The sequence below is a fragment of the Carcharodon carcharias genome, chromosome X, assembly GCF_017639515.1.
Source record: "Carcharodon carcharias isolate sCarCar2 chromosome X, sCarCar2.pri, whole genome shotgun sequence".
In the NCBI taxonomy this organism is placed as follows: domain Eukaryota; kingdom Metazoa; phylum Chordata; class Chondrichthyes; order Lamniformes; family Lamnidae; genus Carcharodon; species Carcharodon carcharias.
Window position 1 is genome coordinate 11,128,736 of NC_054507.1, and position 121,896 is coordinate 11,250,631.

The window sequence follows — 121,896 nt, forward strand, 5'->3', positions numbered from 1 at the left end:
ATTCATAACATGTCCTGCTCATGTGACAAATTCACATGAATTGGGGCATGTTTTTAGCATTTTTAAATTCATTATTTCTGATTTTAAAAATCTTCGGCTCCCTCAGGCAGCTCTGTGCCTTCAGGGAGCTTTCAGAGTGCGCTCCCCCCATGCATGCACAAACTCCCACACTCGCCTTTCTTCTCACAGCATTTTGCTGGCTCCCTAGGGCCCTCTAACTCTGCGCCTACCTCTTGTGAATAACAGGTATGTGACGTTCATCGGTGCATACGCTCCAACAATGACGAGTCCTGAGGGTATCAAAGACAAATTCTATGAGGATCTGGACTGAGCTGTTGCAAATGCCCCGCAGGAGGATAAGCTCATTGTGATGGGGGACTTCAATGTAAGGGTACGAGCTGACCATCGGGCTGGTGTACTGAGCAATCAAGGAGAGGGGAATGTAACAGCAATGGCACACTTCTCTTAAATCTTTGCAGAATATGTCAATCACTAACACTATCGTTAGACAGAAGGCAAAGTACATAAACACTTGGATGCACTAAAGGTCTAAATAGTGGTATTAAATAGACTTTATCAGCGCCAGGTACAGCAATGTAAAAAAAAATGTTATGATGACCCGGGTTATGAGACAAGTGAGTGCTCCATGGACCACAGCATGCTACATTCCAAGATGAAACTCACTATCTCACTGACCAGAAAACCCATCGTGGACTGGACCCCCAAGAAAGCTAGATGTGCAGACTGGCATCGGCAGAGCGCTGCGAACAATTCAGGCTCAGACTTGAGGAACATCTGCCCTCCAAAGAAGAGCCAAGTGATGATGCTGAAGTGACATGGTCAACCTCCGAAGCAACACTTCTGGAAGCTGCCAAAGATGCCCTGGGAACACAGAAAAGAAACCACCGTAATTGATTCGATAAAAACGATGATCAAATTAAGGAACTGTTGCAGGAGAAAAATAGGCAACATAAGCAGCATGGCTGGGAAACAAAGATACAGCCACTGCCCAGGCATCACTCCATGAAAGGAAAAGGAACCTACAACAGGAGATGTGCAGTTGCAAGGCACATGGTGGGCTAAACAAGCCAGAGAGCTACAAGGCCTTGCTGCCACCATGTTATGTTCTTCCATTCACCACAAATGCACCAATCACATATGAGGATTGGTGAAACAATAATGTGGGTTCTTTATTTGAAGATAAGACTGTATACACATGATGTTAACTCGGAGACGAAGTATTCATGTCTGACTCCTACCACCTGCTGCTATAGACTGAAGACAATTCAGGGGATTACTTCATCACATTCTGTTGAGCTGTTGGTGAGTGAAGGCTGTGTAAGATACTTACCCTTAAAGGTACGTGTACCTCACATCACAACAGTCAGCACGACATGAGGAATTTTTATAAAGCACTGAGGACAGTGTCTGGTCTTCCCTTAAACAGCTACTCACCTGTTCTCAGCTCTGATGGGTAACTCTCCTGGTGGACAGGACAGTTATCAAAGAATGCTGGGCTGAGCACTTTAGGGGTATACTTAACAGGACATCCACTATAAACGGGGTCGAGATAGATAAGCTTCAGGGCTGGTCCAAATATGAAAACCTGGATATCAAACCGTCTGTGGCAGAGGTGACCGAGCTGGTCGAGCTCTGGACATAACTGCTAAACAGGGTCTGTGGTAGGTGGTGAGGGAACCAACAAGAGGGAAAGACCTACCTGATGGTGTCCTCACCAGTCTACCTGCTGCAGATGTATCTATCCATGACAGTATCGGTATGTGACCACCGCACAGTCATTGTGGAGACAAAGTCCCACCTTCACATTGGGGATACCCTCCATAGTGTTGTGTGGCACCACCACTGTGCTAAATGAGATAGATTTCGAACAGATCTAGCAACTCAAGACTGGGCATCCATGAGGCGCTGTGGGCCATCAGCAGCAGCAGAATTGTACTCAAACACAATCTGTAACCTCATAGCCTGGCATATCCCCCACTCTACCATTACTATCAAACCAGGGGATCAACCCTGGTTCCGTGCAGAGTGCGAGAGGGCATGTCAGGAGCAGCACCAGACATACCTAAAAATGAGGTATCAACCTGGTGAAGCTACAACACAGGACTACTTGTGTGTCAAACAGCAGAAGCAGCAAGTGATAGACAGAGCTAAGTGATCCCACAACCAACGGATCAGATCTAAGCTCTGCAGTCCTGCCACATCCAGTCATGAACGGTGGTGGACAATTAAACAACTCACTGGAGGAGGAGGCTCCACAAATATTCTCATCCTCAGTGATGGAAGAGCCCAGCACATCAGTGCAAAAGATAAGGCTGAAACGTTTGCAATAGCCTTCAGCCAGAAGTGCCGAGTGGATGATCCATCTCAGCCTCCTCCGGAGGTCCCCAGCATCCCAGATGCCAGTCTTCAGCCAATTCAATTCACTCCACATGATATCAAAAAACGGCTGAAGGCACTGGACACTGCAAAGACTATGGGCCCTGACAATATTCCAGCAATAGTACTGAAGACTTGTGCTCCAGAACTTGCCGCGCCCCTAGCCAAGCTGTTCCAGTACAGCTACAACACTGGCATCTACCCGGCTATGTGGAAAACTGCCCAGGCATGTCCTGTATGACTAAAAATAAAATCCCTAAGGCAGCCATGTACTCACAATTTAAACTTGGGCAGTGCCCACGAGGTAAGCTGAGATGATTCGTTGCCACAGAAGGCTGTGGAGGCCGGGTCATTGAGTGTATTTAAGACCGAGATAGATAGGTTCTTGATTGGTAAGGGGATCAAAAGTTACGGGGAGAAGGCGGGAGAATGGGGCTGAGAAACTTATCAGCCATGATTGAATGGCGGAGCAGACTCGATGGGCCGAATGGCCTAATTTCTGCTCCTATGTCTTACGGTCTTATGAGATTCCTTGAAGGTGAACCTCAGGAAATGAGGCTTGTCCACCACAGACTGGGAGAAAAACGCACAAGAAAGAGCCTGGGGAGCGATCTCAAGCTATGGCCTTGTTTTCCTTTGAACAGTAAAGAACACAGGCAGCTAAGGGCAAAAGGCAAGCTAGAAAAACTGGGCAGTCCCAACAAATTCAGACAATTCATCCTTGCCCGCGCTTTGGGAAGACATGCAGGTCTGCCGGGTTCCAGAGCCATGTTAGAATGCATGACAGGTGACAGCACATACCTGAAATGGCCATTGCCGATAAGGAAGGGAAACTGATGCCAACAAGGTCCTTAACAGCAAGGTAGAGTAGTGTCTGCTGCTCACTGCATTTCTCTTGAAGCTGATGCAGTGAGAAGCTCATGTCTCCTGTGGATCTGCCTGTTCTGAATCTACATTGTGCCTCTGGGTATGTTCTATGGGCTAGTCAATGAAGTCTCATTAGAATGACTGAGAAAGGCCTTCCCAGTGACACTGAGGAGTGAGGTACCCTGGTAGTTGTTGCAATCCCCTCAATTGCCTTTGTTGACGTATAATGTGATGATATTTGCATCATGCATATCCTTGGGACAGAGTCTTTTCTCTAGCAGAGGAGGAGGAGGAGGTCATGGAGGTACGGCAACAGGTGGGGCTTTCCATACTTGATGTGGGAAAATGTGAACTCGCCTACTTTGGCAGGAAGAATAAAAAAGCAGCATATTACTTAAATGGAGAGACATTACAGAACTGTGAGGTACAGAGGGATCTGGGTGTCCTGTTACATGAATCAGGAAAAGTTAGTATGCAGGTACAGCAAGTGATTAGGAAGCAAATGGAGTGTTGTTGTTTATTGCAAGGGGAATAGAATATAAAAGTAGGGATGTTTTACTACAGTTGTACAGGGCTTTGGTGAGACCACATCTGGAGTGCTGTGTATAGCTTTGGTCTCCTTACTTAAGAAAGGATATAAACGTGTCAGAAGCAGTTCCTAGAAGGTTCACCTGACTGATACTTGGGATGGGGGTGTTATCTTATCAGGGAAGGCTGGACAGGCTGGGCCTGTATCCATTGGAGTTTAGAAGAATGAGAGGTGATCTTATTGAAACATATAAGATCCTGAGGGGACTTGACAGGGTGGATACCCGGAGGATGTTTCATCTTGTGGGAGAGACTAGAGCTCGGGGACACTGTTTAAAAATAAGGGCTCTCCTGTTTAAGACGGAGATGAGGAGAAATCTTTTTCTCTCAGAGGGATGTGAATCTTTGGAATTCTCTTCCCCAGAGAGGGGCGGAGACAGGGTCATTGAATATTTTTAAAGGGGTAGGCGGAATATGGAATTAAGGTCACAATCAGATCAGCCATGACCTTATTGAGTGGCAGAGCAAGCTGGAAGGGCTGAATGGCATCCTCCTGTACCTAATTTGTATGTTCCTATGTACTTTTCTCCTTCACAGGCTTAATTTTTAAGGTATTGCCATTCTTGTTAGAAAGATAGTCTCAGTTATTTTGATGAGCTGGGAGGCGGGATGATTGCAATATTAAATTGAAAGGCTTCGGGACAGGAGCACAAAGTTTTTACATCGACACCAGATTTTCCGAAGTATGGATTCTGTTTTATGTTAGCTGCTAGGCTCTTCTCACGCTCTCTCTTTTCTTCTCTTATTTACCTTTTCACTTCCCCTCTGAACTTTCTATATTCAGCTTGGTTCTCACTTGAATTATCAACCTGCCATCTCTCATACATTTCTGTGTCATCTTACTCTCTAGCTCTGGATTTATTTGCCCTACCTCTTCCCCCCATGGGAATGTATCTAAACTGTCCCAACCAATCTCCTCTTTAAAGGCAGCCCATTGTTCCATTACAGTTTTGTCTGCCAACCTTTGATTCCAATTTATCCGGGCCAGATGCATTCTCACCTCATTGAAGTTGGCCCTCCTGCAGTTAATGATTCTTACTCTGGGTTGCTCCTTGTCCTTTTCCATAGCCAACTTAACCCTTATGATAAAATGATCACTGCTCCCTAAATGTTCTCCCACTGACATTTGATCAACTTGAACCATCTCACTCCCTAAAACAAGGTCCAGCAATGCTTCCTTCCTCATTGGATTGGAAACTTGCTGATGTAGAGAATTCTCTTGAACACACTTTAGAAACTCTCCCCCCACCTCTCCCCCCAGCCCTGTATACTATTATTATCCCAGTGCCAAGGCTTAGTGCTAGGGCCACTGCTTTTCTTGAAGGACATAAATGACTTGCATATCGGAATACAGAATTTGTCAATGATCCCAAACCTAGAGGAGCGAGGATGATATCAGGCAACTGCAACAGGACATAGGTAGCCTAGCAGAATGGGCAGACAAGTGGGAGATGGAATGTAATACAGGGAGGTGTGAGGTGATGCATTTTGGAAGAAGGGATAGTGAGAGGCAAAATAGACTTAATGGCACAATTCTACAGAGTGCGCAGGGACAGAGGGACATGGGGGTGTAAGTGCAGAGATCTTTGAAGGTGGCAGGACATATTGAGAGAGTGGTTAGCAAAGCATATGGAACCTTAGACTTCAGAAATAGAGGCAGTGGGTACAAAATCAGGGAAATTATGCTGAACTCTGGTAAACTCCGGTTAAACCACAACTAGAGTATTGTGTCCAGTTCTGGTCCCCACGCTTTAGGAAGGGTGCGAGGGTCCTTGAGAGGGTGCAGAGGAGATTTACCAGAATGGTTCCAGGGATGAGGGATTTTAGCTACAAGGTTAGGCTGGAGAAGCTGGGGTTGTTCTCCTTGGAACAAAGGAGATTGAGGGGAGATTTGTTAGAGGTGTACACAATTGTGACAGGTTTGGATGAGGTAGATAAAGAAAAAGCTGTCCCTATATGCTGATGGAACAAGGACTTGGGGGGGACACAGATTTAACGTCTTGGGTAAGAGGTGCAGGGGGAATGTGAGAAATAACTTTTTTTTACAGCAAGCTTTTGGTCAGCTGCCCTGATATCTCCTTCTGTGGCTCATGGTTGTTTCTTGTTTTGTAACGTCTCTGTGAAACACCTTGGGATATTTTGTTATGTTAAAAGTGCCATATAAAGACAAGTTGTTGCTGTTGCCTGTTTGTTGGAGTGGGTATGAGTGTGTGTATTACAGGTACATCATTGCAGGTCAGTGTACAGAGATAGATAAGGTGCTCATTTATCTTTGACAAGCTTCTTAAGTGTGTTGGATTTCCTCATCACAACAGTGGCTACACTTCAAAAGCATCACATTGGCTGTAGAGTGCTTTGGATTGTCCTGTGCCTACCAAGGGTGCTATATAAATTCAAATCTTTCAATTCCCATCTGGGTGGCCGTGTTCTTTGCTGAATTGATCAACTCAGCCACTTCTTTCCAGCTCAACTGGTGTCCCTCAGAAGCAGAAATGGACGCCTGTTTGTCAGGCTTCCTATCACCTCTGAGTTGTGTGGAAAGCTCTAGAGTTTGGGTTCATTTCCTGAAGGTTTGCAGTCACCCCAGAGCAACTGAAGCTCTCCCGTGAGCAACATGGAAAATGACCAAACAGGCTCTTGGCACATTTAAAGCAGCTATTTAAGGTGAATGGGTTAACTGTGCTAAAATAGCCAGCAGAGAGATTTGCACCGGGTGTACGAAGCTTTCATTTAATATTGGACAAACCCAGTGCCCATCTTGTATCGTGCCTTCCACCAACTTAACCTAGCAGTAAACAGGTAAACAGACCATTCAGATGTGAGTCAGGGGCCTTTCCTTGAATGACGCTGGGACATAGAGTTCCACAAGCAGATGAAGGGGTGAGCGGGCATTTTGGAGGAGGATAGAGGCTGAAAGCCTCTTTATACAGAATTCATTCATCACAGCTTTCTCAACTCATGCAGCTTAGCCTTAGCAGCAGTTGGTTATGACAGTGTCCTGTTCTTTATCAACAGTGGAGGAATTTTATTGGTACTGGCTACTCTAGTGCTCAAACCAAGACACATCCCTCTCTTCATCGGCTAGATCCTCATGCCCCTTTAAGGAAACATCCAACTTAGACAGGAATGGTTATGCATTCGATGCGTGGGATATTTTACCTTTTATAGTTCATTGAGTTGGCAGTTGATACACATTTCTCTAACCTCCCATGATGCAGTGCACTTTTGGCATATTTGAACTGCATAATATCCTTTGAAATTCCCGTTCTTGTACAAAACACTTACTAAACAAGTCAACCTGTAATTACTTCTGCATCTACAAGGAATGAGAAGGCAGGTATTCAACATTTTCCACCTCTTTGGCAGGCTCCACACATTGGGATGATACAACTTGTGACTTGGTGCAAATTTTGTTCATCACAAGACTGGTTAACATGTGACAATTTCAGAGTCACTTTGAAACTAGACACTACTTACCGCCACTACCCAGGGCACAATGCGGCTGCCTGAGCGGATTTAATAATTTCATTGTCAACTCACTGCTTAAAGAGGTTTTCACTGATGGAATGAGAAGCTTACTGTAAGGGGTGTCAGTAATCTGAGGGCCAGCAGGGTCAAAGACATTCTCAATGAGCATCACCCAATAGCATTAAAACTCCCCCCGAATTATGGGCTAAATTATCAAACTATTTTAAAGATGTCTCAGGTCTTCATGGAGACAGTGTAGAGGCAGCTTTACTCTATATATCACCCCGTGCTATACCTGTCCTCGGAGTGTATGATGGGGATGGTGTAGAGGGAGCTTTACTCTGTATCTAACCCTGTGCTGTACCTGTCCTGGGAGTGTTTGATGGGGACGGTGTAGAGGGAGCTTTACTCTGTATCTAACCCTGTGCTGTACCTGTCCTGGGAGTGTTTGATGGGGACAGTGTAGAGGGAGCTTTACTCTGTATCTAATCCCATGCTGTACCTGTCCTGGGAGTGTTTGATGGGGACAGTGTAGAGGGAGCTTTACTCTGTATCTCACCCCGTGCTGTACCTGTCCTGGGGGTGTTTGATGGGGACAGTGTAGAGGGAGCTTTACTCTGTATCTAACCCTGTGCTGTACCTGTCCTGGGGGTGTGTGCTGGGGACGGTGTAGAGGGAACTTTACACTGTATCTAACCCCGTGCTGTACCAGTCCTGGGAGTATTTGATGGGGACGCTGTAGAGGGAGCTTTACTCTGTATCTAACACCGTGCTGTACCTGTCCTGGGAGTGTTTGATGGGGACGGTGTGGAGGGAATTTACTCTGTATCTAACGCAATGCTGTAACTGTCCTGGGAGTGTTTGATGGGGACGGTGTAGATGGAACTTTACTCTGTATCTAACCCCGTGCTGTACCTGTTGTGGGAGTGTTTGATGGGGACAGTGTAGAGGGAGCTTTACTCGGTATCTAACCCCGTGCTCTACCCGTCCTGGGAGTGTTTGATGGGGACAGTGTAGAATTAGATTTTGTCTGTATCTATCTCCGTGCTGCACCTGTCCTGGGAGTGTTTGATGTGGACAGTGTACAGGGAGCAATACTCTGTATCTAATTCTGTGCTGTAGCTGTCCTGGGAGTGTTGAAGGGGACGGTGTAGAGGGAGCTTTACTCTGTATCTAACCCCGTGCTGTACCTGTCCTGAGAGTGTTTGATTGGGACAGTGTAGAGGTAGCTTTACTCTGTATCTAACCCCATGCTGTACCTGTCCTGGGAGTGTTTGATGAGGACAGTGTAGAGGGAGATTTACTCCGTATCTGACCACGTGCTGTACCTGTCATGGGAGTGTTTGATGGGGACAGTGTAGAGGGAGGTTTACTCTGTATCTAACCCCGTGCTGTACCTGTCCTGAGGGTGTTTGATTGGGACAGTGTAGAGGTAGCTTAACTCTGTATCTAACCCTGTGCTGTACCTGTCCAGGTAGTGTTTGATGGGGACAGTGTAGAGGGAGATTTACTCTGTATCTGACCACGTGCTGCACCCGTCCTGGGAGTGTTTGATGGGGTCAGTGTAGAGGGAGCTTTAGTCTGCATCGACCTCCGTGCTGTCTATTTCCTGGGAGTGTTTGATGGGGACAAAGTAGAGGGTGCTTTAATCTGTATCTAATCCCGTGATGTACCTGTCCTGGGAGTGTTTGATGGGGACAGTGTAGAGGGAGCTTTACTCTGTATCTAACCCTGTGCTGTACCTGTCCTGGGAGTGTTTGATGGGGACGGTGTAGAGGGAGCTTTACTCTGTACCTAACCCCATGCTGTACCTATCCTGGTAGTGTTTGATGGGGACAGTGCAGAAGTAGCTTTCGTCTGTATCTATCTCCGTGCTGTCCCTGTCCTGGGAGTGTTTGATGGGGACAGTGTAGAGGGAGCTTTACTCTGTATCTAACCCCGTGCTGTATCTGTCCTGGGAGTGTTTGATGGGGACAGTGTAGAGGGAGCTTTACTCGGTATCTAACCCCGTGCTGTTCCTGTCCTGGAGTGTTTGATGGGGACAGTGTAGAGGGAGATTTACTCTGTATCTAACCCCGTGCTGTACCTGTCCTGGGAGTGTTTGATGGGGATGGTGTAGAGGGAGCTTTACTCTGTATCTAACCCCGTGCTGTACCTGTCCTGGGAGTGTTTGATGGGGACAGTGTAGAGGGAGCTTTACTCTGTATCTAACCCCGTGCTGTACCTGCCCTGGGAGTGTTTGATGGGGACAGTGTAGAGGGAGCTTTACTCTGTGTCTAACCCCGTGCTGTACCTGTCCTGGGAGTGTTTGATGAGGACAGTGTAGAGGGAGCGTTACTCTGTATCTAACCCCATGCTGTACCTGTCCTAAGAGTGTTTGATGGGGACAGTGTAGAGGGAGCTTTACTCTGTATCTCACCCTGTGCTGTATCTGTCCTGGGAGTGTTTGATGGGGACAGTGTAGAGGGAGGTTTACTCTGTATCTAACCCTGTGCTGTACCTGTCCTGGGAGTGTTTGATGGGGACAGTGTAGAGGTAGCTTTACTCTGTATCTAATCCCGTGCTGTACCTGCCGTGGGAGTGTTTGTTGGGGACAGTGTAGAGGGTGCTTTACTCGGTATCTCGCCCCATGCTGTACTTGCCCTGGGAGTGTTTGATGGGGACAGTATAAAGAGAGCTTCACTCTGTACCTAACCCCATGCTGTAACTATCCTGGTAGTGTTTGATGGGGACAGTGCAGAAGTATCTTTCGTCTGTATCTATCTCCGTGCTGTATCTGTCCTGGGAGTGTTTGATGGGGACGGGGTAGAGGGAGGTTTACTCTGCATCTAACCCCATGCTGTACCCGTCCTGAGAGCGTTTGATTGGGACAGTGTAGAGGGAGCTTTACTCTGTATCTCACCCCGTGCTGTACCTCTCCTGGGAGAGTTTGTTGGGGACAGTGTAGAGGGAGCTTTACTCTGTATCTAACCCCATGCTGTACCTGCCCTGGGAGTGTTTGACGGGGACAGTGTAGAGGGAGCTTTACTCTGTATCTAACTCTGTGCCGTTGCTGTCCTGGGAATGTTTGATGGGCACAGTGTAGAGGGAGTTTTACTCTGTATCTAACCCCGTGCTGTCCCTGCCCTGGGAGTGTTTGATGGGGACGGGGTAGAGGGAGGTTTACTCTGCATCTAACCCCATACTGTACCTGTTTTGAGAGCGTTTGATTGGGACAGTGCAGAGGGAGCATTACTCTGTATCTAACCCTGTGCTGTAGCTGTCCTGGGAGTGTTTGATAGGGACAGTGTACCGGGAGCTTTACTCTGTAGCTAACCCCATGCTGTACCTGTCCTGGGAGTGTTTGATGAGGACAGTGTAGAGGAGGCTTTACTCTGTATCTAACCCCGTGCTGTACCTGTCCTGGGAGTGTTTGATGAGGACAGTGTAGAGGGGGTTTTACTCTGTATCTAACCCCGTGCTTTACCTGTCCTGGGAGTGTTTGATGAGGACAGTGTAGAGGAGGCTTTACTCTGTATCTAACCCCGTGCTGTACCTGTCCTGGGAGTATTTGATGGGGACGGTTTAGAGGGAGCTTTACACTGTATCTAACCTCGTGCTATACCTGTCCTGGGAGTGTTTGATGGGGACAGTGTAGAGGTAGCTTTACTCTGTATCTAACTCCATGCTGTACCTGTCCTGGGAGTGTTTGATGGGGACAGTGTAGAATTAGATTTTGTCTGTATCTTTCTCAGTGCTGTACCTGTCCTGGGAGTGTTTGATTGGGACAGTGTAGAGGGAGATTTAGTCTGTATCTAACTCTGTGCTGTATCTGTCCTGGGAGTGTTGATGGGGACGGTGTAGAGGGAGCTTTACTCTGCATCTAACCCCGTGCTGTACCTGTCCTGGGAGTGTTTGATGGGGACAGTGTAGAGGGAGCTTTACTCTGTATCTAACCCCATGCTGTACCTGCCCTGGGAGTGTTTGATGGGGACAGTGTAGAGGGAGCTTTACTCAGTATCTAACCCCGTGCTGTACCTGTCCTGGGAGTGTTTGATGGGGACGGGGTAGAGGGAGGTTTACTCTGCATCTAACCCCATGCTGTACCCGTCCTGAGAGCGTTTGATTGGGACAGTGTAGAGGGAGCTATACTCTGTATCTAACCCTGTGCTGTAGCTGTCCTGGGAGTGTTTGATAGGGACAGTGTAGAGGGAGCTTTACTCTGTATCTAATCCCGTGCTGTACCTGTCCTGGGAGTGTTTGATGGGGACAGTGTAGAGGGAGCTTTACTCTGTATTTAACCCCATGCTGTACCTGCCCTGTGAGTGTTTGATGAGGACAGAGTAGAGGGAGATTTACTCTGTATCTTACCCCGTGCTGTACCTGTCCTGGGGGTGTTTGATGGGGTCAGTTTAGAAGGAGCTTTAGTCTGCATCGACCTCCGTGCTGTCCATGTCCTGGGAGTGTTTGATGGGGACAATGTAGAAGGACCTTTACTCTGTATCTAATCCCGTGCTGTACCTGCCCTGGGAGTGTTTGATGGGGACAGTGTAGAGGGAGTTTTACTCTTTATCTAACCCCTTGCTGTACCTGTCCTGGGATTGTTTGATGGGGACGGGGTAGAGGGAGGTTTACTCTGCATCTAACCCCATACTGTACCTGTTTTGAGAGCGTTTGATTGGGACAGTGCAGAGGGAGCATTACTCTGTATCTAACCCTGTGCTGTAGCTGTCCTGGGAGTGTTTGATAGGGACAGTGTACCGGGAGCATTACTCTGTATCTAACCCTGTGCTGTACCTGTCCTGGGAGTGTTAGATGAGGACAGTGTAGAGGAGGCTTTACTCTGTATCTAACCCCGTGCTGTACCTGTCCTGGGAGTGTTTGATGAGGACAGTGTAGAGGGAGCTTTACTCTTTATCTAACCCTGTGCCGTAGCTGTCCTGGGAAAGTTTGATGGGCACAGTGTAGAGGGCGAGTTACTCTTTATCTAACCCCGTGCTGCACCTGTCCTGGGAGTGTTTGATGGGGACAGTGTAGAGGGAGCTTTACTCTGTATCTAACCTCGTGCTGTACCTGTCCTGGGAGTGTTTGATGGGGACAGTATAGAGAGAGCTTCATTCTGTATCTAACCCCGTGCTGTACCTGTCCTGGGAGTGTTTGATGGGGACAGTGTAGAGGGAGATTTACTCTGTATCTAACCCCATGCTGTACCCGCCCTCGGAGTGTTTGATGGGGACCGTGTAGAGGTAGCTTTACTCTGTATCTAACCCCGTGCTGTACATGTCCTGAGAGCGTTTGATTGGGACAGTGTAGAGGGAGCTATACTCTGTATCTAACCCTGTGCTGTACCTGTCCTGGGAGTGTTTGATGGGGACAGTGTAGAGGGAGCTTTACTCTGTATCTAACCCCATGCTGTACCCGCCCTCGGAGTGTTTGATGGGGACCGTGTAGAGGTAGCTTTACTCTGTATCTAACCCCGTGCTGTAGCTGTCCTGGGAGTGTTTGATAGGGACAGTGTACAGGGATCTTTACTCTGTATCTCACCCTGTGCTGTACCTGTCCTGGGAGTGTTTGATGAGGACAGAGTAGAGGGAGATTTACTCTGAATCTTACCCGGTGCTGTACCTGTCCTGGGAGTGTTTGATGGGGTCAGTGTAGAAGGAGCTTTAGTCTGCATCGACCTCCGTGCTGTACCTGCCCTGGGAGTGTTTGATGGGGACAGTGTAGAGGGAGCATTACTCTGTATCTAACCCCGTGCTGTACCTGCCCTGGGAGTGTTTGATGGGGACAGTGGAGAGGGAGCTTTACTCGTATCTAACCCCGTGTTGTACCTGTCCTGGGAGTGTTTATTGGGGACAGTGTAGAGGGTGCTTTACTCGGTATCTAGCCCCATGCTGTACTTGCCCTTGGAGTGTTTGATGGGGACAGCATAAAGATAGCTTCACTCTGTACCTAAACCCATGCTTTACCTATCCTGGTAGTGTTTGATGGGGACAGTGCAGAAGTATCTTTCGTCTGTATCTATCTCCGTGCTGTATCTGTCCTGGGAGTGTTTGATGGGGACGGGGTAGAGGGAGGTTTACTCTACATCTAACCCCATACTGTACCTGTCCTGAGAGCGTTTGATTGGGACAGTGTAGAGGGAGTGTTACTCTTCATCTAACCCCGTGCTGTACCTGTCCTGGGAGTGTTTGATGAGAACAGTGTAGAGGGAGCTTTACTCTGTATCTAACCCCATGCTGTACCCGCCCTGGGAGTGTTTGATGAGGACAGTGTAGAGGGAGCTTTACTCTGTATCTAACCCCGTGCTGTACCTGTCCTGGGAGTATTTGATGGGGTCGGTTTAGAGGGATCTTTACACTGTATCTAACCCCTTGCTGTACCTATCCTGGGAGTGTTTGATGGGGACAGTGTAGAATTAGATTTTGTCTTTATCTATCTCATTGCTGTACCTGTCCTGGGAGTGTTTGATGGGGACAGTGCAGAAGTATCTTTCGTCTGTATCTATCTCCGTGCTGTATCTGTCCTGGGAGTGTTTGATGGGGACGGGGTAGAGGGAGGTTTACTCTACATCTAACCCCATACTGTACCTGTCCTGAGAGCGTTTGATTGGGACAGTGTAGAGGGAGTGTTACTCTTCATCTAACCCCGTGCTGTACCTGTCCTGGGAGTGTTTGATGAGAACAGTGTAGAGGGAGCTTTACTCTGTATCTAACCCCATGCTGTACCCGCCCTGGGAGTGTTTGATGAGGACAGTGTAGAGGGAGCTTTACTCTGTATCTAACCCCGTGCTGTACCTGTCCTGGGAGTATTTGATGGGGTCGGTTTAGAGGGATCTTTACACTGTATCTAACCCCTTGCTGTACCTATCCTGGGAGTGTTTGATGGGGACAGTGTAGAATTAGATTTTGTCTTTATCTATCTCATTGCTGTACCTGTCCTGGGAGTGTTTGATGGGGACAGTGTCGAGGGAGCTTTACTCTGTATCTCACCCTGTGCTGTACCTGTCCTGGGAGTGGTTGATGAGGACAGTGTAGAGGGAGCATTACTCTGTATCTAACCCTGTGCTGTACCTGTCCTGGGAGTGTTTGATGGGGACAGTATAAAGAGAGCTTCACTCTGTACCTAACCCCATGGTGTACCTATCCTAGTAGTGTTTGATGGGGACAGTGCAGAAGTAACTTTCGTCTGTATCTCTCTCCATGCTTTCCCTGTCCTGGGAATGTTTGATGGGGACAGTGTAGATGTCGCTTTACTCTGTATCTAACCCTGTGCTGTACCTGTCCTGGGAGTGTTTGATGGGGACAGTGTAGATGTAGCTTTCGTCTGTATCTATCTCCATGCTGTCCCTGTCCTGGGAGTGTTTGATGGGGACAGTGTAGAGGGGGCTTTACTCTGTATCTAACCCTGTGCTGTACCTGTCCTGGGAGTGTTTGATGGGGACAGTGTAGAGGGAGTTTTACTCTTTATCTAACCCAAGCTGTACCTGTCCTGGCAGTGTTTGAAGGGGACGGTATAGAGGGAGGTTTACTCTGTATCTAATCCCATGCTGTACCTGTCCTGGGAGTGTTTGATGGGGACAGTGTAGAGGGAGCTTTACTCTGTATCTAACTCCGTGCTGTACCTGTCCTGGGAGTGTATGATGGGGACACTGTAGAGGTAGCTTTTCTCTTTATCTAAACCCGTGCTGTACCTGTCCTGGGAGTGTTTAATGGGGATACTGTAGAGGGAGCTTTACTCTGTATCTAACCCCGTGCTGTTCCTGTCCTGGGAGTGTTTGATGGGGACAGTGTAGAGGTAGCTTTTCTCTTTATCTAAACCCGTGCTGTACCTGTCCTGGGAGTGTTTGATGGGGACAGTGTAGAGGGAGCTTTACTCTGTATCTAACGCCGTGCTGTACCTGTCCTGGGAGTGTTTGTTGGGGACCGTGTAGAGGGAGATTTACTCTGTATCTAACCCCGTGCTGTACCTGCCCTGGGAGTGTTTGATGGGGACAGTGTAGTGGGAGCTTTACTCTATATCTAACCCCGTGCTGTACCTGTCCTGGGAGTGTTTGTTGGGGACAGTGTAGAGGGAGCTTTACTCTATATCTAACCCCGTGCTGTACCTGCCCTGGGAGTGTTTGTTGGGGACAGTGTAGAGGGTGCTTTACTCTGTATCTTACCCCGTGCTGTACCTGCCCTGGGAGTGTTTGTTGGGGACAGTGTAGAGGGTGCTTTACTCGGTATCTAGCTCCAAGCTGTAGTTGCCCTTGGAGTGTTTGATGGGGACAGTGTAGAAGTATCTTTCGTCTGTATCTATCTCCGTGCTGTATCTGTCCTGGGAGTGTTTGAAGGGGACAGTGTAGAAGGAGCTTTACTCTGTATCTAAAACCGTGCTGTACCTGCCCTGGGAGTGTTTGATGGGGACGGTATAGAGGGAGGTTTACTCTGCATCTAACCCCATGCTGTACCTGCCCTGGGAGTGTTTGATGGGGACAAAGTAGAAGGTGCTTTACTCTGTATCTAATCCCGAGCTGTACCTGCCCTGGGAGTGTTTGTTGGGGACAGTGTAGAGGGTGCTTTACTCGGTTTCTAGCTCCATGCTGTACTTGACCTGGGAGTGTTTGATGGGGACAGTATAAAGAGAGCTTCACTCTGTACCTAACCCCATGGTGTACCTATCCTAGTAGTGTTTGATGGGGGCAGTGCAGAAGTAGCTTTCGTCTGTATCTATCTCCATGCTGTCCCTGTCCTGGGAGTGTTTGAAGGGGACAATGTAGAGGGAGCTTTACTCTGTATCTAACCCTGTGCTGTACCTGCCCTGGGAGTGTTTGATGGGGACAGTGTAGAGGGGGCTTTACTCTGTATCTAACCCTGTGCTGTACCTGTCCTGGGAGTGTTTGATGGGGACAGTGTAGAGGGAGTTTTACTCTTTATCTAACCCAAGCTGTACCTGTCCTGGCAGTGTTTGAAGGGGACGGTATAGAGGGAGGTTTACTCTGTATCTAATCCCATGCTGTACCTGTCCTGGGAGTGTTTGATGGGGACAGTGTAGAGGTAGCTTTACTCTGTATCTAACACCGTGCTCTTCCTGTCCTGGGAGTGTTTGATGGGGACAGTGTAGAGGGAGCTTTACTCTGTATCTAATCCCATGCTGTACCTGCCCTGGGAGTGTTTGATGGGGACAGTATAAAGAGAGCTTCACTCTGTACCTAACCCCATGCTGTACCTATCCTGGTAGTGTTTGATGGGGACAGTGCAGAAGTATCTTTCGTCTGTATCTTTCTCCGTGCTGTATCTGTCCTGGGAGTGTTTGAAGGGGACAATGTAGAGGGAGCTTTACTCTGTATCTAACTCTGTGCCGTTGCTGTCCTGGGAATGTGTGATGGGGACAGTGTAGAGGGACTTTTACTCTTTATCTAACCCCGTGCTGTACCTGTCCTGGGAGTGTTTGATGGGGACAGTGTAGAGGGAGTTTTACTCTTTATCTAACCCCGTGCTGTACCTGTCCTGGGAATGTTTGATGGGGACGGGGTAGAGGGAGGTTTACTTTGCATCTAACCCCATACTGTACCTGTCCTGAGAGCGTTTGATTGGGACAGTGTAGATGGAGCATTACTCTGTATCTAACCCTGTGATGTAGCTGTGCTGGGAGTGTTTTATAGGGACAGTGTACCGGGAGCTTTACTCTGTATCTAACCCCGTGCTGTACCTGTCCTGGGAGTGTTTGATGAGGACAGTGTAGAGGGAGCTTTACTCTGTATCTAACCCTGTGCTGTACCTGTCCTGGGAGTGTTTGATGAGAACAGTGTAGAGGGAACATTACTCTGTATCTAACCCCATGCTGTACCTGTCCTGGGACTGTTTAATGAGGACAGTGTAGAGGCAGCTTTACTCTGTATCTAACCCCGTGCTGTACCTTTCCTGAGAGTGTTTGATGGGGACAGTGTAGAGGGAGCATTACTCTGTATCTAACCCCGTGCTGTACCTGCCCTGGGAGTGTTTGATGGGGACAGTGTAGAGGGAGCATTACTCTGTATCTAACCCCGTGCTGTACCTGTCCTGGGAGTGTTTGATGGGGACAATGAAGAGGGAGCTTTACTCTGTATCTAACCCCGTGCTGTACCTGTCCTGGGAGTGTTTATTGGGGACAGTGTAGAGGGTGCTTTACTCGGTATTTGGCCCCATGCTGTACTTGCCCTTGGAGTGTTTGATGGGGACAGTATAAAGAGAGCTTCACTCTGTACCTAACCCCATGGTGTACCTATCCTAGTAGTGTTTGATGGGGACAGTGCAGAAGTAACTTTCGTCTGTATCTCTCTCCATGCTTTCCCTGTCCTGGGAATGTTTGATGGCGACAATGTAGAGGGATCTTTTCTCTGTACCTAACCCCGTGCTGTACCAGCCCTGGGAGTGTTTGATGGGGACAGTGTAGAGGGAGCTTTACTCTGTATCTAACCCCGTGCTGTACCTGCCCTGGGAGTGTTTGATGGGGACAGTGTAGAGGGAGCTTTACTCTGTATCTTACCCCGTGCTGTACCTGCCCTGGGAGTGTTTGATGGGGACAGTGTAGAGGGAGCTTTACTCTGTATCTAACCCCGTGCTGCACCTGTCCTGGGATTGTTTGATGGGGAGAGTGTAGAAGGAGCTTTACTCTGTATTTAACCCCGTGCTGTACCTGCCGTGGGAGTGTTTATTGGGGACAGTGTAGAGGGAGCTTTACTCTGTGTCTAGCCCCGTGCTGTCCCTGTCCTGGGAGTGTTTGATGGGGACAGTGTAGAGGGTGCTTTACTCGGTATCTAGCCCCATGCTGTACTTGCCCTTGGAGTGTTTGATGGGGACAGTATAAAGAGAGCTTCACTCTGTACCTAACCCCATGGTGTAACTATCCTGGTAGTGTTTGATGGGGACAGTGCAGAAGTAACTTTCATCTGTATCTCTCTCCATGCTTTCCCTGTCCTGGGAATGTTTGATGGGGACAGTGTAGAGGTAGCTTTACTCTGTATCTAACCCCGTGCTGTACCTGTCCTGGGAGTATTTGATGGGGTCGGTTTAGAGGGATCTTTACACTGTATCTAACCTCTTGCTATACCTGTCCTGGGAGTGTTTGATGGGGACAGTGTAGAATTAGATTTTGTCTTTATCTATCTCATTGCTGTACCTGTCCTGGGAGTGTTTGATGGGGACAGTGTAGAGGGAGCTTTAGTCTGTATCTAAATCTGTGCTGTATCTGACCTGGGGGTGTTGATGGGGACAGTGTAGAGGAAGCTTTACTCTGCATCTAACCCCATACTGTACCTGTCCTGAGAGCGTTTGATTGGGACAGTGTAGAGGGAGCATTACTCTGTATCTAACCCTGTGCTGTACCTGCCCTGGGAGTGTTTGTTGGGGACAGTGTAGAGGGTGCTTTACTCGGTATCTAGCCCCATGCTGTACTTGCCCTGGGAGTGTTTGATGGGGACAGTATAAAGAGAGCATCACTCTGTACCTAACCCCATGCTGTACTTATCCAGGTAGTGTTTGATGGGGACAGTGCAGAAGTATCTTTCGTCTGTATCTATCTCCGTGCTGTATCTGTCCTAGTAGTGTTTGATGGGGACAGTGCAGAAGTAACTTTCGTCTGTATCTCTCTCCATGCTTTCCCTGTCCTGGGAATGTTTGATGGGGACAGTGTAGATGTCGCTTTACTCTGTATCTAACCCTGTGCTGTACCTGTCCTGGGACTGTTTAATGAGGACAGTGTAGAGGCAGCTTTACTCTGTATCTAACCCCGTGCTGTACCTGTCCTGAGAGTGTTTGATGGGGACAGTGTAGAGGGAGCATTACTCTGTATCTAACCCCGTGCTGTACCTGTCCTGGGAGTGTTTGATGGGGACAATGAAGAGGGAGCTTTACTCTGTATCTAACCCCGTGCTGTACCTGTCCTGAGAGTGTTTGATGGGGACAGTGTAGAGGGAGCATTACTCTGTATCTAACGCCGTGCTGTACCTGCCGTGGGAGTGTTTATTGGGGACAGTGTAGAGGGTGCTTTACTCGGTATCTAGCCCCATGCTGTACTTGCCCTTGGAGTGTTTGATGGGGACAGTATAAAGAGAGCTTCACTCTGTACCTAACCCCATGGTGTACCTATCCTAGTAGTGTTTGATGGGGACAGTGCAGAAGTAACTTTCGTATGTATCTCTCTCCATGCTTTCCCTGTCCTGGGAATGTTTGATGGGGACAGTGTAGATGTCGCTTTACTCTGTATCTAACCCTGTGCTGTACCTGTCCTGGGAGTGTTTGATGAGGGCAGTGTAGAGGGAGCTTTACTCTGTATCTAACCCCATGCTGTACCTGTCCTGGGAGTGTTTGATGGGGTCGGTTTAGAGGGATCTTTACACTGTATCTAACCTCTTGCTATACCTGTCCTGGGAGTGTTTGATGGGGACAGTGTAGAGGGAGCTTTAGTCTGTATCTAAATCTGTGCTTCGCATGCCCTGACAGTGTTTGATGAGGACAGTGTAGAGGTAGCTTTACTCTTTATCTAACTCCGTGCTGTAGCTGTCCTGGGAGTGTTTGATGGGGACAGTGTAGAGGTAGCTTTACTCTGTATCTAACTCCGTGCTGTAGCTCTCCTGGGATTGTTTGATGGGGACAGTGTAGATGTCGCTTTACTCTGTATCTAACTCCGTGTTTTACCTGCCCTGGAAGTGTTTGACGGGTCAGTGTAGAGATAGCTTTACTCTTTATCTAACTCCGTGCTGTAGCTGTCCTGGGAGTGTTTGATTGGGACAGTGTAGAGGGAGCTTTACTCTGTATCTAACCCCGTGCTGTACCTGTCCTGGGAGTGTTTGATGGGGACAGTGTAGAGGGAGATTTACTCTGTATCTAACCCCGTGCTGTACCTGTCCTGGGACTGTTTGATGAGAACAGTGTAGAGGCAGCTTTACTCTGTATCTAACCCCGTGCGGTACCTGTCCTGGGAGTGCTTGATAGGGACAATGAAGAGGGAGCTTTACTCTGTATCTAACTCCGTGCTGTACCTGTCCTGGGAGTGCTTGATAGGGACAATGAAGAGGGAGCTTTACTCTGTATCTAATCCCGTGCTGTACCTGTCCTGAGAGTGTTTGATGGGGACAGTGTAGAGGGAGCATTACTCTGTATCTAACGCCGTGCTGTACCTGCCGTGGGAGTGTTTATTGGGGACAGTGTAGAGGGTGCTTTACTCGGTATCTAGCCCCATGCTGTACTTGCCCTTGGAGTGTTTGATGGGGACAGTATAAAGAGAGCTTCACTCTGTACCTAACCCCATGGTGTAACTATCCTAGTAGTGTTTGATGGGGACAGTGCAGAAGTAACTTTCGTCTGTATCTCTCTCCATGCTTTCCCTGTCCTGGGAATGTTTGATGGGGACAGTGTAGATGTCGCTTTACTCTGTATCTAACCCTGTGCTGTACCTGTCCTGGGAGTGTTTGATGGGGACAGTGTAGAGGGAGCTTTACTCTGTATCTAACGCCGTGATGTACCTGCCCTGGGAGTGTTTGATGGGGACAGTGTAGAGGGAGCTTTACTCTGTATCTAACACCGTGCTGTACCTGCCCTGGGAGTGTTTGATGGGGTCGGTTTAGAGGGATCTTTACACTGTATCTAACCTCTTGCTATACCTGTCCTGGGAATGTTTGATGGGGACAGTGTAGAGGGAGCTTTAGTCTGTATCTAAATCTGTGCTGTATCTGACCTGGGAGTGTTGATGGGGACAGTGTAGAGGTAGCTTTACTCTGCATCTAACCCCGTGCTGTACCTGTCCTGAGAGCGTTTGATTGGGACACTGTAGAGGGAGCATTACTCTGTATCTAACCCTGTGCTGTACCTGCCCTGGGAGTGTTTGTTGGGGACAGTGTAGAGGGTGCTTTACTCGGTATCTAGCCCCATGCTGTACTTGCCCTGGGAGTGTTTGATGGGTACAGTATAAAGAGAGCATCACTCTGTACCTAACCCCATGCTGTACTTATCCAGGTAGTGTTTGATGGGGACAGTGCAGAAGTATCTTTAGTCTGCATCTAACCCCATACTGTACCTGTCCTGAGAGCGTTTGATTGGGACACTGTAGAGGGAGCATTACTCTGTATCTAACCCTGTGCTGTAGCTGTCCTGGGACTGTTTGATGAGGACAGTGTAGAGGGAGCTTTACTCTGTATCTAACCCTGTGCTGTACCTGTCCTGGGAGTGTTTGATGGGGACAGTGTAGAGGAAGCTTTACTCTGTATCTAACCCCGTGCTGTACCTGTCCTGGGAATGTTTGATGGGGACAGTGTAGAGGAAGCTTTACTCTGTATCTAACCCCGTGCTGTACCTGCCCTGGGAGTGTTTGATAGGGACAGTGTACCGGGAGCTTTACTCTGTATCTGACCCCGTGCAGTTCCTGTCCTGGGAGTGTTTGATGAGGACAGTGTAGAGGGAGATTTACTCTGTATCTTACCCCGTGCTGCACCTGTCCTGCGAGTGTTTGATGGGGTCAGTGTTGAAGGAGCTTTACTCTGTATCTAATCCCGTGCTGTACCTGCCCTGGGAGTGTTTGTTGCGGACAGTGTAGAGGGTGCTTTACTCGGTATCTAGCTCCAAGCTGTACTTGCCCTGGGAGTGTTTGATGGGGACAGTATAAAGAGAGCTTCACTTTGTACCTAACCCCATGGTGTACCTATCCTGGTAGTGTTTGATGGGGACAGTGCAGAAGTAGCTTTCGTCTGTATCTATCTCCGTGCTTTCCCTGTCCTGGGAGTGTTTGAAGGGGACAATGTAGAGGGAGCTTTACTCTGTATCTAACTCTGTGCTGTTGCTGTCCTGGGAATGTTTGATGGGCACAGTGTAGAGGGTGTTTTACTCTTTATCTAACCCCGTGCTGTACCTGTCCTGGGAGTGTTTGATGGGGACAGTGTAGAGGGAGTTTTACTCTTTATCTAAACCCCGTGCTGTACCTGTCCTGGCAGTGTTTGAAGGGGACGGTATAGAGGGAGGTTTACTCTGTATCTAATCCCATGCTGTACCTGTCCTGGGAGCGTTTGATGGGGACAGTGTAGAGGTAGCTTTACTCTTTATCTAACTCCGTGCTGTAGCTGTCCTGGGAGAGTTTGATGGGGACAGTGCAGAGGTAGCTTTACTCTGTATCTAACTCCGTGCTCTTCCTGCCCTGGGAGTGTTTGACGGGGACAGTGTAGAGGGAGATTTACTCTGTATCTAATCCTGTGCTGTACCTGCCCTGGGAGTGTTTGATGGGGACAGTGTTGAGGTAGCTTTACTCTTTATCTAACTCCGTGCTGTAGCTGTCCTGGGAGTGTTTGATGAGGACAGTGTAGAGGTAGCTTTACTCTGTATCTAACCCCGTGCTCTTCCTGTCCTGGGAGTGTTCGATGGGGACAGTGTAGAGGGAGCTTTACTCTGTATCTAATCCCGTGCTGTACCTGCCCTGGGAGTGTTTGATGGGGACAATGTAGAGAGAGCTTTACTCTGTATCTAATCCCTTGCTGTACCTGCCCTGGGAGTGTTTGTTGGGGACAATGTAGAGGGAGCTTTACTCTGTATCTAACTCTGTGCCGTTGCTGTCCTGGGAATGTTTGATGGGCACAGTGTAGAGGGAGTTTTACTCTTTATCTAACCCCGTGCTGTACCTGTCCTGGGAGTGTTTGATGGGGACAGTGTAGAGGGAGTTTTACTCTTTATCTAACCCCGTGCTGTACCTGTCCTGGCAGTGTTTGAAGGTGACGGTATAGAGGGAGGTTTACTCTGTATCTAATCCCATGCTGTACCTGTCCTGGGAGTGTTTGATGGGGACAGTGTAGAGGTAGATTTACGCTGTATCTAACTCCGTGCTCTTCCTGTCCTGGGAGTGTTTGATGGGGACAGTGTTGAGGTAGCTTTACTCTTTATCTAACTCCGTGCTGTAGCTGTCCTGGGAGAGTTTGATGTGGACAGTGTAGAGGTAGATTTACGCTGTATCTAACTCCGTGCTCTTCCTGTCCTGGGAGTGTTTGATGGGGACAGTGTTGAGGTAGCTTTACTCTTTATCTAACTCCATGCTGTAGCTGTCCTGGGAGTGTTTGATGAGGACAGTGTAGAGGTAGCTTTACTCTGTATCTAACCCCGTGCTCTTCCTGTCCTGGGAGTGTTCGATGGGGACAGTGTAGAGGGAGCTTTACTCTGTATCTAATCCCTTGCTGTACCTGCCCTGGGAGTGTTTGATGGGGACAGTGTAGAGGGAGCTTTACTCGGTATCTAGCCCCGTGCTGTACCTGTCCTGGGAGTGTTTGATGGGGACAGTGTAGAGGGAGCTTTACTCTGTATCTAATCCCTTGCTGTACTTGCCCTGGGAGAGTTTGATGGGGACAATGTAGAGGGAGCTTTACTCTGTATCTAACTCTGTGCCGTAGCTGTCCTGGGAATGTTTGATGGGCACAGTGTAGAGGGAATTTTACTCTTTATCTAACCCCGTGCTGTACCTGTCCTGGGAGTGTTTGATGGGGACAGTGTAGAGGGAGTTTTACTCTTTATCTAACCCCGTGCTGTACCTGTCCTGGCAGTGTTTGAAGGTGACGGTATAGAGGGAGGTTTACTCTGTATCTAACCCCATGCTGTTCCTGTCCTGGGAGTGTTTGATGAGTCAGTGTAGAGATAGCTTTACTCTTTATCTAACTCCGTGCTGTAGCTGTCCTGGGAGTGTTTGATTGGGACAGTGTAGAGGGAGCTTTACTCTGTATCTAACCCCGTGCTGTAGCTGCCCTGGGAGTGTTTGATGGGGACATTGTAGATGTCGCTTTACTCTGTATCTAACTCCGTGCTTCACCTGCCCTGACAGTGTTTGATGAGGACAGTGTAGAGGTAGCTTTACTCTTTATCTAACTCCGTGCTGTAGCTGTCCTGGGAGTGTTTGATGGGGACAGTGTAGAGGTAGCTTTACTCTGTATCTAACTCCGTGCTGTAGCTCTCCTGGGATTGTTTGATGGGGACAGTGTAGATGTCGCTTTACTCTGTATCTAACTCCGTGTTTTACCTGCCCTGGAAGTGTTTGACGGGTCAGTGTAGAGATAGCTTTACTCTTTATCTAACTCCGTGCTGTAGCTGTCCTGGGAGTGTTTGATTGGGACAGTGTAGAGGGAGCTTTACTCTGTATCTAACCCCGTGCTGTAGCTGTCCTGGGAGTGTTTGATGGGGACAGTGTAGATGTCGCTTTACTCTGTATCTAACTCCGTGCTCTTCCTGCCCTGGGAGTGTTTGATGGGGACAGTGTAGAGGGAGCTTTACTCTGTATCTAATCCTGTGCTGTACCTGCCCTGGGAGTGTTTGATGGGGACAGTGTAGAGGTAGCTTTACTCTGTATCTAACTCCGTGCTGTACCTGCCCTGGGAGTGTTTGATGGGGACAGTGTAGAGGGAGCTAAACTCTGTATCTAATCTCGTGTTGTGCCTGCCCTGGGAGTGTTTGATGGGGACAGTGTCGAGGTAGCTTTACTCTTTATCTAACCCCGTGCTGTACCTGTCCTGGGAGTGTTTGATGGGGACAGTGTAGAGGGAGCTTTACTCTGTATCTCACCCCATGCTGTACCTTTCCTGGGAGTGTTTGATTGGGATAGTGTAGAGTGAGCTTTACTCTGTATCTAACCCCGTGCTGTAGCTGTCCTGGGAGTGTTTGATGGGGACAGTGTAGAGGTAGCTTTACTCTTTATCTAACTCCGTGCTGTACCTGCCCTGGGAGTGTTTGATGGGGACAGTGTAGAGGGAGCTTTACTCTGTATCTAATCCCCTGCTGTACCTGTCCTGGGAGTGTTTGATGGGTGAGTGCAGAGGTAGCTTTACTCTGTATCTAACTCCGTGCTGTACCTGCCCTGGGAGTGTTTGATGTGGACAGTGTAGAGGGAGCTTTACTCTTTATCTAACCCCGTGCTCTACCTGTCCTGGGAGTGTTTAATGGGGACAGTGTAGAGGGAGCTTTATTCTGTATCTAACCCCGTGCTGTACCAGCCCTGGGAGTGTTTGAAGGGGACAGTGTAGAGGGAGCTTTACTCTGTATCTAATCCCGTGCTGCACCTGCCCTGGGAGTGTTTGATGGGGACAGTGTAGAGGGAGCTTTACTCTGTATCTAATCCCGTGCTGTACCTGTCCTGGGAGTACATCATTATCAGGTGCCACATCAAAGGTTATTGTAGAAAATAAAAGCTCATGGTGTAGTGGGTAACATATTAGCTTGGATAGAGGATTGGCTCTCTGGCAGAGTATGTATAACCGTGTCCATTTCTTATTGGCAGGATGTGACTAGTTGAGACTTGGATGAGTGGAGTATTTAGCATTGTTGCTAAATTTACAGATGACAGAAAGATAGGTCGGAAAGTATGTTGTGAAGTGTACATAAGGCGGTTGCAGACGGATATAGATATTTTGGGTGAGGGGGCAAAAATCTGACAGATGCAGTATAATGTGGGAAAAAGTGAAGTTGCTCATTTGGCAGGCGGAACAAAAAAGCAGAGTATGACTTAAATGGAGAATGACTGCAGAATTCTGAGGTGCAGAGGGATCTATGTTTTCTAGTACATGAGTCACAAAAAGTTAGTATGCAGTTACAGTAAGCAATTAAGAAGGCTAATGGAATGCTATCCTTTATTAAGAGAGGAATTGAACATGAAAGTAAGGATGTTATACTTCAGTTATACAGGGCATTGGTGAGACCACACCTCAAATATTTAGGTGTAGTTTGGGTCTCCTTATTTAAGGAAGGATGTAAATGTATTGGAGGCAGTTCAGAGGAGGTTTACTAGATTAATACCTGGAATGAGCTGGTTGTCTTATGAGGAAAGGTTGGACAGACTGGGCTTGTTTCCACTGGAGTTTTGAAGAGTGAGGGTTGATTTGATTGAAGTATACAAGATTCTGAACGGTCTTGACAAGGTGGACTTGGAAAGGATGTTTCCTCTTGTGGGTGAGTCCAGAACTAGGGGGCACTGTTTTAAAATTAGGGGTCGCCCTTTTAGGACAGAGATGAGGAGAATTTTTTTCCCTGAGGGTTGTGTGACTTTGGAACTCTCTGCCTCAGAAGGTGGTGGGGGCGGGGACACTGAATATCTCAATTCAGAAATAGATAGTTTATTGTTAGGCAAGGGAATCAAAGGTTATCAGGGGTAGATGGGAATGTGGAATTCAAAACACAAACAGATCAGCCACGATCTTATTGAATGGGGGAGCAGGCTCGAGGGGCTGAATGGCCTCCTGCTCCTATTTCATATGTTTGTGTGCTCATATGAGGTTATAGATTGTGGTTGATTACAATTCTGCTGCTGCTTGCTGAGGGCCCACAGTGCCTCATGGATGCCCAGTTTTGAGCTGCTAGATCTCATATTCATCTGGCCCATCTAGAGTGGTGCTGTAAGGGCCACACAACATGATAGAGGGTATCCTCAGTGTGAAGGTGGGACTCCGTCTCCACAACAACTGTGTGGTGGTCACTCCTACCGATACTGTCATTGGCAGATGCATCTACAGCAGGCAGGTTGGTGAGGATGAGGTCAAGTGTGTTTTTCCCTCTTGTTGGTTCCCTCACCACCTGCCGCAGACCCAGTCTAGCAGCTATGTCATTTAGGACTCGGCCAGCTCGGTCAGTGGTGGTGCTACCGAGCTACTCTTGGTGATGGACATTGAAGTCCCCACCCAGAGTACAGTCTGCACCCTTGCCACCCCAAAGCTCCCTCCACAAGATATTCAACATGGAGGAACACTGATTCATCAGCTGAGGGAGGGTGGTAGGTAATAACCAGCTCCGATTTGACCTGATACCATGAGACACTGCCGGGACAGGAGTCAAGGAGCCCCAGGGCATCTCCCTCCCGACTGTATACCACTGTGCTGCCACCTTGCTGGGCCTGTCCTGCCAGTGGGACAGGACATACCCAGGGATGGTGATGGTGGTATCTGGGACATTGTCTGTAAGGGATGATTCCGTGAGGATGACTGTGTCAGGCTGTTGCTTGACTAGTCTGTGGGACAGCTCTCCCGATTTTGGCACAAGCCCCCAGATGTTAGTAAGGAGGACTTTTGGGCAGGGGGTGCTCTTATCATGTCCTAATCTGATGTTTAAATTGCAGTTAAGAATCATTTTTTCCATTCTGGTGTTATAGTGCAATTGAAAAGTCTGCAAGGACATTACAGGCAGCAGCTGAGAGTCAAATCTGTGTACACGGGAATGGAGATGGGTGCAGTGCAGACGAGGTAAGGGTGGTGGGTCCGATCTTTGAAGAACGACTGTCAGTGCTCACTTCATCACCTTCTGATAACTTTGCTGATAACAGTTTTTAATCTCAAAATTATTTGAGTTCGCTTAGGATTAAATCAGCGAGACAGCTTGTGAAATAGCGACAATGAAGTGGAATCGCAACAGTGTATGTGTGTGAGGGTGGGGAGTTGGATGGGGTACAGTGTGTCTGAAAGGGTGCGAAGGTGGATGGGGTACAGTGTGTGTGTGAGGGTGGGGAGTTGGATGGGGTACAGTGTGTGAGAGAGGGTGGGGAGTTGGATGGGGTACAGTGTGTCTGAAAGGGTGGGAAGGTGGATGGGGTACAGTGTGTGTGTGGGAGGGTGGGGAGTAGGAAGGGGTAAAGTGTGTGAGAGGGTGGGAAGTTGCATGCGGTACAGTGTGTGAGAGAGGGTGGGGTGTTGGATGGGGTACAGTGTGAGTGTGAGAGGGTGGGGAGTTGGATGGGGTACATTGTGAGTGTGATAGGGTGGGGAGTTGGATGGGGAACAGTGTGTGAGAGAGGGTAGGGAGTTGGATGGGGTACAGTGTGAGTGTGAGAAGGTGGGGAGTTGGATGGGTTACAGTGTGTGTGTGTGAGGGTGGGGAGTTGCATGGGGTAGAGTGTGTGTGTGTGACGGTGGGAAATTAGATCGGGTACAGTGTGTGTGTGAGAGGGTGGGGAGTTGGATGGGGCACCGTGTGTGTGTGAGAGGGTGGGGAGTTGGATGGGGTACAGTGTGTGTGAGAGAGGGTGGGGAGATGGATGGGGTACAGTGTGTGTGAGAGGGTGGGGAGTTGGATGGGGTACAGTGTGTGTGAGAGGGTGGTGTGTTGGATGGGATAAAGTGTGTGTGTGAGAGGGGAGTTGAATGGGGTAAAGTGTGTGTGTGTGAGAGGGTGGGGAGTTGGATGGGGTCCAGTGTGTGTGAGAGGGTGGGGAGTTGGTTGGGGTACAGTCTGTGTGTGAGAGGGTGGGGAGTTGGATGGGGTACAGTGTGTGAGTGTGAGAGGGTGGAGAGTTGGATGGGGTACAGTGTGTGAGTGTGAGAGGGTGGAGAGTTGGATGGGGTACACTTTATTTGTGTTAGGGTGGGGAGTTAGATAGGGTATAGTGTGTGTGTGTGAGAGGGTGGGGATTTGAATGGGGTACAGTGTGTGTGTGAGCAGGTGGGGTGTTGGATGGGGTACAGTGTGTGGGTGAGAGGGTGGGGAGTTGGATGGGGTACAGTGTGTGTGTGAGAGGGTGGGGAGTTGGATGGGGTACAGTGTGTGTGAGAGGCTGGGGAGTTAGATGGGATACAGTGTGTGTGAGAGGGTGGGGAGTTGGATGGGGTACAGTGTGTGTGTGAGGGTGGGGAGTTGGATGGGGTACAGTGTGTGAGAGAGGGTGGGGAGTTGGATGGGGTACAGTGTGTGTGTGAGAGGGTGGGGAGTTGGATGGGGTACAGTGTGTGTGTGAGAGGGTGGGGAGTTGGATGGGGTACAGTGTGTGTGTGAGAGGGTGGGGAGTTGGATGGGGTACAGTGTGTGTGTGAGAGGGTGGGGAGTTGGATGGGCTACAGTGTGTGTGTGAGAGGGTGGGGAGTTGGATTGGGTACAATGTGTGTGTGAGGGTGGTGAGTTGGATGGGTTAAAGTGTGTGTGAATGGGTGAGGATTTCGCTGGGGTACAGTTTGCGTGTGTGTTAGAGAGTGGGATTTTGGATGGGGTACAGTTTGTGTGAGAGTTTGGGGAGTTGGATGGGGTACAGTTTGTGTGTGTGAGGTTGGTGAGTTGGATGGGGTACAGTGTGTGTGTGTGAGGGTGGGGAGTTGGATGGGGTACAGTGTCAGTGTGAGAGGGTGGGGAGTTGGATGGGGTACAGTGTGTGTGTGAGAGGGTGGGGAGTTGGATGGGGTACAGTGTGTGTGTGAGAGGGTGGGGAGTTGGATGGGGTACAGCGTGTGTGAGAGGGTGGGGAGTTGGATGGGGTACAGTGTGTGTGTGAGAGGGTGGGGAGTTGGATGGGGTACAGTGTGTGTGTGAGAGGGTGGGGAGTTGGATGGGGTACAGTGAGTGAGTGTGAGAGGGTGGGGGGTTGGATGGGGTACAGTTTATTTGAGTGAGGGTGGGGAGTTAGATCGGGTATAGTGTGTGTGTGTGAGAGGGTGGGGAGTTGGATGGGGTACAGTGTGTGTGTGAGAGGCTGGGGAGTTAGATGGGGTACAGTGTGTGTGTGAGATATTGGGGAATTGGATGGGGTACAGTGTGTGTGTGTGAGATGGTGGGGAGTTGGATGGGGTACAGTGTGTGTGTGAGAGGGTGGGGAGTTGGAGGAGGTACAGTGTGTGTGTGTGAGAGGGTGGGGAGTTGGATGGGGTACAGTGTGTGTGTGAGAGGCTGGGTAGTTAGATGGGGTACAGTGTGTGTGTGAGATATTGGGGAATTGGATGGGGTACAGTGTGTGTGTGTGAGATGGTGGGGAGTTGGATGGGGTACAGTGTGTGTGTGAGAGGGTGGGGAGTTGAATGGGGTACAGTGTGTGTGTGAGAGAGTGGGGAGTTGGATGGGGTACAGTGTGTGTGTGAGAGGGTGGGGAGTTGGATTGGGTACAACGTGTGTGTGAGGGTGGGGAGTTGGACGGGTTAAAGTGTGTGTGTGAATGGGTGAGGAGTTCGCTGGGGTACAGTTTGTGTGTGTTAGAGAGTGGGATTTTGGATGGGGTAGAGTGTGTGTGAGAAGGTGGGGAGTTGGATGGGGTACAGAGTGTGTGTGTGAGAGGGTGGGGAGTTGGATGGGGTACAGTGTGTGTGAGAGGGTGGGGTGTTGGAAGGGGTACAGTTTGTGTATGAGGTGTTGGGGAGTTGAACGGTGTACAGTGTGGTTGTGTGTGAGGGTGGGGAATTGGATGGGGTGCATTGTGTGTGTGAGAGGGTGGGGAGTTGGATGGGGTACAGTGTGTGTGTGAGAGGGTGGGGAGTTGGATGGGGTACAGTGTGTGTGTGAGATGGTGGGGAGTTGGATGGGGTACAGTGTTTGTGTATGAGAGGGTGGGTAGTTGGATGGGGTACAGTATGTGTGTGTGAGAGGGTGGGGAGTTGGATCGGGTACAGTGCGTGTGTGAGAGGGTGGGGAGTTGGATCGGGTACAGTGTGTGTGTGAGAGGGTGGGGAGTTGGATGGGGTACAGTGTGTGTGTGAGAGGGTGGGGAGTTGGATGGGGTACAGTGAGTGTGTGAGAGGGTGGGGAGTTGGATGGGGTACAGTGTGTGTGTGAGAGGGTGGGGAGTTGGATGGGGTACAGTGTGTTTGTGTGAGAGGGTGGGGAGTTGGATGGTGTACAGTGTTTTTGTGAGAGTGGGGAGTTGGATGGTGTACAGTGTGTGTGTGAGAGGGTGGGGAGTTGGATGGGGTACAGTGTGTGTGTGAGATGGTTGGGGATTTGGATGAGGTACAGTGTGTGTGTGTGAGAGGGTGGGGAGTTGGATGGGGTACAGTGTGTGTGAGAGGGTGGGGAGTTGGATGGGGTACAGTGTGTGTGAGAGGGTGGGGTGTTGGAAGGGGTACAGTTGGTGTGTGAGATGGTGGGGAGTTGGATGGTGTACAGTGTGTGTGTGTGAGGGTGGGTAGTTGGATGGGGTACAGTGTGTGTGTGAGAGGGTGGGGAGTTGGATGGGGTACAGTGTGTGTGTGAGAGTGTGGGGAGTTGGATGGGGTACAGTGTGTGTGTGAGAGTGTGGGGAGTTGGATGGGGTACAGTGTGTGTGTGAGGGTGGGGAGTTGGATGGGGTACAGTGTTTGTGTGAGATGGTGGTGAGTTGGATGGGGTACAGTGTGTGTGAGAGGGTGGGGAGTTGGATGGGGTACAGTGTGTGTGTGAGGGGGTGGGGAGTTAGATAGGGTACAGTGTGTGGGTGTTAGGGTGGGGAGTTAAATCGGGTGCAGTGTTTGTGTGTGAGAGGGTGTGGAGTTGGATGTGGTACAGCGTGTGTGTGAGATGTCAGGGAGTTGGATGGGGTACAGTGTTTCTGTGAGATTGAGGATGTTGAATGAATTGAGGAATCATTGAGACCCAAACCTGAACTGTTGTTTCTTCTATTGTGGCCTTTTATGGATATAAAATAATGAATTTCCCAACGATCTTTCAGGCTTATTTGTGACCTCTTCTCTTGACGTGAGAGGGGCTGGCTGGATGAAGTCAGAGGAGGTTGCTCGCCGATCTGCCTGCTTCCTCCTGGAATTTAAGGCCTGTTCAAATGGAATAGATTCCTGACTGATTCATACTCTGTACCCCCATGAGGTTGAAATTGTAACCCCTTTACTGAAATATGGGTCAATTGTTTTCTATGATGTATAGTTAATAATATCTGTGCTTCAGGAGAAATGCTTTTCTTTCAGTCATTAAAACCTGGGAACAAGCTGGAGTCAAACATCGAACTGAAGTTAATTCAGCCCTCCTAATTCTGCCATAAATAATTAAGGGAGTGAAACCACAGATTTATTTCTATTGCCTATGAAGTATTGTTTGATATCTATCCCTGACTCCAGCACGCAATATTTATTGACTCTTATTTGATCTTCCCAGTGTTGTTCAGCTCGATTGACAAGGGGACCTTTAATTGAACATTAATGGAAGTGTTAATCAGGCAAGGCATTCATCCAGATGTGCAACAGCCATATCTGGCTTTGGATGGTTCTAGGCTGGATACCAATCCTGACAGCTCTCTCTCTATTAGACAATAACCCTTTTACATAGCTGAAGGAGCATCTGGTTCGGTGCAAGAGCCTGCATTTAATTAACCCGACCAGATTACAGTCTTTTGCAGGACAGCATTGAATGGTAGAAGAATGCTCTTTGTGAATATGAATCACCATTGTGACACCCAAGTGCCAGTTCAATTTAATGTTGTAAGGGTTTGTTTAATGTACACAGAGTGTGATGCATCATTAAGGAAAAATTATACTTCATCAAATGGAAGTATGATGTAGATTCAACCCATTTGAAATACAGTCTCAAAGGTGGAATGAATGAGAAATGCCACATGTGAAACAGGTAGCCCAGTTCAAATGTCCAATCTCTGGTCCAAATTTCAGTATTTGGCTTTGCCATCATAAGAATGTGTTCAGGGCTCAAAAGCAAAGGAAAGGGAGTTTCCTCTCAACATTGAAGCATTCTTCAGAGTGAGAGAATAGCAAGTAAAAGCCTGACACACCCACAGTTAACGGCATACATTCCTCATCAATCATTTTACCATATCTTTCAAGAATATCAGGAGCAACACCACATGGAAAAAAGAGCATAATGAGGCTCCAAACTGCAAGCCTGCACAGAGGAGGCAGAGGACTTGTTGTTACAGGGAGTCAGGGGGCAGCCACTGATGCCTGACCCCCACACACTCAAGATACTGGCTTTGAGTCAAATATCCTCAGCCCGGGGTTTAAGAATGTCCATCCTCTCGCCCTAGCAATGGAGGGAAATGTACAAACTGTGATCGAGTGTGAGGTGGAGTGAAATGTACAAACTGTGATCGAGTGTGAGATGGAGTGAAATGCAGAAATTATGTTCGAGTGTGAGATGGAGTGAAATGTACAAATTATGATCAAGTGTGAGATGGAGTGAAATGCGGAAATTATGTTCGAGTGTGAGATGGAGTGAAATGTACAAATTATGATCAAGTGTGAGATGGAGTGAAATGCGGAAATTATGTTTGAGTGTGAGATGGAGTGAAATGTACAAATTATGATCAAGTGTGAGATGGAGTGAAATGCGGAAATTATGTTTGAGTGTGAGATGGAGTGAAATGTACAAATTATGATCAAGTGTGAGATGGAGTGAAATGCGGAAATTATGTTTGAGTGTGAGATGGAGTGAAATGTACAAATTATGATCAAGTGTGAGATGGAGTGAAACGTACAAATTATGTTTGAGTGTGAGATGGAGTGAAATGTACAAATTATGTTTGAGTATGAGATGGAGTGAAATGTACAAATTATGATTGAGTGTGAGATGGAGTGAAATGTACAAATTATGTTTGAGTGTGAGCTGGAGTGAAATGTACAAATTATGATTGAGTGTGAGATGGAGTGAAATGTACAAATTATGTTTGAGTGTGAGATGGAGTGAAATGTACAAATTATGTTTGAGTGTGAGATGGAGTGAAATGTACAAATTATGTTTGAGTATGAGATGGAGTGAAATGTACAAATTATGATCAAGTGTGAAATGGAGTAAAATGTACAAATTATGATCAAGTGTGAGATTGAGTGAAATGTACAAATTATGTTTGAGTGTGGGATGGAGTGAATTGTACAAATTGTGATTGAGTGTGACATGGAGTGAATTGTAATAATTATGTTTGAGTGTGAGATGGAGTGAAATGTACAAATTGTGATCAAGTGTGAGATGAAATGCTATGTATAAACTGTGATCGAGTGTGAGATGGAGTGAAATGTACAAATTATGTTTGAGTGTGAGATGGAGTGAAATGTACAAATTATGATTGAGTGTGAGATGGAGTGAAATGTACAAATTATGATTGAGTGTGAGATGGAGTGAATTGTACAAATTGTGATTGAGTGTGAGATGGAGTGAATTGTACAAATTGTGATCGAGTGTGAGATGGAGTGAAATGTCCAAATTATGATTGAGTGTGAGATGGAGTGAAATGTACAAGTTATGATCAAGTGTGAGATGGAGTGAAATGCACAAATTATGTTTGAGTGTGAGGTGGAGTGAAATGTACAAATTATGATCAAGTGTGAGATGGAATGAAATGTACAAATTATGATCAAGTGTGAGATGGAGTGAAATGTACAAATTGTGATCAAGTGTGAGATGTAATGCTATGTACAAACTGTGATCGAGTGTGAGATGGAGTGAAATGTACAAATTATGATCCAGTGTGAGATGGAGTGAAATGTACAAGTTATGTTTGAGTGTGAGATGGAGTAAAATGTATAAATTATGATCAAGTGTGAGATAGAGTGAAATGTACAAATTATGTTTGAGTGTGAGATGGAGTGAAATGTATAAACTGTGATCGTGTGTTAGATGGAGTGAATTGTATAAATTGTGACCTGATGTGAGATGGAATGAAATGTACAAATTATGAGTGAGTGTGAGATGGAGTGAAATGTACAAATTATGTTTGAGCGTGAGATTGAGTGAAATGTACAAATTATGTTTGAGTGTGAGATGGAGTGAAATGTATAAATTGTGATTGAGTGTGAGATGGAGTGAAATGTACAAATTATGATTGAGTGTGAGATGGAGTGAAATGTACGAATTATGATCAAGTGTGAGATGGAGTGAAATGTACAAATTATGTTTGAGTGTGAAATGGAGTGAAATGTTTAAACGTTGATCTAATATAAGGAATGAAATGTATAAACTGCCATCTACTGGAAATGGAGTGAAATGTGGAAATTTTGATGGAGTGTATGATAGAGTGAAATGTACAAATTGTGACCTGATGTGAGATGGAGTGAAATGTATCAACTGTGATCGTTTGTGAGCCGGAATGAAATGTACAACTTGTGACCTGATGTGAGATGGAGTGAAATGTATAAACTGTGATCGTTTGTGAGAAGGAGTGAAATGCACAAATTATGATCTACTACGTGACGGAGTTAAATGTACATATTGTGACTGATTGTGATGTGGAGTGAAATCTACAAATTGTGATCCAGTGTGCGATGGAATTATATGTAGAAATTGTGATCGGATGTGGGATGGAGTGAAATATACAAATTGTGATCTACTGGGGGATGTAGTGAAATATAGCAATTATGATTAAATGTGTCATGGAGTGAAATGCACTAGCTGTGATCGAATGTGACCTAATGAATGAAATCTTCAAAATGTAATCGAGTGTGAGATGGAGTACAATGAACAATCTGTGATTGAGTGTGAAGTCCTGCCAAACATACAAGTGGTAATCGAGTCTGAGATGGACTGAAATGTATAATCTCTGATCAACAGTGCTTTGGAGTGAAATTTTAAAACTATGATTGAGTGTGAAGGGGATTAAAATGTACAAATTATGTTTGAGTGTGAGATGGAGTGAAATGTACAAATTGTGATCAAGTGGGAGATGAAATGCTATGTACAAATTATGATCAAGTGTGAAATGGAGTGAATTGTACAAATTATGTTTGAGTATGAGATGGAGTGAAATGTACAAATTATGATTGAGTGTGAGCTGGAGTGAAATGTATAAATTGTGATTGAGTGTGAGATGGAGTGAAATGTACAAATTATGATCAAGTGTGAGCTGGAGTGAAATGTACAAATTATGTTTGATTGTGAGATGGAGTGAAATGTACAAATTATGATTGAGTGTGAGATTGAGTGAAATGTACAAATTATGTTCGAGTGTGAGATGGAGTGAAATGTACAAATTATGATCAAGTGTGAGATGGAGTGAAATGTACAAATTATGTTTAAGTGTGAGATGGAGTGAAATGTTTAAACATTGATCTAATATAAGGAATGAAATGTATAAACTGCCATCTACTGGAAATGGAGTGAAATGTAGAAATTTTGATGGGGTGTATGATAGAGTGAAATGTACAAATTGTGACCTGATGTGAGACAGAGTGAAATGTATAAACTGTGATCGTGTGTGAGATGGAGTGAAATATATAAATTGTGATTGAGTGTGAGATGGAGTGAAATGTACAAATTATGTTCAAGTGTGAGATAGAGTGAAATGTACAAATTATGTTTGAGTGTGAGATGGAGTGAAATGTATAAATTGTGATGGAGTGTGAGATGGAGTGAAATGTACAAATTGTGATCCAGTGTGAGATGGAATGAAATGTACACATTGTGATCGAGTGTGAGATGTAGTGAAATGTACAAATTGTGATCAAGTGTGAGATGAAATGCTATGTACAAACTGTGATCCAGCGTGAGATGGAGTGAAATGTACAAATTGTGATCGAGTGTGAGATGGAGTGAAATGTACAAACTGTGATCCAGTGTGAGGTGGAGTGAAATGTACAAATTGTGATCGAGCGTGAGATGGAGTGAAATGCACAAATTGTGATCCAGTGTGAGGTGGAGTGAAATGTACAAATTGTGATCGAGTGTGAGGTGGAGTGAAATGTACAAATTATGATCGAGTGTGAGATGGAGTGAAATGTACAAGTTATGTTTGAGTGTGAGATGGAGTGAAATGTACAAATTATGTTTGAGTGTGAGATGGAGTGAAATGTACCAATTATGATTGAATGTGAGATGGAGTGAAATATACAAATTATGATCGAGTGTGAGATGGAGTGAAATGTACAAGATATGTTTGAGTGTGAAATGGAGTGAAATGTTCAAATTATGTTTGAGTGTGAGATGGAGTGAAATACACAAATTGTGATTGAGTGTGAGATGGAGTGAAATGTGCAAATTATGATTGAGTGTGAGATGTAGTGAAATGTACAAATTATGATTGAGTGTGAGATGGAGTGAAATGTACAAATTATGATCGAGTTTGAGATGGAGTGAAATGTACAAGTTATGTTTGAGTGTGAGATGGAGTGAAATGTACAAATTATGTTTGAGCGTGAGATTGAGTGAAATGTACAAATTATGTTTGAGTGTGAGATGGAGTGAAATGTATAAATTGTGATTGAGTGTGAGATGGAGTGAAATGTACAAATTATGATTGAGTGTGAGATGGAGTGAAATGTACGAATTATGATCAAGTGTGAGATGGAGTGAAATGTACAAATTATGTTTGAGTGTGAAATGGAGTGAAATGTTTAAACGTTGATCTAATATAAGGAATGAAATGTATAAACTGCCATCTACTGGAAATGGAGTGAAATGTAGAAATTTTGATGGAGTGTATGATAGAGTGAAATGTACAAATTGTGACCTGATGTGAGATGGAGTGAAATGTATCAACTGTGATCGTTTGTGAGCCGGAATGAAATGTACAACTTGTGACCTGATGTGAGATGGAGTGAAATGTATAAACTGTGATCGTTTGTGAGAAGGAGTGAAATGCACAAATTATGATCTACTACGTGACGGAGTTAAATGTACATATTGTGACTGATTGTGATGTGGAGTGAAATCTACAAATTGTGATCCAGTGTGCGATGGAATTATATGTAGAAATTGTGATCGGATGTGGGATGGAGTGAAATATACAAATTGTGATCTACTGGGGGATGTAGTGAAATATAGCAATTATGATTAAATGTGTCATGGAGTGAAATGCACTAGCTGTGATCGAATGTGACCTAATGAATGAAATCTTCAAAATGTAATCGAGTGTGAGATGGAGTACAATGAACAATCTGTGATTGAGTGTGAAGTCCTGCCAAACATACAAGTGGTAATCGAGTCTGAGATGGACTGAAATGTATAATCTCTGATCAACAGTGCTTTGGAGTGAAATTTTAAAACTATGATTGAGTGTGAAGGGGATTAAAATGTACAAATTATGTTTGAGTGTGAGATGGAGTGAAATGTACAAATTGTGATCAAGTGGGAGATGAAATGCTATGTACAAACTGTGATCAAGTGTGAAATGGAGTGAATTGTACAAATTATGTTTGAGTATGAGATGGAGTGAAATGTACAAATTATGATTGAGTGTGAGCTGGAGTGAAATGTATAAATTGTGATTGAGTGTGAGATGGAGTGAAATGTACAAATTATGATCAAGTGTGAGCTGGAGTGAAATGTACAAATTATGTTTGATTGTGAGATGGAGTGAAATGTACAAATTATGATCAAGTGTGAGCTGGAGTGAAATGTACAAATTATGATTGAGTGTGAGATTGAGTGAAATGTACAAATTATGTTCGAGTGTGAGATGGAGTGAAATGTACAAATTATGATCAAGTGTGAGATGGAGTGAAATGTACAAATTATGTTTAAGTGTGAGATGGAGTGAAATGTTTAAACATTGATCTAATATAAGGAATGAAATGTATAAACTGCCATCTACTGGAAATGGAGTGAAATGTAGAAATTTTGATGGGGTGTATGATAGAGTGAAATGTACAAATTGTGACCTGATGTGAGACAGAGTGAAATGTATAAACTGTGATCGTGTGTGAGATGGAGTGAAATATATAAAATGTGATTGAGTGTGAGATGGAGTGAAATGTACAAATTATGTTCAAGTGTGAGATAGAGTGAAATGTACAAATTATGTTTGAGTGTGAGATGGAGTGAAATGTATAAATTGTGATGGAGTGTGAGATGGAGTGAAATGTACAAATTGTGATCCAGTGTGAGATGGAATGAAATGTACACATTGTGATCGAGTGTGAGATGTAGTGAAATGTACAAATTGTGATCAAGTGTGAGATGAAATGCTATGTACAAACTGTGATCCAGCGTGAGATGGAGTGAAATGTACAAATTGTGATCGAGTGTGAGATGGAGTGAAATGTACAAACTGTGATCCAGTGTGAGGTGGAGTGAAATGTACAAATTGTGATCGAGCGTGAGATGGAGTGAAATGCACAAATTGTGATCCAGTGTGAGGTGGAGTGAAATGTACAAATTGTGATCGAGTGTGAGATGGAGTGAAATGTACAAATTACGATCGAGTGTGAGTTGGAGTGAAATGTACAAATTATGATCGAGTGTGAGATGGAGTGAAATGTACAAGTTATGTTTGAGTGTGAGATGGAGTGAAATGTACAAATTATGTTTGAGTGTGAGATGGAGTGAAATATACAAATTATGATCGAGTGTGAGATGGAGTGAAATGTACAAGATATGTTTGAGTGTGAAATGGAGTGAAATGTTCAAATTATGTTTGAGTGTGAGATGGAGTGAAATATACAAATTGTGATTGAGTGTGAGATGGAGTGAAATGTGCAAATTATGATTGAGTGTGAGATGTAGTGAAATGTACAAATTATGATTGAGTGTGAGATGGAGTGAAATGTACAAATTATGATCGAGTGTGAGATGGAGTGAAATGTACAAGTTATGTTTGAGTGTGAGATGGAGTGAAATGTACAAATTGTGATCAAGTGTGAGATGAAATGATAAGTACAAACTGTGATCGAGTGTGAGATGGAGTGAAATGTACAAATTATGTTTGAGTGTGAGATGGAGTGAGGTGTACAAATTATTATTGAGTGTGAGATGGAGTGAAATGTGGGAATTATGTTTGAGTGTGAGATGGAGTGAAATGTACAAATTGTGATCAAGTGTGAGATGAAGTGCTATGTACAAACTGTGATCGAGTGTGAGATGGAGTAAAATGTACAAATTATGATCAAGTGTGAGATGGAGTGAAATGTACAAATTATACTTGAATGTGAGATGGAGTGAAATGTTTAAACATTGATCTAATATAAGGAATGAAATGTATAGACTGCCATCTACTGGAAATGGAGTGAAATGTAGACATTTTGATGGAGGGAATGATAAGAGTGAAATGTACAAATTGTGACCTGTGAAATGTACAAATTGTGACCTGATGTGAGATGGAGTGAAATGTATAAACTGTGATCGTGTGTAAGATGGAGTGAAATGTATAAATTGTGACCTGATGTGAGTTGGAGTGAAATGTATAAACTGTGATCGTTTGTGAGAAGGAGTGAAATGTACAAATTATGATCTACTACGTGATGGAGTTAAATGTACATATTGTGTCTGATTGTGATCTGGAGTGAAATCTACAAATTGTGATCCAGTGTGCGATGGAATTATATGTAGAAATTGTGATCGGATGTGGGATGGAGTGAAATATACAAATTGTGATCTACCAGGTGATGTCGTGAAATATAGCAATTATGATTAAATGTGTCATGGAGTGAAATGCACTAGCTGTGATCGAATGTGACCTAATGAATGAAATCTTCATAATGTGTTCAAGTGTGAGATGGAGGGAAATGTACAATCTGTGACTGAGTGGGAAGTCCAGCCAAACGTACAAATGGTGATCGAGTCTGAGATGGACTGAAATGTATAATCTCTGATCAACAGTGATATTGAGTGAAATTTTAAAACTATGATTGAGTGTGAAGGGGATTAAAATGTACAAATTATGTTTGAGTGTGAGATGGAGTGAAATGTACAAATTGAAATCAAGTGTGAGATGAAATGCTATGTACAAACTGTGATCCAGTGTCAGATGGAGTGAAATGTACAAATTGTGATCGAGTGTGAGATGGAGTGAAATGTACAAATTGTGATCAAGTGTGAGATGGAATGCTATGTACAAACTGTGATCGAGTGTGAGATGGAGTGAAATGTACAAACTGTGATCCAGTGTGAGATGGAGTGATATGTATAAACTGCGATCGAATGTGAGAAGGAGTGAAATTTACAAACTGTGATCCAGTGTGAGATGGAGTGATATGTATAAACTGTGATCCAGTGTGAGAAGGAGTGAAATGTACAAATTATGATCTACTATGAGATGGAGTTAAATGTACAAATAGAGGTTGAGTGTGACATGTACAAATTGTGATCCAGTGTGAGGTGGAGTGAAATGTACAAATTGTGATCGAGTGTGAGATGGAGTGAAATGTACAAATTGTGATCAAGTGTGAGATGGAATGCTATGTACAAACTGTGATCGAGTGTGAGATGGAGTGAAATGTACAAACTGTGATCCAGTGTGAGATGGAGTGATATGTATAAACTGCGATCGAGTGTGAGAAGGAGTGAAATTTACAAACTGTGATCCAGTGTGAGATGGAGTGATATGTATAAACTGTGATCCAGTGTGAGAAGGAGTGAAATGTACAAATTATGATCTACTATGAGATGGAGTTAAATGTACAAATAGAGGTTGAGTGTGACATGTACAAATTGTGATCCAGTGTGAGGTGGAGTGAAATGTACAAATTGTGATCGAGTGTGAGATGGAGTGAAATGTACAAATCGTGATCAAGTGTGAGGTGAAATGCTATGTACAAACTGTGATCCAGCGTGAGATGGAGTGAAATGTACAAATTGTGATCGAGTGTGAGATGGAGTGAAATGTACAAATTGTGATCCCGTGTGAGGTGGAGTGAAATGTACAAATTGTGATCCAGCGTGAGATGGAGTGAAATGTATAAATTATGATTGAGCGTGAGATGGAGTGAAATGTACAAATTATGATTGTGTGTGAGATGGACTGAAATGTACAAATTCTGTTTGAATGTGAGATGGAGTGAAATGTTCAAATTATGAGTGAGTACGAGATGGAGTGAAATGTACAAATTATGATCGAGTGTGAGATGGAGTGAAATGTACAATTTGTGATCGAGTGTGAGATGGGAGTGAAATATCCAAACTGTGATCGAGTGTGAGCTCGAGTGAAATATACAAATTGTGATTGAATGTGAGATGGATTGAAATGTACAAATTGTGATCGAGTGTGAGATGAAGTGAAATCTTCAAATTGTCATCGAGTGTGAAATGCAGGCAACTCTCTAAATTGTGATCTACTATGAAATTCATCGAGTTGTCTCAGATGCTACTGTCCATGATAATATTGGTAGGAGTGGCACCACTCAGCCATTGAGGAGACACGTTTCCCTTTTCAACAGTGAGTTTTCTCTCCATCCTGCATCACTGCCTCCAAGTTACCCTTCAATTCCGACACCATACCAATTTGGAAAACTCTCAACATTCCTTTATTGTCACTGGTTCAAGATCCTGGAACTCCCTCTCTAACAGCACTGTGGGTGTACCTACACCACATGGACTGCAGTGGTTCAAGAAGGCAGCTCAGCCCCACCTTCTCAAGGGGCAATTAGGGATGGGCAATAAATGCTGATCTAGCCAGAGATGCCCACATCCCGTGAATGAATTTTTTAAATCCCACCAAGCCTGTTGCAATGGTCCTGCTCACTTGAATCACCCACTCTAACCCCACTTTCGCTGTATCACACCATCACTTTTAATGCCACAACCTGACTGATCGAAATATTTTGCTCATGAGCACACCCTCTAATATCCCACCCAGTCTAATCCCACTCTCCTCACTCCCCACACCCTTTAATAACCCACCCAGTCTAATCCCACTCTCCCCCTCACTCCCCACACCCTTTAATATCCCACCCAGTCTAATCCCACTCTCCTCACTCTCCACACCCATTAATATCCCACTCAGTCTAATCCCACCGACACCCTCACTCCCCACACCCTTTAATATCCCAACCAGTCTAATCCCACTCTCCCCCTCACTGCCCACACCCTTTAATATCCCACCCAGTCTAATCCCACTCTCCCCCTCACTCCCCACACCCTTTAATATCCCACCCACTCTAATCCCACTCTCCCCTCACTCCCCACACCCTTTAATATCCCACCCAGTCTAATCCCACTCTCCCCCTCACTCCTCGCACCCTTTAATATCCCACCCAGTCTAATCCCACTCTCCCCCTCATTCCCCATACCCTTTAATACCCCACCCAGTCTAATCCCACTCTTCCCCTCACTCCCCAGACCCTTTAAAATCCAACCCAGTCTAATCCCACTCTCCCCCTCTCTCCCCACACCCTTTAATATCCCACCCAGTCTAATCCCACTCTCCCCCTCACTCCCTACATGACTTAATATCCCACCCACTCTAATCCCACTGTCCCGCTTACTCCTCACACCCTTTAATATCCCACCCAGTCTATTCCCATTCTCCCCCTCACTCCCCACACACTTTAATATCCCACCCAGTCTAATTCCACTCTCCCCCTTCACTCCCTACATAATTTAATATCCCACCCAGTCTAATCCCACTCTCCCGCTCATTCCCCGCACCCTTTAATAACCCACCGAGTCTAATCCCACTCTCCTCACTCCCCACACCCTTTAATATCCCACCCAGTCTAATCCCTCTCTCCCCCTCACTCCCCACACCCTTTAATATCCCACCCAGTCTAATCCCACTCTCCCCCTCTCTCCCCACACCCTTTAATATCCCACCCAGTCTAATCCCACTCTCCCGCTCACTCCCCACACCCTTTAATATCCCACCCAGTCTAATCCCACTCTCCCCCTCACTCGCCACACCCTTTAATATCCCACCCAGTCTAATCCCACTCTCCCCCTCACTCGCCACACCCTTTAATATCCCACCCAGTCTAATCCCACTTTCCTCACTCCCCACACCCTTTAATATCCCACCCAGTCTAATCCAACTCTCCGCCTCACTGTTTAATATCCCACCCAGTCTAATCTCACTCTAGCCCTCACTCCCCACACCCTTTAATATCCCACCCAGTCTAATCCCTCTATCTCCTGACTCCCCACACCCTTTAATATCCCACCCAGTCTAATCCCACTCTCCCCCCCTCACTCCCACACCCTTTAATATCCCGTCTAATCCCACTCTCCCCCTCACTCCCCGCGCCCTTTAATATCCCACCCAGTCTAATCCCTCTCTCTCCTGACTCCCCACACCCTTTAATATCCCACCCAGTCTAATCCCAATCTCCCCCACACCGTTTAATATCCCACCCAGTCTAATCCCTATCTCTCCTGACTCCCCAAACCCTTTAATATCCCACCCAGTTTAATCCCTCTCTCCTAACCCCCCACACCGTTGTCGGTTTGGAAGGTGCTGCTGAAGGAGTTGTGGTGAATTGCTGCAGCGCATTTTGTTGATGTGTGTTGGCTGTTTCGGGAGTGAATTTTGAAGGGATATCAATGAAGCCGACTGCTTTGTCCTGAATGGTGTCAATCTTCTTACGTGTTGATGGGGCTGCAATTATCCAGGCAAGTGGCGAGCATTCTATCACATAAAACAAAAACAAAAATCCCTGGAAAAACTCAGCAGGTCTGGCAGCATCTGTGGAGAGGAACACTGCTAACGTTTCGAGTCCGAATGATCCTTCAACAGAACTGCTGCCAGACCTGCTGAGTTTTTCCAGGTATTTTTGTTTTTGTTTTGGATTTCCACCAGCCACAGGTTTTTGCTTTTATCCTAGTGTATTCCATCACGCTCCTGACTTGTGCCTTGTAGATGGTGGACAAGCTTTGTGGAGTCAGGAGATGAGTTACTTGCTGCGGGTTTCCTAACCTCTGACCTGCTCTTGTTGCCACAGTATTTATATGGCTGGTCCAGTTCACAGTATTTATATGGCTGGTCCAGTTCACAGTATTTATATGGCTGGTCCAGTTCACAGTATTTATACGGCTGGTCCAGTTCAGTTTCTGGTCCATGGTAACCCCCAGGATGTTGATAGTGGGGGATTCAGTGATGGTAATGCTATTGAATATCAAGGAGCGATAGTTGGATTCTCTCTTCTTGGAGATGTTCATTGCCTGGCACTTGTGTGGCGCAAATGTTACTTGCTACTTGTCAGCCCAAGACTGAATGTTGGCCAGACCTTGCTGCATTTGGACATGGGCTGCTTCAGTAACTGAGGAGTCGCGAATGGTGCTGAACATTGTGCAATCATCAGTGAACATCCCCACTTCTGACCTTATGATGGAAGGAAGGTCGTTGACGAAGCAGCTGAAGCTGGTTGGGCCGAGGACACTACCCTGAGGAACTCCTGCAGTGATGTCCTGGAGCTGAGGTGATTGACCTCCAACGACCACAACCATCTTCCGTCATGCTCGGTATAACTCCAACCAGCGGAGAGATTTCCCCAATTACCATTGACTCCAGTTTTGCTAGGGCTCCTTGATGCCACACTCAGTCAAATGCTACCTTGATGTCAAGGGTAGTCACTCTCACCTCACCTCGGGAGCTCAGCTCTTCTGTCCATATTGAACCAAGGCTGTGATGAGGTCAGGAGCTGAGTGGCCCTGGAAGAATCAAAACTAAGCGTCAGTGAGCAGGTTATTGCTAAGCAAGTGCCACTTAGTAGCACTGTTGATGACCCCTTCCATCACATTGCTGATGATCGAGAGTAGACTGATGGGGCGGTAATTAACTTGGTTGGATTTGTCCTGCTTTTTATGTACAGGACATACCTGGGTGTTGTAGCTGTACTGGAACAGCTTGGCTAGGGGCGTGGCAAGTTCTGGAGCACAAGTCTTCAGTACTATTGCTGGAATATTGTCAGGGCCCATAGCCTTTGCAGTATCCAGTGCCTTCAGCTGTTTCTTGATATCACGTGGAGTGAATTGAATTGGCTGAAGACTGGCATCTGTGATGCTGGGGACCTCCGGAGGAGGCCGAGATGGATCATCCACTTGGCACTTCTGGCTGAACATTGTTGCAAATGCCTCAGCCTTACCTTTTACACTGATGTGCTGGGCTCCTCCATCATTGAGGATGTGGATATTTGTGGAACCTCCTCCTCCAGTGAGTTGTTTAATTGTCCACCACCATTCACGACTGGATGTGGCAGGACTGCAGAGCTTAGATCTGATCCTTTGGTTGTGGAATCACTTAGCTCCGTCTATCACTTGCTGCTTACGCTGTTTGGCATCCAAGTAGTCCTGTGTTATAGCTTCACCAGGTTGACACCTCATTTTTAGGTGTGCCTGGCGCTGCTCCTGACATGCCCTCCTGCACTCTTCACTGAATCAGGGTTGACCCCCTAGCTCGATGGTAATGGTAGAGTGGGGGATATGCCGGGTCATGAGGTTACAGATTGTGTTCAAGTACAATTCTTCTGTTGATGGCCCACAGCGCCTCATGTTTGCCCAGTTTCGAGTTGCTAGATCTGTTTGAAATCTATCCCATTTAGTATGGTGGTAGTGCCACACAACACGATGCAGGGTATCCTCAATGTGAAGGTGGGACTTGATCTCCACGATGACTGGGAGGTGGTCACTTTACGATACTGTCATGGACAGATGCACCTATGGCAGGCAGGTTGTCTTTCCCTCTTGTTGGTTCCCTCAACACCTGCCTCAGAGGGAGAGGGAGCGAGGGACGCATGCGAGGGACAGAGAGCAAGGGATGCATGCAAGAGAGGGAGAGGGAGGGAAGCATGCAAGAGAGGAAGGGAGGGAGAGGGGCGAGGGATGCATGCAAGAGAGGAGAGAGGGTGCAGGGGATGCCCGCGAGGGAGGGAGATAGAGTAAAGGGTGTGTGCGAGGGAGAGAGAGAGTGACAGGAAGAGAGGGATGCGCGAGAGAGGGAGGCAGGGGAAGAAGGTGAGGGGTGTGCGCAAGAGAGAGGGGGAGGGAGGGAGGGGGAGGTCAAGAGCGAGGGGTGCGCGAGAGAGAGAGGGAGCAAGAGAGTGAGGGGTGCACCTGAGAGAGGGAGGGAGAGAGCTGCACGAGAGACCAAGAGTGCGAGCATGAGGGGGGAGAGAGAGAGAGAGAGAGAGAGTGGGGGGAGGGGAGGGAGAGGAGGAAAGAGAGAGAGGGACAGGAGAAAACCCACAGAGAGGCTTTGCAGGGGTAAGAGGGAGGAAGGGAGAGGTCAAGACACAAAGTTACATACAGAGCGAGTTTATGAGGCATGTCAGAAAGTAAGCACAATTGGGTTTTGCTGTCATCATAAACCTGGAGCACTAAGAGTTTAGTTTGGAAGTCAATGGTAGATGGGCTATATGTTTTCAAACCTCAGGCCTGGTGAACAGAGACAGCTCCATCAGCACTAACTACCTGAAAAATTGGAAATCTAGGTCAAGCAATACAATTTAGTGGCACCTGGGACTCTCCTGATCACTCAGTGATCGAATCCCCTCCCTGGTGGAGTTTGGAGTGGCACAAGGGTCAAGTCCTCTGATTGCTGACTTCAACGCTTTCTGTATGTGCAGTAATAAAAAGGAGGCCTTGCATTTATATATAACACATTTTATGTCCACAGGATGTCCCAAAGCGCTCTACAGCCAATGAAGTACTGTGGAAGTGTAGTTACATCATGGAATGTAATATTTACACAAGATGAGAACAGATGATTTTGCAAAAGTCACTTGAAATAGCATCAGACAGGTTCCAGTAAGACAACTGAACGTTTCTATTATAAAATGATTCACTTAGCTGACAACATGCAAGTCCGTTGACTGACAATTTAGTCTTTCCACCATTTCAATCAGTGCTTCCTGCAGCAACAGAAACTTAAAACCAGTAGCACAAATTCAACTGCAGATCCAAGCCTTGTCTAAAACAGTAGTGTCTTCTCCTTTAGGTTCCCTTCTCAGTTGTCTCCACGACAGAGGAAATGGGCTGAAAAACGAGGAGGTGAATGCGTGGTTAGAGAATGCCGAATGGCCTTCAACTTGCATAACACGGAGACGTCCCCTCGATATTTCAGTACTTCAATCCCCAAGTGGCAGGAGTGTATACAAGCAGCAACTTGCCAACACTCCATGCTGCTGCTGTGTCTGTCTGCATCAGGACAGTGCCCAGCATAATGGGCCTCATATCAATCTATACCAGTGCTACTCTGACACAGTAAGAAACATTCTGCTGAGGGCTGCTGTTAGAACACCTTGTGCAGGCAGGGCCAATGGAGCCTTACCCTGGTAGTGCTCGGCAGAGTGATGCAGAGACAGGTTCTCTCTGCTGGACCTGACCCTACAGCACTGGGTGCTCCTCACACAGATTCAGTTACCATTATGGGGGGATGGTAGCACAACGGTTATGCTACTGCATTAGTAATCCAGAGGCCTAACGCTCCAGAGAGGTGAGCTCAAATCCCACCACAGCAGCTGGAAGAATTTAAATTCAATGAACAAATCTGGAATTAAAATAACTCAAAAGTAATGATCATGAAACTGCCCGATTGTTGTAAAAACAACACTTTCCTTCATTAGAATGTAAGAGTAGGGAGGTTATGCTGGAGCTATATAAGACATTAGTTAGGCAGCAACTTGAGTACTGTGTGCAGTTCTGGTCACCTCATTACAGGAAGGATGTAATTGCATTAGAGAGGGTAGAGAGGAAATTTACAAGGATGTTGCCACCCAGGTTGGGAAAATTGCAGCTATGAGGAGAGATTGGATAGGCTGGGGTTGTTCTCCTTGGAACAGAGGAGGCTGGGGAGAGATTTAATTGAGATGTACAAAATTGTGAGGGGCCTGGACAGAGTGGATGGGAAGGGCCTGTTTACTTTAGCAGAAAGGTCAGTGACTAGGGGGCATAGATTTAAAGTGATTGGTAGAAAGATTAGAGGAGAGATGAGGAAAGATTTTCCACCCAGAGGGTTGTAGGGGTCTGGAACTCACTGACTGAAAGGGCAGTAGAGGCAGAAACCCTCAACCCATTTAAAAGGTGCCTGGATGTGCACCTGAAGTGCTGTAACCTGCACGGCTATGGACCGAATGCTGGAAAGTGGGGTGAGGCTGGGGGTGCTCGTTTTTCGGCTGGCACAGACCCGATGGGCCGAGTGGCCTCTTTCTGTGCCGTAAACGTTCTATGATTCCAAGTCCTCCCAGGGAGGAAATCTGCTGTCGTTACCTCAACTGGCCTACTTGTGACTCCAAACCGACAGCAATGTGGTTGGCTCTTAACTCACCACTATTTACTCAAGGGCAATTAGAGTTGGGCAACAAATGTTAACCTTGCTGGTGGCACACTCATCCTAGGAATGAATTTTTAAAAAAAGCTCCTATTTTTCGTTTGCCCTCTACAAGGAGATGGCAAAAATCACTCCGGGATTTGCAAGAGGGGAGAGGAGATTGCCAGACTTTCCAGGTGTCACAAACTTATCAACCCTGACACTCACAGACTGTAGTGGGAGGCCAGACAGCTCTTTCACTTTAGGTGTCATACCTGAAACAGAAGCACAGAGGTTAGTGCTATGGTCATACTCTGAATGATACAGCGCAGCACACAATAGGCTCTACGTCTCGATTAAGGATCCCGCATGCCTTTTAACCATCTTCCCAACTGATTCCACCACCTTCTCTCCGGCCTCTCTGCTCCTGCACTCGCTTGAGTTCATATTGCCTTATCTCCTATTAAAATGTAGCACTTCACACTCCTCCGTGTTCAATTTTACCAACCAGGTGCCTGCCCATTTCATCAATCGGTCAACACCCTTCTGAAGTCTGTTCCTATCCCTCGCATTGTTTACTGAAAAGAGCAGGGGAGTGGGATTTATTGGATAGCTCTGTGGATAGAGCTGCACAAGCACCATAGGCCTCCGTCGGTGCTATAATCATTCTAAGCTTGGAAACACAGGGGTTGGAAATCTGCAGCAAAAAGACATTCAGTAAGCCAGCGGAAGAGGGGACAGCAGCTGAATCAACATTTCAGGTCCTGAGAATTTACCTCGTTTCGCCTATGTAGGTACTGACTGACCTGCTGCGCTCAGCCCTTCCTGCTCTGCATCCAGACAGCAACCTGCTCAGTAAGCTAGGAGTCTGCAAGCTTTCAGGCTGCAGTAGCTCAAGGGCTGACTGGAGGATCGGTGCATCAGAAGCAGGGCCCCACACAAGTTCTGGGAGCGAGGCACCTACAACTGCAACCAGGCTTTAACTCACATTAACGGCTAACAGCACAGAGCTGCCAGCAGTTAGCTCTCAGTGCTTGGATAGGAGTGGGAGAAGCAGGGTGCAGGCAACCTACATCCCCTCATCCGCGATGCTGCAAACTCCGACAAGAGTCCACTGCGATGTTCCTTGTGCTGATCTTGAGCTAGTGGCTTTCAGACGATATAACTGAAAATAAAACTCAGCAATCCAAACGTCAGAAAGCCACCACATTCACAGAGTGAGCATTGAGACATGCAGTGTTTTTGCATAGTAAAATGTTTCAAAGTGCTTCAAAGGAGAGGGGTCAAAGTTTGACCCTGAGCAACAGAGGGAGATATTCGGTCAGGTGACCAAACGCTTGGTCAAAGAGGTCGGTTTTAAGGAGGGTCTTAAAGGAGGAGAGTGAGGTAGAGAGGTGGAGTGGGATAGGGAGGGAATTCCAGAGCTTGGGGCCCAGGCAGCTGAAGGCACGGCCGCCAATGGTGGAGCGATTAGAATCGGGGATGCTCAAGAGGGCGGATTTGGAGGAGTGCAGAGATCTCAGAGGGGTGAGGGGCTGGAGGAGATTACAGAGATAGGGAGGGGTGAGGCCATGGAGGGATTTGAAATCAAGGATGAGAATTTTAAAATTGAGATGTTGCCAAACTGGGAGCCAGTGTAGGTCAGCGAGCACAGGGGTGACGGGTGAACAGGACTTAACATGAGTTAGGATATGGACAGCAGAAGTTTGGATGGGCTGAGGTTTAGAGGATGGGAGGCTGGGCAGGGGAGCATCGTCAAGTCTAGACATAGCAAAGGCGTGGATGAGGGGATCAGCAGCAGATGAGCTGAGACAGGTGAAGTTACAGAGATGGAAATAGGCAGCCTTGGTGGTTGAGTGTATATGGAGTTAGAAGCTCACCTTGGGGTCAAACTGGATACCAAAGTTGTGAAATGAACAGTTTGGTTCAGACCCACAAGAGTGCCAGACAATACAGCAGCCCCCAATGTCCCCCTCACCTGTGAAAACCCGTCCCCCCAATCTCGAGACAACCCCCACCACCCACCATCACTATCTACTCCCTCACCCTCACTGCCTGGCAGCAACTACCTCTCAATCTGGCTGAAGGAGGGGGGAATTCAAACGCATGGTCCTGCCATTCAAATCAGCAGCACCTCCGCGTTCCCCAGCCGCTGGGTCTGTCGTCTCCCTTCCACTTGCTCCCGGCAAATGCCGGGGCCAGTGCATTTGCTGAATGATTAACGGCGGTAATTTCCCCGGTTTGTGAACAGACTGATCGATAACAAGCCAATTCACACACAGGCTGCAGAAAATAAAGCCAGGGTGAAACAATTGACACAACAATGTCCCCGCTAGTAACACATCATTTCCAGTGACTGCTTGCAGTCGCCAACTCTCCTCTCACCCTTACCAATTCTCCAAGGCCGAACAAACGGAATGGATCCCACACGCGTACTTGAGGAGAGCTGCTCTGGAAAAGACTTGGGAGCTCTTACCCCAGCTGTAATATTGTGGTTGTTTTCATATGCTGAAACAGAACTAGAGATGAGACAACAATGAAATTCCTGCTGCTCCAGCTGCAAAGCCTTTTAACTGCTACACAACATCAGCTAAATTCAAATTCCAATTAAAACAGACATGGTGAATTTTTGCATATCCCACAAGGAGTGAATTAGTTACTATTGGCAATTAGAACACATGCATTCAGCATCCCCCATCCAGGAGAAGTACAGCATGGGGTTGATATAGAATATCGATGGACTGGTCAGGTGGGTAGAAGAGTGACAAATGGAGTTCAATCCAGAGAAGTGTGAGGTAATACATTTGGGGAAGGCTAACAAGGAAAAGGAATCCACACTAAATGGTAGGATACTGAGAAGTGTAGAGGAACAGAGGGATCTTGGAATGCGTGTCCATCTAATGGGTAATGGTCGATGAGTCTGCTTTGACACACAGGTTACTCTTATGATTCTGGACAGATGCATAAGGTGTTTAAGAAGGGACACAGGATACTTGCCTTTATTAGCAGAGGTCTAGACTATAAGAGCTGGGAGGTAATGCTGGAACTGTCTAAAACACCAGTTAGGCCACAGCTAGAGCACTGTGTACAGTTCTGGTCACCGCACTATAGAAAGATGTGATTGCACTGGAGAGGGTACAGAGGAGATTTTCCAGGATGTTGCCTGGACTGGAGAATTTTAATTATGAGGCAAGATTGGATCGGCTGGGGTTGTTTTCTTTGGAACAGAGGAGGCTGAGGTGAAGTGTATAAAATATGAGGGGTCCAGGTAGAGTGGATAGAAAGGAGTTATTAACCTTGATTTAAGGATCCATAATCAGGGGGCATAGATTTAGGGTTTAGAGGGGATTCAAGGGGAATATCTTTCACCCAGAGGGTGGTGGGGATCTGGAACTCACAGCCTGGAAGGGTGGAAAAGGCAGAAGCCCTCTGTTCCAAAGAAAACACCCCCATCCTGCCTAATCTTTCCTCATAATTAAAATTCTCCAGTCCAGGCAACATCCTGGAAAATCTCCTCTGAAACCTCTCCAGTGCAATCACATCTTTCCTATAGTGCGGTGACCAGAACTGTACACAGTGCTCTAGCTGTGGCCTAACTGGTATTTTAGACAGTTCCAGCATTACCTCCCAGCTCTTATATTCAATGTCTCAGCTAATAAAGGCAAGTGTCCCGTGTGCCTTCTTAAACACCTTATGCACCTGTCCAGAATCATAAGAGTAACCTGTGTGTGGAGGCAGACTCATCGACCATTACCCATTACATGGACACGCACTCCAAGGTCCCTCTGTTCCTCTACACTTCTCAGTATCCTACCATTTAGTGTGAATTCCCTTTCCTTGTTAGCCTTCCCCAAATGTATTACCTCACACTTCTCTGAATTGAACTCCATTTGCCACTCTTCTACCCACCTGACCAGTCCATCGATATCTTCCTGCTGTCTCCAGCTTCCTTCTTCATTATCAACCACACGGCCAATTTTTGTATCATCTGTAAACCTCTTAATCATATCCCCTACATTCCAGTCCAAATCATTGATATACACCACAAAAAGCAAGGGACCTCATACTGAGCTGTGTGGAACCCCATTGGAAACAGTCTTCCAGTCACACAAACACCATCGACCATTACCCTTTGCTTCCTGCCTTGGAGCCAATTTTGGATCCAACTTGCCACTTTGCCTTGGATCCCACAGGCTTTTACTTTTGTGACCAGCCTGCCAGGTGGGAACTTATCAAAAGCCTTGTTAAAATCCATATCGACTACATCAATGCATGACCCTCATTGACCCTCCTTATTACCTCCACAAAAAAATCCAATCATGTTAATCAGACATGACTTTCCCTTAACAAATCCATGCTGACTGTCTTTGATTAATCTGTGTGTTTCCAATTGAAGGTTTATCCTCAGAATTTTTTTCCTAATAATTTTTCCATCACTGAGGTTAGGCTGACTGGTCTGTGATCACTCGGTCTGTCCCTTTCTCACTTTTTAAACAACACTAGCAGTCTCCAGTCCTCTGGCACCACTCCTGTAGCCAGAGAATTTTGGAAAGTGATGGTCAGAGCCTTTGCTAATTCTTCCCTGGCAAATTTTAGCAGCTGAGCATACATTTCACCCAGGGCTGGGGATTTCTCTACTTTCAAAGATGTTAAAGCCCTTCCTCTCTCACTATCTGAATTTAATCTCAGGTTTCACACTCCTCCTCTGATTGCACTTTACCGTGGGGCTGTTTGGTCAATGTGAATTTAGTTTGAAAATGATCAGGCGTGAAACCTCTGCTTATTTCATGGGTCTGTCTGCCAGGCTATTGTGAAAGTTCTCTGTAAGCATTGGTACTTTGTGCAGCTGCTTACACCAAGTTCAAAATACACAGCTTGCAGGAGGAGCAGAGTGTCAGAAGAAGACAAACACCGCAGGTCAGACACACGCTCCCAGCAACAGATAATCCTCTGCAGAGTCAGTCCATACAAGGCTAGTTACCTGGCTTTGATGCAGTTTTTGTTTAGATTGGTGTAGCCATAGATGAAAGTTCCAGGTGATTCATCCTCATCTGCAGGGCATCAGCAAAATAAAAAAGTTAGCAACAAATTCCAAATGCAGTTAATAGCTCCAAGATCAAAGCTTTATGCTCCTGTACCTTATAGTGCCAGCAGTGCACAGGCCAAAATGGCGTGACTCATTTATCCCTGCTTATTAGCCAAGGTGAAAGCACCTTGCATCGATACACAGTTAAGGTAGTGCCCACTACTGGTAAAGATTGAAAGAAGAATAGATACAATTCACTGTGACCTGGTTTAAAGGCTGAATGCTACTGGAAGACAACTTCAGCAAATGGAGCTCAGAATAAGAGATAACTCTCTATTTCTGGGCAGCAAAATTCAAAGGTTTAACCTACTGCAGATTTTCAGTGAATAGTTCCTGTCCCATGATGTGTGAAATTGTTTTCTCTCTCTTTGCCCCCGCCTCTCAATTTGACTGCACCCAATCAAGTTTGGATGTCTCAATTACACTATCATCAGATGTGACCCTCTTCCCCGCTGCCCTTCTCCTCCCCTTCCCTAACCTCCTCTCTCCTATCTGTGCTCCCCTCCTCCTTACCCCACTCCTCCACCACCGTCCTCCTCCTACCTCCCAACCCTCCTGCTGCTCCCCACCTTCCTACCCCAACTCCTCTACCACCCTCCTCTTCTACCCCGCCTCTTCCCCAGCTCTTCCATACTGGCTCCCCCCGTCCTACTCTTCCTTACCCCTCTCCACTCGCCCTTCTCCCTCCTCCTACCCCACCCCCTCTGTCGTCCTTTTCCCCTTCCCCTCCTCTCGTCCCTGAATCCTCGCTCCCACCCTCCCCCCTCACTCCCTTGTCTTTACGCCCATCCCCCTTTTCCCCTCACTCTTCCCTTTGCCCCTCACTAACCCCCCATCCCCTTGCTGGAGGGGTAGCTGGTTTTTGAGAGGGCGCAGTGCTGAATGGACTGGCCCAGCGACACAGACATGAGTATTACAGGAGGGTGTTGCTGGGCTCGAAACCAGTTAAGAGTTTGGGGCAGGGGTGGAAAGGTGCAAGAGAGGGGGGCTTACACGAGGTATTCCATGTGGGCAGGGGGAACTCAACATGGTAGCAAAAAAGTCCGGCACCGACCTTTCTCCCAGTCTTCCTCAAGTGGGGGGCATTGCCAAGTACTTTGAGGAACGTCACAGGGTTTTCGCTGAGCGCTGCTCACTGTGAAATAAGCAGATGATTACTGGCAAGTATATTGTGAAAACTGTGAAGATTACCATTCCACAATCTCTAAGAGCTGTTCTAGCTTCACATCACACATGAACAGGAGGCTGTCATATCCCTGGGGGATAAGTATTAGGCGGTTCGAAGTTAGCTGATCTCATATTAGGCCAGTGATAAATAGCCTCGATCTCCCCCAATCAGCCAGGGTTCCTCTTCTCAATTGCTAACCAGCGACATCTGCTGGAAGTAGTGAGCATTGCCTGAAATATCTTTCATGGTTAAATAGTCTCCCATAACTTAGGTGAAGTGCTGGCAGGTTGGCTTTGGCCATTGGGCTGGATACCAGGAAGAGCCAACCATGTAGAAGCTATCATTTGGGCTAATGTCCCAGTCCACATACCCAGCAGGCTGCTTCACTTGCACCAATCCTCTTAATTCAAATAAGCTCATCAATCAATCATTTTTTGAAATGCTCAAGTGACTGGTACTGTTAATATTATTTAATTTACATTACAGACTCGCGCACACAACCTAAGTTGACACTCCAGCGTAGTACTGTGGGAGTTCACAGAATCACAGTGCAGAAGAGGCCCTTCGGCCCATCGAGTCCGCACTGACATGTGAGAAACACCTGACCTACCTACCTAATCCCATTTACCAGCACTTGGCCCCATAGCCTTGAATGTTATGACGGGCAAAGTGCTCATCCAGGTACTTTTTAAAGGATGTGAGGCAACCCGCCTCCACCACCCTCCCAGACAGCACATTCCAGACCGTCACCTCCCTCTGAGTAAAAAAGCTTTTCCTCACATTCCCCCTAAACCTCCTGCCCCTCACCTTGAACTTATGTCCCCTCGTGACTGACCCTTCAACTAAGGGGAACAGCTGTTCCCTATCCACCCTGTCCATGCCCCTCATAATCTTGTACACCTCGATCAGGTCGCCTCTCAGTCTTCTCTGCTCCAACGAAAACAAGAGCTGGCTTGGGGCTATTGGATGGGCATTAAACCCACAGCCTCAACTGGTTTCACTGCTGTTTCAAGTGAATGCAAAGGATCCCACAGCAACTCTCAGGAGCGCAGAGAGTCACAGTTCCTCTGTCAACCAACACCAAAACAGATCTCAAATTCCAAAAATGCTAGAAGCATTCAGTAGGTCTGGCAGCACCTGTCGAGGGAGGGTTAAACATTTCAGATCAATGGGCTTCCATCAGGACTCAAATACATGAACTCATCCAGGGTTTCCCAAACTGTGGGTCATGACCACCCCCCCCCCCCCACCCACCCCCCTCAAAGGCAAGGCTTTAGGCTCATGGGCTCCGGGGCAGCAATGGCTACCGTGGAGCTCAGAATGAAGGGCAACAGCTAAGGGCCCCCTTCAAATCCTCGCTTTTCTTTCTATTGGTGGGCGTGATGAATGGAATGCTTTCCTAGACCGGGCCTACTGCAGAAAAGAGAGGCTGCCAAAAGGTGTTTATCTTTCGTAGAAACCCTGCGTTTTCATCAACTCCGTTAACACTCAACTCCTGCACCCTACCCCCACTCAACAGCTCCCCCCCACCCCACCAAACCTTCACTCTGGGGCCTCTCAAACTCTGAGGCATTAAAATGGGGTCAAAGCGGGAAAAATCTTGGGAAGCACTGAACTTTTTAAAATGTATTCATTCATCCATTCACGGGGTGTAGGTGTTGGTGGTAGGGTCTTGCACGCTGTACGCAGAAGAGCTGCCAGGTTTGCCTGCAAAGCAGCGATTGCATTTAAGAAGTAATTAAGCACTCCTGCCCTCCACCCTATTGCAGACCTTTCCCTGCCTCCCTTTTCTTCCCTGACACTGTGTTTCCTTAAATGCTGCTCATTTCGAATCCATTCCTGTTCTGATGACAGGGCCATCGAACCAGAGCGTCAACTCCATTCCTCTCTCCACAGATGCTGCCTGACCTGCTGAGTGTTTCCAGCGCTTTCTATTTTTAAATACCCAGCACCTGCAGCAATTTGTCTTTAACTGAGCGATTGTGAAGTTGTGTGCCAGGACATTAGTTCTTTCAGTGAGAATGAGTGGGCTGGTTTAGTCAAACTGGGCAATCTAAGTAACTTCACCTAAGTATTTCACCTCTTTTCTATTTTTACTTAGTTCTATTGAAGAGTCATATGGACTCGAAACGTTAACTGTATCCCTCTCCGCGGATGCTGTCAGACCGGCTGAGTTTTTCCAGCTATTTTCATTTTAATTTTTATTTTAGGCTAAGTAACTATTACTTGAGAGGCCCCAGGTTTACCGAATATGACCTTCATTTTGCCAGATGTCCAGCCCAAGGACTTTGCGTTTCCAATTAGAAAACATTAGGCACATCTGGGAGCTGATGTCACAGGTACCATTGGTCCTAGACCTATGCTGTGGAGTCTGTCCTGCCTGGCTGAGAGATAACTATCTTAGAGATAAATATTCACTTGGGAAATATCATTGGTGACTAATAATGTAACACTAAGGCACTTTTTCCATTAGTAGGGGGGTCAATAACCAGGGGGCATAGATTTAAGGTAAGAGGTAAAAGGCTAAGAGGGGAGTTGAGGAGAAATTTTTTCACCCAGTGGGTGGTGGGAGTCTGGAACTCACTGCCTGAAAGGGTGGTTGAGTCAGAAACTCTCTTAACATTTAAGAAGTATTTAGATATTCAGATAAAAGTAAAATAGTGCAGATGCTGGAAATCTGAAACAAAAACAAAAATAGCTGGAAAAACTCAGCAGGTCTGACAGCATCTGCGGAGAGAACACAGTTAACGTTTCAAGTCCGTATGATTCTTCGTCAGAACTCTGATATAGATATTCACTTGCGTTGCCATAGCTTCCAGGGCTATGGGCCAAGCGCTGGAAAATGGGATTAGTGTAGTCAGATCTTTGTTGACCGGTGTGGACATGATGAGCCAAAAGGCCTCCTTCTGTGCTGTAAACATCTATGAGCCTATGGCTAAAGGAGTCCTTTAGGAGCAGAATAGCCATTTCAGATGGTGACAGAGGCAACAAGAAGGCCTGAGCTGAGATCAGGCTTGGACGTTGCATTCGCACTGGAGTGTGATTGAGATAAATGCAGGAACAGCAGTCACAGCACAGTCTGTACAGATTCTTGGTTAGCAGGTGGTTCTGCATAATGCAGACACATCCTCTAGGTAGCTGCTGGTGACCCAAAGTGCAAACGTGCTCCTCTGATGAAACAAAACCCATGACACAGAGATAAAAGCAAAGAACTGCGGATGCTGGAAATCCAAAACAAAAACAAATACAGAAACACCTGGAAAAACTCAGCAGGTCTGGCAGCACCTGCGGAGAAGAGCACAGTTAACATTTCGAGTCCTCATGACCCTTCAACAGAACTAAGGAAAAATAGAAAAGGGGTGAAATATAAGCTGGTTTAAGTGGGGGGGTGTGTTGAGACAAGGAGAGCTAGGTAAAGGGCCAGTGATAGGTGGAGATAACCAAAAGATGTCACAGACAAAAGGACAAAGAGGTGTTGAAGGTGGTATATTATCTAAAGGAATGTGCTAATTAAGGGTAGAAAGCAGGACAAGCAAGGTACAGATAGCCCTAGTGGGGTTGGGGTGGGGTGAAGGAATCTAAAAAGGCTAAAAGGTAGAGATAAAACAATGGATAGAAATACATTTAAAAATAATGGAAATAGGTGGGAAAAGAAAAATCTATATAAATTATTGGAAAAAAACAAAAAGGAGGGGGAAAATCAGAAAGGGGGTGGGGATGGAGGAGAGAGTTCATGACCTAAAGTTGTTGAACTCAATATTCAGTCCGGAAGGCTGTAAAGTGCCTAGTCGGAAGATGAGGTGCTGTTCCTCTAGTTTGCGTTGGGCTTCACTGGAACAATGCAGCAGGCCAAGGACGGACATGTGGACATGAGAGCAGGGTGGAGTGTTGAAATGGCCATCGACAGGGAGGTCTGGGTAATGCTTGCGGACAGATCGAAGGTGTTCTGCAAAGCGGTCACCCAGTCTGCATTTGGTCTCTCCAATGTAGAGGAGACCACATTGGGAGCAGTGAATGCAGTAGACTAAGTTGAGGGAAGTGCAAGTGAAATGCTGCTTCACTTGAAAGGAGTGTTTGGGCCCTTGGACGGTGAGGAGAGAGGAAGTGAAGGGGCAGGTGTTGCACCTTCTGCGGTTGCATGGGGAGGTGCCATAGGTGGGGGTTGAGGAGTAGGGGGTGATGGAGGAGTGGACAAGGGTGTCCCGGAGGGAACGATACCTACAGAATGCCGCCGGGGGGGTGAAGGGAAGATGTGTTTGGTGGTGGCATCATACTGGAGTTGGCGGAAATGGCGGAGGATGATCCTTTGAATGCGGAGGCTGGTGGGGTGATAAGTGAGGACAAGGGGGACCCTATCATGTTTCTGGGAGGGAGGAGAACCCACGACACATCTGATTCCTCCAGCTACAACCATCGACATCCATACAGCTGCAATCACCACCATCGAGAGCGTGCAACAACACACACACCCGACAGCACGCCAACACACTGCAGACTGGAGTGCAATGGTCTAGCCAGGCTTTGTATGTCGTGGCCCTGCCAAACATACGACAAAGTACTGAAACCACCCTACAGCTTGGCATGTTTTCTTACCAAAATCCTCCTCAATAACCTTCTTGTCTGCACAAATTGTGATGTGGTGTTTCATCTCAGCTTTCGGGATCCGGTGTCTTGCATTAAAAGGACAGGACTCTAAATTCCGAGCTTTGTCTGGAAAATTCTGATGGTAAAGTCAAAGCAGGAATAACATGTTCAATTCCGGACCACTTATACAAACATATGAATTAGGAGCAGGAGTAGGCCACTCAGCCCTTCGAGCCTGCTCCGCCATTCAATAAGATCATGGCTGATCTGATTGTAATCTCAAATCCACATTCCCACCTACCCCGATAACCTTTCACCCCCTTGTTAATCAAGAATCTATCTGCTTCGGCCTTAAAGATAGTCAAGGACTCTGCCTCAACTGCTTTTTGAGGAAGAGAGTTCCAAAGACTCACAACCCTCTGAGAAAAAATTCCCCTCATCTCCATTTTTAAATGAGTGACCCCTTATTTTTAAACAGTGACCCCTAGTTCTAGATTCTCCCATAAGAGGAAACATTCTCTCCACATCCACCCTGTCAAGGTCCCTCAGGATCTTATATGGTTCAATTAAGTCGTCTCTTACTCTTCTGAACTCCAGTCAGTCAGTCAGGCAGCCGGGGCGGGGGGGGGGGGGGGGGGGGGGGGAGGGTGTGTGTGTGTGTGTGGCAGAAAGAGGGGATAGCCTGTCTAGCCTTTTCTCACAAGCCAACCCGCCCATTCCAGGTATTAGCCTGGTAAACTTTCTCTGAACTTCTTCCAACGCATTTATATCTTTCTTTAAATAAGGAGACCAATACAATGCAGAGTACTCCAGGTGTGGTCTCACCAATGCTCTCTACAACTGAAGCATAGCCTCCCTACTCTTGTATTCAACTCCCCTCACAATAAATTATAACAGTCTATTAGCTTTCCTAATTACCTGCTGTACCTGCACACCAGCCTTTTGTGATTCATGCGCAAGGACACCCAGATCCCTCTGCATCTGAGGTCTGCAATCTCTCACCATTTAGATAATATGCCTCTCTTTTATTCTTCCTGCCAAAATGGACAATTTCATATTTCCCCCACATTATACTCCATTTGCCAGATCTTTGCCCACTCACCTATTCTATCGATATCTATGTACGTTCTTGAAACTCTTGTATCCACACACACTTCCTGCCCACAACCCTTTGTTTGGCGGGTCACCATTTTCTCAAGATAGAAGATACAAATAGTAAAAACATTCAGAACGAAAATCCCAATGTCAAATCTTGGCAACACAGCTCATTTGAATGACTCAAATTACTCAATGCTTTCTCACAAGAATTTCAGCCTCCATTTTTCACTCAGTAAAAATTCTAATGCCCAAATTAAGCTCTAAAATAAAAAAGTGCATCTTTTGCAGTGATATAATTAGGTTTAACCACTATTTTCCAAAGTCCCCAAGGCTTTTACTCCAAAGTTGCAGCTCTCCCAAAAGCCTGGGCTCAGGCTTAATACTTCTGCCAACAGCAGTAATTCTGTTAAAAGCAGATCCTTGCAGGCTGTGTATGCAATTTTCCAGGGCTCATTTGTAGCAATTAGCGAGCTGAATTATAGAATCTGACAGAAGTATTGCCACAAAATCTATTTGGCAGTTCTACAAAATGATTTGTAGAAGTGCCAGGGTGCAGATTTCAAAAGCTTTTGTTGGTGTCGAGTGAAGGTCAAACAGAGAGAGAATGGCCAGGATTTCATGGGGCCTGCAGGGGCAAGCTGCAGGATAAAATCAGAGGGGGAGCGGTAAAACTGAGGGGTGTCCCCATCACCTCCCTGCCGCTATGGCATTTCACCGTTGGGGGAGGGGGAGAAGATGGAGGACGGCCTTATCATCCAGAAGTTAACTGTGACACTTTGGGGAAGCTGTGGTGTCGTGGTAATGTCACTGGGCTAATAATCCAGAGGCCCAGACTAATGCTCTGGGGACATGAGTTCAAATCCCACCACAGCAGTTGGTGGAATTTAAATTCAATTAATAAATCTGGAATTATAAAGCTAGTCTCAGTAATGGTGACCATGACAACTATCGTTAATTGTCATAAAAACCTGTCTGGGTCACTAATGTCCTTTAGGGAAGGAAATCTGCCCTCCTTACCTGGTCTAGCCTACATGTGACTCCAGACCCACAGCAAGGTGGCTGACTTTTAGCTGCCCTCTGAAATGACCAAGCAAACTCTTTTTAGGGGCAATTAGGGATGGGCAACAAATGCTGGCCTTGCCAGTGATGCCCACAACACATGAAAGAATATGAAAGAAAGTGGCATGTTAAGGGCATCTTCCCATCACCAGCATTTTACCAGCAGCAGGTGTGCTTACCGCCAGGCAGTCTTCCTGCGGGCAGTGGGAGCTCTTAATCGGGCACTCTGTGGCCCAAGTAGGAGGCCCCCAGCAATAATGGCTGCCCGTAGCAACAACTCGACCCTCACCAAACACCTGCCCCCTCCCCAACCCCCAGGTCTGCCTGGTTGACGGTAGCCACAGACTCCACCCACTCAGCAGCAAGGGCAGGGTCCTCCGAGACAGGGTTGCCCCTGCCTTTCCTGCCCATCATCAGGGCCACTGCTGCCCGGGCAAAAGCCCGACCAATGTCGGGCATTTGAGAGCGCCATTAAAATGGCGGGCCACACTGATTACACAGCTCATGGGGCTTTTGTTAGATTTGAGTTACTTAAGCTTGATAAATTCAGAAAGTGTTACAGAGCGAGAGAGGGGCATGCTTGCAATTTTTTGTGGATTTTTGAAAGCAAACAGAAAGCCTGATTATCAACCGTTTAGTTAATTGTTAAACACGTGGACATTCTAGTTACTGATGAGGGCCATAGAACCAATTCTAAAGCCTCAATATTGATATTTGCAGAGATACAATGTACCATTGTAACAATGGTAGAATGACCCCCCTACCATGCCCTGACTCCCTTCCTTACCACCCGCCTTCTAGTTACTAAAGAATATAGAGAGCCTATGGCACACTAAATTGAAATCCCTGCTACCCCATTGTTCACCAACAGACATGGTGCTCAGCTCCAGTAGATTCGAGTCGGGTCCAATGAACCATGCGTTATTCTTTTCACCAACGTCCCTATTAACCAACGATCAAGGGTTAAAAGTTTAATCTTGTCCAATCCCACCTCTACCCATACCGACAAGTCAAACCAGCAGCCCTGCTGCTCCAATTATTCTGATTAGTACAGCAGAGTTCTCAAAACAGCTGCCACTCTTTTGCAGCCAAGCTCCTCCCTAATGGAGGAACCAACCAGCTCTGCTAATAATGCAGCTCAATTCAAGTGGGAGAGTTGCCTGTTACCAACGTAACTGCAAAAATTAGTGGTTTCCTCAAGATCAATTGATATGGCAAACTTGTCCCAAATGAACACTATAGAAATCGCTTTCTTCCAGGTTCACTCTCAAACTTACTGGCTAATTTTTTAATAAACCTCACAATGTGGGGAGCATGTTATGTGACAATGTGACTGAAAGGGCAGAGAAGCGGACGGACTGCAAGCTTTTGGTCAGGATGCCATTAAAACCGTTGATTCAGTGATCATAGAGAGTAATGGAAGCAATCAACACAGGAAAAAACATTTTCAAAAACTCCTCAACCGTGAATCCACAATGGCAGCTGACACTCCCCAGGCTATCCCCCAGTATCCTGTGGTAGAATCCATGGGTGAACCACTATCGATGGGAGAGCTGCAACAAGCAATCTATCCAATGAGAAACACCAAAGACTGTGACCCCAATGGTATTCTAGCTGAGGTCTTCAAAGCTGGTGGGGCTTTTGCTCACATTAGGACTTCATGCACTCATCCTATGGATTAGGGAGGGAAAAGAACTCCCCTGACTTGAGGAATGAGATTATTGTAACTATCTTCAAGAAGGGAGATAAATCATGCTGTGGAAACTATCGAGACATTTCCCTATCCATAGCAGGGAAATTCCTGACATTTGTTCTCCTGAATCGTCTACTTCCTGTAGCTGAGGAACTCCTCCCAGAGACACAGTGTGGCTTTCAATCTTCCAGAGGAACCTTTGACCTGGTCTTTGCTGCCAGACAAATCAAAGAAAAATGTCGAGAACACCACCAGGAACTCTTCATTTCATTCATCGACCTGACCAAAGCATTTGACTCAGTAAATCATGAGGCTCTGTGGATTGTGCTTCAGAGATTTGGATATCCAAGAAACTTCACCACAATCCTGCAATTGCTTCATGATGATATGACTGCAGCTGTCTTCAGTGGGTAATCTGAAACAGATGCCTTCAAGACCTGGACCAGCACAAAGCAAGGCTGTGTGATTACCCCTATACTATTTACAATGTACCTGACAGTGGCTATTCACCGCAAAGATCAACCGCCGTCTGGTATCAGCATTAAATACCATCTAGATGGAAACCTCTAACCTCAGTCACCTCCATGTCAAAGCTAAACTGACCAGATGTACAGTTTGCAGGTGACTGCACCAGATTTGCATGCACTCTCAATCTCTGCATACAAGAGACTTGGTCTGTACATGAATATTGTCTAAACAAAACTCATATCAACCCACAGAGTCAGTCAAATACTCCACCTCCCATATATACTGTGAAGGACAGACTCTGGGATATGTTCAGCACTTCCCAAACCTTGGCAGCCACCTCTCTCAAAAAGCCACTATTAATGAGGAGATCCAACACCAGATCAGCTGTGCCAGCTCAACCATCTACAAACTAATACAGTGACTGTTTGACAACAAAGACCTCTGCAAGTCAACACAAGTCCCAATGTACAGAGCAGTTGCCATCACCACACTCCTGTACTGTAGTGAGACCCAGACCATGCATCAGCGACACGAGAAGTTCCATCAGCAATGCACATCCTCCAGGTTCAATGGGAGGACCATCAAACAAACACTAGTGTCCTTCTTGAAGCCAGCTCCACAAGCATTCAGGCAAAACTCCTGCAAAATGAACTCGATGGTCTGGACACTGTGTCCAGATAGCCAATAAGTATCCCCCTGCCAGTTCCTGTTTTCTTAACTCCCAAATGGCCAACGTTCTGGGAAGGACAAAAATAAACACTTCAAAGACACTCTCTCACCTTGAAGCACGGTAGCATTGACATCAATGACTGGGAGGAGCTCGCTATCATTCAAAATGGTGACAACTTGCCCATCATGCTTTGAGTCACAACATCTTAAATGATGAGGGAGAGCAGTGACAGAGGAAAGTAAAGGAAGCAAATCCTGCACTCCGGACCCGACTGCCTCACGGGTCATCCTGCCCCATGTGCCCAAACATCTGTCGGTTGAGAATCGGCCTGTTCAGTCACATGAAGACCCGTTGCGGAAACTCGTGACTCTGAGTAGATGTCATCCTCGAATCGAGGGACAACTAATGACAAATATCGACCCAAGGGCACTGGCAGAGCTCCGCTGCTGCTCTTCAAAACAGTGCCATGAGATCTTCTATGCCCATCTGTGTCTAACAGCTGGGAACTTCAGGGCATTTCATGTATCTTGGGGGAACCACGTGTGTAGGAAGTGCCTCCAACAGCTTCAGTCCAAGCTCAGGATTTCCCAGCTTGAGGGGGCAGCCGCAGTCACTGCGGAGCATCTGGGAGGATGAGTGATTCCTGGATCGTACATTCCAGCAGGTGGTTACTCCACAGGCAGAGAGAGGTCAGGATAGGAGATAGGCTAACGTCTGGAAGAGTAGGAAGAGGCGGGTAGTACAGGAGTCTTAAGGATGTGTGCCAGCCTCAAACTGGTACTGCTGGGAGTGACGACACCTGGAAGGAGTGCAGTCCAAACCATAGCACCAATGGACAACTGCACAGGAGGGAACAGGAAAGTAGATACAGTAGTTAAAGGAAATTCCATAGTTAGGGGGACAGACAGGCATTTCTGTAACCATCATTGAGAGTCCTGCACGGTGTGTTGCTTCCCTGTTCCAAGGTAAAGGACATCATGGAGAGAGTGCAGAATATTCTACAAGGGAAGGGAGTGAGTCAGGAGTTGTGGTATGTGTTGGAACCAACGATATAGAGAGGACAGGTACTGAGGTCCGATAGTCAGATTTTAAGGAGCTAGGGAGGAAGTTAAAAAGTAGGAACTTGAAGGTCGTAATCTCGGGATTATTCCCAGTGCCACATGCTGGTGAGAGCAGAAATGGGAAGATGGGGAGGATCAATGCATGGATGAGTCCTGGTGCAGGGGGGGGGAGGGCTTCAGGTCTTGGGACATTGGGACCTGTTTTGGGACAGGAGGCATCTATGCAAAAGGGGTGAGCTGCACCTCAATAAGACTTGGATCAATGTCCTCGCAAGGAGGCTCACTAGTGTGGTTAGGGAGGGTTTAAACTAAATTGGCAGTGGGGGGGGGGTGGGTTGCGGTGGGCACCAGAATGCAAAGTAGAAGAGGGATAAGGTACATAAAGGAGTGATATTGTTGGGCTGGTAGCAGTGCCATACTAGATGGAAGCAGACTAAGGACTATGAGGAGTAAAAAGACAGCTTTGAAATACATGCGCATGAAGGCACAAAGTATGGTGAAAAAGGCTGGTGAGACACAAACGCAAATAGATATGTGGGAATATGATGTAGTGGCAATTAAGGAAATATGGCTTAAAAATGGCAAGGGCTGGCACTTAAGATTTATGGACACTAAACGTCCAGAAAAGATATAGAAGGACAAAATGGAGGTGGGATAACAGTACTGGTTAGGGAAGATATTGTAGTGTTGGAAAGAAGGGATATCCCTGAGGGGGCAAGGGATGATCACACTGCTGGAGGAATACTAAATGTCCCCAAATTGTGTGTGTGTGTGTGTGTGTGTGTGAGAGAGAGGAACAAATTAGCAGGGAAGTCATAGAACGTGCAAGGTGTACAAGTGGTAATATTGGGGACTTCAGTGACCCAATGTTTTTAAAAAAATCATTCACAGGATGGGGGCTTCGCTGGCTGGGCCAGCATTTATTGCCCATCCCTAATTGCCCCTTGAGAAGGTGGTGGTGAGCTGCCTTCTTGAACCGCTGCAGTCCATGTGGCGTAGGTACACCCACAGTGCCGTTAGGGAGGGAGTTCCAGGGTTTTGACCCAGTGACAGTGAAGGAACGGTGATACATTTCCAAGTCAGGATGGTGAGTGACTTGGAGGGGAACTTCCAGGTGGTGGTGTTCCCATGTGTCTGTTGCCCTTGTCCTGCTAGATGGTAGTGGTCGTGGGTTTGGAAGGTGCTGTCTAAGGAGCCTTGGTGAGTTCCTGCAGTGCATCTTGTAGATGGTACACACTGCTGCTACTGTGTGTTGGTGGTGGAGGGAGTGAATGTTTGTGGATGGGGTGCCAATCAAGTGGGCTGCTTTGTCCTGGATGGTGTCGAGTCCTTAAGTACTGTTGGAGCTACACTCATCCAGGCAAGTAGGGAGTATTCCATCACACTCCTCAGTTGTGCCTTGTAGATGGTGGAGAGACACAGGGGAGTCAGGGGGTGAGTTACTCGCCACAGAATTCCCAGCCTCTGACCTGCTCTTGTTGCCAAGGTATTTATATGGCTGGTCCAGTTCAGTTTCTGGTCGACAGTAACCCCCAGAATGTTGATAGTGGGGGATTCAGTGATGGTAATGCCATTGAATGTCAAGGAGCGATGGTTAGATTCTCTCTTGTTGGTTATGGTCATTGCATGGCACTTGTGTGGCACAAATTTTACTTGCTACTTGTCAGCCCAAGACTGAATGTTGGCCAGATCTTGTTGCATTTGGACATGGACTGCTTCAGTATCTGAGGAGTGGCAAATGGTGCTGAACATTGTGCAATCATCAGTGAACATCCCCACTTCTGACCTTATGATGGAAGGAAGGTCATTAATGAAACAGCTGAAGATGGTTGGGCCAAGGACACTACCCTGAGGAACTCCTGCAGTGATGTCCTGGAGCTGAGATGACTGACCTCCAACAACCACAACCATCTTCCTTTGTGCTAGGTATGACTCCAACCAGTGGATATATCGATTGGAATGATGTTAGAATAAAAGGTAAGGAGGGGCAGAAATTTCTGAACCATGCTTAGGAGAATTTCCTTGATCAGTTCGTTCTCAGCTCAACTAGAAAGGAGACAGTGCTGGATCTGGTGCTGGGGAATGAGGTCTGCAAAAGTTTCTAGCAGTCGGCAAGACTGATTCTGATCCCGCGTTAACCACAAGAGCCATGACTCCCAGTTACCCTGAAAATCAACAGTGCTCAAACAAGCTTGATTGTAGCTAACTCCAGTAGTGCACAGGGCATTTCTTAGAAGAGAAAAGTTCTCTCTCGTCTGTGAGGGAGCACTTGGTAAGAGTGAATCAGCAAGAAACAATCCAAAGAAGAACTTCTAAATTGGAGGAGGGCTAACTTCAACAGGATGATATTTGGGATCTAGCCAGAGTAAAATGGAACCAAAGACTGACAGATAAAACAGTAACAGCCTCAGTACATTCCAACAGAGGGAAAGATAGATGGACCAAGGCCAGGGCTCATTGGATGAAGATGGAGATAGAGAATATGATGAAACAAAAATAAAAGGAGGGTGCATCATCCATATCGGGTGAATTCTTCAAGTGAGAACCAGGCCAAATACAATAAGTTGGGGCCTTAAGGAACAAAGAGGGCGATACATGCTCAGAAGTGTGGTGCATGACTAGAATACTCCATGAGTTCTTTGTATCAGTCTTAACTAACAAAGAGGGTGTTGATGGGATAATGGTAAAAGTGGTGATGGATAGTGTGAAAATTGATAGGTGGGATGTACTTGAAAGGCTGGCTATGCTTCGAGTGGATAAGTTGCTAGCGGTCGGCAAGACTGATTCTGATCCCATATTAGCCACAGGAGCCATGACTCCCAGTCACTCCAAAAATCAACAGTGCTCAAACAAGCTCAGTTGTAGCTAACTCCAGAAGTGTGCACCATGTTTCTTAGACGATAAAAGTTCTCTCTCGTCTTTGCTGGATCTTCAGAAGAGCTATCCAACTAGTTCCAGCCCCTTTCCCATTTTTAACTATATCAATTGAGGTTAAGTATATACAGATAGGGTGCATTGACTGGATGGTTTCTTGAGTACAGGTAAAGAGACACTTACTGACACAGAGCGGGAGTCAGGCTAGGAGGTATATACCTGTAATAATTTGCTCTGTAAATAAATCGATACCAAGTAAAGACTGGCTCTGGTTTTTTCCTTCACTGCCAGAGTTTGACACCCATTCCCTGTGTTACTCCAATTTGTTTTTGCTTATTGCTTATTGAAGGATATTACATTATCATGGATGTGCCTACAAGTAAAATGAACATAAAATTGTTTCAGCCAAAAATGGAACCATACTTCAATTATCACTTCATTTTCTTTCAGCATGGTGTCGTCTTGCTGGTTTGAGAACCACCTAGAAATGGATTGTCTGGGAGATTAACTCCTATATTAAGACCTATCATGAAAGTTTGAAAGTTACTATTGAATCTGCTTCTACCACCCTTTCAGGTAGTGCTTTCCCAATCACTACAACTTCCTGCGTAAACACGCTTCTCATATCACCACTGGCTCTTTTGCCAATTAACTTAAATCTGTGCCCTCTGGTTATCAACCCTTCTTGGAAACGGTTTCTCCTTACTGGTATTCACCCTTTCAAAACCCTGCATGATTTTGAGCACTTCTATTACATCGCCCTTTAATCTCTTCAAAAAAGAGCACAGAATAAATTGGTTCAAAGCACAAATGAGATAGAACAAAAGGCTAATCCTTATGGAAGAAACAGAATTAATAGAATTTTGGACTCAGAAAATTGATCGAAATCTTAAGATAACCCAAAAATCTGACATTTTTAAGATGATGAGAGGACAGTCATTTCAAACCACAGGCTGGTTTCTGTGGACCATGTAATGGGCATTCTGTACCACACCAAGTCTTGTTCACCCCTCTGCTCATTGAGCTATATCAACTACAGTTTTGGCAACACCTCAGTTTTCAAACTCTCATCCTTGTTTTCAAATCCCTCCATGATCTCGCCCCTCCCTATCTCTGTAACCTCCTCCAGCCCCACACAACCCTCTGAGATCTCCGTGCTGCTCTAATTCTGGCCTCTTCCCATTTTAATTGCTCCACCACAGGCAGCCATGGCTTTGACTGCTTAAGGCCTCAGTTCTGGAAGCACCTCTCTGGTCTTCTCCACTTCTCTCACCTCCTTGAAATCTGTTTCATCAAGCTATGGTCATCTGCGCTAATATCTCTTCATGTGACTGTCAAATTTTTGTCCAAGTACGCATCTGTGAAGCACCTTAGGGCAATGTACATTTATAGTGCACTCGTAGGAAAGTAAGATGTCGTTGTATGTTCTAGGCTACTCCAGGGTTATATGCATAGACCTGCAGTCTTACCTTCCTGCACTTCACCAGGTGGTAGGGAAATCGGCAAGCTCGGATATGATGGTTCATGTCATAGGGACACTGTAGCAGGTCATCAGGATCAAGGAAGCTCATCCTGAAAACTGCAAAGCACAATTACTGGGGTGGAAACCAGGAAAAGGAACTGAATCCTCATGCCGAGTTGTGGGCACCCTCTGTACAATCATCAACCCAGTCAGAATTCCTTGTCTACAGGCAATACTTTCTGCTTAATAGCACTCCCCTGTAGTACATTCAAAGAATTGTTAGTTCCTAGTATGGTTACAGAACAGGAGGTGGCCATTCAGCCATTAGGTCTGTGCTAAACCCCAAAGGAATAGTTCACCAAATGCCACTTCCCCACCTTTGCCCTGTGGCCCTGCAATTTTTCCTCTCCAGATGATTCCCTTTTGAAAGCCTCGATTGACCCTGTCTCCACCACACTCTCAGACAGTGCATTTCAGATCCTAACCACCTGATTGACCCTGTCTCCATCACACTCTCAGACAGTGCATTCCAGACCCTAAACACTCGATTGACACTGCCTCCACCACACTCTCAGACAGTGCATTCCAGATCCTAACCACTCGATTGGCCCTGTCTCCCCCACACTCTCAGACAGTGCATTCCAGATCCTAACCACTCGATTGATCCTGTCTCCCCCACACTGTCAGGCAGTGCATTCCAGATCCTAACCACCCGATTGACCCTGTCTCCACCACACTCTCAGACAGTGCATTCCAGATCCTAACCACTCGATTGACCCTGTCTCCATCACATTCTCAGACAGTGCATTCCAGATCCTAACCACCCGATAGACCCTGTCTCCACCACACTCTCAGACAGTGCATTCCAGATCCTAACCACTCGATTGACCCTGTCTCCATCACACTCTCAGACAGTGCATTCCAGATCCTAACCACACGATTGACCCTGTCTCCATCACACTCTCAGACAGTGCATTTCAGATCCTAAACACTCGATTGACCCTGTCTCCCCCACACTCTCAGACAGTGCATTGCAGATCCTAACCACCCAATTGACCCTGTCTCCACCACACTCTCAGAGAGTGTATTCCAGATCCTAACCACTCGATTGACCCTGTCTCCATCACACTCTCAGAGAGTGTATTCCAGATTCTAACCACTCGATTGACCCTGTCTTCATCACGCTCTCAGACAGTGCATTTCAGATCCTAAACACTCGATTGACCCTGTCTCCACCACACTCTCAGACAGTGCATTTCAGATCCTAACCACCCGATTGACCCTGTCTCCATCACACTCTCAGACAGAGCATTCCAGACCCTAAACACTCGATTGACCCTGCCTCCACCACACTCTCAGACATTGCATTCCAGATCCTAACTACTCGATTGACCCTGTCTCCACCACACTCTCAGACAGTGCATTCCAGATCCTAACCATTCGATTGACCCTGTCTCCACCACTCTCAGACAGTGCATTCCAGATCCTAACCACTCGATTGACCCTGTCTCCCCCACACTCTCAGACAGTGCATTCCAGATCCTAACCACTCGATTGACCCTGTCTCCATCACACTCTCAGACATTGCATTCCAGATCCTAACCACTCGATTGACCCTGTCTCCCCCACACTCTCAGACAGTGCATTCCAGATCCTAACCACTCGATTGACCCTGTCTCCATCACACTCTCAGACATTGCATTCCAGATCCTAACCACTCGATTGACCCTGTCTCCCCCACACTCTCAGGCAGTGCATTCCGGATCCTAACCACTCGATTGACCCTGTCTCCACACTCTCAGGCAGTGCATTCCAGATCCTAACCACTCAATTGATCCTGTCTCCCCCACACTCTCAGACAGTGCATTCCAGATCCTAACCACTCGATTGACCCTGTCGCCACTACACTCTCAGGCAGCGCATTCCAGATCCTAATCACTCACCGCATGAAAATAGATTTTCCTCTTGTCGCTACTGCTTCATTTGCCAATTACCTTAAATCTCTGCCTCTGATTTCTGATCCTTCCAACAATGGGAACGCTTTCTCTCTATCTACTCTGCCCAGACCCTTCATGTTTTTCAACACCTCTATCAAATCTCCTCTTAACCTTCTCTTCTCTAAGAAGAACAGTCCCAGCTTCAGTTACAGGTAGACTGGAGAAGTCCCTCATCCCTGGAACCATTCTCATGAATATTTTCTGCACTCTCTGAACTGAATGCAATTCTCTAGTTGAAGCCAAATCCATGTTTTATCCAGGTTTATCATGACTGCCTTGCTTTTGTACTTTATGCCCCTAATTAATAAAATCTGGGATACTGTATGCTTTATTGACCGCACTCTCAACCTGCCCTGCCATTTTCAATAATTTATGCACACATACCCCCTGGTCCCTCTGCTCCTGCACCCCCTTTAGAATTGTACCCTTTATTTTATATTGTCTCTCCATGTTCTTCCTACCAAAATAAATCACTTCACATTTCTCACATTACATTTCGTCCACCCAATTTACCAACCTATGTCCCTTTGAAGTTTTACACTATCCTCAAGGTTCACACTACTTCCGAGTTTGGTATCATTGACAAATTCTGACACCAGGTCATTAATATATATCAGGATGAGCAAGGGTCTCTAAACTGACTGCTGGGGAACTCCACTACTAGCCTTCCTCTAGCCTGAAAAATAACCATTAAATCTATGTTTCCTGTCACTCAGCCAATTTCGTACTGCCACTTTTATTCCATGAGGTCTAACTTTATTCATAGGTCTATTGTGTGGTGCTATATCAAATGCCTTTTGGAAATCCATGTACACTACATCAACAGCATGACCCACATCAACCTTCTCTTACCTCATCAAAAAACTCAAGCAAGGTTAGTTAAACACATTTGCCTTTAACAAATCCATGCTGGCTTGCCTTAATTAAACCACATTAGCCCAAGTGACTGTTAACTTTGTCCCGAATTATCGTTTCTGGAAGCTTCCCCACCGTTGAGGTTAAATGACCGGATTGTAGTTGCTAGGCTTATCTTTACACCCGTTTTTTTGAACAAGGGTGTAACATGTGCAATTCTTCAGTCCTCTGGCGCTGCCCAAGGCTAAGGGAGATGGGTGATAAAGAGGTAAAACTTGGGAATGACTGGTACTGGTCTTGTATATCTTGAAATGGAACTCCAGTTTGGACCAATATCAATCATTTTCAAAGTTTTACTGCCTTTTCCTTTTGGGTGAAAGGGGGAGATGTGGCCAGTTTCATAACAAGGCTCTGCTTTAAAACAAAGTGCCACCATTCCAGCGGTGCAAACAGCCTCAGCAGTGTTAACTAATCTCAAGCCAGGTCAGCAGGAGTAGCCTCAGCAACCTCAAGTTCTGAGGAACCAGGGGATGTTGCTGTTTGTGCTGCAAAGTGTAGGTGCAGGATTGGGCTGGAATAACCTCCCCCCTCCACCCCCACCCCCAATTCAGAGGCACAGGGGACACCCCCTATACAAAAACTGTATTGGGGAGGTGGGGGGAGGCAATACTGGGAATTTACAGCAGAAACCCAGCCTCACAAGCAACACCTACAATTGTGACAGCTTCCACAGTAGAGCAGCTGACTGCCATTAGAACAAAGAGTAGAGGCGGATGGGAGTTTGTTTAAGGTGACGTGAACGGGTCTGTAACTATTTAAATGTACACAAGGGGCAGAGGTGGGAACAGAGGGCGGGTTAAACCCTTTCAAACCGCAAACTGGAGCTTCACAGCCCAGCAGCCCATCCCTGTGACCATCCAGCCCTCCCTTTCCCTTCCATTCCCTCACCCACCTTCCTTTCCTTCTTCTTTTCCTCCTTTTCCCTCTCTCCGCCTCAAAGCCAAAGCCCAGACACCTTGACGCCGCCAACCACCCCGCACATGCGCTCCTCAACACGACACAAAGATTAGCCCCGCCCCCTTTCCGATCAACACTCAGTTCCAGCAGATTCATCATCCCAGCAGATTCACCCTCCCACAGGGTTCACTCTCCCAGCAGGTTCACTCTCCCAGCAGGTTCACTCTCCCAGCAGTTTCACTCTCCCAGCAGATTCACAGTCCCAGCAGGTTCACTCTCCCAGCAGATTCACAGTCCCAGCAGGTTCACTCTCCCAGCAGATTCACAGTCCCAGCAGGTTCACAGTCCCAACAGGTTCACAGTACCAGCAGATTCACAGTCCCAGCAGGTTCACTCTCCCAGCAGGTTCACAGTCCCAGCAGATTCACAGTCCCAGCAGGTTCACTCTCCCAGCAGGTTCACAGTCCCAGCAGATTCACTCTCCCAGCAGGTTCACTCTCCCAGCAGGTTCACAGTCCCAGCAGGTTCACAGTCCCAGCAGATTCACTCTCCCAGCAAGTTCACTCTCCCAGCAGGTTCACAGTCCCAGCAGATTCACAGTCCCAGCAGGTTCACTCTCCCAGCAGGTTCACAGTCCCAGCAGGTTCACAGTCCCAGCAGATTCACTCTCCCAGCAAGTTCACTCTTCCAGCAGGTTCACAGTCCCAGCAGGTTCACAGTCCCAGCAGATTCACCCTCCCACAGGGTTCACTCTCCCAGGAGATTCACTCTCCCAGCAGGTTCACTCTCCCAGCAGATTCACTCTCCCACAGGGTTCACTCTCCCAGGAGATTCATTCTCCCAGCAGGTTCACTCTCCCAGCAGATTCACTCTCCCAGCAGGTTCACCCTCCCAGCAGTTTCACAGTCCCAGCAGATTCACCCTCCCAGCAGATTCACAGTCCCAGCAGGTTCACAGTCGCAGCAGGTTCACAGACCAAGCAGATTCACTCTCCCAGCAGGATCACTCTCCCAGCAGGTTCACAGTCCCAGTAGATTCACTCTCCCAGCAGGTTCACTCTCCCAGCAGGTTCACAGTCCCAGCAGATTCACAGTCCCAGCAGGTTCACTCTCCCAGCAGGTTCACAGTCCGAGCAGATTCACAGTCCCAGCAGGTTCACTCTCCCAGCAGGTTCACAGTCCCAGCAGGTTCACAGTCCCAGCAGATTCACTCTCCCAGCAAGTTCACTCTCCCAGCAGGTTCACAGTCCCAGCAGATTCACAGTCCCAGCAGGTTCACTCTCCCAGCAGGTTCACAGTCCCAGCAGGTTCACAGTCCCAGCAGATTCACTCTCCCAGCAAGTTCACTCTTCCAGCAGGTTCACAGTCCCAGCAGGTTCACAGTCCCAGCAGATTCACCCTCCCACAGGGTTCACTCTCCCAGGAGATTCACTCTCCCAGCAGGTTCACTCTCCCAGCAGATTCACTCTCCCACAGGGTTCACTCTCCCAGGAGATTCATTCTCCCAGCAGGTTCACTCTCCCAGCAGATTCACTCTCCCAGCAGGTTCACCCTCCCAGCAGATTCACTCTCCAAGCAGATTCACATTTCCAGCAGGTTCACTCTCCAAGCAAGTTCACAGTTACAGCAAGTTCACTCTCCAAGCAGGTTCACAGTTCCAGCAGGTTCACTCTCCAAGCATGTTCACAGTCCCAGCAGGTTCACTCACCAAGCAGGTTCACTCTCCCAGCAGATTCACACTCCCAGCAGGTTCACAGTTCCAGCAGGTTCACTCTCCCAGCAGGTTCACAGACCCAGCAGGTTCACAGTCCCAGCAGGTTCACTTTCCAAGCAGGTTCACCCTCCCAGCAGATTCACTCTCCCAGCAGATTCACTGTCCCAGCAGGTTCACAGTCCCAGCAAGTTCACAGTCCCAGCAGATTCATTCTCCCAGCAGGTTCACTCACCCAGCAGGTTCACAGTCCCAGCAGATTCACTCTCCCAGCAAGTTCACTCTCCCAGCAGGTTCACAGTTACAGCAGGTTCAATCTACCAGCAGATTCACAGTCCCAGCAGGTTCACTCTCCCAGCAGACTCACAGTCCCAGAAGGTTCACTCTCCCAGCAGGTTCAAAGTCCCAGCAGATTCACTCTCCCAGCAAGTTCACTCTCCCAGCAGGTTTACAGTCCCAGCAGGTTCACAGTCCCAGCAGTTTCAGTCTCCCAGAGGATTCACTCTCCCAGGAGATTCACTCTCCCAGCAGGTTCACTCGCCCAGCAGATTCACTCTCCCAGCAGGTTCACAGCCCCAGCAGGTTCACAGTCCCAGCAGATTCACTGTCCCAGCAGGTTCACACTCCCAGCAGATTCACTCTCCAAGCAGGTTCACAGTTCCAGCAGGTTCACTCTCCTAGCAGGTTCACAGTCCGAGCAGGTCCACTCTCCAAGCAGGTTCACCCTCCCAGCAGATTCACTCTCCCAGCAGGTTCACAGTTCCAGCAGGTTCACTCTCCCAGCAGGTTCACAGTCCCAGCAGATTCACTCTCCCAGCAGATTCACAGTCCCAGCAGGTTCACAGTCCCAGCAGGTTCACTCTCCCAGCAGATTCACAGTCCCAGCAGGTTCACTCTCCCAGCAGGTTCACAGTCCCAGCAGGTTCACAGTCCCAGCAGATTCACTCTCCCAGCAAGTTCACTCTTCCAGCAGGTTCACAGTCCCAGCAGATTCACAGTCCCAGCAGATTCAGCCTCCCACAGGGTTCACTCTCCCAGGAGATTCACTCTCCCAGCAGGTTCACTCTCCCAGCAGATTCACTCTCCCACAGGGTTCACTCTCCCAGGAGATTCATTCTCCCAGCAGGTTCACTCTCCCAGCAGATTCACTCTCCCAGCAGGTTCACAGCCCCAGCAGGTTCACAGTCCCAGCAGATTCACTGTCCCAGCAGGTTCACCCTCCCAGCAGATTCACTCTCCAAGCAGATTCACATTTCCAGCAGGTTCAATCTCCAAGCAAGTTCACAGTTCCAGCAAGTTCACTCTCCAAGCAGGTTCACAGTTCCAGCAGGTTCACTCTCCAAGCATGTTCACTCTCCCAGCAGATTCACTCTCCCAGCAGGTTCACAGTTCCAGCAGGTTCACTCTCCCAGCAGGTTCACAGACCCAGCAGGTTCACAGTCCCAGCAGGTTCACTTTCCAAGCAGGTTCACCCTCCCAGCAGATTCACTCTCCCAGCAGGTTCACTGTCCCAGCAGGTTCACAGTCCCAGCAGGTTCACAGTCCCAGCCGATTCATTCTCCCAGCAGGTTCACTCACCCAGCAGGTTCACAGTCCCAGCAGATTCACTCTCCCAGCAGGTTCACTCTCCCAGCAGGTTCACAGTTCCAGCAGGTTCAATCTACCAGCAGATTCACAGTCCCAGCAGGTTCACTCTCCCAGCAGACTCACAGTCCCAGAAGGTTCACTCTCCCAGCAGGTTCACAGTCCCAGCAGGTTCACTCTCCCAGCAGGTTCACAGTCCCAGCAGGTTCACAGTCCCAGCAGATTCACTCTCCCAGCAGATTCACAGTCCCAGCAGATTCACTCTCCCAGCAGGTTCACTCTCCCAGCAGGATCACAGTTCCAGCAGGTTCACTCTACCAGCAGATTCACAGTCCCAGCAGGTTCACTCTCCCAGAAGATTCACAGTCCCAGCAGGTTCACTCCCCCAGCAGGTTCACAGTCCCAGCAGGTTCACTCTCCCAGCAAGTTCACAGTTCCAGAAGGTTCACAGTCCAAGCAGATTCATTCACCCAGAGGGTTCACTCTCCCAGGAGATTCATTCTCCCAGCAGGTTCACAGTCCCAGCAGATTCACTCTCCCAGAGGGTTCACTCTCCCAGGAGATTCACTCTCCCAGCAGGTTCACTCTCCCAGCAGATTCACTCTCACAGCAGGTTCACAGCCCCAGAAGGTTCACAGTCCCAGCAGATTCAATCTCCCAGCAGGTTCACTCTCCCAGCATGTTCACAGTTCCAGCAGGTTCACTCTCCCAGCAGGTTCACAGTCCCAGCAGGTTCACTCTCCAAGCAGGTTCACCCTCCCAGCAGATTCACTCTCCCAGCAGGTACACAGTTCCAGCAGGTTCACTCTCCCAGCAGGTTCACAGTCCCAGCAGATTCACCCTCCCAGCAGGCTCACTCTCCCAGCAGGTTCACAGTCCCAGCTGATTCACTCTCCCAGCAGGTTCACTCACCCAGCACGTTCACTCTCCCAGCAGATTCACTCTCCCACAGGGTTCACTCTCCCAGGAGATTCACTCTCCCAGCAGGTTCACTCTCCCAGCAGATTCACTCTCCCACAGGGTTCACTCTCCCAGGAGATTCATTCTCCCAGCAGGTTCACTCTCCCAGCAGATTCACTCTCCCAGCAGGTTCACAGCCCCAGCAGGTTCACAGTCCCAGCAGATTCACTGTCCCAGCAGGTTCACCCTCCCAGCAGATTCACTCTCCAAGCAGATTCACATTTCCAGCAGGTTCACTCTCCAAGCAGGTTCACAGTTCCAGCAGGTTCACTCTCCAAGCATGTTCACAGTTCCAGCAGGTTCACTCTCCAAGCATGTTCACAGTCCCAGCAGGTTCACTCGCCAAGCAGGTTCACTCTCCCAGCAGATTCACTCTCCCAGCAGGTTCACTGTTCCAGCAGGTTCACTCTCCCAGCAGGTTCACAGACCCAGCAGGTTCACAGTGCCAGCAGGTTCACTCTCCCAACAGGTTCAAAGTCCCAGCAGATTCACTCTCCCAGCAGGTTCACTCTCCCAGCAGGTTCACAGTCCCAGCAGGTTCACAGTCCCAGCAGATTCATTCTCCCAGCAGGTTCACTCTCCCAGCAGGTTCACAGTCCCAGCAGATTCACTCTCCCAGCAGGTTCACTCTCCCAGCAGGATCACAGTTCCAGCAGGTTCACTCTACCAGCAGATTCACAGTCCCAGCAGGTTCACTCTCCAAGCAGGTTCACCCTCCCAGCAGATTCACTGTCCCAGCAGATTCACTGTCCCAGCAGGTTCACAGTCCCAGCAGGTTCACAGTCCCAGCAGATTCACTCTCCCAGCAGGTTCACTCACCCAGCAGGTTCACAGTCCCAGCAGATTCACTCTCCCAGCAGGTTCACTCTCCCAGCAGGTTCACAGTTACAGCAGGTTCAATCTACCAGCAGATTCACAGTCCCAGCAGGTCCACAGTCCCAGCAGATTCATTGACCCAGCAGGTTCACTCTCCCAGGAGATTCATTCTCCCAGCAGGTTCACAGTCCCAGCAGATTCACTCTCCCAGCAAGTTCACTCTCCCAGCAGGTTTACAGTCCCAGCAGGTTCACATTCCCAGCAGATTCACTCTCCCAGCAGGTCCACAGTCCCAGCAGATTCATTGACCCAGCAGGTTCACTCTCCCAGGGGATTCATTCTCCCAGCAGGTTCACAGTCCCAGCAGATTCACTCTCCCAGCAAGTTCACTCTCCCAGCAGGTTTACAGTCCCAGCAGGTTCACATTCCCAGCAGATTCAGTCTCCCAGAGGATTCACTCTCCCAAGAGATTCACTCTCCCAGCAGGTTCACAGCCCCAGCAATTCACAGTCCCAGCAGGTTCACTGTCCCAGCAGGTTCACACTCCCAGCAAATTCACTCTCCAAGCAGATTCACAGTTCCAGCAGGTTCACTCTCCCAGCAGGTTCACAGTCCCAGCAAGGTCACTCTCCAAGCATGTTCACAGTTCCAGCAGGTTCACTCTCCTAGCAGGTTCACAGTCCCAGCTGGTTCACTCTCCAAGCAGGTTCACCCTCCCAGCAGATTCACTCTCCCAGCAGGTTCACAGTTCCAGCAGGTTCACTCTCCTAGCAGGTTCACAGTCCCAGCTGGTTCACTCTCCAAGCAGGTTCACCCTCCCAGCAGATTCACTCTCCCAGCAGGTTCACAGTTCCAGCAGGTTCACTCCCCCAGCAGGTTCACAGTCCCAGCAGGTTCGCAGTCGCAGCAGGTTCACAGTCTCAGCAGATTCACTCTCCCAGCAGGTTCACTCTCCCAGCAGGTTCACAGTCCCAGCAGATTCACTCTCCCAGCAGGTTCACTCTCCCAGCAGGATCACGGTTCCAGCAGGTTCACTCTACCAGCAGATTCACAGTCCCAGCAGGTTCACTCTCCCAGCAGATTCACAGTCCCAGCAGGTTCACTCTCCCAGCAGGTTCACAGTCCCAGCAGATTCATTCACCCAGAGGGTTCACTCTCCCAGGAGATTCATTCTCCCAGCAGGTTCACATTCCCAGCAGATTCACTCTCCCAGAGGGTTCACTCTCCCAGGATATTCACTCTCCCAGCAGGTTCACTCTCCCAGCAGATTCACTCTCCCAGCAGGTTCACCGCCCCAGCAGGTTCACAGTCCCAGCAGATTCAATCTCCCAGCAGGTTCACTCTCCCAGCAGGTTCACTCTCCCAGCAGGTTCAAAGTCCCAGCAGGTTCCCTCTCCCAGCAGGTTCACAGTCCCAGCAGGTTCACTCTCCCAGCAAGTTCACAGTCCCAGAAGGTTCACAGTCCCAGCAGATTCACTCTCCCAGCAGGTTCACAGTCCCAGCAGGTTCACAGTCCCAGCAGATTCACTGTCCCAGCAGGTTCACAGTCCCAGCAGGTTCACAGTCCCAGCAGATTCACTCTCCCAGCAGGTTCACTCTCCCAGAAGGTTCACAGTCCCAGCAGATTCACTCTCCCAGCAGGTTCACTCTCCCAGCAGGATCACAGTTTCAGCAGGTTCACTCTACCAGCATATTCACAGTCCCAGCAGGTTCACTCTCCAAGCAGGTTCACCCTCCTAGCAGATTCACTCTCCCAGCATATTCACTGTCCCAGCAGATTCACAATCCCAACAGGTTCACTGTCCCAGCAGATTCACAGTCCCAGCAGGTTCACTCTCCCAGCAGGTTCAAAGTCCCAGCATGTTCACTCTCCCAGCAGGTTCACAGTCCCAGCAGGTTCACAGTCCCAGCAGATTCATTCACCCGGAGGGTTCACTCTCCCAGGAGATTCATTCTCCCAGCAGGTTCACAGTCACAGCAGATTCACTCTCCCAGCAAGTTCACTCTCCCAGCAGGTTTACAGTCCCAGCAGGTTCACAGTCCCAGCAGATTCAGTCTCCCAGAGGATTCACTCTCCCAGGAGATTCACTCTCCCAGCAGGTTCACTCTCCCAGCAGATTCACTCTCCCAGCAGGTTCACAGCCCCAGCAGGTTCACAGTCCCAGCAGATGCACTGTCACAGCAGGTTCACACTCCCAGCAGATTCACTCTCCAAGCAGATTCACAGTTCCAGCAGGTTCACTCTCCCAGCAGGTTCACAGTCCCAGCAGGTTCACTCTCCAAGCAGGTTCACAGTCCCAGCAGATTCACTCTCCCAGCAGATTCACAGTCCCAGCAGGTTCACAGTCCCAGCAGGTTCACAGTCCCAGCAGATTCACTCTCCCAGCAGGTTCACTCTCCCAGCAGGTTCACAGTCCCAGCAGATTCGCTCTCCTAGCAGGTTCACTCTTCCAGCAGGATCACAGTTCCAGCAGGTTCACTCAACCAGCAGATTCACAAACCCAGCAGGATCACTCTCCCAGCAGATTCACAGTTCCAGCAGGTTCACTCCCCCAGCAGGTTCACAGTCCCAGCAGGTTCACTCTCCCAGCAAGTTCACAGTCCCAGAAGGTTCACAGTCCCAGCAGATTCATTCACCCAGAGGGTTCACTTTCCCAGGAGATTCATTCTCCCAGCAGGTTCACAGTCCAGGCAGATTCACTCTCCCAGAGGGTTCACTCTCCCAGCAGATTCACTCTCCCAGCAGGTTCAATCTCCCAGCAGATTCACTCTCACAGCAGGTTCACAGCCCCAGCAGATTCAATCTCCCAGCAGGTTCACTCTCCCAGCATGTTCACAGTTCCAGCACGTTCACTCTCCAAGCAGGTTCACAGTCCCAGCAGGTTCACTCTCCAAGCAGGTTCACCCTCCCAGCAGATTCACTCTCCCAGCAGGTTCACTCTCCCAGCAGATTCACTCTCACAGCAGGTTCACAGCCCCAGCAGGTTCACAGTCCCAGCAGATTCAATCTCCCAGCAGGTTCACTCTCCCAGCATGTTCACAGTTACAGCAGGTTCACTCTCCCAGCAGGTTCACAGTCCAGCAGGTTCACTCTCCAAGCAGGTTCACCCTCCCAGCAGATTCACTCTCCCAGCAGGTTTACAGTTCCAGCAGGTTCACTCCCCCAGCAGGTTCACAGTCCCAGCAGATTCACCCTCCCAGCAGATTCACAGTCCCAGCAGGTTCGCAGTCACAGCAGGTTCACAGTCCCAGCAGATTCACTCTCCCAGCAGGTTCACTCTCCCAGCAGGTTCACAGTCCCAGCAGATTCACTCTCCCAGCAGGTTCACTCTCCCAGCAGGTTCACAGTCCCAGCAGATTCACTCTCCCAGCAGATTCACAGTCCCAGCAGGTTCACAGTCCCAGCAGGTTCACAGTCCCAGCAGATTCACTCTCCCAGCAGGTTCACTCTCCCAGCAGGTTCACAGTCCCAGCAGATTCACTCTCCCAGCAGGTTCACTCTCCCAGCAGGATCACAGTTCCAGCAGGTTCACTCCACCAGCAGATTCCCAAACACAGCAGGTTCACTCTCCCAGCAGATTCACAGTCCCAGCAGGTCCACTCCCCCAGCAGGTTCACAGTCCCAGCAGGTTCACTCTCCCAGCAAGTTCACAGTCATAGAAGGTTCACAGTCCCAGCAGATTCATTCACCCAGAGGGTTCACTCTCCCAGGAGATTCATTCTCCCAGCAAGTTCACAGTCCAGGCAGATTCACTCTCCCAGAGGGTTCACTCTCCCAGCAGATTCACTCTCACAGCAGGTTCACAGCCCCAGCAGATTCAATCTTCCAGCAGGTTCACTCTCCCAGCATGTTCACAGTTCCAGCAGGTTCACTCTCCAAGCAGGTTCACAGTCCCAGCAGGTTCACTCTCCAAGCAGGTTCACTCTCCCAGCAGATTCAATCTCCCATCAGGTTCACAGTTCCAGCAGGTTCACTCTCCCAGCAGGTTCACAGTCCCAGCAGATTCACCCTCCCAGCAGATTCACAGTCCCAGCAGGTTCACAGTCGCAGCAGGTTCACAGTCGCAGCAGATTCACTCTCCCAGCAGGTTCACTCTCCCAGCAGGTTCACAGTCCCAGCAGATTCACTCTCCCATCAGGTTCACTCTCCCAGCAGTTTCACAGTCCCAGCAGATTCACCCTCCCAGCAGATTCACAGTCCCAGCAGGTTCACAGTCGCAGCAGGTTCACAGACCAAGCAGATTCACTCTCCCAGCAGGATCACTCTCCCAGCAGGTTCACAGTCCCAGTAGATTCACTCTCCCAGCAGGTTCACTCTCCCAGCAGGATCACAGTTCCAGCAGGTTCACTCTCCCAGCAGATTCACAGTCCCAGCAGGTTCAATCTCCCAGCAGGTTCACAGTCCCAGCAGGTTCACAGTCCCAGCAGATTCATTCACCCAGAGGGTTCACTCTCCCAGGAGCTTCCTTCTCCCAGCAGGTTCACTGTCCCAGCAGATTCACTCTCCCAGCAGGTTCACCGCCCCAGCAGGTTCACAGTCCCAGCAGATTCAATCTCCCAGCAGATTCACTCTCCCAGCATGTTCACAGTCCCAGCAGGTTCACTCTCCCAGCAGGTTCACTCTCCCAGCAGATTCATTCCCCCAGCAGATTCACTCTCCCAGCAGATTCACTCTCCCAGCAGATTCAGAGTCCCAGCAGGTTCACTCGCCCAGACGATTCATTCTCCCATCAGATTCACAGTCACAGCAGATTCACTCTCCCCGCAGGTTCACTCTCCCAGCAGATTCACTCATCCAGAAGCTTCACTCTCCCTGCAGATTCACAGTCCCAGCAGATTCACTCTCCTAGCAGATTCACTCTCCCAGCAGATTCACAGTCCCAGCAGATTCACTCTCCCAGCAGATTCACAGTCCCAGTAGATTCACTCTCCCAGCAGGTTCACAGTCCCAGCAGGTTCACTCTCCCAGCTGGTTCACCCTCCCATAAGCTTCACAATCCCATCAGCTTCACAGTCCCAGCAGGCTCTCCGTCCAGGCAAATTCACTGTCCCAGCACATTCATTCTCCCACCAAGTTCACAGTCCCATCTTCATTGTCCCAGCAGAGAATCACTATCCGAACAGATTGACAGTCCTGGCTTTGAGTCACTGTCCCAACAGAGAATCACAGTGCCAGCAGCTTCACAGTTCCAGCATCGTCACAGTCCCAGCAGCAAGTCACATTCCCAGCAGATAATTATGTTCCCAGCAGATTTACTGTCCCAGCAGATTCACAGTTCCAGCAGATTCACAGTTCCAACAGATTTACCCTCCCAGCAGCGAGTAACTGTCCCAGCAGAGAATCACTGATCCAGTATATTCACTGTCCCAGCAGATTCACATTCCCTGCAGTGAGACACTTTCCCAGCAGAGAAAGAATGTCCCAGCAGATTCACTCTCCCAGCAGATTCACTCTCCCAGCAGGTTCACTCTCCAAGGGTGTTTCACAGTTCCTGCAGGTTCACAGTCACAGCAGGTTCACTCTTCCAGCTGGGTCACAGTGCCAGCAGGTTCCCAGTCCCAGTAGATTCACTTTCCCAGCAGGTTCACTCTCCCAGCAGGTTCACAGTCCCAGCAGGCCCAGCAGGTCCCCTCTCCAACAGGTTCACTCTCACTGCAGGTTCACAGTTCCAACAAGTTCACTCTCCCAGCAGGTTCACCCTCCCATCAGCTTCACAATCCCAGCAGTTTCACAGTCCTAGCAGGCTCTCCGTCCAGGCAGATTCACTGTCCCAGCACATTCATTCTCCCACCAAGTTCACAGTCCCATCTTCATTGTCCCAGCAGAGAATCACTGTCCGAGCAGATTCACAGTCCTAGCTTTGAGTCACTGTCCCAGCAGAGAATCACAGTCCTAGATGCTTCACAGTTCCAGCATCTTCACAGTCCCAGCAGCGAGTCACTTTCCCAGCAGATAATCATGTTCCCAGCAGATTTACTGTCCCAGCAGATTCACAGTTCCAGCAGATTTACTCTCCCAGCAGCGAGTAACTGTCCCAGCAGAGAATCACTGATCCCAGCAGATTCACAGTCCCTGCAGTGAGACACTTTCCCAGCAGAGAAAGAATGTCCCAGCAGATTCAGTCTCCCAGCAGATTCACTCTCCCAGCAGGTTCACAGTCCCAGCAGGTCCACTCTCCCAGCAGGTTCACAGTTCCAGCAGATTCACTCTCCCAGCAGGTTCACAGTCCCAGCAGGTTCACTCTCCCAGCAGGTTCACCGTCCCAGCAGGTTCACTCTCCCAGCAGGTTCACAGTCCCAGCAGGTTCACTCTCCCTGCAGGTACACAGTCCCAGCAGCTTCACTCTCCCAGCAGATTCACTCTCCCTGAATGAATCACAGTCCCAGCAGTTTCACTCTCCCTGAATGTTCACAGTCCCAGCAGATTCACTCTCTCAGCATATTCACTCTTCCAGCAGATGCACCCTCCCAGCAGATTCGCAGTCCCAGCAGATTCACTCTCCCAGCAGATTCACAGACCCAGCATATTCACTTTCCCAGCAGATTAATTCTTCCAGCAGATTCACTCTCCCAGCAGGTTCACTCTACTAGCAGATTCACAGTCTCAGAAGGTTCACTCTCCCAGCAGATTCACTCTCCCAGCAAGTTCACTCTCCCAGCAGATTTACATTCCCAGCATGTTCACTCTACCAGCAGGTTCACAGTCCCAGCAGATTCACTCTCCCAGCAGATTCCCGCTCCCAGCACGTTCACTCTCAAAGCAGGTTCACATTCCCAGCAGGTTCACTCTCCCAGCAGATTCACAGTCCCAGCAGATTCACTCTCCCAGCACATTCACTCTCCAAGCAGCTTCACAGTCACAGCAGGTCCACTCTCCCAGCAGGTTCACAGTTCCAGCAGATTCACTCTCCCAGCAGATTCACTCTCCCAGCAGGTTCAAAATCCCAGCAGGTTCACTCTCCCAGCAGGTTCACAGTCCCAGCAGGTTCACTCTCCCAGCAGGTTCACAGTCCCAGCAGATTCACTCTCCCAGCAGGTTCACTGTCCCAGCAGGTTCATTCTGCCAGCAGATTCACTCTCCCAGCAGGTTCACAGTCTCAGCAGGTTCACTCACGCAGCAGGTTCACAGTCCAAGCAGGTTCACTCTCCCAGCAGCTTCACAGTCCCATCGGTTTCCCTCTCCCAGCAGGTACACAGTCCCAGCAGATTCACTCTCCCAGCAGGTTGATTCTCCCAGCAGATTCACTCTCCCAGCACATTCACATTCCCAACAGGTTCACTCTCCCAGCAGATTCACTCTCACAGCAGTTTGACAGTCCCAGCAGATTCACTCTCACTGCAGGTTCACAGTCCCAGCAGGTTCATAGAACCAGCAGATTCACTCTCCCAGCAGTTTTACAGTCCCAGCAGGTACACTCTACCAGCAGATTCACAGCCGCAGCCGGTTCACAGTCCCAGCAGATTCATTGTCCCAGCAGGTTGATTCACCCAGCAGATTAACTCTCCCAGCACATGCACAGTCCCAACAGGTTCACTCTCCCAGCAGATTCACTCTCCCAGCAGGTTCACAGTCCCAGCAGATTCACTCTCACTGCACGTTCACCGTCCCAGCAGGTTCATAGAACCAGCAGATTCAGTCTCCCAGCAGTTTCACAGTCCCAGTAGATACATTCTCCCAGCAGATTCACAGTCCCAGCCAGTTCACAGTCCTAGCAGATTCATTCTCCCAGCAGGGGCACCGTTCCAGCAGATTCACTCTCCCAGTAGCTTCACAGTCCCAGCAGGTTCACTCTCCCAGCAGGTTCACACTTATTTGCAGGTTCACTCTCCCAGCAGGTTCACAGTCCCAGCAGGTTCACTCTCCCAGCAGATTCACTCTCCCAGCAGATTCACTCTCCCAGCAGGTTCACTCTCCCAGCAGGTTCACAGTCCCTGCAGATCCCCTCTCCAACAGGATCACTCTCCCAGCACGTTCACAGTCCCAGCAGGTTCACTCTCCCAGCTGGTTCACCCTCCCATCAGCTTCACAATCCCATCAGCTTCACAGTCCCAGCAGACTCTCAGTCCAGGCAGATTCACTGTCCCAGCACATTCATTCTCCTACCAAGTTCACAGTCCCATCTTCATTGTCCCAGCAGAGAATCACTGTCCGAGCAGATTCACAGTCCTAGCTTTGAGTCACTGTTCCAGCAGAGAATCACAGTGCCAGCAGCTTCACATTTCCAGCATCGTCACAGTCCCAGCAGCGAGTCACTTTCCCAGCAGATAATCATGTTCCCAGCAGATTTACTGTCCCAGCAGATTCACAGTTCCAGCAGATTTTCCCTCCCAGCAGCGAGTAACTGTCCCAGCAGAGAATCACTGATCCAGTATATTCACTGTCCCAGCAGATTCACAGTCCCTGCAGTGAGACACTTTCCCAGCAGAGAAAGAATGTCCCAGCAGATTCACTCTCCCAGCAGGTTCACAGTACCAGCAGATTCACTCTCCCAGAAGGTTCACTCTCCCAGCAGGTTCACTCTCCCAGCAGGTTCACTCACCCAGCAGGTTCACCCTCCCATCAGCTTCACAATCCGATCAGCTTCACAGTCCCAGCAGGCTGTCAGTCCAGGCAGATTCAATGTCCCAGCACATTCATTCTCCCAGCAAGTTCACAGTCCCATCTTCATTGTCCCAGCAGAGAATCACTGTCCGAGCAGATTCACAGTCCCTGCAGTGAGACTCTTTCCCAGCAGAGAAAGAATGTCCCAGCAGATTCACTGTCCCATCAGATTTACAGTGAATCACTGACCCAGCGGAGAATCACTATCTCAGCAAATTTACCGTACCAGCAGATTCACTGTCCCAGCAGAGAATCACTATCCCAGCAGTTTCACATTCCCAGTAGCGAGTCACTGTCCCAGATGAAAATCACTGTCCCAGCAGATTCACCTTCCCAACAGATTCACTGTCCCAGCAGATTCACAGTCCTCGCGTTGAGTCACTGTCCAAGCAGAGAATTACTGTCCCAGTAGCTTCACAGTCCCAGCAGATTCACTCTCCAAGCAGGTTGATTCTCCCAGCAGATTCACTCTCCCAGCACGTTCACAGTCCCAACATGTTCACTCTCCCAGCTGGTTCACCCTCCCATCAGCTTCACAATCCCATCAGCTTCACAGTCCCAGCAGGCTGTCAGTCCAGGGAGATTCACTGTCCCAGCACATTCATTCTCCCACCAAGTTCACAGTCCCATCTTCATTGTCCCAGCAGAGAATCACTGTCCGAGCAGATTCAGAGTCCTAGCTTTGAGTCACTGTCCCAGCAGAGAATCACAGTCCCAGCAGCTTCACAGTTCCAGCATCTTCACAGTCCCAGCAGCGAGTCACTTTCCCAGCAGATAATCATGTTCCCAGCAGATTTACTGTCCCAGCAGCGAGTAACTGTCCCAGCAGAGAATCACTGATCCAGTATATTCACTTTCCCAGCAGATTCACAGTCCCTGCAGTGAGACACTTTCCCAGCAGAGAAAGAATGTCCCAGCAGATTCACTCTCCCAGCAGATTCACTCTCCCAGCAGGTTCACAGTCCCAGCTGATTCACTCTCCCTTCAGGTTCACTCTCCCAGCAGGTTCACTCTCCCAGCAGATTCACTCTCCCAGCAGGTTCACAGTCCCAGCAGGTTCACTTTCCCAGCAGGTTCACTCTCCCTGCAAGTTCACTCTCCCAGCAGGTTCATTCTCCAAGGGTGTTTCACAGTTCCTGCAGGTTCACAGTCCCAGCAGGTTCACTCTCCCAGCTGGTTCACAGTGCCAGCAAGTTCCCAGTCCCAGCAGATTCACTTTCCCAGCAGGTTCACTCTCCAAGCAGGTTCATAGTCCCAGCAGGTCCCCTCTCCAACAGGTTCACTCTCACTGCAGGTTCGCAGTCCCAGCAGGTTCACTCTCCCAGCAGGTTCACCCTCACATCAGCTTCACAATCCCATCAGCTTCACAGTCCCAGCAGGCTCTCCGTCCAGGCAGATTCACTGTCCCAGCACATTCATTCTCCCACTAAGTTCACAGTCCCTTATTCATTGTCCCAGCAGAGAATCACTGTCTGAGCAGATTCACAGTCCTAGCTTTGAGTCACTGTCCCAGCAGAGAATCACAGTCCCAGCAGCTTCACAGTTCCAGCATCTTCACAGTCCCAGCAGCGAGTCACTTTCCCAGCAGATAATCATGTTCCCAGCAGATTTACTGTCCCAGCAGATTCACAGTTCCAGCAGATTTACCCTCCCAGCAGCGAGTAACTGTCCCAGCAGAGAATCACTGATCTAGTATATTCACTGTCCCAGCAGATTCACAGTCCCTGCAGTGAGACACTTTCCCAGCAGAGAAAGAATGTCCCAGCAGATTCACTGTGCCATCAAGATTTACAGTGAATCACTGACCCAGCGGAGAATCACTATCTCAGCAAATTTGCTGTACCAGCAGATTCACTCTCCCAGCAGAGAATCACTATCCCAGCATTTTCACATTCCCAGTAGCGAGTCACTGTCCCAGATGAAAATCACTGTCCCAGCAGATTCACCTTCCCAAAAGATTCACTGTCCCAGCAGATTCACTGTCCCAGCAGATTCACAGTCTTCGCGTTGTCACTGTCCAAGAAGAGATTCACTGTCCCAGTAGCTTCACAGTCCCAGCAGATTCACTCTCCCAGCAGGTTCACAGTCCCAACAGGTTCACTCTCCTAGCAGATTCACTCTCCCAGCAGATTCACTCTCCCAGCAGGTTCACAGTACCAGCAGATTCACTCTCACTGCAGGTTCACAGTCCCAGCAGGTTCACTTTCCCAGCAGATTCACTCTCCCAGACGATTCACTCTCCCAGCAGGTTCACAGCCCCTGCAGGTTCACTCTCCCAGCAGATTCACTCTCCCAGCAGATTCACTCTCCCAGAAGGTTCACTGTCCCATCACGTTCACTCTCCCCGCAGGTTCACACTCACAGCAGGTTCACAGTGCCAGCAGGTTCAGTCTCACAGCAGGCTCACAGTCCCATCAGTCTCACTCTCCCAGCAGGTACACAGTCCAAGCAGATTAACTCTCCCAGCACATTCACAGTCCCAACAGATTCACTCTCCCAGCCGATTCACTCTAAGCAGGTTCACAGTCCCAGCAGATTCACTCACTGCAGGTTCACAGTCCCAGCAGGTACATAGAACCAGCAGATTCTCTCTCCCTGCTGGTTCACTCTCCCAGCAGGTTCACAGTTCCTGCAGATTCACTCTCCCAGCAGATTCACTCTCCCAGCAGATTCACTCTCCCAGCATCGTCACAGTCCAAGCAGGTTCACTCTTTCAGCAGGTTCATAGTCACAGCAGGTTCACTCTCCCAGCAGGTTCACAGTCCCAGCAGATTCACTCTCACTGCAGGTTCACAGTCCCAGCAGGTTCAGAGAACCAGCAGATTCACTCTCCCAGCAGATTCACTCTCCCAGCAGTTTCACAGTCCCAGCAGGTACACTCTTCCAGCTGATTCACAGTCCCAGCCGGTTTACAGTCCCAGCAGATTCACTCTCCCTGCAGGTTCACAGTCCCAGCACGTACACTCTACCAGCAGATTCACAGTCACCGTAGATTCACAGACCCAGCAGATTCTCTCTCCCAGCAGTTTCACAGTCCCAGCAGGTACCCTCTCCCAGCAGATGCACAGTCCCAGCTGGTTCACAGTCGCAGCAGATTCAATCTCCCAGCAAGGTCACAGTTCCACCAGATTCACTCTCCCAGCAGATTCACTCTCCCAGCAGCTGCACAGTCCCAGCAGGTTCACTCTCCCAGCAGGTTCAGAGTCCCAGCAGGTTCACAGTTCCAGCATCTTCACAGTCCCAGCAGTGAGTCACTTTCCCAGCAGATAATCATGTTCCCAGCAGATTTACTGTCCCAGCAGATTCACAGTTCCAGCAGATTTTCCCTCCCAGCAGCGAGTAACTGTCCCAGCAGAGAATCACTGATCCAGTATATTCACTGTCCCAGCAGATTCACAGTCCCTGCAGTGAGACACTTTCCCAGCAGAGAAAGAATGTCCCAGCAGATTCACTGTCCCATCAAGATTTACAGTGAATCACTGACCCAGCGAAGAATCACTATCTCAGCAAATTTGCTGTACCAGCAGATTCACTGTCCCAGCAGAGAATCACTATCCCAGCAGTTTCACATTCCCAGTAGCGAGTCACTATCCCAGATGAAAATCACTGTCCCAGCAGATTCACCTTCCCAACAGATTCACTGTCCCAGCAGATACACAGTCCTCGCGTTGAGTCACTGTCCAAGCAGAGAATCACTGTCCCAGTAGCTTCACAGTCTCAGCAGATTCACTCTCCCAGCACATTCACAGTCCCAACAGGTTCACTCTCCCAGCAGATTCACTCTCCCAGCAGGTTCACAGTCCCAGCAGATTCACTCTCACTGCAGGTTCACAGTCCCATCAGGTTCACTCTCCCAGCAGATTCACTCTCCCAGACAATTCACTCCCCCAGCAGGTTCACAGCCCCTGCAGGTTCACTCTCCCAGCAGATTCACTCTCCCAGCAGATTCACTCTCCCAGAAGTTTCACTGACCCATCACGTTCACTCTCCCCGCATGTTCACACTCACAGCAGGTTCACAGTGCCAGCAGGTTCAGTCTCACAGCAGGTTCACAGTCCTATCAGTCTCACTCTCCCAGCAGGTACACAGTCCCAGCAGATTAACTCTCCCAGCACATTCACAGTCCCAACAGGTTCACTCTCCCAGCAGGTTCACTCTGAGCAGGTTCACAGTCCCAGCAGATTCACTGACTGCAGGTTCACAGTCCCAGCAGGTACATAGAACCAGCAGATTCTCTCTCCCAGCTGGTTCACTCTCCCAGCAGGTTCACTCTCCCAGCATCGTCACAGTCCAAGCAGGTTCACTCTCCCAGCAGATTCATAGTCACAGCAGGTTCACTCTCCCAGCAGGTTCACAGTCACAGCAGGTTCACTCTCCCAGCAGGTCCACTCTCCCAGCAGATTCATAGTCACAGCAGGTTCACTCTCCCAGCAGGTTCACAGTCACAGCAGGTACAGTCTCCCAGCAGGTTCACAGTCCCAGCAGGTTCACTCTCCCAGCAGGTTCACAGTGCCAGCAGGTTCAGTCTCACAGCAGGTTCACAATCCCATCAATTTCACTCTCCCAGCAGGTACACAGTCCCAGCAGATTAACTCTCCCAGCACATTCACAGTCCCAACAGGTTCACTCCCCCAGCAGATTCACTCTCCCAACAGGTTCACTCTCCTAGCAGGTTCACAGTTCCAGCAGATTCATTCTCCCAACAGATTCACTCTCCCCGCAGTTTCACAGACCCAGCAGGTTCACTCTCCCAGCAAGTTGACGGTTCCAGCAGCGTCACGCTCCCAGCAGATTCACTCTCCAAGCAGCTTCACAGTCACAGCAGGTCCACTCTCCCAACAGATTCACTCTCCCAGCAGGTTCAAAATCCCAGCAGGTTCACTCTCCCAGCAGGTTCACAGTCCCAGCAGATTCACTCTCCCAGCAGGTTCACTGTACCAGCAGGTTCACTCTGCCAGCAGATTCACTCTCCCAGCAGGTTCACAGTCTCAGCAGGTTCACTCACGCAGCAGGTTCACAGTCCAAGAAGGTTCACTCTCCCTGCAGGTTCACAGTCCCATTGGTTTCCCTCTCCCAGCAGGTACACAGTCCCAGCAGATTCACTCTCCCAGCAGGTTGATTCTCCCAGCAGATTCACTCTACCAGCACGTTCACATTCCCAACAGGTTCACTATCCCAGCAGATTCACTCTCCCAGCAGTTTGACCGTCCCAGCAGATTCACTCTCACTGCAGGTTCACAGTCCCAGCAGGTTCATTGAACCAGCAGATTCACTCTCCCAGCAGTTTCACAGTCCCAGCAGGTACACTTTCCCAGCAGATTCACTCTCCCAGCAGGGTCACAGTTCCAGCAGATTCACTCTCCCAGCAGCTTCACAGTCCCAGCAGATTCACTCTCACTGCAGGTTCACAGTCCAAGCAGGTTCACTCTCCCAGCAGATTCACTCTCCTAGCAGATTCACTCTCCCAGCAGGTTCAGAGTCCCAGCAGGTTCTCTCTCCCAGCAGGTCCACAGTTCCAGCAGATTCACTCTCTCAGCAGATTCAATCTTCCAGCAGATTCACTCTCCCAGCAGGTTCACAGTCCCATCAGTTTCTCTCTCCCAGCAGGTACACTGTCCCAGCAGATTCACTTTCCCAGCAGTTTGATTCTCCCAGCAGATTCACTCTCCCAGCACGTTCACAGTCACAACAGGTTCACTCTCTCAGCAGATTCACTCTCACTGCAGGTTCACAGTCCCAGCAGGTTCATAGAACCAGCAGATTCACTCTCCCAGCAGTTTTACAGTCCCAGCAGGTACACTCTACCAGCAAATTCACAGCCGCAGCCGGTTTACAGTCCCAGCAGATTCATTGTCCCAGCAGGTTGATTCTCCCAGCAGATTAACTCTCCCAGCACGTGCACAGTCCCAACAGGTTCACTCTCCCAGCAGATTCATTCTCCCAGCAGGTTCACAGTCCCAGCAGATTCACTCTCACTGCACGTTCACTGTCCCAGCAGGTTCATAGAACCAGCAGATTCACTCTCCCCGCAGTTTCACAGTCCCAGTAGGTACATTCTCCCAGCAGATTCACAGTCCCAGCCGGTTCAAAGTCCTAGCAGATTCATTCTCCCAGCAGGGGCACAGTTCCAGCAGATTCACTCTCACAGCAGATTCACTCTCCCAGTAGCTTCACAGTCCCAGCAGGTTCACTCTCCCAGCAGGTTCACACTTATTTGCAGGTTCACTGTCCCAGCAGGTTCACAGACCCAGCAGGTTCACTCTCCCAGCAGGTTCACAGTCCCAGCAGGTTCATAGTCCCAGCAGGTTCACTCTCCCAGCAGGTACACTCTCCCAGCAGGTTCACCCTCCAAGGGTGTTTCACAGTTCCTGCAGGTTCACAGTCCCAGCAGGTTCACTCTCCCAGCTGGTTCACAGTGCCAGCAGGTTCCCAGTCCCAGCAGATTCACTTTCCCAGCAGATTCACTCTCCCAGCAGGTTCACAGTCCCAGCAGGTTCACAGTCCCAGCAGGTACACTCTCCCAGCAGGTACACTCTCCCAGCAGGTTCACCCTCCAAGGGTGTTTCACAGTTCCTGCAGGTTCACAGTCCCAGCAGGTTCACTCTCCCAGCTGGTTCACAGTGCCATCAGGTTCCCAGTCCCAGCAGATTCACTTTCCCAGCAGGATCACTCTCCCAGCAAGTTCACAGTCCCTGCAGGTCCCCTCTCCAACAGGATCACTTCCCAGCAGGTTCACAGTCCCAGCAGTTTCACTCTCCCAGCTGGTTCACCCTCACATCAGCTTCACAATCCCATCCGCTTCACAGTCCCAGCAGACTCTCAGTCCAGGCAGATTCACTCTCCCAGCACATTCATTCTCCCACCAAGTTCACAGTCCCATCTTCATTGTCCAAACAGAGAATCACTGTCCGAGCAGATTCACAGTCCTAGCTTTGAGTCACTGTCCCAGCAGAGAATCACAGTCCCAGCAGCTTCACAGTTCCAGCATCTTCACAGTCCCAGCAGCGAGTCACTTTCCCAGCAGATAATCATATTCCCAGCAGCTTTACTGTCCCAGCAGCGAGTAACTGTCCCAGCAGAGAATCACTGATCCAGTATATTCACTTTCCCAGCAGATTCACAGCCCCTGCAGTGAGACACTTTCCCAGCAGAGAAAGAATGTCCCAGCAGATTCACTCTCCCAGCAGATTCACTCTCCCAGCAGGTTCACAGTCCCAGCTGATTCACTCTCCCTGCAGGTTCACTCTCCCAGCAGATTCACTCTCCGAGCAGGTTCACAGTCCCAGCAGGTTCACTCTCCCAGCAGGTTCACTCTCAACAACTTCATAGTCCCAGCGTGTTCAATCTCCCAGCAGGTTCACTCTCCCAGCAGGTTCACTCTCCCAGCAGGTTCACTCTCCAAGGGTGTTTCACAGTTCCTGCAGGTTCACAGTCCCAGCTGGTTCACTCTCCCAGCTGGTTCACAGTGCCAGCAGGTTCCCAGTCCCAGCAGATTCACTTTCCCAGCAGGTACACTCTCCCAGCAGCTTCACAGTCCCAGCAGATTCACTCTCACTGCAGGTTCACAGTCCAAGCAGGTTCACTCTCCCAGCAGATTCACTCTCCTAGCAGCTTCACTCTCCCAGCAGGTTCAGAGTCCCAGCAGGTTCTCTCTCCCAGCAGGTCCACAGTTCCAGCAGATTCACTCTCTCAGCAGATTCAATCTTCCAGCAGATTCACTCTCCCAGCAGGTTCACAGTACCATCAGTTTCACTCTCCCAGCAGGTACACTGTCCCAGCAGATTCACTTTCCCAGCAGTTTGATTCTCCCAGCAGATTCACTCTCCCAGCACGTTCACAGTCCCAACAGGTTCACTCTATCAGCAGATTCAATCTTCCAGCAGATTCACTCTCCCAGCAGGTTCACAGTCCCATCAGTTTCACTCTCCCAGCAGGTACACTGTCCCAGCAGATTCACTTTCCCAGCAGTTTGATTCTCCCAGCAGATTCACTCTCCCAGCACGTTCACAGTCACAACAGGTTCACTCTCTCAGCAGATTCACTCTCACTGCAGGTTCACAGTCCCAGCAGGCTCATAGAACCAGCAGATTCACTCTCCCAGCAGTTTTACAGTCCCAGCAGGTACACTCTACCAGCAGATTCACAGCCGCAGCCGGTTCACAGTCCCAGCAGATTCATTGTCCCAGCAGGTTGATTCTCCCAGCAGATTAACTCTCCCAGCATGTGCACAGTCCCAACAGGTTCACTCTCCCAGCAGATTCATTCTCCCAGCAGGTTCACAGTCCCAGCAGATTCACTCTCACTGCACGTTCACTGTCCCAGCAGGTTCATAGAACCAGCAGATTCACTCTCCCAGCAGTTTCACAGTCCCACTAGGTACATTCTCCCAGCAGATTCACAGTCCCAGCCGGTTCACAGTCCTAGCAGATTCATTCTCCCAGCAGGGGCACAGTTCCAGCAGATTCACTCTCCCAGCAGATTCACTCTCCCAGTAGCTTCACAGTCCCAGCAGGTTCACTCTCCCAGCAGGTTCACACTTATTTGCAGCTTCACTGTCCCAGCAGGTTCACAGTCCCAGCAGGTTGACAGGTCCAGCTGATTCACGCTCCCAGCTGATTCACTCTCCCAGCAGATTCACTCTCTCAGCAGGTTCACAGTCCCAGCAGATTCCCTGTCCCAGCAGGTTCACTCTCCCAGCAGGTTCACTCTCAGCAGCTTCACTGTCCCAGCATGTTCAATCTCCCAGCAGGTTCACAGTCCCAGCAGGTACACTCTCCCAGCAGGTTCACCCTACAAGGGTGTTTCACAGTTCCTGCAGGTTCACAGTCCCAGCAGGTTCACTCTCCCAGCTGGTTCACAGTGCCAGCAGGTTCCCAGTCCCAGCAGATTCACTTTCCCCGCAGGTTCACTCTCCCAGCAAGTTCACAGTCCCTGCAGGTCCCCTCTCCAACAGGATCACTCTCCCAGCAGGTTCACATTCCCAGCAGGTTCACTCTCCCAGCTGGTTCACCCTCCCATCAGCTTCACAATCCCATCAGCTTCACAGTCCCAGCAGACTCTTAGTCCAGGCAGATTCACTCTCCCAGCACATTCATTCTCCCACCAAGTTCACAGTCCCATCTTCATTGTCCCAGCAGAGAATCACTGTCCGAGCAGATTCAGAGTCCTAGCTTTGAGTCACTGTCCCAGCAGGGAATCACAGTCCCAGCAGCTTCACAGTTCCAGCATCTTCACAGTCCCAGCAGTGAGTCACTTTCCCAGCAGATAATCATGTTCCCAGCAGATTTACTGTCCCAGCAGCGAGTAACTGTCCCAGCAGAGAATCGCTGATCCAGTATATTCACTTTCCTAGCAGATTCACAGCCCCTGCAGTGAGACACTTTCCCAGCAGAGAAAGAATGTCCCAGCAGATTCACTCTCCCAGCAGATTCACTCTCCCAGCAGGTTCACAGTTCCAGCAGGTTCACTCTCCCAGCAGGTTCACTCTCCAAGGGTGTTTCACAGTTCCTGCAGGTTCACAGTCCCAGCAGGTTCACTCTTCCAGCTGGGTCACAGTGCCAGCAGGTTCACAGTCCCAGCTGATTCACTCTCTCTGCAGGTTCACTCTCCCAGCAGGTTCACTCTCAACAGCTTCATAGTCCCAGCATGTTCAATCTCCCTGCAGGTTCACAGTCCCAGCAGGTTCACTCTCCCAGCAGGTTCACTCTCCCAGCAGGTTCACTCTCCAAGGGTGTTTCACAGTTCCTGCAGGTTCACAGTCCCAGCAGGTTCACTCTCCCAGCTGGTTCACAGTGCCAGCAGGTTCCCAGTCCCAGCAGATTCACTTCCCCAGCAGGTTCACTCTCCAAGCAGGTTCACAGTCCCAGCATTTCCCCTCTCCAACAGGTTCACTCTCACTGCAGGTTCGCAGTCCCAGCAGGTTCACTCTCCCAGCAGGTTCACCCTCACATCAGCTTCACAATCCCATCAGCTTCACAGTCCCAGCAGGCTGTCAGTCCAGGCAGATTCACTGTCCCAGCACATTCATCTCCCAGCAAGTTCACAGTCCCTTATTCATTGTCCCAGCAGAGAATCACTGTCCGAGCAGATTCACAGTCCTAGCTTTGAGTCACTGTCCCAGCAGAGAATCACAGTCCCAGCAGCTTCACAGTTCCAGCATCTTCACAGTCCCAGCAGTGAGTCACTTTCCCAGCAGATAATCATGTTCCCAGCAGATTTACTGTCCCAGCAGATTCACAGTTCCAGCAGATTTTCCCTCCCAGCAGCGAGTAACTGTCCCAGCAGAGAATCACTGATCCAGTATATTCACTGTCCCAGCAGATTCACAGTCCCTGCAGTGAGACACTTTCCCAGCAGAGAAATAATGTCCCAGCAGATTCACTGTGCCATCAAGATTTACAGTGAATCACTGACCCAGCGGAGAATCACTATCTCAGCAAATTTGCTGTACCAGCGGATTCACTGTCCCAGCAGAGAATCACTATCCCAGCATTTTCACATTCCCAGTAGCGAGTCACTGTCCCAGATGAAAATCACTGTCCCAGCAGATTCACCTTCCCAACAGATTCACTGTCCCAGCAGATTCACAGTCCTAACAAGATTTACAGTGAATCACTGACCCAGCGAAGAATCACTATCTCAGCAAATTTGCTGTACCAGCAGATTCACTGTCCCAGCAGAGAATCACTATCCCAGCAGTTTCACATTCCCAGTAGCGAGTCACTGTCCCGGATGAAAATCACTGTCCCAGCAGATTCACCTTCCCAACAGATTCACTGTCCCAGCAGATACACAGTCCTCGCGTTGAGTCACTGTCCAAGCAGAGAATCACTGTCCCAGTTGCTTCGCAGTCCCAGCAGATTCACTCTCCCAGCACGTTCACAGTCCCAACAGGTTCACTCTCCCAGCAGATTCACTCTCCCAGAAGGTTCACTGTCCCATCACGTTCACTCTCCCCGCAGGTTCACAGTCACAGCAGGTTCACAGTGCCAGCAGGTTCAGTCTCACAGCAGGTTCACAGTCCCATCAGTCTCACTCTCCCAGCAGGTACACAGTCCAAGCAGATTAACTCTCCCAGCACATTCACAGTCCCAACAGGTTCACTCTCCCAGCAGATTCACTCTAAGCAGGTTCACAGTCCCAGCAGATTCACTCACTGCAGGTTCACAGTCCCAGCAGGTACATAGAACCAGCAGATTCTCTCTCCCTGCTGGTTCACTCTCCCAGCAGGTTCACAGTTCCTTCAGATTCACTCTCCCAGCAGATTCACTCTCCCAGCAGGTTCACTCTCCCAGCAGGTTCACAGTTCCTGCAGATTCAGTCTCCCAGCAGATTCACTCTCCCAGCAGATTCACTCTCCCAGCAGGTTCACTCTCAGCAGCTTCACAGTCCCAGCAGGTTCACTCTCCCAGCATGTTCACTCTCAGCAGCTTCACAGTCCCAGCAGGTTCACTCTCCCAGCAGGTTCACTCTCAGCAGCTTCACTGTCCCAGCAGGTTCACTCTCCCAGCTGTTTCACAGTTCCAGCAAATTCACTCTCTCAGCAGGTTCACTCTCCCATCAGGTTCACTCTCCCAGGTTGTTTCACAGTTCCTGCAGGTTCACAGTCCCAGCAGGTTCACTCTCCCCGCTGGTTCACAGTCCCAGCAGATTCACTTTCCCAGCAGGTTAACTCTCCCAGCAGGTTCACTCTCCCAGCACATTCATTCTCCCAGCTAGTTCACAGTCCCAGCTTCATTGTCCCAGCAGAGAATCACTGTCCGAGCAGATTCACAGTCCTAGCTTTGAGTCACTGTCCCAGCAGAGAATCACAGTCCTAGATGCTTCACAGTTCCAGCATCTTCACAGTCCCAGCAGCGAGTCACTTTCACCGCAGATAATCACATTCCCAGCAGATTTACTGTCCCAGCAGAGAATCACTGTTCCAGTATATTCACTGGCCCAGCACATTCACATTCTCAGCAGTGAGACACTTTCCCAGCACAGAAAGAATGTCCCAGCAGATTCACTGTCCCATCAGATTCACAGTGAATCACTGTCCCAGCGGAGAATCACTGTCTCAGCAAATTTGCTGTACCAGCAGATTCACCTTCCCAGCAGAGAATCACTATCCCAGCAGTTTCACATTCCCAACAGCGAGTCACTGTCTCAGCTGAGAATCACTGTCCCAGCAGATTCACTTTCCCAACAGATTCACAGTCCCAGCAGATTCACTGTCCCAGCAGATTCACAGTCCTCGCTTTGAGTCACTGTCCAAGCAGAGAATCACTGTCCCAGTAGCTTCGCAGTCCCAGCAGATTCACGGTCCCAGCAGCGAGTCACTTTCCCAGCACAGAATCACTTTGCCAGCGGATTCACTGTCCCAGCAGATTCACAGTCCCAGCAGCGAGTCACTTTCCCAGCAGAGAAGCACTGTCCCAGCAGATTCACAGTCCCAGCATTGAATCACTGTCCCAGCAGAGATTCACTGTCCCAGCAGATTCACTGTCCCAGTAGATTCACGATCCCAGCAGAGAATCACTGTCTCAACAGATTCACTGTCCCAACAGATTCACTGTCCCAACAGCGAATCACTGTCTCAGCAGATTCACTGTCCCAGCAGATTCACAGTCCCAGCGGTGAGTCACAGTCCCAGTAGATTCACTGTTCCAGCAGATTCATTGTCCCAGCGGTGAGTCACTGATCCAGCAGATTCACTGTCCCAACAGAGAATTACTGTATCAGTAGATTCACTGTCCCAGCAGATTCATTGTCCCAACAGAGAATCACTGTCTCAGTAGATTCACTGTCCCAGCAAATTCACAGTCCCAGCAGCGAATCACTGTCCCAGCAGATTCACTAACCCAGCAGATTCACAGTCCCAGCAGATTCACTGTCCCAACAGAGAATCACTGTCTCAGTAGATTCACTGTCCCAGCAAATTCACAGTGCCAGCAGCGAATCACTGTCCCAGCAGATTCACTGTCCCAGCAGATTCACAGTCCCAGCTGATTCACTATCCCAGCAGATTCACTGTCCCAGCAGATTCACAGTCCCAGCAGCGAATCATTGTCCCAGCAGAGAATCACTGTCTCAGCAAATTTGCTGTCCCAGCAGCGAGTCACTGTCCCAGCTGAGAATCACTGTCCCAGCAGATTCACTTTCCCAACAGATTCACTGTCCCAGCAGATTCACAGTCCTAGAATTGAGACACTGTGCCAGCAGAGAATCACTGTCCCAGCAGATTCACAGTCCCAGCAGGTTCACTGTCCCAGCAGCGAGTAACTGTCCCAGCAGATTCACTGTCCCAGCAGAAAATCAGTCTCAGCAGGTTCACTGTCCCAGCAGAGTATCAGTCTCTGCAGATGCTCAATCCCAGCAGATTCACAGACCCTTCAGAGAATCGCTGCCCCAGCAGAGAGTCACTGTCCCAGCATATGGTCACTATCCTAACAGGGTCACAGACCCAGCAGAGCCACAATCCCACCCAGCAAAGGCACAGGCCTGCCCAGTAGGGTGACACAGTCCCACTTTAGCAACTTCTAGACTAGTGCGTTACCATTCCTAATGTGAATCAATCCCTATGCGTTCCCATTCCAACATGTTCCCATTTCCAGTGCGTCTATTCAGGATCATTATAACTTCCTTCATTTTGTACTCTATCCCGGTATTTATAAAGCCAAGAATCCCATAGCTTTTTAAAACCTGTCCTGCCTCCTTCAATGATTTATGCACATATACCCCCGGTTCCACTGCTCCCTCAACCCCTTTAGAATTGTACCCTTTATTTTTTATTGTCTCTCCTCGTTCTTCATGTCAAAATGAATCACTTCGCACTTCTCTTCATTAAATATCATCTGCCACTTGTCCGTCCATTCTACCAACACGTCTATGTCCTTTTGAAGTCTATCACTGCCCTCCTCACAGTTCACAATACTACCAAGTTTTGTGTCATCCAAAAATTTTGAAATTGTGCCCTGTACACTCAAGCCTAGATGATTAACATAGATCAAGAAAATCAGTAGTCCTAATACCGAAACCTGGGCACCCCAGTACGAACCTTGCTCCAATCCAAAAACTGTTCACCACTACTCTCTGTTTCCTGTCACTTAGCCGATTAGTTTAATTTTTAATTCATTCACAGGGTTTGGGCGTCGCTGGCTAGTTCAGCATTTACTGCCCATCCCTAATTGCCCCTTGAGAAGGTGGTATTGAGCTGCCTTATTGAACTGCTGCAGTCCATGTGGTGTAGGTACACCCACAGTGCTGTTAGGGAGGGAGTTCCAGGATTTTGACCCAGTGACAGTGAAGGAACGGCGATATATTTCCAAGTCAGGATGGTGAGTGACTTGGAGGGGAACTTCCAGGTGGTGGTGTTCCCATCTATCTGCTGCCCTTGTCCTAGATGGTAGTGGTTGTGGGTTTGGAAGGTGCTGCAGTGTATCTTGTAGATGGTACACACTGCTGTCACTGTGCAACAGTGGTGGAGGGGGTGAATGTTTGTGGATGGGTTGCCAATCAAACGGGCTGCTTTGTCCTGGACAGTGGCCAGCTTCTTGAGTGTTGTGGGAGCTGCACTCATCCAGGCAAGTGGAGAGTATTCCATCACATTCCTGACTTGTGCCTTGTAGATGGTGGACAGGCTTTGGGGAGTTAGGAGGTGAGTTACTCGTCGCAGGATTCCTAGCCTCTGACCTACTCATGTCGCCATTTATATATATATATATGTTTATAGTATTTATATGGCTAGTCCTCAGGATGTTGGTAGTGGGGGATTCAGTAATGGTAATGTCATTGAATATCAAGGGGCAATGGTTGGATTCTCTCTTGTTGGAGATGGTTTCATAACCATGTTGCCATTTCCCTTTTATTCCATGGGCTTTGACTTTACTGACAAGCCAGTTATGTAACACTTTTATAAAATGCCTTTTGGAAGACCATATCAACCCTTTGTTACCTCATCAAAAAACTCCAGCAAGTTCATTAAACCTGATTTGCCCTTAACAAATCTATGTTGGCTTTCCTTAATTAATCCACATTTGACCAAGTGACTGACAATTTTGTCCTGAATTATCATTTATAGGTGCTTCCCTACCACCAAGGTTAAATGACTGACCTGTGGGATTTATCTGTACGCCCTTGTCTGAACCGGGATGTAATATTTGTAATTCTCCAGACCACCTCCACCACTCTTGTATTTAAAAAGAATTGGAAGGTTATGGCCTGTGTCTCCCCAATTTTCACCGTTACTTCCCTCAGTATCCTTGGATGCATCAGATTCAGTCCTGGTGACTCATCAGCTTTTAAGTACAGCCCATCTTGAATCAATTTTTACCCCATCTAGCGTCTCGACTACTTCCCTCTAACCATGACTTGGGCAAAATCTTCTTCCTTGGTAAAGATAGATGCAAAGTATTCACTTATTACCTCAACCATATCCCCCACCTACATGGGTAAATCTCCATCGGAGTCCATAATTGGTCTACACCTTTTACTATTTATATACCTATAAGAATACTTTTGAAATCCCTATAATGTTCGCTGCCACTCTCTTCTCATACTGATTCTCGTTTTTATATTTCCTTCTATTTTGAGCCTGGTTCTCAATTGTTAGAAACTGACATCTTGTCACTTGCACCTTTTTCTGCTTCACCCCTATCTCTTTCAGCTCCCAGGAGGATCTGGATTTGTTTGCCTTAACTACCCCACATGGCAACATACCCAAATTATTTGCCTCTTTAAAAGGTAGCCCATTGTTCAATTATAATTTTATCTGCCAATCTTTGATTCCAATTCATCTGGGCCATTCCCACCTCACTGAAGTTGGCTCTCCTCCAATTCATTATTTTGGCTCTCAGTTGGTCTTTGTCACTTTCCATAATTAAGTTTTAGGTTTATGTTAGGATTTACGATTGCTGTCCCCTACAGAAACTTAAGCCCACTTCATACTCCAGGAAACCTAAAGCAGCCATTATGGGAGAAGTAATCATAAGCACATAAGAACTAGGAACAGGAGTGGGCAATTCAGCCCCTCAAGCCTGCCTCACCCTTCAGTACAATCACGGCTGATCTCATTTCCCGCCTTCTCCCCATAACCTTTCAACCCGTTACTAATTTAAAATCTGTCTATCGCCTCAAATTTATTCAGGGTCCTAGCATCCACTGCACCCTCAGGTAGTGAATTCCACAGATTCACAACCCTTTGAGAAAAGTAATTCACCCTATGGGGCCCCTCATTCTAGACTGCCCCACAAGGGGAAACATCTGCTCCACATCTACTTTGTCTATCCCCTTTAGCATCTTATATACCTCAATTAGATCTCCTTTCATCCTTCTAAACTCTAGCGAGTACAGGCCTAAACTGCTCAATCTTTCCTCATAAGACAAGCCCCGCATCTCTGGAATCAATCTAGTGATCCTCCTCTGAACTGCCTCCAGTACAACTCCATCCTTCCCCAAGTTAGGGGACCAAAATTGTGCACAGTACTCCAGGTGTGGTCTCACCAATGCCTTGTACAGTTGCAACAACACTCCTATTTTTATACTCCATTCCTTTAGCAATAAAGGCCAAAATTCCATTTGTCTTCCCTATTACCTGCTGTACCTATATACTAGCTTTTAGCGATTCATGCATGAGGACACCCAGATCCCTCTGCACTGAAGCATTCTGAAGTTTCTCCATTTAAATAATAAATCATCTTTTTATTCTGACCAAAATGGATAACCTCACTTATCCACATTAAACTCCATCTGCCAAATTTTGACCCATTCACCTAACCTGTCCATATCCATTTGTAAACTTATTTATTCACTGCAACTTACTTTCCCACCTATTTTGATGTCATCTGCAATATTTAGCTATAGTACCTTCTATCCCTGAATCCAAGTCATTAATATAGGTTGTAAATAGTTGGGGCCTCAAGGACCAAACAGTAGGTTTATAATCATAAGAATAAGGATGCCACACTACACTGAAGGGCAGAGCTTAGTGGAAGCCTACCACCACCCAGGTCTCAAACAACTTCACCAAAAATGGTGATCACTACTCTGCTTGTGGGGTTTATTCTTGGGTGTTGGGGGCAGGGGTTGGTAGCAGTGGACAAAGAAAAAATGATCATATTTGTCTACAGAATAGTCATTTTAAACTGAGACAGGATAAAGGCTCTATAAAAATGCAAGTATTCTCATTACTTGTGAGCTATGTGTTCCCTCAAAACCTACACTAGTTTTGTTTCTCCAGTTAAAAAAGAAACACAGCGCCAGCATTAGTATTACTTTAATTTTAAAATTCAAGGTAGATCATGAGACTGACTGTACAAAAACAGGACAAGCCAATGGTTTAAAAATCAAATGGGAGATACAAGAGCAACAGATCTCCAATCTACATAGCATGATATACCAGAACAAACTTTATTATAAAAGCTGATGTGGGAAGGAGTGTATGAAAGTTGTAATTGATCCACAAAGATGTGTCTAGGACAGTGAGAAACTGTTTCAGGGAAAGTTTGTACCATTGTTTGTCAGCCTTGATTCTGCAGGAGCACTCTCACTCAGAAGGTTGTGGGTTCAAACCCCACTCGAGAGAGACTAGAGTTCAAATTCCAGGCTGACAGTGCTGGGCAGAAGAAGTTTCCCCCAGCTGCAAGGTCAAATCAGGTTTCAGCCAAGCCACAAAATGTAACAGACAATATTGGAACCACACTTGGATTCACTTCAGGGTAGAGGCCTTACAAATAGACCAGTGGATGGAAGTGCAGGCCCACAATTTTCTAATGTGCAGCCACAGTATCTCACCTCAGGCAAAGTGGAAAACTTACCATGACACATTGAAGTCCTTTCCCAGCACAAGATGCAAATTTTTAAAACCCTCATTTAAAATCAATTATCAAAACATGAAGTTTCCTTTATAAAACATACAATTAAGAAATTGAGGCCATGTAAAATCTTTGATGTGACAAGTCAGTCATTCAGAGGTGGGTGCGAATGTAGAGTTGAGGTCACAAATCGGATCAGCCATGATCTTCTTGAATGATGGAGCAGGCTCAAGGGGCTGAATGGCCTCCTCCTGCTCCTAATTCACATGTTCAATGAAGCAGATCCTCGTGCCCTGAAAACAAAGTTAAATTTAGTTCAGCTCATTAGTCATTGGAAGGTGCCTGCCAGAATTTCAAACACATGGTTATCCCAACATTTAGATGCCATTGATAGTCAACCAGGAGAAAGTTGCTAAGGCACAAACCAAAGACTTGACTTTGTCAAGTAGCAGGCACATGGGAACACCACCACCTGCAAGTTCCCCTCCAAGCCACTCACCATCCTGACTTGGAAATATATCACCGTTCCTTCACTGTCACTGGGTCAAAATCCTGGAACTCCCTCCCTAACAGCACTGTGGGTGTACCTACACCACATGGACAGCAGCGGTTCAAGGCAGCTCACCACCACCTTCTCAAGGGGCAATAAATGCTGTTTTAACCAGTGATGCCCACATCCCATTGATATTTTTTTTTTAAAAAACCCCTAACTGCTGACCTCCCCACCCCCAGGCTCAAGGGCCAAATGGTCTACTCTTGACCCTATTTGCATTCCTATCAGAAATGTGCATTTTCCATCCACTACTCCATCCAAGAGTTCATTCCACATGTTGATCATGAACAGCTTTCTGCTATCTCTTTAAAGTCATCTTTTACTTGAAAGTTGGACAAGGGCCCATCAGTTCAAACTTTAAGAGGTGATATCTGGAATTTACCTTCTCCACTCCTTGTATACACATCACCTCAGAAGTCTTCTGTCAAGACAGAGTCCAAGGGTATGAAATTCATCTTTGGTGATGACATCAAATGATCCATTTGTTTTATACCCGACCCAATTTCCCTTTTCCACCCCCCCAGCAAAAATCAGTGATTCAAGTGATTTGGGACAGAACAGGACTCAGGCTGCAAGTGTGTGGAATTTACAAGTGGAATTAGTGGTGAGGCCGAGATCAGGACAACAGTTAAGAATAGTTTCGATAGGTAGTCAATTTGAAGGGCAAGTAAAAAAGGGAGATGGGGGACAGCCTGAGTATGTGGAATTAGCAAACTGCTCAAGTGGAGGATTAACATGAACACTGGCTGGTTGGATAAATGGCTGCTTCGAACACAACATATACACTTTAATGGGCTGGTTTCCTCTGGAGAGGCAGCCATATTGTTCTGAGCTACAATGTGAAACAAGCAAAAGGCTGGTACAACAGAGCACCACGATGAAGCTTAGGATACATCACATCTAGGACTAAATGTGATTGGAAAGAGCAGTTCGAATTCAGAAGGGACAGCTTTGCATCTGGCTGGTGCACTGGAGTTTGGAAATGGTTATAGATCCAATAGGTAAAGTGGAGGAGAATGGTATAAAATGATCATCTTCACTCTTATTTGAGATTGTACACAGGTGAGGTGGTCACCCTTTCCAGAAAAGATTTTTGCTGCACTTGTCAACTGTCACCCAACACTGCTCTATGTTTGGCCAACTTGTTTCAAAAGTCAAAACTTCAAATGTCACTCAGACTTGACCAACACTGGTACAATACAGAGGTTATTCTGCATTGCTAAAGGTGTCACCCTTCAGAAGATTCATTAAACCAAAGGTCTCATTGGTCTTTTGCTAAAAGGAGACATTTTTGTCAAAGCTTTTTCTGCCAGGGCAATGTCTTGACCAATTAAGAGTCAAGCTGCCTGGTTTAAATTTCAAATAACATTTGGCAGGTAACTGTCAGTCACCATCCACTGGTGCATTCACTTTGGCAACACCACTACCAGAGTCCACTTGCCAACCAACTCTCTTCTCATACTGTATAAATATGCTGCTTCACCTGAAATTAGGTGAATTTGCAAGAAAATACCAATGTGTGCAAGACAAAAAGCTTCAACAAAAAGATGTCTTTCAGCAACACTCATGTTCTTTACTAACAAATGGCTTCTTGTCTATTTTATAAGCCACTTACAATCTAACAGCAATAGTTTGAAGAGCAGAGTACTTACCCTGGGCAACATTTCTCTAACATCAAAGCAGAGGAACTGGTCATCCAGTTCCTTTACTTGGAGTTCTTATCTAAAAAACTCAGGATTGCAATTCTGCTTCAAGTGGCATGTGAAACAATTTGGGATGTTGTTTTCAAAGATACCAAGGGAGAGAACATGCATACCAAGGTATAATATTTACATCACCATGTGTGTATAATTTTTATATATATTTGTTCCCATCAACAGGATGTAAAGTTATTGTTCTGGGGGCCAGAGGGTCTTTCTGATCATTTACAGAAGGATAGTTTCTCAATCCATTACATCAGAGCACACTCACCTCCCCTAATCTTCTTGCCATTAAGAAATTTACTCTCACCAAAGACAAAAGGAGGTGAGGCCTCTTCCTCCTCTGTAGAGGGGAAAGAAAAGAGTTGATGTGAACTCATCCTGAATAGCTATGCTGCTTTATCAGAGTTAGACCCACTGAACATGGAATGAAAATACAAACAGCAGGATAAAAACAAAGATTCAACAGCAGGATGAAGTAAAAAGGAAAATAAGTGGGCTTTAATTGCTGATGGTTTAGTCAGTCATTTACAGCACAAGAGGCCATTCAGCCCATCAGGTCCATTCCAACTGCCTGTAGGGCAATCCCCATTCCCCTGCATTTTCCCAATAGCCCTGCAAGTTTATTTCCCTCAAGTGCCCAATTTCCTTTTGAAATCATTTAATTGCCTCTGCTTCCACCACCCTCACCAGTAGTGAGTTCCAAGTCGTTGCAACTCACTGTATAAAAATGTTTTTTTCCCCCCATCACATCTTTCCTAAAGTTTGGTGACCAAAACTGGGCACAATACTCAAGCTGGGGCCTCACCAGAGCTTTATAAAGGTTCAGTGTAACTTTCCTGCTTTTATATTCAATGCCCCTGTTTATGAAGCCCAAAACCCCATTAGCTTTGTTAACTACACTTTCAATATATCCTGGTACCTTCAAAGATCAATGCACATGTACCTCAGGTTCCTCTGACCTGGATACTCATTAGATCTATGGCACTAAGTCTATATTGCCTTTTGCTGTCCCTACCACCATCTTGCACTTCTCTATCAAATTCCATTGGTCACTTGTCTGCCCATTCCCTCTTGTAAGCAGGATAATATGAAATGATTACCACACCTCCCAATTTGGCACAAATTTTGAAATCTTACTCTGCATTCCAATATCCAAGTCATTTATATAACAAAAAAACATGGGCTGAGCACTTCTGTAGCTCCACCTCCAACACCAAGACTCAGCTACTCATGTCTTGAAGAGCAGCATGTCTTGCTCCCCTATCAGCCTGTGCTCACTGACCAACATTGGCAATATCCTAATTTTGAAATTCTTAACCTGGTTTTCAAATCCCTCCAATGATCTTCTTCCTCCCCATCTCCTCCAGCCCCAATTCAGGTATCTGCAATCCTAATTCTGGTATCCCTAGTTTTAATGGTTTCACCATTGATGGCCATGCCTTCAGGTTTCTTTGCTCCTAGGACATTACAGTAGGCCATTTAACCTCAAGCCAGTTCTATCATTCAATGAGATCATTGCTGATCTACAATTCACTGCATATCCCTCAGCACCTCTTAAAAATCTATCAAGATTTTAAATTGACAATTGATCATTGGCAGAAGGGGATTTCAAACTTCTAAACCCAGTGTGAAAAAGCATTTCTTCATTTCTCTCGAAAGGTCTGGTTCTGATTTTTAGGCCAAAGTCTTCTAGTCCTAGATTCCCCAACCATTGGAAGTCGTTGCTCTCTATCTCCCCTCTGTCCCTCTTAATACATTGTAAACTTCCATCAAATCACCTCTTAACCTAAGAAGGGAACACAACCATAGTTTGTTAAATCTCTCCTCAATTTAACCCTTGAAGTCCAGGTATCATTTTGGTAAGTCTCCACAGCATTCCCTCAAAAAAAAGTCAATATATCCTTCCTAAGCTGTGGTGCCCAGAACAGTTGTGTGTGGTCTAACCAGGGCTTCTGTAGCTGAAACTTGACTTCTATCCCCTTGTATTCTAGTCCTCCAGATATAAAGACCAACATTCCATTAGCCATTCTGATTAAAACATCATGAACAGATACAGGAAATAATGATCTATGTACCTGTCCCTTTGGACCTTCACTGTTTCTAGCTTAGTAACCTGTTCCATCCTTTTCAGGTCCACATTTTGCCTACATCAGAAAAACTGAAAATATGTTTTATTCACTTAATGTGTGTAATTTTACACTTGGATCTACCACTGCTTTAATTACTTTTTGGCAGTATTTACAGTGGGAGAATTACCTGGAAAAACTCAGCAGGTCTGGCAGCATCGGCGGAGAAGAAAAGAGTTGACGTTTCGAGTCCTCATGACCCTTCGACAGAACTGCCAGACCTGCTGAGTTTTTCCAGGTAATTCTGTTTTTGTTTTGGATTTCCAGCATCCGCAGTTTTTTTGTTTTTTTTTTTAAACAGTGGGAGAGGTTAGCATACTGGAAATCCTAAGGGATTAGCATTGAATCAGGAACAGGGACTCAAATAGTAACGAAGAAACTAATGGCATGAAAGAGTGACAAATCCCAAGGGTCAGATGGTTTCTATTCCAGGCTCCAGGGCTATAAAAAGAGATCATTGCAGATGCCATAGAACCACAAAGTTACAGTGCAGAGAGGCCATTCAGCCCATCGCATCTGCATTAACCATAAAAAAAGAAACTAGCCGCTCATTTTAACCCCACTTTCCAGCACCTGTTCTGTAGCCCGGCAGATTACAGCACTTCAGATGCAGATCCAGGTGCCTTTTAAATGAGTTGAGTGTTTCAGCCTTAGTCACGAACTTAGGCAGCAAATTCCAGACACCCACCACCCTCTGGGTGAAAATGTTTTTCCTCATGTCCCCTCTAATCTTTCTACCAATCACCTTAAATCTATGCCCCCTGGTAATTGACCCCTCAGCTAGGGGAATCAAGTCTTTCCTGTCTATCCTATTTAGGCTTCTCAATTTTGTCCACCTCAATAAAGTTACCCCTTAGCCTCCTCTGTTCTAAGGAAAACAATCCCAGCCTATCCAATCTCTCCTCATAGCTGCAATTTTCAAGCCCTGGCAACATTCTTGTAAATCTCCTCTGCACTCTCTCCAGAGCAATTATGTCCTTCCTGTAATGTGGTGACCAGAACTGTACACAACATTCCAGCTGCGGCCTAACCAGTGTTTTATACAGCTCCATCATTACACTCTTGCTTTTGTATTCAATACCTCATCCAATAAAGGAAAGCATTCCATATGCTTTCTTGACCATCTTGTCCACCTGTCCTGCCACCTTCAGGGGCCTGTGGACATATACTCCAAGGTCTCACTTCCTCAACCCCTCAATAACTTCCCATTTATTGAGTATTCCCTTCCCAAATGCATTACTTCACACTTCTGGATTGAATTCCATTTGCCACTTTTCCACCCACAACCAAACCATTGATATCTTTCTGGAGTTGACAGCTATCCTCTTCACTGTCAACTACGTGGCCAATTTTTGCATTATCTGCAAATTTCCTGATCATGCCTCCCACATTTAGTCTAAACCATTAATATATACAACGAACAGCAAAGGCCCCAACACTGAGCCCTGTGGAACACCACTTTCCATTTGCAAAAACATCCATGACCATTACCCTTTGTTTCCTGCCCTAACTTATAACATTTCAAAGTTCTCAATTCAGAAGCTGTTCCCTTAGATTGTAAAACTGCACTTGATTCTGCGATGTAAGAGGGGGAGGAAAAAAAAGCAGAATTATAAGCCAGTTAGCCCAACATCCATCATTGAGAAACTGCTAGAGTCTATAATTAAGGGTAAGGTGACTGAAAACCTTGCAAATGTTCACTCAACCAGAGAGAATCAGCATGGTTTTGTAGAGGGTAGGTCGTGTCTGACGAACCTGATTAAAAAGGGGAGACTAAAGTATTGGACAGAGGAATGTCTATGGGTGTTATTTATATGGACTTCCAAACAGCATTTGACAAAGCTTCTCATAAAAGACTTAGGTAAAGCTCTGGGTTTATTGACCTGGATAGGAAAGTGAGCAAGTGGCAGGGAACTGAGTAGGGACATTGAGCAGGGTATTCCAATTGGCAGATGGGACTAGCAGTGCCCCACCAGGATCAGTGTTGGGGCCTCAGTTATTCACCACATTATTCGTGGTTCAAAGAATGAGATAGAAAGCCACATAGCCAAATTTGCTGAGGACTCAAAGCTAGGCCTCTGTCAAATAACTGGGCTCACCTTAAAATGGTCACCTGTACAAGGTGGAGGACAACTGACATCACAACCCTACTCTAGCAAAATTAAAAACCTGTAAGAGGGTAGATGGAGAAAGTGAACCAAAAAACTCAAGAGGAAGATACAAACACCCCACAGAGGAAAGTGTGCACTACCACACCAAATATCTGTGGCTGCAAAGGGAGCAGTGGTTAGATTCAACATCACAAGGACACCTATCCCAGAGTCAGATGTTCAGCAAAGCATTCATACCTTCATCCCAGTTCTCTCCACTGGGAGGTCTCGCTTCGTTATCAGCCAGCCATGCAGAGTTTGTGGAGCCAAATGAATGCTTGGATTCTGGAAAAATTAAACAAAAAGATGAACTGTGAAATGTCAGATACTGAAAAAAAAAATCCATTCTCTCTACATGAAAGCTAACAGGCTTCCCTGGAAAGGAGGAATGTTCAAATAAACCATCTTAAAAACAGGAAATGGAAATGCTGTTTTTAAGGCATGTATGGGTGAATATATTCACAGTATGAAACCAGGCCTCAAAGAAAATCCCAGACTCAAATCCCAGTCTGTGAAGACCAAGGTTTCCACCAAGGATGCTATAACACTGGGATGGCAGATGGTCAAGATTCCCAGCCCAGTCATTGCTTTACTCTTTCATGGGATGTGGGCATCACTGGCAAGGCCTTATTTGTTGCCCATTTCCTCCTCCTCCTGCCCCCACCACCCACCCCCCCACCACCCCCCCCCCCCCCCAACCACCCCAATCGCTCTTGAACTGAGTGGCTTGCTAGACCATTGGAGTTAAGAGTCAACCACATTGCTGTGGGTCTGGAGTCACGTGTAGGCCAGAACAGATTTTCTCCCCTAAAAGAGATTACTGAGCCAGATGGGTTTTTAAACAATCGACAGTAGGTCACCATTACTGAGATTAGCTTTCAATTCCAGATTTTATTAATTGAATTTAAATTCCACCAGCTGCCGCGGTGGGATTTGAACCCATGTCCCCAGAGCATTAGCCTGGGGCTCTGGATTACTAGTCCAGAGGCATCACCACTAGAGGACCATCTCCCCAAATACAAGAGTAAGAACGCGAGGTAATGTTGAACTAGTTTAGCCTCAGCCGGAGGCTTGCATCCAGTTCTGCGTGTCATACTCTAGAAAGGATGTGAAGGCATTGAAGAGAATGCAGAAAAGATTCACAGGAATGAGTCCAGGGATGGGGAACTTCAGTTATAAAGAGATTCAAGAAGTAAAGGCTCTTTCTCTTGGAGAAAAGAAGGTTGAGAGGGGATTTGGTAGAGATGATCAAAGTCATGAGATGTCTGGATAGAGTCGATAGGGAGAAACAGTTCCTTTTGGTGGAAGGACCAGGAATGTTGAGGGGGGGGGCACGGTGGGAGGGATGACATTTTAAGCAATTGGATAAAGAAGCAATGGCAACATGAGGAAAAACTTTTTCCCCTGCAGTGAGTGGTTAGGATCTGGAATGCACTGCCTGAGAGTGTGGGGGAGACAGGGTCAATCGAGTGGTTAGGATCTGGAATGCACTGCCCGAGTGTGTGGGGGAGACAGGGTCAATCGGGGCTTCCAAAAGAGAATTGGATTATCTGAAAAGGAAGAAGGTGCAGGTTACAGGGAGATGGCACAAGACAAATTGCTCATTCGGAGAGCCAGTGCAGACACAATGGGCTGAATGAACTCCTCCTGCACTGTAATAATTCCGAGAGTCAATCAACAACACAAAAACCGATTAACTAGTCAGCACGTTGTTGGTGGGAACTTACTATGCACAAACAGGCTGTCACTTCCTACAATACAACAGTGACTACACCACAAAAGCACATCATTGGCTGCAAAGTGCTTTGGGGGCACTGTGAGGACTTGAAAGGCACTATACAAATGCAGCTCGCTTCTTTTCCCCCCTTCTCCAAAGTCTGAATGCATTTGTTCCTCTTTAGCTCATGCCAATCTTTGTAACACTATGGGCAGAATTTTCTGGGTGATGGGTGCAAGGGGGCAGGCCCCGCACATCAGCACTTAAAATGGCATGCGGTGATGTCAGGCGAGTGTCCATACATCACCGTGCACCATAGTGATATTTCACTGGGTGGGCATGTGATGAAGTGTGATGTGTGCCCGCCAATAATTAAAGGCCTGTTAAGGCCCTTAACTCAGCAATCGATGCTGATTTTGGGGTGCCCATGTGATCTTCAGCATCACACATGGGCCCAATGGGCAGGCGGGTAAGTGACTTTTTAAACAAACCTCATCCACGGGTGGGATATGTGGGCTCAGTGGGGTTGTTAATGTTTTATGAAGTATTTATTGCAGCAAGTGTTTTAAACTTGCCTCTGATCTGTAGCAGCTCGGAACAAATTCCAGCAGCTTTCTCTGTACTTTGAAGCTTCAGCTCAGCACTCTGTAGTCAGGAATCTTTATTGGGCCTGCAGCTTTCCAGAGGCCTCCATTTAGCCTGGGTATGGGTTCTGACATCACCACTGGAGGCAGCTTCTCTGAAGGGAGGGCTACAATAAGGAGGAGGAGGCCAGGAGTGCATATTCAGCCTCCAGGGAAGCTATCTGTAGGAGGACAGGTGCAGGCCCAAGGGGCGCAGGGCCAAGAGGTAGTCCAAGGTGGAAGGGGCTGCAGAAGACACCACTATCCTGCTGCCAGTGTTTACAGGCAGAGAAGCAGCTACCTCAATTTAACGGAGGTGCAGTGCCAAACGAGGGTCCAACTGTAAAGGGAAATAGTCAACGATATCTGTCAGATGATTGGCCCTGAGTTCTCCCCTGGGTGGGTGGACACCCCATGCCAGCAGCTTTTAAGGTCACAGCTGCCCTCAACTTCTATACCTCTAGCTCCTTCCAGGGCTCGGTGGGTGATCTTTGTGGTGTCTCCCAATCAGCTGTCCATACTTGTGTCAAGCAGGTTACAGATGGTCTGTTCAGATGGGCATTGACCTTCATCCACATCCACTGGGACCAGGCAAGTCAGATACAGGGAGCCAGAGGCTTTGTGGCCATTGCTGGCTTCCCCTGCGTCCAGGGTGCTATAGACTGTACACTTGTGGCCATCAAGGCACCAGCGGGTGAGCTGGGAGCCTTAGTCAACAGGATGGGCTTCCACTCCATGAACATGCAGATAGTGTGTGACCACAGGATGCAGATTCTGCAAGTCTGTGCAAGGTACCCAGGCAGCTCCCACAACACCTACATCCTGAGACACTCCCAGGTGCTGGGGCTCTTCAGTGCTCCAGCCCGGCTGGATGGATGGCTGCTGGGTGACAAGGGCTATCCCCTCAGAAGGTGGCTCATGATGCCTCTGTCACCCAAGAACAGAGGCACAATAGGAGCCACAGCACCACAAAGGCTATGGTGGAGAGAACCATTGGTTTTCTCAAGGCGTGATTCCAATGCCTGGACCGTTCAGGGGGCACACTCCAGTACCCCCTAGATCGCATCTCTGATAGTGGTTGCATGCTGCGCTCTCCACAATCTTACACTGAACAGGGGATGCAGTGGATGATAAAGACCTTGTGTGCAGCCTCATCCAGTGCATCAATGAGTCAAGCAGTGGCTCAGAGGATGAGGAAGCACAGGGCAATGATGAGGGGCTGAACACCAACCCAGCACTATACCAAGGAGGCAGGGACACCCAGGAGACTTTAACCCAATGAACCTTCAGCTAGCTCTACACACATGGATCAGCAGAAACAGCATTGCCTGGCACATCCATACACAGCACTTGAGGTGGAAGATGTAACACCTATCAGCTGCAACTAAGGGCTTAGTACAGAAACAATGTCCATTCAAACACATGACATGTCTGAAACATAAATGCAGCACAAAGGAGCTGTCCTCAGCCATGGTAACACATCTGGATTTAATTTCATCCATGATATGGTCCAACAAAATCAAATCAAATCATTCCAACGTTAATATAAATTCCCTAATCTTGGGCCAACAGAAAAGCACCAGTGACAAACCTGAGGAGTGCCCAAGGTGCCTTATACTTACATTTGCAGGTACTGCATCTAGGTGCCACCCCATCACTCGGAGTGGTATCTGAGACAGCCTGCTCACTCTGCTGTCCTGTTGGCCTCTGACCTTGGCAGATGTCCTCTGGCCTGTGGAGCCTGTGCTGGCCCCCCCAGGAGGGAGTGGCCAGTTCCACAGCTGGCATCTCCCCAGTCATCATAGCCTCAATGGTCACTGGGAGAGGGGCAGAGGAGCTGCTGCTCATCTGGAGCGCCCTGACAGGAGCCCGCAGAGACGACAGGCAGCTGTTGTGTCAAGGTGAGGTCACTTCGGACCTCCCTGCTCACTGTAGATGGATGGGCACCGAGCTGGGGCAGTCAATGCCCAGAACGTCTCCCACATTGCCAATGACCACCTATGGCCAGTAGCACAGGGCTTGCAGATCTGAGCGTAACCCTCTCAGAAGCTGATCAATCGGTTGGAAGCTCCTCTCATGGAGAGTCGCCAATCTCTCAGTGGAGTAAGCCTGAAGCTCTGTCCTGAGGTTCATGCCATCACTGACACTGCCTGGATTCCTCCACCACAGAGGCCAACTGAAGCACCCTCATGCAACCCTGCCAGATGCTCCCGCACACCCTGCCACTTGTCCTGCAGCTGCTGTGTGGTGGACATCTCCAGAGGCACATCATCACTGCCCGACTCAGCATGTGCCCGGTCCCCTGCAGTCCTCTGGCTGCTGGCACTGTTGGCACTCTGTCCATGCCACCTCCTCCAGCGATTGTGAAGTGCCCTCTCCACTGTGCCCCTGGACACTAGCCGATGTTATATTCCCCACTGATGTTGCAGTTGCTGCCTGGCTCGCTGAAATGATTGACACCCCTTGGGTGTGGAGGGGGGCTCTGGACATCCCCCTGCTGGTCATGTGGTGGCAATGCTGAAATTAACAACAAGGACAGTGCATCAGTTAGTGTTCAGTCCTTAACCTAAGGAATGCCACATGGAATATTATGTGGATAAGTGGGAGTGATGCACTTGGGCAGGACAAAAGGTACAGGAATACATGGGTAATGGTAGGACAGTGGAAAGTAAGAACGATTACAGGGACCTAGCTGGGCAGACCCATTAAGGTAGCAGAACAGGAACATAAGGCATTTAACAAGGTCAAAGTCAGACTTGCCTTTATTAGCTGAGGAATAGAATGTAGAAAAAAAGGGAGGTCATGTTGCAAGTGCAGAATACACTGTCGAGGTCACATCTACACTTCTGCGTTCAGTTGTGAAGTGTGCTTCATGGGAGGGATGGTACTGGAGTGGGGAGATTGCAGAGGTTCCTGACCTGGATGCATGCTGGCCTAGAGAGTTGGAGTTATGAGGAAACATTGCAAACACTTGTCAATCTCCTGTGATCCATGGCAAATGTCACAGGTCACATTAACCTTCATACCATTATGAGGGACAGACAGGGTGGACAGAAAGCAACATTTCCTCTTGGCACAGGGATGACTAATGTGGTGGCATTTATTTAAGTTGAGTGCCATGAGGTTGACAGGTGAGGTGCTGAGCACCTTTTGGACAGAGTAATGTGGGACACTGGCTGAAAGGGTGATGGAGGTACAAACCCTCCTAAGATGCAATAAGTCTTTGGCTGTGCAGCAGCAATGCCATGGCATGTTAGACCATGGGGATAGTGGTCACAAATGGAATAAGGTGACTTTGGTAGGTGCTAGGGACACATCAAGGGGCCAGGGGACCTTTGTGTATGACCCACATGACTGACTATCAGTGTGAATGAGCAGTGTTGCTGCATTAACAATTGCAGCAACCATCAGTGCTTTGGATAGTGGGAAGACAGTGGATGGGACCGTGGCCCTCAAATACCTGGCCGCTGGACCCCAGCCTCAGCGACACCTGTCTAGCTGGCTGTGTGGCAGCTTTCCAACTCCACGGCCTGTCCTTCAAACCAGCTGAGGATGACGAGCATGGGCTGGCCACCACCAATGTGCAAACGCTCATAGATGTTGAGTGGGTTTTTCTCCTGCAGAACAGAACACCATTCATTGGGGCTGATCGCTCATGTACTCTGCACACCACACCACAACCAGTGGCCCCATCTGAAGCCTCCAGTGGCTCCTATCCACACTACTGGTGATTGGTCACCAAAAGATAGAATGGCTCCCCCAACAGCCACCTTGGACACACTCAGCATCCACTTTCAATAAGACAGGGTGGGGGGGCGTGCCTCAAAGGTTAAGGCGACCTGCTGGGTTAACTGGCCAAGGCCAACATTGTACTTACACTTCCAGAGCACAACAAACTATTGAAGTGCTTGCGACACTGGATCCATGTTCACTGCACAACATCCCTGGAGCTGACCACCTCCCAGGCCTGCTTCATCACATGGGGGCCCTCCTCCTCCCATCTTGGGGGAAACAGGACCTCTTGCTGTGCTGCCTTTGTGGAGGAGGTGGCAGCAAGGCAGGCATCAGAGAAGCCAGGGGCACATTGGGCCCCCCACCAGCCTGCCCTGCTCCTGGCCCACACACTGCAGCCTGCCCTGCTCCTCTGGCCTTCCCACTACCACAGCCTGCTGTGCAGACCCTCTGCAGTCCAACCTGGAGCTGGCCATGGTGATCAGGCTAAAGGAGGCTGCCTGGCCTTTTTGTACAGACTGTTGGTTCCCCATTGTGACCAGCGCTCTGTACACACCCGCTGCAATTTTAAAAGTCCTGATCTCAACAGGAGTGAAATGCGCTGGGTGGACCTTAATTGGCCTGCCCGCAAAATGGCAGCACAAGCCTGGTTGCTGGTGGCGATCGGGTCCTTGGCCACCTGCAAAAGCTTCAGCTCCGCCCACTTGCCAAACAGAAAATTCAGCCCTATGTTTAAACCTCCCCAAACAGGGTTCTAGCCCTCCCACAGGAAACAGAACAGCCCCTGTCAAAGTCACATGGTATCAGTCATGTTGGATGCCATGGTAAACTACCCCTTCCACTACACAATCCTCCAATGCCTCCTCCATTGGCCAGCTGCATGGGACCACATTTACCTGGTTCTGTTCTCATCTCTTCATTTAGATCCAGCGAGTCACTTAAAATAGCTTCTCCTCCCTCTTCCACATCACTACCTCTGAAGTTCTCCCCCCCACCCCCACCCTAGGATCCTGGGTCCCCAATTTCTCATCAGTGCTGTCCCTCAGTGGTCATCCAAAAACATAGTATCACGTTCCACATATATTCTGACAGCACCCTGCTCTACCTCACCACCACCTCTCTGCACCTCTCCACTGGGTGAGGTATCACACTGCTTATCCAGCATCCAGTACAAATGCAATTTCATCCAATTAAATATCAGATAGGCTGAAGTCATTGTCTGGTCCCTGCCAAAATTTGTTTCCTACCTATTCCATCCCGCTCCCCTGGATGAAAGGTTGACCCAGACTTTTCACAGTCTTGCCATTCTATCTGACCCTCAACTGAACTTCTGACCACATATCTATTCCATCACAAAGGCTGTTGACTCAAATAACAATAGAAAACTATTTAATTTCCACTTTCTAAATGAAGTGCAGGCAAATTGCATTTCCAAAGGAAAGGTGATGTTCAACTAATTTTATGAAATTCTTTGAAGGAACAGGAAGTCCATCTACAAGGGACAAGTCAGGAGTGTGATGGAATACTCCCCACTTGCTTGGACAAGCTCCCACAACACTCAAGAAGCTCGACACTATCTAGGACAAAGCAGCCCGCTTGATTGGCACCACATCCACAAACATTCACACCCTCCATCACTGACACACAGTAGCAGCAGTGTGTACCCTCTACAAGATGCACTGCAGCAACTCACCAAGAGTCCTTAGACAGCACCTTCCAAACCCACAGCCTCTACCATCTAGAAGGACAAGGGTAGCAGACACATGGGAACACCACCACCTGGAAGTTCCCCAAGTCACTCACCATCCTGACTTGGAAACATATCAGCCGTTCCTTCACTGTCGCTGGGTCAAAATCCTGGAACTCCCTCCCTAACAGCACTGTGGGTGTACCTACACCACAGGGACTGTAGCGGTTCAAGAAGGCAGCTCACCACCACCTTCTCAAGGGTGAATTAGGGATGGGCAATTAATGCTGGCCCAGCCAGGAACAAAAACATGCAGACTCACGTCAATTCCCTAGAGGCAGGCAGTGGCACAGGCCATGGTTTACATGGGCCCAAGGCATTGCTACGTCATCAGGGAATCAACATATATCTGCATAACACCACTTGAATGGTGCTAAGCAAACAACTCCTCCCCCATGGAATCTTCCCTCTGTCTCTACTCAGGCCTGGTCTGATTATGGTGAGCTCACCAGCCCCCTGCTCACTGTCCTCTCCAGCCAGTTTGCCATCGTCACAATGGAGAAGATGATGCTTGAATTCAGGCTTGCGAACTCTGTGCCTGGCATTGAAGGGGCAGACTTTAATAATGTTCGCCAATTCTGGGTGATTCTGGAAGGGAAAAAAATCATGGAAAGAAATTAAAACACGTACATACAGTCTCATCTTTACGTTGAAGCAAAGATCACTCCAGGGACTTGAACAATAAGATCAAGGCCAACACTTCAGTGCTTTCTTTACAATTTTACAAAGATGACCAGCCCATTCCCTCTGTCTGCAAAGTTAACTAAATCAAATGGCAATCTGGGGCCTGTAGTTTGGCTGATGTGGTCCAAACCAACACAGTGTACTAAATCCACAGGGGAGGGGGCCCTCTCCACTCTGCTACAATTGGAGGGTATTGAATTTGCCCTCCCCCAGCCCCTCTAGCTATGGGCAGGCTAGAAATACAACAGCACTTCAAAGATCAACACCTTTCTGGATTCAAAAAAGATCTGATAAGGCCTCCTTAAGCCCCCCCCCCTCCCCATCTACTTCAAAACTTAGGTGCCAAGCAGCTCCCTGTCAAAGGACAAAGTATGCAGGTCTCAGGCAAATCATGTGCAGGAAACCAAGTATAAACAAGTTCTGTCGAAGGGTCATGAGGACTCGAAACATCAACTCTTTTCTTCTCCGCTGATGCTGCCAGACCTGCTGAGTTTTTCAAGGTAATTCTGTTTTTGTCAAGTATAAACAATGATAGAAACTCTGACCCAGCAGGATTGGTGAAAGGAACAGAGCACTTGAAACAAAAATTGCTGGAAAATCTCAGCAGGTCTGATCACATCTGCAGAGAGGGGCAGAGTTAACGTTTCAAGTCCATATGACTCTTCATCAGAAGAAAGGAAAAAAATAGAAAAGAGGTGAAATATAAGCTGGTTTAAGGGGGGGGCAGGGGTGGTACAGGTAGAGCTGGATAGAGGGCCAGTGATAGGGGGAGATAGCCAAAAGATGTCACAGACAAAAGGACAAGGGGTGTTAATATTAGCTAAGAAATGTTGGGAATGGTGACATTAAGGGTAGAAAGCAGGACAAGCAAGGTACAGATAGCCCTAGTGGGAGTGGTGGGGGGTGGGGGGGGGGATCAAAATAGGTGGAGATAAAACAATGGATGGAAATACATTTAAAAATAATGGAAATAAATGGAAGAATATATTTTAAAAATATATAATTAGAAAAAAGGGGATGGGAAGAGAGCACTTGGGTGCTTTTCTTTGTCAATGTTAATGTGCTTCCCCATATCATTTTCCAATCAGTAAAAGGGAAAAGAAATCCATGCAAAACCCAAGAGGATGCCCATTCCTTTTTTTAAAAAAAGGAAACAAAAAAGGAACCACTTCCCTTCCCCATCCTACAATTCAATTCAACTAAGCTGGTTTGCAAACAGGTGAGAACTTACTTTCCTGCATTTCACCAGGTGGTAAGGGAAGCGACTGCTTCGGATCTTGTGGCTCTGATCGTAAGGGCAGACAAGGAGCTGGTCAGAATCCATTGTACTCAGGTCAGGCTAAGTGAAAAGAGGCATTATTATCTACATGACTGATCAGAAGCAAATTGCTTAGAACTTCATTTTTTTAACCTGGCTGGCTCTTCAGAAATGGTCAGGCAAGGGATGGAAAAAATAGTGATATCTGCTTATTTTGTTAATATGATTGCACTTAGCTGGCCATGGCTCCTTGTACCCTGCCGTTCTACCTAAAGCTGGGTT

General features: G+C 47.9%; 1 protein-coding gene across 1 annotated transcript; it reads right to left on the reverse strand.

Annotated features, from left to right (window-relative positions):
* Positions 1–47,281: 47,281 nt before the first annotated feature.
* LOC121273203 lies at positions 47,282–121,680 on the reverse strand. The gene is made up of 12 exons (XM_041180195.1): positions 121,588–121,680; positions 120,122–120,260; positions 112,052–112,138; positions 107,846–107,917; positions 73,853–73,948; positions 70,056–70,165; positions 59,673–59,799; positions 54,966–55,046; positions 53,807–53,876; positions 51,217–51,344; positions 49,054–49,100; positions 47,282–47,552 (listed from the first exon to the last, which is right to left on the reverse strand). Exons 1-12 carry the CDS (start codon positions 121,678–121,680, stop codon positions 47,511–47,513), a joined length of 1,092 nt encoding a protein of 363 aa, XP_041036129.1. The 3' UTR covers positions 47,282–47,510.
* Between the last annotated feature and the right edge of the window lie 216 nt (positions 121,681–121,896).

Excerpts from the sequence above, each read along its gene's own strand:
- LOC121273203 (XM_041180195.1), bottom strand. The coding sequence starts at position 121,680 with ATGGATTCTGACCAGCTCCTTGTCTGCCCTTACGATCAGAGCCACAAG. Across the intron at positions 59,800-70,055 it reads ACCTGGTGAAGTGCAGGAAG|AATTTTCCAGACAAAGCTCG; the intron begins GTAAGACTGCAG and ends CTTTACCATCAG. Across the intron at positions 47,553-49,053 it reads CTGGCCTCCCACTACAGTCT|CCCATTTCCTCTGTCGTGGA; the intron begins GTGAGTGTCAGG and ends CTCGTTTTTCAG.